This window comes from Bolinopsis microptera, chromosome 12 (assembly GCF_026151205.1).
Source record: "Bolinopsis microptera isolate Bmic1 chromosome 12, MBARI_Bmic_1.0, whole genome shotgun sequence".
NCBI classification, from domain to species: domain Eukaryota; kingdom Metazoa; phylum Ctenophora; class Tentaculata; order Lobata; family Bolinopsidae; genus Bolinopsis; species Bolinopsis microptera.
In genome coordinates this window covers 7,423,578-7,567,756 of record NC_087083.1, presented here as the reverse complement: position 1 = coordinate 7,567,756, position 144,179 = coordinate 7,423,578, and the positions used below count along the sequence as shown (strand labels likewise).

The window sequence follows — 144,179 nt, the reverse complement described above, 5'->3', positions numbered from 1 at the left end:
AATAGCGATAACAATAGCTGAAACTGCAAGAATGTACTCATGGCGAGGGAGCAGGATACCAGGACGGAGGGAGAGGCCACCTTTATCTATTGAAGTTTCGTCTTCGCTGGAGTTCATGTTGCAAATGCTGGGATTTATCAGTTTATGTAGACTGGTTTTAAGGGTTGTCGGTTCTTTTGCGATAGTGTAAACGCGATAGCTAGCGCCATCCAGCGCTAGTTATCGCTAACTAGCGCCATTTAACTATCGCAAAATAACCGGGTTGTCTACCATTCATTTACCATTGAAAATTAAATTTCATAAGTAGTAGTATAAATAGTTCGAATATATATTTCCACTTATGATTGTGATTATCTCAGTTTTCTACCTACCAATCATGTAATTGTAAAAAACAGTCCAACGTAAAAAAAGAAATAAAAATTATTAGAAAAGGGCACACGGTTTGCTGTTCCAAAGCAGGATTATAAAGTTTATACTTTTACGTTTATACTTTTATACAGCTTGCGAACGTGTGGCCGTAAAAAGCAACTTTATAGCTTTATAAGCAGGATGTCGTTGATTCCATACATGTATAAGAGTTCCGTGGTTGAGCTGTGTTAGCTAATGTTAATGAGTTGATGGACCCGCGAATTTTACTCAAGTAATAAAAAGTAAAAATCACACGAAAATCATAGAAACAAGACTGTCGGATTGTGTGAGACATAAATGATAAATTAATATGTCAATGTTCAATATTCGAATAGTTGCATGTTCCACTCTTGCAACCATACTAAATTACACTTTTTGCACTTCTTGACTTGTTCTTGCAATGTGAGCTGAATAGCGGCTCCTAGGATTGGTCGAATTTCCATAACTTCATGTCTCTGATTGGCTTGTAATTGATCATTACATACCTCATCATTATTACATACCTCATCGGTGAAAAAAGAAGCTTGAGAATCACGGGAATTGCACTACTAATCATTAGCGACCAATACTCGTCAACAATTTATGAGGTAACAAATGCCTTAAAATGTTATTAACGAACAATTTCAATCTGTTAGTCCTTTATCTTTGTACTTTAATAGCGAAAGTTAAAAGTTAACTGTCATAAAAATGACAGGTATCTCAATAAAACTTTTGTATCTACCTGTCGTAAGAGACCGAACATTCGAAAGGTATAGATCGCCTTACGTCTACGACAGCTTAATTTTGTGTAGGGCCAGAAAGAGGGATTTTAGAAGATATTTGAAGAGACACTTTTCTAATGTCTTCTTGGCCAAAATTTCACGGTTTTGACTGAAATATTTACCAGTGACCAATCAGTGAGGTCGGTGAGAGTGACAAAAGTTCTATTCCAAAAGAAAGCTTTGATAAACGGTAAATCATAAGAATAAAAGAGGTTTCGAAAGATTTTTAAAGAGAAGCTTTTCTGTAGTCCCCTTGACTGAGATTTTTACCAGTGACTAATCAGTGAGGTCGGTGAGAGTGACACAAGTCACCATAAAGGTACTGGAAGCAGTATATCCGGAGAAAACTTTGATGCAATGAACATTTTTAATAATAATACGTTCTACCGGTAGGACATTTTCGAATTTTAGCTTTCCGCGTCCCATATTTCACTGTTTTCATTAAATTTTTATTCAATGACCATTTTACAAGATCACTGAGGATGGCGCAAAACACGATTGTGGTATCCAAAGTTTTATTCCCAAAGAAAGCGTGATAAACGGAAAATGATCAAAATATAAAAAGAGATTTTGGAAGATTTTGGAAAAAAGGCTTTTCTGCCTCCAGAGAAAACTTTAATGCAACGAAAATTATGAAAATGTCCCAAAACGCCCAAAACTTAGATAAGAAATATCGGAGTTATTAACATAACCGTATTGATAATATATGTGGTAAGAGCTGTGATCAAGTCTTGTGCGGTATGATTTAAGGTATGATTACTCATACTATTATGGCTAAATTGTGGCCACTAAATGTTCCTTGATTGGTTCTGTTTGATCTACCAGTCAATATTGGTGGTGGCAATGAATACCATTATCTTTAAAAGCATATGAGCACGTGACGAAAGAGCTATTTTATCATTTTCATACAGGATTTATAAATCAAGTTTCTAAGTTGGTACTCGTCAATCAAGCTGGGCACTCTATTTCCGAAGAATCAAAGTTCTAATAATTGATATGTTTCTGGAGAACATGGTTTGGCTTAAAAATTATTTTAATCAAGGCATTTGTCAAGGCATTTGTCCAGGCATTTGTCCTGAAATGTATGAACTCTATCTGGTTATAAGTTGATATAGGTGAATCAATCAGGATCAATAATACCTAAAAACACAATTGTCTCGAATTTTTGAAACTAAAAAGCTGGCAAAGTTGAGTCCATCCTATGGTACAATGGACATCACTATTATATCATTTAAAACCAGTATACCATCCTTAAAAAGGCCACACTCTCCTTTTATTATAATATGATAATGGTCTAATAATGATATTAATTTATATGATAATGATATTGTGGTCCTTTTGCGATAGTTTAAAGCGTTGGATGGAGCCATCCAGCGCTATCCAGCGCTAATTAGTGCTGATGGCGCTTATACTTATAGATATCGCGTTTACACTATCGCAAAAGAACCGATATTGTTATAATACATCCCAAATATATATATCCTAACATATCCCTAATAACCCTATACCATATTCGCATATTCGCATATTCGCATATTCGCATATTCGCATATTCGCATATTCGCATATTCGCATATTCGCATATTCGCATATTCGCATATCTTAATATCCTTACACCCGAACAGTACAAATAACCTCATAAATTTCAATGTTTAGATGTTCAAACGAACTAATTAACTCATTAATAAGATTGTTCTAGAGCAGGTTAAGCAGGTGTTCTGACTTCGTTTGTAGCAAATTTCCGATTGTTTCTTAGCATCCAGAAACATTCACAAATTTGCTTCAAATAGTCACGAGGCTCAGTATGAATAACCTAGTACGCGCCAACACCGGCTCAAAATAAATCATAATCACGTTAATTATGCGTCAATTAAGTCATAATCATTAATCATGTTAATTATGTGTTAATTGTATGATTTGGATCATGAAAAAAACACTGACGAAAATAACAACATATTCGTCATCAAAACCTGCTATTCATGTTCCAACATACATAACCTCAATTATAGTACAGCAGACATGTAAAAGAAAAACAACATGTTCTCACAAACCATTGTTTTACTTTATTAGGAAAACTGAATAAACTAAAGCAAAATAATACAGTGAAGTAGTGTAGAATTGTAATTCTTTTGTGCAAAAGTGCAATGGTGCTTCCGGATAACAATAACAATAACAAGTGTTATATTATCTTCAAAAGATTGTATACTTTAAACGTTAAACTAGTTACAACTTACAACACAACAAATTCATTATTACATTTATTGAGGATGAGACAAAAAGAATTGATTTAATGAAGTCCGATCAGGAGTCCTAATCCTCCTCGCGTTCTAAGATGGCGTTTCTCTCATATATGAGATTCGAGGTTAATAGTTATGATTAATTTTAGAAGTACTAATTGATCTAATTATATAATTAATGGGAGTGGGAAATAATTATCTAATTTTACACATATTTGAAACGGCTGACTAGACGTCTCTTGGGAAATCCTATACTTAATGCAATAACGAGTGTTTAAATTACAGAGATGTGCAGTATAACCGTGTTACTTTAGGCGGCGGCGGTCTGGACGCCAAAATTGGTCGGCAGCGAGTAGCGACAGTCTGACACTGGTCTGACTAAATATATCCAAACCGCCGCAGTGTATTGTGTACATGATGGTAATTTCGTTGTGCAACTGATGTATTTGAATCGATTTCTTAATTATATCACTCTACGTTGAAGAAATAATTTATCGTTAACAGCTGTATTTGTTGAACTGACGGCCAATACCTCAAAAACCGCGGTCTGGGTCAAAATTTCGCGGCAGCAGTCGGGGTCAAAATTTCGCGGCGGAGGTGCACAGGAGGACTATAGTGCAAAGAAACTACTGCTAACTGCTGCTCACTGCATGCTGCTAACTGCTGCTCACTGCTGCTCACTGCTGCTAACTGCTGCTAACTGCTGCTAACTGCTGCTCACTGCTGCTAACTGCTGCTAACCATGCTGCTCACAGCAGTGAGCAGCAGTGAGCAGCAGTGAGCAGCAGTGAGCAGCAGTTAGCAGCAGTTTCTTTGCACTATAGTCCTCCTGTGGGTGGTGCACGTTTCTGTTAGTGTTAAATAATTTGACCGCTGTGGCTCACTCATCAAAATTGGTTATGCTCGAGAAATGCGTTTAGCTCGGGATGATGATTAATCACTCTACACTCTACTATCACGTACGTGACTTACTTTAGCACGTTCTCTAGATGGCCCTGATGGACAATTCAAAACTCTAACTCTAAATAAACTCTGACACTTAAATCCTAACCCTTAATAACCTGATCCCTTACTAAAGTGATTTAGCACGCTCGTATTTAGCGATATCATAATTTCCGTATTAAATGAAGTATTTATGTTAATTAAGTAATTATATAAATTAAGTTAAATATATGTCTGAATGTAAATTGTGAAGTACGTATTTTTACGTATATTAACTGAAAAGTACGACAACAAAATTTTCATCGGCTTGTGATAATATGTCGTTCAGCAGAGAACACAAAAAAGCTAATAATGCAATGAAAAAAGTCAGCAACTTATACTGTATATATGGAGTCCAATAACCGGTTCTTTTGCGATAGTCAAAACGCGACAACTAGCGCTGGATGGCGACAACTAGCGCTATCCAGCGCTAGTTGTCGCCATCCAGCGCTAGTTGTCGCTATCCAGCGCTGGATAACGCTGGCCAGCGCTAAATATATTTGTTCGATAATTGTCGCTATCCAGCGCTAGTTGTCGCCATCCAGCGCTGGTTGTCGCCATCCAGCGCTAGTTGTCGCTGGCTATGCGACACTGTCGCACGCGATAGTTTGCGATGGCCAGCGCAACTGGCCATCGCAGAAAACAGTTCGATAACTAGCGCGCTGGCCAGCGCTGGCTAGCGCTGGATAGCGACAACTAGCGCTGGATGGCGACAACTAGCGCTGGCCAGCGCTAGTTGTCGCTATCCAGCGCTAGCCAGCGCTGGCCAGCGCTATCCAGCGCTAACCAGCGCACAGATCAATTTTTGATAAATTTTCGATAAATTTTCGATAATTGTCGCGACAAATAGCGCTGGATAGCGACAACTAGCACTGGCCAGCGCTGGCCAGCGCTGGCCAGCACTAAGCGATAGCCAGCGCAAAATTTTTGCGATATTACTCGTCAGCTAGCGCTGGCCATACTCGTAAAATATTTGTTCCAACTCGGCGCGCGTCCTGGAAGGTTATAAACCTACAACACTATGGTTCTCCTGTGTCGTGCGCGGCGGGTAAGATCATACAACGCGTCGCGTATGACAACAATGTCCTTAATTCTCCTCCAGAAGAAAAAACGTTTCTATTTTTGTAACCAGATGGCAGCCATGCTACAAACCATCTTTTGGGTTTTCACGCGTGAATGAACAATCTGATGAGAACGATCTTACAATTTAATCCTGAACTACATAAAGAAGCGAATAAGATGGACTAGAGGGTGCACCATAAAAATAAACCTGCTCGGATTTTTAAAATTTTTGTACCATTGTTTTCTAGAGACTGTGAGAATTTTCACAATACCAAATTTGTTATACCTTTTTGGAAAGATCAGTGAGTTTCGCCTAGGTGCCATATTTAATGGTGCGCGGCTTTTGGAGCAAAATTAGCTGTAAAACTCGCGTAATTTGACCAAATTTGACCAAATTCGTTGATTTTTGTCGTATTATTTGGATATATCTTCAGTTCCTTGAATGAGATCATTCTGAAAATTGGCGACGACTTTCCAATAGGGCTTTCACAACTGTCCGAAAAATTTGGTGTATATCGGAGTTGATATAGTGATCAAAATGGGGCAAAATACGCTGCTTTTAGCTGTAACATAATGTCTGATGATTGGATATGCTTTAAACTTTTCGGACACTTTCCTTGTAAGTCTATGAGTAAGCTTACCAATTTTTGTTGCAATCGGAGGTCGGGAAGGATACTTAATATCTATTTGTTTGAAGAAAATTGCGCTGGCCGAAATTAACGCTAAAAAACCATCCAACAGTCGGCACGCGCGGCTCACTGTCGATGGCGCACTACCTAGAAGTAGATGGACACGACTAGCCTGAGATATTTATGAATTCCGTCACTATTATATAAAAACTATGAATTCCGTCACTATAATAACTCAAAAGATCAGAAATCGAACTACGCCAGACCCTACGTCGTCCACTCCTTAGCACAATTTTATGCTAACTGGTGAATTAACTGATCTAGAACAGCTGTCCTAATCTTATAATTATATTTATTGCTTTGATTTTTACTGAGATTAATTGACGTATTTGATCAAATTTTCAACTTGTGATTTGATTTTTAGAGCGGCATTCGGCAACAGAAATGGTACTTTATTTTCTTACTTGATCAAGGACACACTGTTTTATTTGTTACCATAAATAAAATTTATATGGAAGTTGTTGGAAAATGTAATGCTGTCAAATGTTATATACGCTGCTCAGTATTGTAACACGCGAATCAAATATTTCAAAACACTCAAAATGTCAAATACTAATAGGAGGGCATACGAATCGTTTTAAGTTTATATGTAAAAAACAATACCTTGACCGATCCAGGCTAAAATAATGCCGAGTGTTTATATTCATAAACATTGATGAAGAGTTTATTGAATAAAAATATTGCAGCGGAATGACATGAGCGCCGCCCAGTTTTATAAGTAAAAAAATTACTGCAGTAACCACTTTATATATTACTTACTTCCAGGTGAGGGCTTTTTCACGAATCACGCTTGAACTTGAAGTTGAAGTAGCTAGCGGCAGTGCCGATCGATGACGATCGATCGACACAGTGGTGCCATATAATAGTGCAAAGTTAGCAACAGTTTCTTTGCACTATCAACTATGGCACCCCTGTGTCGAGCTTGCGACCGTCGATTATCTTTTTGAAAATGAAACAAATGCAATAAGTGCGTCGCGTAATTACACGTAATAATAATACAAACCTGAAACAACAGTAAAAAACCAATGTGATATATAAAATTGGTTTGTAGCACTGATCACGTCATGACCCCTTTTGTCGTTTCACCTTAAGTGTTGTGGCGAAACCCACGATACAGCTGCGCAGGATATAATTATATATATAATTGCGCCAGTTAGCGTAAGGGGTCGTTCGTTCACTTCACACATTATTGTTAAGTAATATTTTTTGGAACGTTTTTACGGCCACTCCGTAATATCAAATTATATTACTACTAGGAAAATACTAGAAAACCCGTGGTCATAGGGAGGAAGCTAACAGTATTTTTTGTTAGTAAGTTTAAATCGCGTCAAAAAATATCCCGCAAATATCCGTCACAACCAAAGATACAGCCGATTAAAATGTTGCTCGCACTTAACACAACTTAAAATTGACAAAACCGATTAAAATTACAAACAATCATTGCACGTGCACGTTTAAAGGGTGGTACTCGTAAAATATTTGACATACGTTGCATGCCACGTTTCGCGCGCGAAGCGCGCGCCGCCGAATAAATAAAATATCTGTTCCAACTCGGCGCGCGTCCGGCCTGGTAGGTTGTTAACCTACAAGTGCACGTGCGTAAAACAACCCCAGTTACTACGGTTACAATGAAAATTCCTATTTCTCATCTAATTTGCACGTGGGCGGTCGTACATACATTTTACATTCTACATAAATAATTTTTTGAATTATAGTAGAGATTAGGGTCATCATTTGGAAACCCCCTCAGCTATCTGATTACGTAATATGTGAACGACCCTTTATACTAATTTTACTGGGCCATGCTCAGCCGGTCTGCTGTCATTTCGCCTAATCTCTATTCGGGATATGTTTATGATTAATATGAACATAATATTCTGAGGTCCCCAGGTAAGCTAATTTGTAATTGATCCTAGCTAGCGCTAACAATAACTGTGTTGCTCTAACCAGAGCCCTCTCGCTTGCAGTAACAAGCGCGTCACGCAGTACGCGTAGGCACATGGCTATGTGAAATAACTGTGAACTGCGCGCCGCGCCGACGAGTGATATCGCAAATATTTAAAACCGATACTTTGGGATGGGGATCGATCACATATTACGTAATCAGCTGAGGGGGAGGGAGTTTCTGGCCAGTGCTGGCTAGCGTTGGCTAGCGCTGGTTAGCGCTGGCTAGCGCTGGCCAGCGCTGGTTAGTGCTGGCCAGCGCTGGCTGACGAGTAATATCGCAAGTTTATGATTTGATACATTGCGCTGGCCAGCGATGGCCAGCGCTGGCTAGCGCTGGCTAGCGCTGGCTAGCGCTGGCTAGCGCTGGCTAGCGCTGGCTAGCGCTGGCTAGCGCTGGCTAGCGCTGGCCAGCGCTGGCTAGCGCTGGATAGCGCTGGTTAGCGCTGGTTAGCGCTGGTAAGCGCTGGCCAGCGCTGGCCAGCGCTGGCTGACGAGTAATATCGATCGCAAGTATATGATTTTGATACATTGCGCTGACCAGCGTTGACATACGTTGCATGCCACTTTTCGCGCGCGAAGCCGAAGGCCATATCTCTGATATTTGGATACGAAACATGTATCAAGACCAGCGCTGGCTAGCGCTGGCTGACGAGTAATATCGCAATTATAATTATAATTATATGATTTTGATACATTGCGCTGGCCAGCGATGGCCAGCGCTGGCTAGCGATGGCTAGCGCTGGCCAGCGCTGGCCAGCGCTAGCTGACGAGTAATATCGCAAAAATGTTGCGCTGGCTATCGATGGCCAGCGCTGGCTATCGCTTAGCGCTGGCCAGCGCTGGCCAGCGCTAGTTGTCGCTATCCAGCGCTATTTGTCGCGACAATTATCGAAAATTTATCGAAAATTTATCAAAAATTGATCTGTGCGCTGGTGAGCGCTGGATAGCGCTGGATAGCGACAACTAGCGCTGGCCAGCGCTAGTTGTCGCCATCCAGCGCTAGTTGTCGCTATCCAGCGCTAGCCAGCGCTGGCCAGCGCGCTAGTTATCGAACTGTTTTCTGCGATGGCCAGTTGCGCTGGCCATCGCAAACTATCGCGTGCGACAGTGTCGCATAGCCAGCGACAACTAGCGCTGGATAGCGACAACCAGCGCTGGATGGCGACAACTAGCGCTGGATGGCGACAACTAGCGCTGGATAGCGACAATTATCGAACAAATATATTTAGCGCTGGCCAGCGTTATCCAGCGCTGGATAGCGACAACTAGCGCTGGATGGCGACAACTAGCGCTGGATAGCGCTAGTTGTCGCCATCCAGCGCTAGTTGTCGCGTTTTGACTATCGCAAAAGAACCCAATAACCTGCATATTAATGCAAAAACAAGTTGCTTATATGACTTTATTTGAACAAACATTAATTGGACGCTTGATATGAGGCCCTAGTGTTTGTTTTAATTTCTGTTCAAATAAAGTCCGACAAAGTAGTTAAATTAAATACGTTAAATGAATTATGCCTTCGAGCGTTCGTTTCGAAGGCATAAAAAATTATGTCCGTTCACGCAATGTCCGGTCAAATAACGTCCAATAAGGTACAACCTGGTTTTTCAAGAGCAACAGACTTGTGCTTGAACACAGAAACCTGACAACCTAATAAATGGTAAAAAATAAAGTCCAATGTACAAAGTTTCCTGGGGTGATAACAGACGAACATCAAAGTTGGGAACTGCATCTTTGCCTCAAAGCTCAACTCTAGTATTGTATCGATTAAGAGAATTTTAAAATTCATTCTAAAAACTGAATATCCGAAATCATGTAATGCTCTGTTTTAACGTTTTAGCTTTTGTGCAAGTTGGTGGGTAGGATCCAAAACATAAGCTGAATGTTAACAGTACAAAAGTGATGTATGAGACTGCTATTTGGTAACAATTATGTAACATCCCCAATTTTGATCATATTAAAGAATATTACCAAACATATGTGCACGTTCTAGACGTTATAATGAACATATGGCTAGCGAGAAAGTATGGCCAGGGGGGTCTTCTACGAACAGTTACTTCGTAAGTACAAATATGTGAAACTGCCAAGAAGAATTCAGACAGAAGTAGAAATTGGCTTCTACAGTTGCAAATTTCTTCCTAAAGAATTTCATGTGGCTATTACAGGTCACGCGTCTATCATGCAGCCTTAGTATTTGTAAGGTCAGTGACCCTTTTCACAAATAACGACTATTAAACAAGTGGTACACGTACTCTAGTTCGACAAGAGAACTTTGACTGTACGCTTCCTAGAATCTAGTTCGACACGAAAAACTGAAATCTTATCAATCTTTGGTTTAAATGTGCAATTGATAGTGATACGTCGTACAATTTTTATGTATAATCATAATGATATTATGTAAAGATAAATACTAATAAGTTATTTGCTTTCTCAACTGACAAGTAGAAATATTTATATCGAACCAGCGAAACTTTCGAAACTACTACTACTATGGAACAGTGGAATAGTGGAAAATGTGAATAAAACCATGAATCAATACAAAGCATCGATGGTTGGTATTTTCATGGCATTGGCATCGATTATACCGGCTGATCGTTAGTATATTATAGCTTTTCATAACGAATTAAAACGAAGCCTTCATATTATGGAGCCAGGGTGTGGACAGGTAACACCTGGGTCCTGGCTCCATAAATTGCTGATGATTTGTTCATGAGTACGTGAGCCATCGGATCACCAGCAATAAAAATGTAGGGAAAATATTTGTCGAAGAAGAGTACGCTACCTGAACTAAATCATTATAAATGAAGTAGATAATTTTAAATCATGCCGATCAGATTAAACTTTTGAACTTTTGTATAAACTGTTCAATAGCTACTTCAGAACGTTGCTTTGTTACATGTTTTCGTTGCCATATTGTTGGACAACATTGTTAATGTTGCACTGCAACTCCGAACTTCCTAAAATGGATCCGTATTGCCCAATCAGCGAATCAAAGTATTTACATTTACAAATATGCCCTCCAGTCCACTTGCTAACGACCCAGGCTACCCAGGCCAAGGAAGACCGGATAATATTATCATGATGCGTTATAACTTATTTATCCAGTTGTTATGACAACTTGACTGGGGTAATAAGTAACCTTCAAATTAGAGCACGGGTGGTATAACGGACTTTGGCCTAGTACTGGCGGCAGTCTCTGAGCTGTTAAGCGGGGGTTGATTAATCACTCAACTAGATACGTATCCAGAAGGCTGTTCTCCAGATTCTATCAACTAGATACGTATCCAGTCAACTAGATACGTATCCAGAAGGCTGTTCTCCAGATTCTATCAACTAGATACGTATCCAGTCAACTAGATACGTATCCAGATTCCAGAGGGCTGTTCTCCAGATCGTATGTGGAAGAAAGTTAAATAGTTTCTCATTCTTTTTCCAAGTATTTGTATTTATATTGTGTAAATTTCTAATGTTTCTGAATAGATGGGGGTAATTTTGCTAAGACAATTCAGAAAAAAATCAAACATTTTCTTGAAAGAATCATTTAATAAGGTTAAAAAACAGCACAAAATTAATCAAATCACATACTATAGTTCCAATGGATTGAAAATAAACTTTAAGGCTGAGCGGTAGTTTGTAGAGTATAATCAAATGGAGAAATTATTATTGAAAATAGGAAAATCAAATAAAAATTCGACCATAGACCGACTATAAATAGATTCCTCTTGCTTCTGTAGAACTAGAGCTGTTCCATGATATTTGAAATTGAAACCATTCTCCTAAGCTCCTATTCCGTAGCAATTCTAGATTTAATAGTGGGCATGCCCCAAAATGTAATCTCAAGCTCAGCAATAACACACATAAGATACAATTCTGTAGGCAGGGCCAAAATGAATTTCTAACTTTCTAATGTTAGGGTGATAAATTTGGACACAAAAAACACCGCATTAAATATTAGTTAAGCTGAACAATTCACCAAATTTGCAGCGTTTTGGCACGTTCTCAGGTTAAGCTATCAAATGGCGTAGTATATTAATACAACGTTACCTTACATCTTTACACGATTGTTGTGTTATAACGATAATTAACTCACGTAATTTATTACGCTGAGTTTCCTGACAATACGAGATGTATAAACATAGAATTATCCTTATACTCTTATTGAAGGTTTTACAATTAGATGGACAGGATAATGGCTGGACTAGGCGAGCTATAAAATAAGATTCCAACACATTGTGTGTATAAGCGACTGACGTGACTAAAATTACTCAATTTCAATCTGTTGAGGGATTGTGATCCAGCTTGACAAGTTATTCATTTGCCGAAATTCACCCTCTTTTGTTTTTCATTAAATATCGATAGTATACAAAATAAAAGGCTACTGAATTAAAAACTTTTCTTAGAACATTAAATAATCAAACACAGATTCGCTATGATGGGGCTTACTAACCTCTTCCAGCCAGTTTCAAGCTTATTCAGTGCAGATAGAAGGTGTAATAAGTAAATAATTAGAAAATCGGTTTTGAAGGAACATGAAACTTACAACTATGAAAGCATATGTTATGTGGCGTATTGACTGATTGTGACATGACATTGTTAAGTTTAACATTGTTAACATTTACATAACACGTAAAGTTAAACTTGGCCTGTTTTTACGATTAATTGGAGTAGGTTATAGCTGCGGCAGTAGCAGAACTACTAGCAGTGCTACTGCTACCACTGAAAATTAAAATATAAATAAGACTTGATTTTGAGTACATATGATAAGGAACTGTGGAGAATATGACACAATACAAATTAAGTCTTGGTCACATACGACTTGATTGTATTGTCATATTCTCCAGCCACAGGTCCTTATCATTATCAATGGCTGAGTTTCACGAATCCTTGAGTTATTTAAGGACACTAAAGGTACCAAAAAATCAAAACGGTAACAAAAAATGTATGAATTAATGTTGTAAAACTGGGTTAGAACGTTCGTCCAACCCGTTCTGAATACCGCAAAAGTATACATCGCAAATAAAAGCGAAAACATATAAGCTTAATTGGTCCACAAAAACAAACTCCACATCAGTAGCAAAGTCTGTCCACAAAAAAAATCTCTACCGATTGCGGTTCAATAATCTAATTGACATAATAAGCTATCGTTAAAGAACATAGTGGGATACCTAATATATTAGGATAATATTGATATTAGATGACGTCAATACAGGAGACGGGTTCGCATGCATCCCCTCCGCATGCATCCCCTCCGCCGATCGGGCTACGCGGTGGCGAAAAGTACCTACGTACCGCCCCTGCTTAATTTTTTAAAAGGTCAGACTTTAGTTTTTGGGGTCCCTAAAGTTTCTTGTCGCCCCTTGGGAGCATATTTTACCCCTGAATATTTTTAGTTGTCAGACGTTGCCGGGCAGTTGCTCCGCTACCACTACCACATGTCACATACAAACTTAAAGCTATCATCGTAAGATTGTATTACTGATTATTGTATTAGTATTACAAACTTTATACGATTATAATTGGAGTAGGTTGTAGTTGCACTTTTTATCCCCGAATATTTTTAGTTGTCAGAAATCGTCTGAGTCAGCTACTCCGCTACCACTTCAACATACAATATTAATACAAACTAAAAGCTATCATTATAAGATCGTATTGCAAACTATAAAGAGGAACTGCGAACCCTGATGCGGACAGAGATAATATATGGAGAGCTCCGATCACTTAGTAATGCTACTACTAACCAAAGTAGATATAGAATCTAACGTTACATAACAAATACCCTCCTGGAAAACAATGCTCACTATAAACACATTATAAGCTCACTCTAAAGTCTTGTAACAAACCATCAGCTCTTTCTATGCATCATCTCTCGGTGCAGGTCCATTAAGACAATAGTATTGTCGTGAACAGTATTTAACAGGCATTATATACTCATGTCTGTTAAAGAAGAATAGTACTTAACACTTAAGTGTGCCTAGCTAGATTACCAAATTCCCAGAATGGTACTTAAAGAATGGTATTTAACTCTTAACAGGTTCTACTTGTCCACCATTGATTTCCTTGAGGGAGCTGATGTAATGGGCACTGCCAAGATTTGTTTGTGTAGCTATGTAAGGCAACAAATAGAATAACTAGGATAGAGAGCAATTATTAAAACTCTTTATATGTAGACTAGCCGTTTAATGGGAGCACCACTTGTTTAGCATACTAGACATTGCAAACGTGAAGTTAACGCTTCTTTCGGTAAAATAGCATAGCAAGGAATCGTTTACAATATTTAAATTATTTATTTACTGGTTAATTATTGGACGTCTGGGATAATTTTATAGACAATCAAACAGAGTTTAATCTTCAATCAGTGGCGTCTTGTCCAAGTCTTGTGTCCAACTGTTTGCTTTCTCAACGGGCTTCAAAAGAGATGATAAATCCAGTTTCTCCTTGAACTGATAAGATAAGGAAGAAGGGCCATGGATTGCCTCTAAGAACTTGATATCTGTATTCACTGGAGCCGGAGTGTTGCTGTCCAGATGTTGTCTGGAGACGCCCGTTATAAAATAAATTGTTTAAAAAATAAATGGTGCAATACCTCTCAAAACCAACGGTGCCCGACGGAATCGTTTAACTCGCATGGCGAGAGTCCTCATATGATTTAATTGTACGCGGAGGTCAGGATTTGAAATAAAATGAATGAAGTGAAGGGGTGTAATTTAGAAGAATGTTATCTAAAGCATGTAGGAAATGAAAGAAAGTGTACTGCAAATACGAACTAGTAGTATTATAAGAAAGAAACAACAACCCATAAGAAGTATAATGTACTAGTAAGCTTGGAGTGGACTGTGCCCCCATCGGCTACCATCAACTCAATTATTGCGAAACTTTATTGTTTAGGTGAACAGATAAATAGAAATTTAATTTGCTGAAGGCAACATGAACAACAGTCGAATAGTATTAATTTAGGAGCACGAACAATTATCGACCATCCTCATCCTGCTATAGTAATATTAACTTACGTATAATGGCCCTGAGACAAATGGAGAAGACATCTTATTATGGACGTAGTGCAGTCGCTTTATTATATTATATCCTTTTTATAATTATAATATGATACTTTTGAATCCATATAGCATATTTATCATGAAAAAAAATCGTTCCATTTATTTTTATCTTTTTTTTCTCATAATGGAAATACGCTCATTATCAAAACATATGCCGGCAAATATTTTCATTCATTCTTTGTCTGGTAATTTTCATTACGACTCATAAATAAAGCGTAAACTGTAACACTAACAGTAAAGTATATTTGGTGTAAGATGATCCATATCTTTGGAACCATTACCTTAAAAGATGAAATGGTACAGTAATCAGCCTGAAGCAAATAACTAAATATTAAATAAGCGTGGTGGCCATCCTTTTAAACAGTTCTCTTGTACATTCCTAGAGTATAAATTTGCAAATAAGCCTTCTTACTAGCCTTGGTTGCCAATGTTTTGGGATTTAAGCTGATTGGTCACCTAATTAAGCTGATTGGGTGCAGCTGTTAACTGCGTGGGAACTAGGTTCAATTGGTTTCAGTTGTCAGTCACCCATATTTCGGCATACCTCATCTGCCCTCATTTGAAATTGAATGGCCTTTATTTATATCGTTTCATCTTTAATGCTTATAATAAGGACCGTTCAAGGTTGATCACATCTTGATCCCCTCATTCCTCAAATTATAAAGCCGAAAAAGTACACCCGGCCGCGTAATTATACGAGACAAAAACACCACATACTCGATCATTAATTGCTTTAAAAATGATTTTGGACACGTTCCATTAAAACTAAGCAAGCTCTAGGCCACGGCAGTGAAATTTTGGGAGTAGTGGAAGATAAAAAACACTGTTGGTCTCCTATACCCTCTGGAGGATTATAAGTTAAGTTGAGGCTAACTTTCGAAGGCTCTGGAGAAATTGTTTACAAGATGAAACAGCTGATCAGAGAAAATTTGTGTTTTAAATTTTCTCAAATTGATTTGTCCGGTAAGCCAGGAACCCCGGTGATTGCAGGGGATTTTAATTTACATGTTGAAAGACCTAAAGATCTTTACCCCGCAAAGTTTCTTTCCCTTCTTGATCAGCTTGGTTTCATCCAATGTGTACCACTAGAAAGAACTCACAATCAAGGAGGAACTCTTGACCTCGTGATAACGACCAAAGTCTTTAAAGACTCTATAACTTCTATTAACATTGTGGAATCTGGGACTAGATCAGATCATTTTCTTGTTAAATTTGTAGTGTCTGTGAGCCTGAAGACCTCTTTGAATGATACTAGGGTGATGAACTACCGTGATTTTAAAAGTATTGTGGTTGAGGATTTCAAAGCAGATATTTTGGTTTCTGATCTCTGTAAAAGAGATGCTTGGTGCTCTGAGAGTCTTGATGAGTCAGTTAAGATGTACAATAGTATTCTATTGGAACTTATGTACAAGCACTGTCCTGTGATCAGTAAGGAGATGAAGAGTGAAGACAAAGGTAAACCTTGGATGGATCAGGATCTGAAAGCTTTACAGAGGCAGAGGAGAGCAGCTGAGAGAGCCTGGAGGAAAGGCAACGGACAGAAGGATATTTTTGTCAACCTTAGGAACAAATTTATTGTCATTGAGCGACAGAAGAGGATTACTTACAATAGAAAAGCCCTCTTAGCCTCTGCGGGAGATACGAAGGCTCTGTACAAGAAAGTTTATAGACTCACGGGTGAAACTACCCAAGAAAGGCCACATGGTAATGACACTAAAAAACTGGCAGAAAGTTTTAAAGTTTTCTTTGCGGATAAAGTGAATGATATCAGACTTGGGATAGAAGAAGAAGGAAGTCATATCGGAGGGAACTTGTCATCGTCAGAGAATCTTGAAAGCACCTATTCAGGGCCATCATTTGATAAATTTCACTCCATCACTAGGCAGCACCTGTTACACACCATTTCTAAGATGTCTAACAAGTTTTGTAGTCTTGACCCTATTCCGACTTTCATGTTGAAGAAATGCTCTCAGGAGTTGGCACCGATCCTCCTGCACATAATAAACGGTTCTATGTTACAAGGTGTGTTTCCAGCCGAGATGAAGACCGCACTGGTCAAGCCCACTATCAAGAAGAAGAATGCTGATCCAGATATTCTGAAGAATTACAGACCAGTCTCAAATCTTGCAGTTATGTCTAAACTGATTGAAAAGATTGTACTTGAGCAGTTAAACAATCACTTACATTTAAACAGTCTGCATTGCCCAGTTCAGTCTGGATACAGAGCGAACCACAGTTGTGAAACCCTGATGGTCAGGATGGCAGACGATATTCTTAAGGAAGTGCAGAAGAACAACATTGTGATTGTAGTCCTACTTGATCTCTCTGCTGCTTTCGACACGATTGATCATACAATCCTTCTTAAGAAGCTGGCAAAAGATTTTGGTATTAAGGACTCTGCATTGAAATGGTTTAGTTCATACCTCTCAGGCAGGTTTTTCAAGGTTAAGGTAGATGACTCATTATCTGACTTCCTGTGTCTGTTGTTTGGGGTACCCCAGGGCTCTCTATTGGGACCGATCCTGTTCATCTTATACATTAAGCTGCTCCAGGAAATAGCTAGAAAGTATGGTCTCGATATTCAGCTTTATGCAGATGACTCACAACTTTATATAGCTTTCCACCCGATGAGACCCATGGAGCTGCAGAATGTCACTAGTAGGATCAATGACTGTCTGTCTGAAATCAAAGTATGGATGGTTAATAATTTCATGAAACTGAATGAGAGCAAGACAGAATTGTTAGTCATCGGAAAGCCTTTGGTACTGAAGAAGTTTGACCTTGAAATAACAATAAAGTTTGGTGACACCATTATTACACCAACTGTATGTAAAAATGATACCTGGAAGAGTCTTGGAGTGTTACTAGATGAATCTCTCAACATGGAAAGACAGATTAACAACGTTAGGAAGAACTGTTCCTGGACAATGAACAATCTTAGAACTATCAGAAAGTATCTAGATGAGAGAGTTAAGCTCATGCTGGTCAAACAACTGATCATATCAAAGCTGGACTATTGTAATGCCCTTTACATGAATCTTTCAAAGACTAGAGTGAAGAAGCTGCAATCTGTTCTAAATGCAGGGATACGTTTCATTTACGACATATATGACAGAAATACTGACTTGTCTCCTTTCTACAAGAAAGCTCATATTCTCCCTGTTGAAAAGAGGATATTTTTCAAAGTGTGTCTCATCTGTTTCAAAGTGACCCATGGATTGGCACCAATGTACCTCCAAGAGTTGGTTCAAATGAACAGAGATGATAAGGCTGTCAAAGAAACCAGAACAAAAACAGCATGCAACCTTCTTATGAAGACACCTAAGTTCTCTAAATTGAAGGCAACTAGCAGGCGGTTCAGCAACTATGCACCTGAATCATGGAATTCTCTCCCTCTTAATGTCCGTAACATCGACAATATTGTCTCTTTTAAGGGTAAGTTAAAGAACTATTTGTATGATCAACTATAGCCTGGTTAAGCTATTTTTTGTGGCTTCTAGTCTTTTTTTGTGTTATTTTTTGTTTTCCGAGTATCCACTTCTTGTTTTTCTGGTTTTTATCGGTGTGTCAATAAAATCAATTATGTAATATGTATACTTTAACCATTTTTTGCGACAGTTAATCTGATATTATCTCTTTAACATTATTTAGTATTCTTTGATTTATGAGACCCGTGTTTTGTTTTTAACTTTCTGCTCCGAGGAGGAGAGAAAGTTATTTGAGGAGAGCCGCTCAGACATGGGCACCGTATTGTGTAAATTATTTAGTTAACTTTATACAATATCTTTGTCGCATAGTAGCGGGGTAGTAAATACAGTGTTTCGTTTCGTTTCGTTTCGTTTCGTCAAATATTGGGTTTCATTTATGTAAAATTAAAGGAGATGAAAAAATCCCCAAATACCATGATTTAATTTGGAGTACGAAATGTGGCGGTTTTCGGAAAAAATTTCCATATATTCATTCCCAAATCATTTAGATCACCGGAATTATGTCGAACATAAATATGTCTCGTAAGGTAGTACAGAATTGTGTTGCGAATAAAACTGCTGTTTTTCTATAAAATCGGATCATAAACTATGTACAAGTAATTTTATACACTATGTATATTGTATATAATTTGTATATCATTATTAAAGCAATTAACAGAAAATCCATCATGCAGTTTTGCCTGTACATTTGTACATACGTTTGTAACATGCTTCTAGCTTCTATAGTGTACAGCTATTCGTATAAACAATTTTATTCAAAATCATCGTTAATCGCACAATGATAACTGATTTTCATTCTGGTGAAACACAAGGAAATGTTTTAAAAACTTCACAACCTCAGAATGGAAAGCTTTATCTAAAGAGAGGATTTTAAAGATTTAAATCGGGGACACCCTTTGTTATGCAAATGCAATTTAAAACAATTTTGAGACTAGTTAAAAAACTTAATGACTCATAATTGACTCCATTTTAAATTCAATCTTGACACTACTTAAAAATCTATTGAATAATCAACTGCCACACAATTGAGAAGTATTTCCAATTTCTAGATTCATCCATTATTGCCTTTCTTAGACAACTAAATCATTGAAAAAGAGAACAAAATTCATGGTGCATTTAAAAATCGTCATGCTAGAACAATTAGGAGTGGAAAATATAATGGTACATGCATTGGGTTCTAATGGTACCCAAAAAGCAAATAGTATCTTGAACCAATAAATGATTACATCATGAATTACCATTTACCCATGGGCTCTTTCTCCAATATTCAATATTCATCCCTTAACGTATTTGGAACCGAAACAGAATCGATCAAACAATTCTTTCAAGTCATTAAACTTGATTACCTACCGTTAGTTACAAATATCCCAATGCAATGGTATAATGCATCGGAATATTGCAAGATCAGTCATGCACCATGTAAGACACATCAGAGGCACCAATAAAGAGGGCGGAGATTACTAAATTAAAAATTGAACGATCCCATGCTGACACCCTTGTTGTCTTTTAGAAATATTCAGCAAATATGGCACTATGAGTGCAACTGCTGCAGTTTAATGGTGCTTCCGATAACCATACCTACTCTCACAAAATGTTAGCATATTAAATAATCTGGTTCTTACCACATCTAAAATTCCATTGCATGCATGCACTATTGCATCTTTATAGAAACAGACTTACTGTTAAATATTTTAAATCACTATCGGAATCGATAGATCTTAAATCTTAGACTTAATGCGACAAATCTTGTAAATCTCAACTATCACTTTCAACCAACCTCCAGGACTTGACCTACCAGTTCAATCCTAATTGAAGTGCAGTAAAAAATATATAAACGTCACAACAGCTACTAAGTCAATTAAAGTACTGTGTTCCAGCATTCTAATTGATGCGCGGCTCAATCAAAGTAAGGCTTTCCAGCATTCTAATTGATGCGCGGCTCAATTGCGTAAACTCTAATTAAAATTCTCTGGAACTGGTGGAATGTCGATTGTGACCTAGGTGACAAGTTTGATGAAATCAATGTTTTCTTGACACGTGACCAATCTACATCATGTGTCACGTGATCGTCTGATGAGGTCAGAAGCTGCTACCTAAATCCAGGGAGTAGACTAGATGGGGGGAGCTAGTGTCTTCAAGTAGTGGAGGTTGGGATGAGGTTGGAGGGCTGTTTCGTTGGAATCGGTCTTCTTATCATGTTGTCTTCTTTCGTTGACTGTTGGAAGTTTAGTGTCAGTTTACCATGATGTGATGTATTAAAATGTTAATGGTTAAGTATTTTACTGGATCTAAATACAACGTTGTAAGATTCAGTTATTTTTTGTGATTGTGTCTAAATCTCGCACAGGGTGATCATACTGCCTACCATGGCGCACACCAGTATTATAAGTAGAGATCCTTTATAATTTAATCTATTAACCAATATTGCAAACACACCATCTCAATGAGTGTTATATGACGCACGGATTGATAATACTAATACTTTTCTTAGCTTACTTTACTCAACTTGGAACCACCTCAAAACTTCCAGTACACCAAATTCACTAATGTTTACTTATGATAACTCCAATTGCAGATAAAATAATGACTAAAAAACATTAAATCGCCTCTGAAAATATCAGAATCCAGGTAAATGTGGCTTTTACCGCGAATGTCAAATATTCCAAGAATTCCCCAAAGCTGGAATATCAGCTGTTACCGTGGCAACCGTTCTTCGCACTTATTAACAGTGTGTATTAATAGCTCTCTGTGACTCTGTAAGTTTGTTGATCACTGTATTTCACACCAGAGCACTGCTTGATTTAATCTTATTTGTAACTGTCACAAATACTTACTATGGGAATTTAAGGCTAAGTAGAAGCATAAGTAGATCCATATTGCTTACAATTTATTATAATCTGTCTTAACAAAGGTTTTAAAGTTCAGATCTATCCGATTTGTAGCCGGCCCAGGTGACGGGTAAATGTTGTATTTCTCACAATTAGATGAATACGCTTCTAGATTAGCCTAATCGAATAGAAGCTCGTTTCTACGGGCAACATGCACAAATGTTCTCTGTTATGTTGAGAGAACTAGGTCAGATTGGGAGTCATGAGTCGCGAATAATCCGATTTTTTATGTGGCAGAAATTGTTTTAATTGGTTTTATAGCCGTCATAAAATGGAGTTTCATAAAGTGTTCATTTCTGCAGAAATAAGGTGGAAGAAACACAAAAATACGCGGTGGATAGTTTAGTAGTTTAGTAGAAACGTGTGGACAGCAGACATGCTCGTATTAAAGTTAATGTAGATTCTTATAAATCAAAATAACGGAATAGCTAGCACATACTAAAGATGAATTTTTAATTCTGATAAACTATCATTTAAATTTTAGTGAGAACATACCCAGACACGATTTGAGGCACCAGCCTTTCTTACAACAGGTCTTCGTATCAGAACAGTCTGAAGAATACAAACATATTGAATGAAGTACAATAAAAGTTGAGATTATCATTTTCGGAATGAAAGGACATGTGAAAACATTTTTTTTAGTGTAGCATCATTGCAAAAAACGACTTATATAATGAATAATCCATGATTCGTAGAACTAAAACCCACGATAACCCTCTTTAGTATATACAAGTACCTGAGCCATTTTCTCCACATTGATGCTTGGTCTCCTCAGACTAGGCGGGGAGTCTGTGCAACACACTCTCTTGTTTGGCTGCATCACACTGATATCTATTGTCCGGTGATGTGAACCCGCTGCAAAGTTATTTAGATTAGAGCCTACTGCAAAGTTATTCAAATTATTCTGTTGATTTAACTGATTAATTAATTGAGTTGTTTCGGGTATTTTAATACTCTGCCATTATGAACCAAACATAAAACATTTTGGGTCCCACATCATTATTATTAATTAAATCAAAACTTTTCCTTGTGTTTCAAATCACACAAGACATGTAGTTATTACTCACACTGGGAAGTGTTGGTGGAGAGGATGAAAGCTTTAAAGTTTGAGCTGGAATTAGTAGCACAGAGACTCCTCACCTCCTCGTCTACTGGGACCACACTGTACTTTCTCTTTAAGTCGTTCTGAAGTAGTTAGTGTTAATCGAAAAATCTTTAGTATCAAACAAAATAGTTTAATCAAGGGATTGTTTATTTGGTTGCTGACAAGGACATTTGAAGTCGTGTCTTTTGTTTATTTTTGATACGTGACGTAGGAATGTTTAAAGTTGATTCCTACAAAAAGATCTAAGCCAGGAATGATTGGAGGACGCACTTGATACTGTTGTCCAGAAGCGATCCCTGCCGAACCTACCTAAAGTAACCTTAAGCAAGTAACCTATCCCAACTCACATTATACGCAGAATTAAGACGGTCCCGATGCCAGCCGTTTCTAGATGATCCCTGTTGTTCAGACTTGCTGCTGTTATCTACCATTTCTACATCTGTCCTGTCCCAAGAGTCTCTGATACTGATACTACTTCCGTGTGATATCCTTAAATTGGTTGGGTTTAGGAATATATGTTTAACTTAAACTATTAAACTATTTATCTAACTTGAAGCTACACTTCACACGAGAATAATTAAATAATTATTATAATTGATGGTATAAGCTGTCTGATTAACTTAACTTACCTTTCAATATTTAGTTTATTTGGTGGGGATCTAGAACATTCCCTGATTCGATTCAGTTTTGACTTTTCTGTCGAACTTTGTCCAAGCACCTCGTCTTCTTTATGTCCACGTTTCCTATCATCCGGAATGGGCACAAACTTCCGCGCTACGTTTTCAAGTAGAGTTGTAGGGAATTTCTGAGTCTCGTTGTCCGATTCGGCAGATGAGATCAGTTTCGTAAAACATTTGTACTCGAAGCGAGGCGAGGGTGTGTGTCTATCACGTGTGGATACATCACGTGATAAATCACGCGTGATGTCGCGTGACATATCGCGCGTGATGTTGTCGCGTGACATATCACGTGTGATGACGTCGCGTGAGGGCGGTGTAACGCGCGAGGGAGGCGACGGTGTGTGTCTCTCCCTTAACGGTGGTGACGGACTATGTCTATGAGTAGTCAGAGTACCTATTCTCAGAGGAGGCGTAGCCTGGTGATGATAATGAGAACCTCGTTCCAAGATGGACAAACTCGGTGTGGGAGATTTCTTCCCTGAGAATGAAACGTTTCTTCTGATAGACACTGAAGAAGGTTTATCCAGATTATCAGTAGATCGTGTTTCTGATATCTCCGAGTCTGAGTGGGATGTTTCCTGACCACATTTAGTTGTTACTTCTCGCGGGGGTGGAGCTGGTTTTGATATAACAATCTTCTCCGCTAATGGACTGAACTCTTTGGAGCTTCTCTTCTCCTTTAATTTCTCCGGCCTAGGATGTATTTTAGCTACTTCAATATGAGGTATCCTGATGAAAGCTGAGGGTCTAGTGGGCTCTCTCTGAGAATGAACCTCTTGAAAAGCTGGTCGTCTCAGGTGTGGGCTGTGTCTCTCCAGAGATTTCAGTAACTGGTTGTTTTGTCCACGGATGCATTTCCGGGGTTTAATAGTTACGGGATGCTTTCGTTCTATCTCAATATCGGGTAATCTCATCTCAAATTGCCGTAGGGGAGGGGTGATGTGCCGGAGGGCGGATTGTTTTAACCTCTGATCTGACGGAAACCTGGAACTGCTCGACTCTCCTTCCTGCAACAGTATTTAGGATAATGGGACTGTAATTCTCCCCCAAGAAAATGACGATATCCTATAAATAACTAAAAAATTAACGTTTTCCTGTTTTGTTGCTAACTTACCAAGCATTTAGGAGAGTGTTTCTGTACAGGATAACTTCTTCCTTCACACGCGTTACTCAGATTAATCGTCGATATTTCTGAAGCAAGCACTTTTGAGCAATTGAATAGTTGCTGGAGAGCTTCCAGCCAAGCTGGTCACGTTCCGCAGAATTATGTACACAAAGTTTTAACCATTTCCACAGATTTTCAGTGCGGAAATTAAACAATTTTGATTGACCGAGGAATTGTTTTTAATAATCTAACATAGTAACATGATCACACGTCACGATCAAGGTTAAATGCTTCCGTAATAACCTGATAATCTAAACCAAAATACTGACTCGATAAAACTTATATTTTGATGGATTTAAAAACTGATAGTGGCCTGACTCAATGATACACAATCTCTAGCCGCACCGTGATTGGTCTATCCACGTGGTCGTAAGCATGCATGGGCTTCTAGAATTATCTCTGACATTGGACGGTCTCCAGATAATAGGTGTAGCGAGCAGAGAGTTTAATTTGCTTTCTTTATAAGGGCAGTGCCCACGTGTCATGGATTCTCAAGCACAAACTAGGAGTGTGACGTTGAGATGGAGCTGGCAGAGTCTGATAAACGGGATAAAGTGGACTTAGGGTTGGAGTTTTGACTACTCAATCGGGCCGTTTTGGGTGATGGGCATTATATGTGAGCGGACTTATATTTCATATGTATAATGCAGCGGTAATTCTGGGTTATGTTGTACCTGATCACACAGAAACAAAGGTATTCTAGCCTCGAGTGACGTCACCAGTGTGGTGACGTCAAATTAAAAACATCTCAATCTCTAGGTAACCAGAGGTAGTGGAAATTTATTTTAGCACGTGACCCCTATTAACCAATCAGCGTAGAACAACAAAGGTTCACCGCCTCACATAAAGGCTACCCAGGGACTGACTTCAGTCGACAACTCAACCCCGACAATATATCCAGATTTAGATTGTCTATTTTTAGTTCCACTGCAGTTCTTTCGTCGAGATTTAAGGGCCGAGCCAATTGTAAAGGTACTTTGTGCTCTCGCAGAACAATTATAAGCGCCACATTCTCCTCTCGTCGTTACATGTCCCAAATGATACTTTAACACATATGACTTTCTAACCAATGAAAGTCTTATTTGCCAAATACAATTATCTAAACTAGAACTGTCTCCCTGGATACCACCATCACCTCCAAAGAGAAACGTCCGATAATATGCCGTCAAATCACTGATCAGAGACAGAATTAAAGTGATTCTCGGGAGTGGGGCAATTCCTGTTCCTACGAAGGAATAACATATGCTTGCTAAGATGATCGGGCCACAATCAAGATAATAATGAATTTGCAGATTATTGTAACTAAATAAGTACATATTATTTATTACTTTATACCGTGAAATAGTGTGGAAGTTATAGATATGTGTTACAAGATCTACATTCTACATTACTATTAGGAGGGGGGTGTAAATAACAAAGGCCACGTGGAGATAAGATTAAGAAATTAAAAATTCGAAATTTGAAATTTGAAAGATCATTATAAATTTACATGTGTCAGATCCAGATGAATTAAATGAAAATTATTCAGCCAAACAACATTCAAAAACAATGAGATGGTTTTAAAATGGTTTAAAAATTGGTTTTAAATTCATATCGGGTATTATTTTGTATTTTGTAACAATGCTCAAAGAAAATTTGTTGACTAAATGGCGTAGTTGCAAACATTGTAAACAACTTATAGTGTCATACCGGTAGGCCAATTAACAACAAATTTCGAGCGTACTAAATCACTCTACAGTCGATCTTCGAGATTGTTCTAAAAGGGCCCCCGACAGTTGAAACCAACTTCAATCGATGTATTTTCGGACGCTGATTCCGAATCACCCCCCATGACATAGGGTTAAAATGCTCCCAGTCCCCTGACGAGATATAGGCGAAAAACTGTCTCGATCACGTGATATGACCGTATAAGGAAGTTAGTCTAATTTCTCGTTAGGGTTAGAGTTTCAGCATATGCTTTTGTTAAGGATTGGGTTAGGGTTAGGGTTGGGGTCAGATAAGAGGGTTAGGGTTTCGAATAGTCGTTCAGGACCAGCTAGAGAACGGGGTGAAAAAGTCACGTGACAGTCGAGTGTAGAGTGATTAATTATCATCCAACAAATTTCCAGACTTATTAGTGTGTTGAATTGTACTTGTAGTGTTACTAAATAACTGATCGACCAGATAACTGAAAATCTTGATGATTATTGAATTTAAAATTCACAAATATTTTGCTGATGGAAAGGTAATTGAGTGCGTTCTTAAACGTATTAAACGTCCTTTTAATCAAAGAGTATTGACGTCCTATTTGCCGTTCTAAATCGCTCACCCAAATTTTCAAATGTTTTGGTCACGTGACAGGCTAGTAAAGCGCAAATTCAATTGTTTAGGGTTGTGGATAGGGTTATGGTTACTGGTTACCTTCGGGGCTATGGTTAGGGGTAAGGTTGGGGTTTATGTAAAACCACTATATTCGGCTTCAAATTGCGAAACCGTAAAAACCCAAGTCACGTGATAATGTTTGGTCGAGCTACATGATACGAGCTCCAATTTGCACATGTTTATGTTAAATAAAACCTCAAAACTCGGCTCCGGCTATAAAATTAAATTAATAACATTACTTTCTAGAAAACTCCTATTATATTATTTCAAATAACTTCCATTTTCTTTTAAATTCATAACCATATCGTTTTATAGAATTAGAACCAGATCTTTATACAGAATGTTTTATTTGTTCTTTAGAGCTCCACCTTAACGGAATTGATTATCACGAAAAAGTATAGAACTGCGTGCAGGTTCGTTCATTCTGGCTGTTTTTAACCACACACTGATAACATTATAGTGTAGCTTTAATTATGGGGCCGGGGGGGGGGGGGGGGGGGGGGGGGCACAATACAAAATCTGGCGAAATTGATTTTAGAGAGTTGTTTCTGATAGAGGGGAGTGATATATATTAGCTGCTTTTGGTCCTACGGAAAAATATTTTTCTTGAAATCGATTTAGAGAGAATTTTTACGAAGACCCCCCCGGCCCCCTTAATGTGTGTGTGGTGGGATGATTGTAGCTTCAAGCAATAAGCAAGAGTGTGATTCAGCTTGAATCAGCTTGATGATACACGGAGATTTAAACATGCAATCCATGTGTAGTCGTAAATGCCAATTATTTTCATTGTTGTATTTTAACGAAATGTAAAAAGAGGCCGTGATTATAATCGGTGAAAGTGTAGACAATGTTCAGGATGTTTAGGAGGTGCTTTTAGTAGGATCTTGGTAATTATTGTAAAATCTTAAAATGACAGATCTTTAATGAACTAATCACGTGTTAGAAACACGTGCTTTTAATTTTGATAACACACCCTGATTCAGAAACTCCAACACAAAATAATATACCACTGACACTACAAAACATTCCGCCTTAAAACATTCACAATACAAAATATTTCCTTGTGTTTCAAATAGAACTACGAATAACTAACCTTCATCTTCAGCCTCTCCCTCACTTAGACTCTCTAAACACGTCTTTTCACCATCTAGGCTCTTCTTATCTGCGTTATCAGTCCTGCAGTTGTGAAAATGAACATTTCCAGCGTTAAAATGAGCGAAATTTACAGCGGTTTAAGTATCAGTAAATGAATATTGTGATACATTGTCCATTCACCTTTCGTTCATATTATCATAATATATTACCCATAAATTAATTAAGGACTGAAACTTCGAATCATCGAAGTTGCCGAAAACTGCACTAGCTATAATTAGATTTTTCACTTTAACGTAATCAATTAATTACAGTAATTGGACTGTAATTGAACAGTAATTGAACAATAATTGGACTGTAATTGAACAGTGATTACCTCTCTTTAAAATCTTGGTCTTGATTAGGATTGTGGCCCTGAAATGGAAATCAGTGTGTCAGTTTATTATAAGTAACATTATAACATCTGATAAAAACAGTGTTTAATAATATGTGGTAATTACTTAATGTGAATGTGACGTTGTGTTATGTTACCTAACATTTTCTTCCTTTTATCATAACATCACGTCATCACTGAGTCGAGTTAGAAACTTTCGGAAATTTTATTGAAAGAATATTCAAATGAGATTTAATTACGGTATCATGAATAATGCATTAATTTATTGAATAATGCGTTATTTATTAGGTACTTTATTGAATAAACTATTATCGGTTATTAGATAATGCGATATATTCATTGCTTTATTGATTTATTACTTTATCAATACGTGCCAGATTGACATGTAAGCTTTGAAATTATCTAATTAAGCTGAAAAGCTTTTTTAATGCCTGAATACCGCTCCCGTAATAATTCAAATTATATCTTAAATTCTCATATTATATCAATAACATGTTTAGTTAATACATACACTGATTTATAAATGATATCTTAATCTATAGATCATTTTGAATTGGATAGCAGGATAGAATATGATAAAAGGTTAAAGCATATTACGGAAGTGGTTTTCAATCGTTATAAAATGTCCCTGTGGAGTGGAAGTTATTATCATTTAATCATTGCATAATTGCATAATTGCATAATTTCTGATTTCTAATTTCTATTCGCCCAGATTCAGGCCGACAGATTCCCGTTTAAAACGATGGGCCATTAGTTATGGCATTAGACTTTAGAGTATCTTATACGTTTCGTAACACTGTTATTGCTTTATTGGAGCTGGTAAGACATTTTTTTAACGATGGGAATGTATATTGTATAGGGTGCGTACATTGAAAATTTACAAATTTGTAACTTGATGCTATGAAGCTATGAGAGCCTGATCAGATGTAAGATTTTATATATTCCTTTATGCAATTGTAAGTGTTCGATCCACCAACAATATTATTAATAATGGCCCAATTGTTTGGAAATATTGAGCTGTAAGATATGTCCAGATTATTATTTTTTAGATTACATTACCAATACAACAAGATAAGGTTTTAAATGTGACGTCATCATTTCTTAACTGGATATTTTAAACTTTGTGAAAACTTTTACACTTGCATTTGTTACCTTATCAGTTTTACAAACTTAATTCTAAAGATTATCTAAATTTTAAATGCGTGACGAAATGTGAAATATTTGTTATTGCTTTTAAAATGATTTGCCGAATTTGTAACTATAAAATTACTACATTATTAAGTTAATACATTACTTAATCAGTTTAATTATCCAAACCAACTAGCGGTATATCAACAAAACCAAACAAACAGTAACAGAAACGTTTAACAACACTTTCCCGCAACCTGTAGTTTCACTTAACTTTCAAACATTTAAACCGCGTTTATAGTATAAAACAAAACGATTTTTACCTGTAAAGAAAAATGTTCAGCAGGTTTGACTTCAGTCAAGGAGTGACTTGAGAACTTTTTAGTGAGGAAGCGAATCATTTCGGGCATGGTCCGTCCCTAAAAGGCACATAATATTTACAAACAACACGACAACACTCATACACGATCTCCTACAAATGTTAACACCACTGCAGGATCATATTAGAAATCTATGCCCGTTGCCATGGCAACCTTCACAGTACGAGCCACAGCCTCTTCCACAGCAATTTAATTATGGTTGGTCAGCCTCTTCCACGGGGTACTCGTATAACCTAATCGACCCGGGCTGCTCCAGCTCTGTTAACAAATACAATGTATTTTAGAATTTAGAAGTGGCCTAAATCCCAAGCGGGGGTGCAGCTTTTGGACACCTGCCCGCAGCTAGGCAGTGGGGTGAAAATTGGATGCGATTAACGGATCTGGTACACTGGAAGTTGAAACACGAACAAATTAGCAAATTTCAAACGCTCTACTACCGAGCAAAGTGACGAATCTGCCATTAAAACGAAGCAAAAAAAAACTCTCAAATCGTACTCAATATCCACTCCTTCGACAACGAATCAAACCATACGTCAGCTCTGCGTGATACAGGCGGCATGATAGAGCAAATGACACTCGATGTTGGATTATTGCAATTCAGCAATCGCGCCTAGGTCACGTGCGTATAAAAAATTTCCTCCGCAGCATGTCACTAGAGTATGGAGCATGAGACAAGATAATAATTTTTGCTTGCGGAAATGTCACGTGATATGATTGTAAGCTTCTTCTCTAATTCTGGCTCAGGTTGGCAGCGGTTGCTTCTGTGATCAGTATTGTGTGTGTCACGTGTTCCAACAGAGCAGCTACAATTTAGCTCACAACTTCACGAGAGGTTGGATGAAATGTTTTCATTGGCCTGAACTCAAATTTGAAAACAAAACAAAACATCGCGATCATGGTGAACGTGTGAAGTACGTTTTTTAGTGTGAATTTATAAATGTTGGATAAGGGTATTAAAAGTGTTAACTGTAATTAAGGGGCTGATGAAAGTTATTAAATTTAACAAATCATGACAATCATAGGAGGTCTTCGCAGCAACTAGTTTATCACCTGAACATAAGATCAAACTTCCAGCACCTCAATTTGTGTTCAGAAAATTTCATATTTGAAAATGGGACAGAAATTGGAAAATATCAATTTTCGTTTTCTTAAGCTTTCTGCTGTGAGCTTCCTCCGACCGGAATCAAACTTCCAGCACCGCAATTGTATCATATGTCATTTCTAATTAACTGAATAATTGGTCGCTAGAGAGAAATTCAGTCAAAACTGTAAAATTTTGGTCCTGGAAATTTCATCTTTAAAAACTTAAAATGGTACAGAGAATGGGACAATATGATTTTTCACTTTTCTTCGGGATTTTGACTTCCAGTACCACAATTTGGTTTTTTACCATCATCAATTAACTGACTAATTGGTCTCTGGGCAAAAATTTCATCCAATCCGTCAAATGTGTGTTTAAAAAACAGAAATTGGAAAATATGAATTTTTGTTTTTTTAAGCTTTCTGCTCATCTGCTGGGAGCTTCCTCCGACCAAAATCAAACTTCCAGTACCCCAATTGTATCATATGTCATTTCTAATTAACTGAATAATTGTTCGCTAGAGAGAAATTCAGTCAAAACTGTAAAATTTTGGTCCTGGAAATTTCATCTTTAAAAACTTAAAATGGTACAGAGAATGGGACAATATGATTTTTTTCCCTTGTTTTTGTCTACTGTTTCTTACCATTAAAATATTCATATTATTCATCTCATCTTCAAAAAGGTGGTTTGGTTAAATGTTTGGACGATAATGATATTGACTAGAGTTAAAGAATTTTAAATTCCACATCAGCAACCAGCGAAGTCAACGAACAAGCCATTACAGAGTTGTTGATTGATAAGTAACTATAAAGTACTAATGGACGCTGGATTGAGCAAATTATTGATAATTAAGTATTTTTATTGCATTATTCTAATTTTCGTATATTTTTATGACCTAAATATACACAAATGGAGTGATTTTTTATTTTATCTCAGAAATTATAGCCATTTAAAACCCAAATATTATTTTCAATTCACCCTGTAGATGTCGATCATTTTTTACAAAGTTGAAATTAGTTTGTAAAGCTCAGTTTGGCCATTTTAAAACATACAACATTTCAATTCATTGTCAAAACAGGGTTTGAAAATGGTTACATTGTGATTTATCATGATACTCTGACCAGTCTAAAAGGAAAGAAGTTAAGTCAACTCAAATCCCAATGAAATATAAATTATGCGAATCAAATCATTAAAAAATATTTTATTTATAAACAATCAATTTGATTTATTAAAATCCCAATAAATTTGATCGATTAAAAACTTATACGGATTATATTAATTCTTTCATTTTCATTATCAACGTTTTGAGATATTTCAAAAAATGGCGAAGGTAATTTAACCATGAAGAGTAATGAATTGTCAACGTTTTCGCCATTCTCGGATCATCATCGTAAAAAAAACATGGCGATGATCCCTTCAATTCAACTTTTACCGAATGATAAAAGTCAATTTAATCAATATTTAGTTTAGTGTTTACAAAATTTAAAGGATTACAGTCATCTTTTCGCAAAATTCATTTATGAATATAGTAAAATACTTTCACCGTTAAACTTTACCACTTAGATAACAATTAATAAATTAATCGTTACATGTTTCAACACTTAACTCGAATAATCATAGCTGAGTTCAACACACTCGGGCATAAAGTCACTTGTGAACTACAAATTATGTGTCGGAGGTTAAACGAGTCCTTTAGTTTGAATTTAGTCAAATCAGCTCTCTTTCATATACTCGCTTCTTTTGCATCTCCTCCCGACTGCATACCAGAAAGTTTGTTGACCTTAACCAAACTCGGTTTAAATTCGGCTCGCCTTGATGCATCTTTAGATCTCCAGATGGCGATATCCTGATAAATGCACGCTATAAGAGACACTACACTAAATCCTGCCAATATCCAGCCTCCTTGACTATAGGTCATGATATCCATCACTATCAAGGCAACCAAGTGTCCTCCATATACGGACATCATCCAGGCAGAAAGCCATAGAGTTGTGGCAATTGACTTGTTTTTGCTTGTGTATGGTCTTCCACTTAATACTGTATGGGTCTCCTCGATTGCTGGAATGGTGGCTACCGCAATTAGTTGGTTTCCATACCCTTGGAGGAATATACCGAAATAGGCTACCTGTGGGACTCCTTCGTACAGAAACTTTATGCCCTGACCTGGGAAGACAAGCATCACACCAACAACGCAGATAAATGAACCTGCTGCCATGATTTTGCTAGCAGAAAACCATCCTAATTGCAAGATCGAGCCGGAACTAGCAGCCCCTATCATCAATCCAAGGAATTGTACAAACACATAGCTGCTTCCACGACTTATTGGTAAACCGTAGATATCGTTTAGGTAAGGAGTGGTTATGGCCGTCGAGAAACCTTCAAGCACTTATACCGTGAGACTCATTGCAGCAAGAGGGATGGCAACCAGCCAGGAGAGGCCAAGTAGTGAAGAAACCTCTTCTCCCTTTTCTAGAACCCTATCTTTGTTGTTAGTTTTAGTTAACACAATTTCATCGGACCAAGGAGCTTCAATGATGCCACCAGCATTTCTTACATTAACAAACACAGGTTCAGAAGTTCTTGGCATAAAAATCAAATTGTATACCCAGAATAGGAGAAAAGCTATGCCAGCGAGCAGGTAAGGCTCCTGGTAGCCAAAAGCTTCGTAAGCATGCCCTCCCATGAGAATTACAAGAGAACCTCCTAAGTAATATGCGCTACACTCCAGTCCAAAAACAAGATTGAAGTGGTCGGGAAACCAAGCTCTACAGCACTTAACTGTCACTTTGCCGCCTTGGAAACCCACGTAGCCGTGGATGACGCGCATCAATATCAACAGAGCAACCAAGAGTTTGTTGTAGTCTGGTGGGAGCATCTCAACGATCCCTATTACTGAAATCAGATAATATTAAATTTAATGATTGTTACTAATTTATGCCAATAAATAATATTCCTTAAAAATGTGACGATAGGTCTAACCTCATTTGAAGTTAAAATAGATAAATACTTACAAAGACAATTTACTGTGACTATTGCCATAATGACGCACTGGGTTACTCTCAAGGACGTTTTCTTGGTATTGAGAAAGTAACCGGTGACATCATAAAAGGTGTCGCAACTGTAGCCAATACTAGGCGCCATTCCGATGAGACCAACTTGGAAGTTCGGGATTCCTGAAATGGATATTTCAAGGTTACTAAATCACGATTTAAAAATATCAATTCCAATTTCATTTCCTGAAGTGTTAACCATAAATTCGGTAGAAATACAAACAAGTAAATGACCGAAAAACTGAAATTTGATTTAGAAAAAGCATCATATTCAAACCTCTTTTGACAAGATGAGTAACGTAGAAGGTTGATTGCACAACTGCGGCACCGTAAAATGTCACACTTTGTAAATAGATTGCTCCAAACACCAAAAAGGCTTTCCAGCTAAATCTTCTCCAAAAAGATGAAAACTCCATTTTGCGATTTCTTGATTCTTTTTAGCTGTTTTGAAGTTTTGCAATAATGCATTGGACAAAAATTTGTAGTTTATACTGATTAGAAATAACAAAAACAAGGCTAATTAACAAGAAATTTTAATTTAAAAAAAATTGATTCTCCACCCCAGTATTACTATTACATATTAACCACGTCTATCTATCATTTATGTAGACTAGCAGGAACCCGTATAATATAACCCTAAACGGTGTCAAGACTCAAGAGACTAAAATAATTATTACCTATTAAAGCATTTGACCCAGTCAAAAAAGTTTCAGTTGTATCTCTTTTACGGTTTTTGCAGAAAGTCGCATTAAAGTTGATGCCGTGGTGTCAGTAAAATGGCACAGATATATATCGTCTCGCTTTATATATAGTAAGATGATCCCTTACTATTTGTATTTAAAACTCTTATGTTTTTGAGTAGTAAAGAGTATATAGAGATGTAGAGAGCATATATACTCTTTTACCAATGAATAAAAGGATATTAGAGGGAGACAAAAGAGTAACGTCATCCCTGTTTCCTCCCCCTTCGATAAGGTACCGATGTAATATCAAATTTAACAGGGAAACTATTCATATTGCAGTAAATTATGAAATAAATTACATTTCTGAAAAACTGAAAATGTTCCGCAGTTGAAATCATCATCATACAAATATTAATATGTCCTTGCCATTCGCGTTTAGCCTTTTTATAAATCTGGTGCTGGAAATTTGCCGAAGAAATGAAGTTCGACTGCAGGATTGCTACACCGGATGAACCAGTAAAACCAGTATATCCAGTAAAACTTAGAGATAACGCTTTGAAAAAAATAATCAGAACCCTGATTTGTGATGCAATGATAAATGTATTATATTATGCTCATATTCCTCAAATTGGTGATATTTAAAAAAAAATATTATGATAAACGTAGGATAATTTAATAACATGTAATAAAATCATTTCATTGGCGACTGTTATCAGAATTTTAGAAGGAATCACAAAATCACGTTTGCACTTAACCGAGGGTGGACGGTACTTAAGTTAATTTGAAATGAATTTCATGAAAAGTTCATTGATCATGGAAGGCTCTTCTTAAAAATCGTTTATGAAAAGTTTATACAAGTATATACAAGTTTATACAAGTTTAAATTTAGTTCGAACTAGATCTTTACATCATGATTCTTGGAGATCGGTAAAATAATGTAGGTATACGGGTAGAAATCAAGGTATGGATGGTTAACAACTACCTTACTCGGGATTATTACGACGGGTTTATTAACGACCGGTTAAAATATGGTTCGGGAAAAATATGGCGAAATTGCTCAAAACCCACCACATTTTCCCGGTCGCCATTTTACCGGTGTCCAACCTTTCAATTTTAGATTCAAAAATTTTGTCTCAGATGTAAATTTCCTTATTAGAGATAAGCAAGTTTAGAAATTTTCGCATTGCTAAAACTTGTGAAACAAGTCGAATTATCAATAATTGTTGAAAGTAGACAGAAATAATGACTCGTGGTTAATCAAACTAGATGGAAAATAATTTTTAACATTTGAAGCGTAACAACCAGATCGATATTAAGATAAAGGGAGAGCTGTTTAGTCTTCCAATAAGTTGTAATCATCTTCGTTATCTTCATCTGGATCATCCCTTTCATCAGTTTTAATTAATTCAAGTTTTAATTTAACTGTTACTTTTACTTAGAGTCCTATTTCATTATGTAGAGATAGTCAATACCTAAGAAATTAAAAATTGGCCTATTTAAATCAAATTTGACAATAAGGATATATGACAAGAATTGGGCAAAAAGGTGAATTTTTTGCGATTTTAGCCAAATGAAGTCGAAAAACCTACAACAAGTGTCCCAATAGTCTTCTTTAGTGAATATAAGACAACGATTAAAATATGAGCACCCATACCCCTTGGGAACCCTAAAAGCTGAGTAGGCGGGTTTATTAACGACCGGTGAAAATGTGGTTCGGGAAAAATATGGCGAAATTACCCTAAACCCACCACTTTATCCCGGTCATAATAATCCCGAGTAAGGTATATAAAGCTGAATGAGTGCAAGACAGAACTGTTAGTCATTGGAAAGCCACTGGTACTGAAGAAGTTTGACCTTGAAGTAACAATAAAGTTTGGTGACACCATCTGCATTACACCGACAGAATGTAAAAATGATACTTGGAAGAGTCCACTACGTCATGACAATATAACATGCGTGACAATATACAGTGTATGTCGAGATACAGTGTGCAAACCCTGAAGGCGACTAGCAGGCGGTTCAGCAACTATGCACCTGAATCATGGAATTCTCTCTCCCTTGATGTCCGTAACATCGATAATATTGTGTCTTTTAAGAGTAAATTGAAGAACTATTTGTATTATCACTTAAATAGCCTGGTTAGTGGCTGTAGGTATTTTTAGTGCAATTTTGTCGAGTATCAATTTATTGTTTTTTTGGTTATTGACCAGTTGGTTTTTTTCGGTGTGTCAATAAAATAAATTATATTGTATGTATACTATTACCATTTTTTGCGACGGTTAATCTGATATTATTTCTTTAACGTTATTTAGTATTTTTTGATTTTATGAGACCCGTGTTTTGTTTTTACTTTCTGCTCCGATGAGGAGAGCAAGTTTTTGAAGAAAGCCGCTCAGACATGCAGGCACCGTATTACTATTGTGTAAATTATTTAGTTATGTATTATACAATATCTTTGTCGCATAACTAGTAGCGGGGTAGTAAATACTGTGTTTCGTTTTGTTTCGTTTCGTAAGGCGAGATGCCAAGATATATAACTATAAGTATTATATCTGTTGCCATTTTACTGACAACATGACAACGACTTAAAAACAACTTTCCGCGAAAACCGTGAGAAATATAGCCTTGAAACTTGTTTGTCTGGGTCAAATGCTTTAATTGCCTTGTGACCAGTAATAGTGTTAAAGAATAAACAAGAATTGCGCCCGTTTTTGTTGTTTCATGGCGGACGCTAGATATCCGTTCACAGCAAGCTCTGATCATAAATTAGTTCACTTCAAAATATTATGGTTTTAACTGTTAGGATACGGAAAACTCTTGTGATTCAATTTAATTGCCGTAAAGATTGCCGTAGAACTTAACTTTTATTTGTAATATAAGAGATTTGAAGCAAAAGTGATCTATACTCAATTCATATACTAATACACTATAAGTGTCACGGACAAATTGGGCTTATTAATATTATATCGCATTATATTAATTCATTCAAATACATACGCCGCGCCGCGCGTATTTCTCGTTGTCATGGTAACGGACGGACGGACTGACGACATATCTAAACCCACCTACCTCGTTCTCCAAAATCTCTCTTTTTTTGCAATAACGTCCATTCGTAACCTTTCATTTAAAATTTTTGAAAACAATGATGAACGGAAAAATTGTTCAAGGAAAAAGAACTTTAAGTTTAGGTCCCAAAATTTGGACCCCTATTTTTTCAAAATCGCGAAATGAATAAATATTTTAGTCTCTTGACACAATGTTAGAGTTATATGGGTTTTTGCTAGTTTAGTTGTAGTAAACTGTAAAGGTTCCGTCATTAAATCTTTCTGTTTAAACAAAAATATAGATTATGTGTGATTGAAGGCCTTCCCAATCCACTGCAATGTACCAAAGTAGGTTTAATAGGATGTTTTATGATAGGCAGAAGAATCTTTAATGTTCAATTGTATAATTGAGTCATCGGCAGTAGGTAAGAAGCCTGTTTGCTGGTATTACATTTTCCATTCTCCCTTCCTTTCAAATAATAGTCTACAGACAGATTAAAGAATTATTTAAGCTTATCAGCCAATCCAGTGTTGAATCGTGAGAAATGGGCCAATTTTCGAGAAAGGCCAATTTCCGTAAATTTTATGTGCCAATAGGATACAAGGATACAAGGATACAAGGATACAAAAGTGATAATTATTTTATTGAATTCACAATAGTTATAATTCTGAAATAATTTAAGGTTACACAATTCTAGTTATTTACAAATGTGTAGGGATAAAATAGAAATGTTTTATAATACTATTTTTGAGGTCCTATAGCATTATGCATTGGCCAGTATTTGAGTGGAAATCTGGGCTCTTATAGTAGGCAGTAAAATTTTCGTTCACAGAGACAATTGAATGGATTGCTCTTGCTGTGGCAGTAAATTTTGTAGGGTCTAGAGTTTTATCGGATAGCAAACCGGCTAGGTCAGTAATATTTTTGGGATGGAAGTTAAATTTTTCTCTAACTGAGGAGTAGAGTAAACAGTCAGTTAGAACATGAATTTCGTCCTCAATAGGCTTAAGCCCCTTGCTGAAAAAGCAAAAAGTGCACCATCGATGTTCTCTTGGTACTAGGGGGGTTTCGTAACGGCCCCTCTCAATGTAAAGATTGTGGCAGCTAATACGAAACCTTGTTAAGCTTTTCCGAGCATCGGGGATCTTAACCACTCCTAAGTATGTTTCTGGTTCAAAATCATGTTTAATTTGATTGTAGAATTCTAATTTAGGTGAGGATGCCTTGGCAGATTTCCAGGTATCCACAAATTCTTCCCTCATGTTGTGACTGATTTGGGTAGAGAGCTTGGATTTTGAAGAGGATGAGTGGGGGAAGTTATATTTGGTGAGAAGATTAGAGATGTTGGTGTACCAGGGAAGGCCCAGCATAATCTGCTCGTGAAATGCAGCGGAGAGAAGTTCATTTTCAGTGCTTTCAAGGCGACTATAGAAATCTATTGCAAGTTTGCAGGCTTCAAAGAAGAGGGGGTGGCGCCCACTTTCGCCCCAGCAGCCTATATTTGATGCTTTTGAATGGACAGACAAGGACCACTTGATAAACTTAAGGTGGAATCTTTCATAGTGATCTTGTGAGATGTACCTGAGAGTATGCTGGGGGTTGGCTTTGCTATCTGTTTTGGAGAGGTATCTCATGGTTTTTGAGTGAGGACATAAGATTTGGCAGCCATAGAGCAGTATCGGTTTTATTAGAGAGTCAAATAGAATGTTTAGGGAACGGTGAGAGAGGGCATCTTTGACGATATTGCCTTTGAGGCCATAGAGAGCACGGAGAGCCTTGGCCCTCAGTTCAGTATTTGCTGCTGTAAAAGATCCATTTCTGTGGAATATAATGCCAAGATAGCAGTATTTTTCGGTGTGTTGGATGGGCTGGCCTCCCAAAATGAATGTTTCATAGGATTGTTTTCTTTTAGGAGGGCAGAATATGAGAATCTTGGTTTTTTTAATGTTTACTTCAAGGCCCATAGAGTTACAGAAGTCGAATAGGATGTTTATATTGTCTTGCAAGGCCTTGGGACTTAGGGCAAGTAGGACAAGATCGTTAGCCCAGAGCAGATGTGATATTAGGACGTCAGCTAGAATAGGATAATCACCAACAGATTTCAGGAGAGATGACAAGTCGTTGATATAGATTTTAAAAAGGTCCGGTGATAGGGGGTGTCCCTGCTCTGTTCCTTTTCCAATGTCAATATTAGGGGACAAGAGTTTGGAGAATTTTATATGAGCTATTGAGTTTCTATACATATCACTTAGGCAATTGAAGAAGTTTCCAGTTATTCCAAGGCATGTGATTTTGTGCAGAAGGAGGTCCCTACATACAGTGTCAAAGGCCTTTCTTAGATCAACAAAGCATGCATAGAGGCGAGCTTTCTTAACCTTGGTATATTTGTCAATGACTGTCTTAAGGGTAAAAACGTGGTCATTTGTTTGAGCACCCTTCGAGAACCCTAGTTGTTCTTTTGGGTCAGGGCAGTAGAGCTTTTTGAAGTGCAGGAGACGCTCAAGTAAGATGCTAGAAAACAGTTTACCCATACAGCTACCAACAGCTATTGCTCTGTAGTTGTCCGGGCTGAAAGGGTTGCCAGACTTGTAAATAGGAGTAATGATGCTGGTGTGCCATGGATAGTAACCGGAGACCAGTGAGTGGTTGAAGTTTTTGAGGATGGCTTTGAGACAAAGCGGAGTTACGCTCTGAAGCATCTCGTTGGATATCAAGTCGTTTGAGCAACTTTTACCTTTTTTGAGATTTTTGATGGCAGAGGTCACTTCAGATTCTGACATGAGCTTATTTAGGATATCCAGATCTGGTGGTTCAGGGTAATGTTTGTGATTGTGGTGAGTGAGATCTGGCTCCTGGTCTGGTTTTTTATAAAGGGATGCAAAGAAGTCATGGAAGCTAGCTAAATCAAATTTGTCAAGTAAGGGGCTAGTGTCATGTTCTTGTTTAAGCCGTTTAAATTTTTTCCAGTCGAGTATGTGACCTTCTTCTATAGCTTCATTTAACTTCTTAAGGAAAGCTACTTTCTTACTGTTTACAAAATTGCTATGCTTGTTGCGTTGCTTAAAGTATTCTCGTCTGAGGATACTGTTACAGTGCTTACTACCAAGCCGGTTTGCTAGCCTATTAAGGTTCCGCCGCGAGGAGTTGACTTGTGGGTCGAACCATTTCTTACGGGCAGAATTTTTGGGAGGCTTTTTCACTTTTAAGGCTATATCAGCAGCACTGTGGAGACATTTTATGACTGCATCGTTCAGTTCGTGATTGCCCTCCAGAGTACTGCTAAATTCATTTGTCACAATGCTTTCCAGATTGTTGATAATTTCGGGCGAGGTAAGGGCTTTTTTAAATAGTGAATGGGAGGTGTTGCTGTCCCACTTATAGCCACAAGGAAAGTTAGAAAAGTCTGGGAGCTGGAAGTTTGCGACAAATGGTTCAAATGTAGTGAGTTTCAAGACTAATGGACAATGATCAGAGTATGATGTAAACTCTTTTACTTGGAGAGAGTTTACATGATCTCTTGCCCATGAGGTGATTACAAAATAGTCAACCACACTGCTTCCATTGTATTTGTGACAGGTCATTTTTCCAGTGGTGTCCCCAAGGGTACGACCATTAAGAATTTTAAGTTGGTTATTGATAACCATGTCAAGAAAGTGTTGGCAGTGGGGTTCAGATATTGTAAGGTCAGAATTGTTTCTTGGTTCTTCTATGTCGTGCTCGAGTCCAATGTCGTTATAGATGTCATGGATGGCAGGTGCATTACAGGAAAGGATATAGTCTGGGAGTTTTCCAGTTCTTGCATTTGCATCGCCACACATAATAACTTCTCCCTTTTGACGTAGTCTGATACAGATAGAGTCAAGAGCAGAGAAGGTATTAGCAGTATAATCTGGATTCTTCTTGACATAGGACGAGTATGCAGGGCTAATATAATAACATACCAAAAATAGGTCAAAATCAAGTTTAAAAAAGTTCTTGTCCAGTTTAACAACAATAATGTCATCAGATTCATTACAAAGCACACTAGAGACACCTTTTCTTAGGTCATTTTCAGCAAGAATGCAGACCCCTCCTGAGCGTGAATTTTTGCGGTTGCTATTAAAAGAGAGGTATCCTTCAATCTTAACTTGCTTCTTTGTTTCTTGGAGACAAAGAATGTTAGCTTGTTTGAGGATTGACAAAAATTCGCTATTTTCAAATTTGTTAGACCCGTCTCCTGTGCTGTCCTGGATGTTCCAGGACATCACAGCGACTTGATCTCGTGATACTTGTTTTTTCTTGAATTTTAGGGTTAATCTAACGCTCTGTAGGGGGCTGCTTTCTATGGGATCTCATACCAAAGGCACGGTATAGGCCAAGTTTAATATTCAAACAAAGTTTTTTCAAACCATACTCTGAGACATGAAGTTGGTCCTCCTTCAACGGGTTAGGAGAGTCTTGGGATGACTCAGCAGCAGAGATGGCACGGGAAAAGTTTCCAGTATTGTTTACTGTATATAGGCGGCGGTAAAAGTCACTTAACCCTCTTTTAGCTGAGACAAATTGGGTTATTTCTGAGACAAATTGGTTGGTAAGTTCACTGATTAATCCAGGGGTTGGGGTGGGTAGGGAGATGACAACCTTTGCACTGGAGCTCGAGAGGAGTTTATCGATGACTGATTTTGCATCCTCAATCGCTTTATTAACAGAGCAGGTTCTGTATCTGTAGTCGTTGACTCCAAGCTGGAGAATGTAACAGTCGACCTCTGGCTGTTTAATGACATCTCTCATACAGTGGTCTTTTATCATGTCAGTATAAGAGCCTACTTTCATTTTTTCCACCTTGAACCCAGAGGAAAATGACTCAGGTAGAAAGTTGTTCATCTGGGAGTCATGTAGGAGTAGAACCTTTTTTGGTTTTCGCGTTTGTCTACTAGGGCTGTGGGTTGGGTGGTTCTGGTTTTGAGGATGAGGCGATGGCTTTTTTCTGGATGGGGTGGTGCGGTCATTAAGCTGGAGAGACTGTAGGCAGGCCTTAGAGTCATCTACTTTGTTCTTAATTGCAGTGACATCTGCTTCGAAGGCTTTAAGGGAGGTGGCAGTTTCATGTTGTTTTTCGTTTATGCTGCTCATTATATCCTCTAACTTTTCAAGTCTCTTGTCCATAGTGTTGAGTTCATTAGACAGGTTAGGGGGGCTGGCACTACCTTTTTGATTGGAATTACTGTCAGAACATAAGACAAGTGTTTGGAGGGTGCTATGTTGTAGACTTATTTTGGATTGTAGATCAATAACAGAGTTTTCCAAAGTTTGGAGGGAATGGGTAACGCATTCGGGCTCAGCTGAGACTACTGGAGGCTCAACAAGAAGCGTGCTCAGGCGTTTGTGACATGCTTTTGCAACTTTCTTCAGTCTTTTCTACAATCCAGAGGGGTTCCAGAGTTTGTGCTGCCATGGCGAGAAAGTTCGCTTTTCACGGTTTTGTCTTTCATTAGATCAATGGCTTCAAGCATGGCTTCTATGCTGAGAGGTAATGTATCACTATCAGAGACTGATGTTTTGCTGCTGGTTATGGAAGGAGAACTACTGGCCACTGGAGACCCAACTGAGCTGGTGTCAACTTGTGAGAAGCTAGACAGAGACAAGGAGGATCTACGTCTGTTGTGCAGAGGTAGCGATGGTGAGCCTGAGACTCCAGGGGTCTTGGGGCAAGTATAGGAGTGATAGATATCTCTTTCAGGGGTGTAGATAGGGCACTTCGGTTTCTTAGGAAAGTGGAGCTGCAGGTCCTGTAGGTCACAGAGGTACGTGAATTAGTGATCACATTATCTTTGGGTATTTGATGCGTATACTTCTTTTGGAAATCAGTACCATGCATTACAAGAACTGAACCCTGGTCGAGTTTGACTGTGATGGCATTTCCAGGGTTCTTAGCCTCTCTGATGAGCATGCAGCGCTGTTGGCCAAGTGACAGAGTAACGACAGGTTTTGAGAGGTCGACCTCTGGCTCATTGTCACTGTGCTCACCACAGGAATCACGTCCAGTTCTATACTGGTTGATCAAAAAGCAGTCAGAGGAGCAATCAATGTTGTTGGGTGTGAAGAGGTTTTCGGCCATGTTCTGATATGCTGCAATAAGGCGAGGACATTGGGAGACAGAATTAGCTTTCATTACGATTCCTGAGAACGCATAGTCTACGGGTCCAAACCATGACGAGAGTCTTGGAAGTGGTGCCTGAGACTGCCTATGGATTGTGTTGTACTGTTTAAGGGTGCCAGTATTTTCGATTTCAGAGGAAAATTGGTCACACAGTTGGCTTGCAAACACGTCCTGAAAGAGACTGATTCTACAACCAGAGTCAGGATTGCTAAGCACATAGCATCCGGGTGTCGTGATGGTGATAGGTTTCGTAAAGTCAATAACATTTCCATCCAGGGGAGAGGAGTTGTTTCTCGATCTCGTTGATCGAGAATTATCTTCAGTAAGAGTTCTGTCTTGCATGAAGAATAGATGGTAGGGAGCACATGATGAGATGGGGGCCAGGGCACCATCAAACCAACCAACAGCCTGAAAATAAGATAATGAGAGTAACACAGTTTTGACAGGGGTGAGTGATATCAGGTAGAGAGGTAAAGTTAAACAAAATCATTTTCAAAATAAAATAAAAAAGGAACACAAGGTCTAATTACATGAAAGTTTATGATGTGATTTGGAGAGATGTTGGTGCTTGGCGGAATAGGGAAGGGAGGGGAAGGGAGCGGGGTGGACTGCTATGGCCCAATGTAGAGATATAGAGGTTATTTAGTAAGTCAATAGCAGGTTGGGTGTGGGATTTGAGTACAATTTATAGAGGAAGGGGAGGCGGGGGTAAGGAAAAGTTTGTATATATAAACGATACAGTATATATATAGATATAGAATATATTGATATATAGGATAGAATATATATACATGTACACAGTATAATACCACAACACTACTATATAAAATACCTCTATTCAAGGATGTCCATGCAGTCCAGAGTACCCGCAACAGGTAAAAGGAGGGAGGGGTAGGGCTAGGCTAGGGTAGGGTAGGGTAGTGAAGGAGAGAGTGTTTGTGTCATTGTGATGGAGATGCAGTGCAGATGTGACATGAATCTAAAGAACTCATCTTATTTTCAAGGCTGATAGCCAGTCTTCTGATGCCACTGGCCCCCAGAGCTCACATGCACCCCGTTACCAAGTCGTTTACAGCTGCATTTCTTGTTGCGGGTACTCTAGACTTCCATGGTACATCCTCTAATTATTTGTTATATAGTAGTGTTGAAAGTATTAAAATCACCAATACGTACTTTGAAAATTCCGTTTATTGAGTCAAACCCATAACAAGGAATAAGTCCCAGAAGTCGTATTCTAAAAATGTTCCCTTAAGTTAATTAATGAATTTTAATTACTTCATTGCTGTAATCTGTAAAATTTGAAAAGTTTTTAATTAAAAAACGACCATTAGGAAACATTGCCAACCACCATATGAATCAACTCATGAAAATTTTTAAATATACCCGACGGTTTATACTGATAACCTACCAGGCTATTACATATTGTTACATATTATGTTCATAAATAGAAGTTTGGCGGAATGTCAGGCCCAGTAACTGATAACCTAGTTACATCTCCAGTCATCTTGTGTTATATTAAAAATTTAAATAAACTCCACTTATAGATTAAATGTCCTATTATCGATCAAAAAAGCAAAAAATTCGACGGTTAAAGATATATTTTAGTGTACGTGATTGTTGCACAAATAATGTATGTAACATAAACATTAAACAATACCTACGTATTAATGAGATATCAAATGTTACGTATCTAAGGTTGGAAATCGTTCGAAGCAAGCTTATCAGTAACCACTGACCCCCTGTTCGCACATCAAAATAATACTGTAGAAATAAAAGTTTGACATTTATATTGTCTGATCAAATATTCAGACACTCTTAAGAATTCCACAAGCCAATGAGTCGCGCGTCGGACAGTTTTTTTTAGAAGTACTTATTTGAAGAACTTATTAAAGTGTATACTGTTTTGGGGTAGCGGAGATTAGTTTAAGAGTTTTTCTTTGTCATGAAAGCGGTTTTGAACTAAAAGTTTTTGTCAGTGTACACTGCTCCTGATTTTCTATTTTAATTTAGTTTGATTAGTCTAGATTTAAGAATCCATAACGGTTATAATTATATATGATCAATACGTTAGTTTTTACATTCACATTTTTATTCAATTGAGACTTGATTCACATGGTATTGTACAACAAAAAGAATCAAAAATAAGAGAATGCAGTTAAAAACTATTTCATGCTAATTATGTTTTCTTCTTTTCTGTCTCTGATCCTCTCAGTTGCATATAAACGGATGCACGAGAGAGGTCTTGGCGGTGTAAGCTATCCTGGTGATGGTGTGTCGAGGAGCCTGGGGCGAGCAGTCAATAGGAGGGAGGGCTACTTTTCCGACCAGCTCTCCCTCTACTGACACCACCAGAAATTTACCCTCCAGCTTCATCTCAAGGTCCAATCCAGTTGGTTTGAGGGTGAAAAGGAACTCTTTGCAGATCGCCCACATCGGATATTCACTCTCAGGGACATTAGTGACACAGTCATTAATAGTGTCATCCGCACATCCAGCAAAAGTATGTATCTCGTCCAATACTAAAGTAGCTTTATCATTAGAACCTTCTGGAAACTTAACAATCACGATCAATTCAATGATTGCCATGTGTGTGTTGTAAAGCCTGATCGTTCCAAGATCTCTCTCCAAGTTTTGAGTTCCGACTCTTAGTAGAGGGAAGCGAACTGATTTTTTTCTCCCACTATTTAGCTTGTATCCGTACATGCGATTTTAACGTTTAATTTGAAAACATTGTTTGTCTTGAGCTTGTAAGGCAGCGCAGAAAACAAGTATAACCGCCAAAGCCAGAAACTTGTTGAAGGTCATCGGGTGCTTTCTCAGGTGGTAAACAAAAGTAACGAATTAATAAAAATGAAACATTATCAGGCTACAGCATGATTCAGCCTCATGGAAATTAGTCTCCGAAAAATCCAGTCTGAAAATATAATATGAGACAACAAAATTGCCATCATAGGACGCGAAAAGGATTAAGACTCCTCGGACTAATTCAAATGAATTCCTTCTGTAACGTCCTTAAAGTTAATAAATGTGTTTAATTGTAGTCGTGCAAATATGTAGTCTAAAATTATTGAATTTAATTATTGTAATTACAAAATTTGATGCGTTTTTAGCACAGAGTACGGCTTTTACTAATTCGCTCGCCCAAAAACTATCACGTGACTTTGGTTTTTATGGTTTTGCAGCCGAGAAAAACGGTTTTACATAAACCCTTATCCCATTATCCCAACCCTAACCCTAACAGTAACCCTAACCCCATCCATAACCCTAACCACAACCCTAACCCTAACCCGAGCCCTAAACAATCAAATTCGTGTTTTACTAGCCTTTCACGTGAGCAAAACAGTTTTTTGTCCATAACTCTCCAGGGAGCATTTTTATCCTACGTTATGGGGGTGATTTGGAATCAGCGTCCAAAAATACACCGATTCCGGTTACTTATATACCCTCAGAGTCAGGGCCTTTTCACAAGAATGTTTTAAAAATTTGGGCGAGCGATTTAGTGGGAGCGGCCGAGTACTGCCTCCGGGTAGCGCTCCCAAAATAAGTCATACGTAATATAATATATCACACTATACCGCATACGTATTACGTATATATTTATATATATATATATATACAGGGTGGGCCAAAAGTCAGTACCCATACGTTGGCCTATTATAGCTCAGTCACTGAGTGCCCAATTTAAATACTTCTTTCTAGTATGACTTAGTACCACCACTGGTTCGAGGAATTTGTCAACTCGAAAAATATTCGCGTTCATTTTTTCAAATGGAGGTTCATTTTCACATTTATTTGATAGTTTGGATAGTCGGATCAAGCTAAATGTTGTTGAATTGTGTTTGGCCATTCGAATTACGTTTGTCCTGAAAGAATTAGAACTGTAGCTTCTCAGATGACCGAGATATGAAGCATAACGAGTTTATTCATTACGTGTGATCAGGTGCCCCCGTTAACTACCCCGTTAAACTGTTAAACATTATGGGAATTGTTAAGGGCGCCCAATTAAGGTGTCGTGTCACGGTGTCACATAATCACCCAGTCAATATTGTTAACGAGATACAGAAAATGCTTGATAACTTCGTCATTTCTAATCCGTTTTGCCTCTTGTTTTCAGATCATATGCAACATTTGATAATCTACCGTCTCTGAAAAAATTAGGCGTTCAGCATGCTCAGAGAAAAAAATACAGGTGTTTTAATATTGAATGGGCGTGGTCTAAAATATTCCAATTTTCCAATTTTGACGACGGAATCCTCGAACCAGTAAGTACAGTATGCCATCTGCATTCTGCAAAGCAACAGCTCTCAAATATAAAACACGGCGGAGCTATTAAGGCCAACGTATGGGTACTGACTTTTGGCCCACCCTGTATATATATATATACAACTGTGTTTTATATGTATATATATAATACGATAGCTAGTAAACATATCGTAGGTAATTAATTGAACTAATTAAATAGTATAAGTAATTGCAATTAACAATAACTCAATAACTACTATATAGTTATACCAAGGACAAGGACTATGATGAATGATGATGTGATCACAAATCATATCATCCGACACAGACTGTTTGGGACCATTCATTTCCAGTTTTTCGTCCTTTTAGGTTTCAAACTTGCTATTTAAATAGATTAATGATATATTTCCAGATTAAACAAGGAATTAATAACAATACACATGTGAAGTTTAGAAAAAGTTTTGAAAAGGTGTCTCTTGGAGCATCTCTTGTAGTTGTACCGGCGTAGCTTGAACAACATATGGCTTTATTCTGCAAATAACTAATCTGCTAGTCTAGACTCGACTATGAGGTAGAATGTTCCAGAACGTCTATGAGGTAGAATGTTCCAGAACACGTCTACACTCTACAACTCAGTCAGGGAAACGCCCATTCTCTCGTCTTTGACCGTTAAGTGGCTCTTGAGTGGCTGTTCTATGGCCGTTAAGTGGCTCTTGAGTGGCTGTTCTATGGCCGTTAAGTGGCGTTTTAAAACTTGATGATCACACATATCCAATAATTCCCCAGGCACTGTGCATTAGTACAATAAGACACTTATAGTCATCATGTTCGAAATGGCACTTCGCTGGTCCTTCTGGGCGGTGTGTTTATATTTCTAACCAAGTAGTAAAAGTGCTATATCGATTAATCTATGAGCAAATGCGAAGTGAAACATAGTTCAGTGTAAGCTTGCAAATCATTTCACTCCTAATTTCTATGAGGGTTCAAGACTTTACGTAACAGTGCACCAAGTTACACTGGGATCTAATGAAAACAAATATTAATCCGAACCAGGTTATTTTTACAAATCATGGTTAAAAATTGTATTACAATAAAGCAATGTATGATAACAGAATAAAATAATTGATGCAAATTTGCTTTCACTTCACAATAAATAAAGACTCAAATGTAATACAAATACTGTTAGTACAAAAATTATTCAAAAAAATGTAATTTAATAAAATTTATCCAGTTTCTCATTCCCAAAACTTTTAATTTTATGTACTACTTCACAATTCACATGTTCATTAATCGAATCGAAAAATTACAAATAATTGTGGTAAAAGCTGTCCATATTGTTTTCCAGAAAATGAGTGATATCAGGTGTGAGCAACATTCCACGCCTCCGTCTCCCAAATTTCACTATTTCACGGTTTTGCTTTTTTGCTACTGTAGTTGCAAACAACGACCGCCCCCCTACAATGCTGAATTCATAAGTTAACCCCTCTTGTAATTCATCACTCTGATGCCACGTTGAATGCTGAAGGTTGACAGTTCGAGTCTCTGTCTCACGAAAACAAACTGACTTATTATGCTGGTCCCCAAATAATTGACTCTCAGAGCTAAACTTCTTGTTTTAAAGTTTTATCTGCATGTATGTCACGTGACACCATTTCCCATAGAATCCTGGGCGGACAGTGTGGGCGTTACCGCTTCATATATACGATAGGTAGGTGTGACGGGGGTGACTAAATTACTGTTAGGAGGGTAGGTGGGTGTGACAACGTCCAGCTCGAGACATCTGGATTTCCTGATGTCTAGAGTCCCGAGTCCTATAGTGGTAGAGGTGGTGACTTGTCGTTCTAGACTTGCTTTTCCGTTACAGTTCCCTGAGACAACTACAGTCACTTTACTTACAGTTACAACTACAGTTATTTGGTTAGATCAAGTTACAGGTCTCTGAGATAACTACAGTCATTTTACTTACAGTTACAACTACAGTTATTTGGTTAGATCAAGTCACAGTTCCCTGAGATAACTACACTCATTTTACTTACAGTTACAACTACAGTTATTTGGTTAGATCAAGTTACAGGTCTCTGAGATAACTACAGTCATTTTACTTACAGTTACAACTACAGTTATTTGGTTAGATCAAGTTACAGGTCTCTGAGATAACTACAGTTATTTTACTTTCAAGTTTTTGTCGTAAAAATTTTCGTAATTTGAGCTTATTGTGTGTAAAATAATTCTGGAATTTGGAAAATGAGCTGACGTACACGTGGCTGAAATTCATTTTCTAATGAAGTTAATAGAAATAAAGCTCGTCTAGAAGTTGAAGACAACCAACCTGATTGGCAGTTGTTTATTCGCCCTCTTCTTAGAAAGACGAACACCAGGATGATGAAGATGAGACAGATAGTAAACATGGACCATCCCAAAATAGCTACAATCTTCAGTACATTATTATCACTTTGCTTTTCATTATGCTTTTCAGAGGCAATAGCTTCTGGGGCTTCTGTGATGAAATAAATGTTTTAGTACATACGTTGAATAAGGAAAATTGAATGAAATTAATAAACGTGAAATAAGACATATCGAATGTTTGTGATTTTTAATAATTTGAATATGAAATAGAATGAGAATTTAATTTTAATTTAAAATTTCATGATATAATTCTATGAATCGAGTAAAATAGAAATTGATAAAACTGACCAGTGCCAGCAGTAGGGCGGAAGGGCTGGTTTGCTACACACTGGGGTTTCGCCCCACTCCACTCTCTACCTGACAAACAGACCAATTCTAGTTGCCCTGATTGTAGAGTACTGCCTCCTTCACATCGCATAATGCTCCGCTCCCCGTACCTGGAGAATTGTTATTTAAGCTAAATGTTAGCCTTGTTGATCTCCTGGTCCAATCTCTAAAAAAGCTCGTCCTTTCAACACATTCCATTACTTTCATCATTTATTGGCATCGATCAATTAAATTCAATGTCCGTTTTTATTGTAACAACAACATATTCCTCAAACTTGAGTGACAAGAAATTGATACTCAAACTGGAACATACCTCTCTCTTCTCGTTTGAACGATCACTCTGTCCTCACTAGCGAACTGTAGAGGAGGGCAAGTTTCAGGGACACAGATAGGATCTGAGCCGCTCCACTTACCATCTGGCTGGCAGTACCTGAGGTGATCGTTAGTTTTCGGAGGTGTGGGGTGGGGAGGGAGGGGTTGTTAGTTTTAGGCGGTGTGGGGTGGGGAGGGAGGGGGTGGTTAGTTTTAGGAGGTGTGGGGTGGGGAGGGAGGGATGGTTAGTTTTAGGCGGTGTGGGGCGGGGAGGGAGGGGTGGTTAGTTTTAGGCGGTGTGGGGTGGGGAGGGAGGGGGTGGTTAGTTTTAGGAGGTGTGGGGTGGGGAGGGAGGGGTGGTTAGTTTTAGGAGGTGTGGGGTGGGGAGGGAGGGGTGGTTAGTTTTAGGCGGTGTGGGGTGGGGAGGGAGGGGTGGTTAGTTTTCGGAGGTGTGGGGTGGGGAGGGGTAGTTAATTTTAGGCGGTGTGGGGGTGGGGAGAGGGCTCAGAGGGGTGGTTAGTTTTAGGCAGTTGTTGGGAGGTTGTTCGGGAGTGAGTTAGTAGGGCTCACCATTCAGTTGTTGGCGTTATAAAAACAGTGAAATGTTGGCTTATTTTGGTCGCCCAATCTGTTTGAATGGTATTGCCTGGAATTAAACAATATTAAGCTACATCTATACTATTAAAGTTATGTCACTATAAATTCTATAGAAAACATAAGAAAATATCTTAAAACGTTTATGAAAATTATAAGTACCTGGCTGTACTACCGGAGTATAACGTAAAACCAGTTGAGCACTGGAATTCAGCTAGTCCGATGCAAGAGGTATTGAGACTCAGCATGTTCACTCCTGCAACATTATTTAAAGTTAAATTTACTTGTGGCAACTTGCATAATTTAAATTAGCCTTTAGGAATAGTAAAAAGAAGTTTATAGCTGTTTACGATAAAGGGTCTGCTTGGGTTAATAGCTTTAGAGATGGGACTGTGGCTTTTGATGAAGTTAAGTTGATTAAATGTGTTGAGTTTCTACTGGATAATTGTTACTTTAAAGTAGGAGAGATCTTATATCGGCAACATATCGGTGTACCTATTGGAATCAACCCTGGTCCATATATTGCTAACTTAACACTTTGGTATTTTGAGAACAGTTTCCTAGACAGTACGTATAAAAGTAGATACTATATTGTAAAGAAGTTAAATAATACATTTAGACTTATAGATGATATTACTACCCTTAACTCTGATGGTTACTTAGAGGAATATTTTAAGTTAATACTTTAATATATCCAGACTCTCTTACTCTTAATAAGGAAAATGAAGTAGATAGTGCCGCCAATGTATTAGATCTTGATATTTCGATAAATAGCGAGGGGAAGTTTTCTTGTAGAGTTTATGATAAAAGGGATAAGTTTGGTTTTAAAGTGGTCAAGTTTCAACCTTTGATGAGTAATCAAGCTAGTAGTGTATTATATGGCACGTACTGTTCACAGGTTGTGAGATATTCTAGGATCTGTAATAACGTTGTTGCTTTTTCTGATAAGGTTTTTAAGTTTACTGATGATTTAATTGAGTTGGGTTTTAGACGGGATCGTCTTAGTAAAATATACTTATCAGTGGTAAAGAGGCATGGGCTAAAGAATAAGTTTGGTATTGGGTGTGGAAATATATTAATGCCATAGCTTGACCTATGGCATCCTTTTCTATTGTTGCGAAATATTTGTCGCACGTGTTGAATTTAGTTTTATAATAACTTTGCAGCGGCGCAAATCGCAAATCGGAGTTTTAGAATTACGCGGGAAATTACGCGGGAGTAATTGTAGTTTGGGTCAGTTCGTTTTATGACGTGTCGACTACGTTTACTTAGTATACTTTATCCCTACCGTTTTATTTTATTACATTTTTTACTTTATCTACCTATCACTATACAGTATACATATTTAATCTTAAATTATCATTTTAGTGGAACTATGTAAAAGGGGATCGTTGCTAGCGTTAAAACTGTTTTAACCCTGCCATAGTCAGTTGAAAGTCTGATAGCATATGTTCCGTTTGATTTGATCAAACTAATGCCTTTCATTGCTTTATAAATAAGTAGACTGGTTAAAAGTTGAATATTGTAAATTTTAACTTTAAAGTTACTACGTAACGACGTTTTGAAATTTTCCAAAGAACAGTATAGTTAACCTGTTGAGGGAGAGAGGGGAGGACAGGTAACCCTCTCGCAGGAGGGTGGGTCTATGCTCCATCTACCGCTGCTCAGACACTGGGCACTAGCTGCTAAACTCATGCCTGGTATTCCTGTAAAACATAAGGTATTAGACCCTGGCATACCAGTGCAATATTACTTTTATGTTTACTTGTTGAATGTGGTTTTAATTCAATATAATAGTTGATGACAATATTATCACTCAATAAATTTATTTATATTTTATTATCACCCTTTTAGGATGGTATGTGACTGTAACGGGTCCGCATGACTGCTAAAGTCAGTACGTTTAACGCCTCGAGGAAGATCGCAGGATTCCTAGTCTACGCTACTCTTTTCATCATGGCTACGACACTCAATTTTGGGACATGGAATGTTTGCGGTCTATCGACCACATACAGGCAACACTTCGTTGCAGAGGACATTGACAGATATAACTTAGACATTTTAGGAGACCAAGACACGTGAATACTTGGAAACAACACTCCCTGGACATCATCGATTGTTTTTGTTTGATCAGAGACACGATAGACACGGTGGACTTGGGTTTATTGTTAACAAGCGTTTTTTGGAATGTATAGTATCTCATCATCAGATCAGTGACAGAGTTGTTTATATGGACTTTAAATTAAGTGCTAAAAGGGTGGATCAACCACCTTGTCATATCAGAATTTTTAATTGTTACAGCCCTACGAATCCCAAGTCAGTTCAGAATCCCCGATTAGCAACCCAATTTTACGATGAGCTACTCGAGGCTATCAGTGTTCCTGCTAGATTTGAAGTATGGATGTTAGGCGACTTTAATGCCAAACTTGGCAAAAGAAGCCCTGTTGATGTAGAAAATGGTTTACATGTGAATATTGGTAGACATGGTGTTGGGAGGAGGAATGAAAACGGTGAAAGGTTGCTACACTTTCTCACTGCTAATGGCCTGTTTGCTGCCAACACTTCATTCTCCCATAGCAGCAGACACATTACCACACGGACTGGTTGGATTCGGAATCGAGCAACCAGGAAAAGTAAACCTTATTTCCAACAGATTGACTTCATACTCTGCAAGTCCAGAAGCAAGGCACTGCTAACTGATGCCAGGTCATATGCAGGTACAAAGCACCGCAGTGACCACAAACTTGTTGTTGCCAAGGCAGATTTTTCGCAGCGCTTCAAGTTGTACAAGGAGATCAGAGCATTTCAAAAGACTTATAACACAACAACCTTGATTGGAAGCAAACAAGCTCAACAACAATATCAGCAAGAACTTCGTCAGAAACTTGAGCAAACTGTATCAGATACTGACTTTAACTCCCACAACACGGAACAGCAATTTAATATGCTTTTTGGTGAAGTTAAAGAAACTGCTGTTTCCACTGTGGGTTTTCGTGAGCCACAGCGAAAGAGGAATCATTCCTCTGACAGTCAAGTTGTTAGCATGTCTGAAGAAAGGAAACAACTTTTACAACAACTGAACAACAACAAATACAGAGACAGGACAGCTCTCAGAGCTAAAATCAACAGGCTCTCAAACGACATTACTAAACGGTTGAAAACATTGAGAGTTGAGTTAGCAAACAGCCTAGCTGACTCTATAGCCACCATAGACGAAGGACGGAGAATGTTTGAAGCTGCTCGTCAACTATCAGGCAAACAGAAAACGGGTGCAGGCTCTGTGTCTGTTTTCAACACTGACAACCAACTGGTAGATAATGAACGAGACAAGGCTGAAATCATTCGCCAGTACTTTGAAGAACACTACACTGGACCTGACAGCGAACCACCACTAGAACCGTTCACAGGTAACCCTAGGCCCCTTCAAAACCCCATTACAGCGTTTGAAGTTGAGCTTGCGGCCAAGAAACTCAAGAACAGTAAAGCTGTTGGACCAGATGGGATCCCAAACGAATTTCTCAAACACTCTCCTGAAATATTTTTTTCCACATTTGCACAACTTACTAATCGATCCTTTGAGCTCCATGAACATGTACCTTCTTTCACAGAGGGATACCTTACTCCTCTCCAAAAACCTGGAAAGCCACTAGGCCCCCCTAAGAGTTTGCACCCACTTTGCCTACTAAACGGTACTAGAAAGATATTGTCCATGATAGTCTTAAAGTGCATCCAAAGGCAAGTATCTCAGTACACTGGTCCTTGGCAGAATGCCTATAAACCTGGCCATAGTTGTGCAAATATCGTTTGGACCCAGCGAATACTAGTGTCAGTTGTTAAGGAAAAACGCTGGTCTCTTCATAAGATGGGCATTGACATGTCCTCTGCTTTTGATACCATAAAGAGGTCGGTATTACTTGACATTTTAGCTGATGCTGGTTGTAGTGAGGACGACATTCGACTGGTAAGGTATTTGCTCGCAAATACTAAACTGAAGATCAAAGTGAACTCAACAATATCAGGAGAGTTTATTGTCACGATTGGAGCTTTTCAAGGCGACAGTTTGTCTGGAAACTTGTTCACTCTATATCTGGCAGCAGCACTTTACCACCTGCGTGCTGTTATGTCCTATCTAAGACCTAACCCTCCCATAGCTGAGAATCTGCTACCCCTCGAGTGGGAGTACGCAGATGATGTTGATTTTACTGATGAGGATAAAAGAAATTTGGAGTCTTTGTTGCCAATATGGAAAGAGATATTGGAAGAGTGGAATCTTTTTGTCAATGAGTCAAAAACCGAGTTCACCCACTTCTATCTGGCCGGCAAGAACGAGGTTGATAACAAAGGAGAGACACTCAGAGGTAGAGTACCTTGGAGGTCATCTATCTCTTTAGGCTCTAAGTTGTGTAGCATCGAAGATGTCAAGAGACGATGTATACTTGCTAACATTGCTTTTCAGAACTACAAAAATGTCTGGGAACAAGGTAGACGTATACCCTTGAAGATTCGACTCAAGATATATGAAGCACAAGTTGTTTCAATACTGATGTATAATTGCAACAGTTGGGCAACATCTAAACAACTCCTTCAAAAACTTGATGTCTGCCACAGGAATCATCTCCGTACGATCATCGGCATGACCTACCCTAATGTCATACGAAATGTGACTCTATACAAACGCTGCGAAGTTGTTCCACTAAGTGAGCGTGTTGCTCGTGCACGGTGGAGAATGCTCGGTCACATCCTCCGCAGTGATAATAACTCACCGCCCAGCTTGCCTTACATTTTGCTGTAGAGAGTCAGAGTTTGATGAGAGGTAGAGTCGGACGACACCAGTCAAACTTGTTAAAAACTATTTTGAACGATTTAAGTGACAGAAACTTTAGACTTGTAAATACAGACGATTTATACCATTTAAGACTTTTTGCAACAGATAGAAAAGCATGGAGAGAGTTAAGCATGATTTAGTTTATTCAGTGTTATTTTTCTCTTGGTGACTTATCAGGTCATCAAGATGTTCTTTATGTTCTATTTTTGATTTGAATAAAGTTATATAATATATCACCCTTGTATGTTTATGCCGAGGAAACCTGCTTCACGTCAAAACATCAGTCGAGCAAAGCCTCAGGACTTAAAACAACTTTCTTAACTGAAAACGAATAACAATGAAAATCAGTACCTGAAACTCTATGACAAGCCTTGCAGGTAGCAGTAACCAAGGAGCCAACTCTTTTAGAGGTGGATGATAGGTAGCCATTCTTTGGGGAGGGGAATACTGGACACTCAGTCACTGAAATTAATTGTGGCTTTAATCAGAATATTCCTTACTATAATAAACATAAGGGCTAATTTCCCTTCCTCTTTATCAATTACAGCGTTTATCCGTCATAATAATACGAATATCCATGTTATGGCGTGTCTGCCAAACACTCACTATGATAAGATAGCACGCTGTATGTATTGTACAACTTCAATAAGTACTGACAGTGTACCTGGGAACCTCTACAAATGCACTGCACGAGGTTACGAGAACCTCTATAAATGCACTGGATATGCACTACAATAGTCTAGGTGGTAAGTGGCGGATACTCAATGCAATATGGAAGTATTACCGGTGCAGAGAGGAACTTGTCCGCTCCAGGACCTGTCTTTCCTACAGGTCCTGACCAGGTCTCCGTACACAAGATCTGTTCCTTTGACACACCTGAAAAGGGCAGGAGGGTTAAATAATAGATTGGAGTGAACGGTAAAATAACAATTCGTATTACCAGCTGTATAGATAAGAGATGTCCTGTCGCTTGTTATTCACTGAACATTGTTCAGCAACATTTGATAAAGAAGTTAATTGCCTCAAATTTAGAACGGGGTACATCTGAAAAAGCACAAATTTGAGCAAGTGCTATGAACTCACCTTGCAGCAAACTGTCCCCCACACTTGGGCTGTCTCTCATCAAAGAGCAGCACAGTGTTTTTAGGAAGAGGAAGCGGATAGCACGTGGCAGGACTGCAGGTTGGCAGAGTCCCGTTCCACTGTCCCGTCTCCAGGCAATGTAGAGGGGTCTGCGAGCTAGTCACATGACAAGGATCTGAGCAGGAAGTTTGGAGGATGGTTCCTACTGTTGTCTGGTCAGTTGTGATGTGCGAACCAGGGGAGGGGGTAAGGACGGGGCAGCGTCTTTCTAAAGAGGGGTAGATGTTGTTATTATGTGGACTAAAACTTGTAGTCTAACCAAATAGACTCGTAATGTGGTCTACGACAGAAACTGTAAACTTTCATTTGTTTTCTGCGGAAAATTACTGCTCAATATAATAATAATTAACATCATGCTGCAAAAATGTTTGCTCCGTTGAGTCAAGAATCCTGACCGAAGCTTCAATATATGAAACCAACCTGTACAAACAGGGGAAGATCCGGACCAGTTGCCAGTAGGTAAGCACTGTCTGACTGAGTCTCCAGAAGTCAGGTCAGAACCAGATCTACACCGAGTTGTGAGGTGCCCCAGACATGTGTTGTTCTGATTCACTAGCTCCACGTTCTTAGGGAGGGTGGGCAGAGGGCAGGATACAACTGGGGTGAAAAATATGAGAATTACATCCATTATTTAATATTTGGTCATGAACTTGTTCGTTAGGTGATTCCAAATCATATAGCACATGTTTAAAAATACTACGATAAAAGATCACATTATTTTAAAAAGACACTAAAGTTCACTCACTGCTGGTTGAAACGGTCGAATCAGTTGCAGTGTAGGTTGTAACCTCTGTCACACAACCTCCCATTAGGGACACTTTACCAATAACACCCCCGGGGTGGTCCTCCGCAAACGTCTTCTTTTCAGCAGATAAGGAACAGTTCCAGTGTTTCTCGGAGAAGGAGCAGGAGGGTCCTTGGTAGCACTCTGCTGGATCCTGAACGAGCAGGTTCGTTAGTAATTCAACTTTTTGAGTGATTTTCAGTCGAAGATATTTTCATGGGTTGCTATCAGATCGAAAATCAGTAAATTTTGAAACTTTTCTGCTATCGATTTTCCCGGCTGAACAAAGAACAAACCCGGAAGTGAGAGCAGAAGAACTTGGGAAGGGTAGCTATCTTGTGTCTGGAGAGCAGAGTCAGGTCTCCGGAGGAGGAGAGGAGGAGTCGGGCAGGTGACATGTTGGTTTGTACGGATTGTATCCTGCTCAGGGATGTGTCGTGTTTCTCTTTCAGGATATCCAACTCTCCGTCGTCTGGAGGGTAGCACGGGGTGTCAGACGGCAAAGTTAAATTACAAAGCAAATGGGATGTGTCGGATTTGTTAATCATTAGCCCTGTACAAACAGCTTTTAGCTCTTCAAATTTTTGTCGCATGTCTCTTCAATCTTCAACCATAAAAGAACCAACCGCCTAGCCGTCAAGTTTCATTGTAGGATTATAAAATTCAAAGCATATTGCGTCTCTACGCAATGTTAATTAACTGTTGCCTTGTACCAACATCTTTTATCTCCTCGAATACCTATCTTCAATCTATACACCGCAGCTACAAAAAAATCTCCACCCAACCGTCGAGCTACGTCTAACGAACCACTTACCAGTAGCAAGGTACCAGACGTTCTCTTTGGTCCTGAAACTGTTGTAGTTCTTTTGATGGGTGAGGAGGGTGTGCGATCCTTTTATCAGATCAAGTAACTGAGTGAGATAATTCATTTGGTTTATCGCGTTACAGTTCATTTTGCTTCCTGACGATCCACGCTCTTTCCCTAAAAAGTACAATTGAAGAAATTTATAGACACAGAGATGAATAAATGAGGTTATGAGGTACAATGAAGTAAAATAAAGTAAAATGAGACTTATTTGAGCTTATCAAATGGATCGTTTTTTAAAGCAGTATTTTGGATTGGGAACCAACCATTTCATCATAGTCGAGGAATTGTCCAGTATCCAGTTGACGGTCTATCTCCTGAATAGATATAGCACAGAGTACCCTGCCTGATAACTCTACTGGAGTTCTAGAGGTTAGAAGGAGGAGTTGTGATCTGGTAGGATCGTATTGGGCGTCCAGCAGGATGGTGTGGTCTATCTGGGAATAGTGAGAATTATAGTGAGAATAGTGAGAATAGTGAGAATAGTGAGAATAGTGAGAATGGTGAGAATGGTGAGAATGGTGAGAATAGTGAAAATGGTGAGAATAGTGAAAATAGTGAGAATAGTGAGAATAGTGAGAATAGTGAGAATAGTGAGAATAGTGAGAATAGTGAGAATAGTGAGAATAGTGAGAATAGTGAGAATAGTGAGAATAGTGAGAATAGTGAGAATAGTGAGAATAGTGAGAATAGTGAGAATAGTGAGAATAGTGAGAATAGTGAGAATAGTGAGAATAGTGAGAATAGTGAGAATAGTGAGAATAGTGAGAATAGTGAGAATAGTTAGAATAGTGAGAATAGTGAGAATAGTGAGAATAGTGAGAATAGTGAGAATATTGAGAATAGTGAGAATAGTGAGAATAGTGAGAATAGTGAGAATAGTGAGAATAGTGAGAATAGTGAGAATAGTGAGAATAGTGAGAATAGTGAGAATAGTGAGAATAGTGAGAATAGTGAGAATAGTGAGAATAGTGAGAATAGTGAGAATATTGAGAATAGTGAGAATATTGAGAATAGTGAGAATAGTGAGAATAGTGAGAATAGTGAGAATAGTGAAAATAGTGAGAATAGTGAGAATAGTGAGAATAGTGAGAATAGTGAGAATATTGAGAATAGTGAGAATAGTGAGAATAGCGAGAATAGTGAGAATAGTGAGAATAGTGAGAATAGTGAGAATAGTGAGAATAGTGAGAATAGTGAGAATAGTGAGAATGGTGAGAATGGTGAGAATAGTGAGAATAGTGAGAATGGTGAGAATAACTATTGTTAGTTTCTTGTTGTCCTGATCTTACCTCGAGCATGTTGCAGGACAGTTGACCGTATCTCTCGGTGGAGAAACTACCGTAATTCCCCTGGTCGTTCTCGCAAAATCTGGCTACTCTTGCTTCACCCGAAATACCCTGGGTTATGATGCGATATTACGATAGGATACTTAACACGAAACATATTGTATAGTAGAATATAGATCCTAACTGCCAGCTCATAGAAGCGCACAATTATTTCGTTGGAAATACCATGGATTCTCTCTTACATGATCAAATAATTCCGATATCGTAAACTTATGCAATATATGCATGATGTATTTATGATCTGCCCATGATCTTACCTGATACAATCTACGAAACTAAACTCTATGGATTCATCACTTTGTCATACACGGCTCACTATATGAAATTAATGTTAAGTTTACTAACCGTATAAATCATGTATACAAAATTCCCGTGTTTGAAAATAAGCTTGGTTGCGTCAGAGCTATCACTTGCTTCTAATCCAATGGTTTTTACAAAATTCCTCGTTAGGGGAAGATATTTGGAAATTTTAGTGGTTCCGTCCGAATAAGAGAAAGTATACAAGTTGTTTGAAATCCAGGCCGTTGTAAGTTCACCCCCAGTACTGCTGCATAGTGACCTAGTTTGGTAGAACTCTGAAAATTTATCAGGTTAAGAACAACAAACTGTTTTAAATAAATCGCATGAAACACCAAAAAGTATTATAATATTTCATGTACCATCTAAAGAAAGATAGTGAAAGTAACTGGTCTCCCGACACTTACCATTGTCCTGACTGACGAGAGAAATCTCCGAGAGAGAGGATCAGTCTGATATACCTCCCCCGCTCTGCACATCAGTATTATGTCAGTAGATATCTGTTTTATAAACTGAACTTCGTCCCCAACTGACTGAAATTATGCACTTGTTAATATGTGTAAGTAATGCGTGATGCTGTTCGACGCGACAATTTTGATGTCCCCTCTGGGGTTTGAACCCCCTAATTTAAAAATTTCAGAACAATAGAGTTTTTATCGTAAGACTTCTCGAAATTTCTAAAAATGTCCACAAATTGAATGACCCAATTGTTGTGGGAATTGCTGACCTGTTTGGCTGTTATCTGACAGTCGTTGAGTTTTGAAATGTGACCGTTGCTAAGCAACAAGCTTGTGTCTGCGTCATACCACGTGATGTTGTCATGCAGTTGGAGGAAGCAGCTTTCTGTCCTGCAAATATATTGTCGGTTATATTTATACCTTTTCAATTTTAACCATCCAAGCAGGGACAATTTTGGGCAATTTCACATTCATCATTTTCCTATCTTAGAACATTACATACTTGAATATTGAATATATAGGGAAAGCAGCTTACTCTGTTGGAAACAAACTAAGAAATACTTACTGAAAATGATTGTGATCGAGGAAAGAGAGCCGTGTTGCTAAGGTGAGGGTGAGTTGTAATGTTATAATGAGGAGATGTGTGTTCATAATCACATGATCCAGTTTATTACGTTACTGTTACCATGGTTACTGATATGTGTTCGTATCCGCGCGTAACTTCTCTCATATCTATAGAAAATTTGAACGTTGGGATTTTGCATTCGCATGATAGATGGAAGCATCAATATTCAATATTCAAGAAAAACAAATGGGGATACAAATTCTAATTACAGGTAACGACAACTTATAATTTACAACTATGCTATAACCATAAAAGGTTGAACGAGTATCAGGTACGAAGCTGTCAAACATGGCTCCAAGTTTTCTAAAGAAATTGTGTTGCGAAAGCCCGTTCAAATCTCCAAAAAACGGGGAGAATGACGGATGGGAAGCTGACACAGAAGAGCCTAAAAGTTTGTTCATAAGCCCTATATGTAAACCTATATCAGCCGTATGTGAACTGGTTCAATAGTGGGAGTTGCCTTCTGAGAGAAATCCGGTTTAAAGTTGCTTTAAACTAAAAGGGCGGGAACAACGGACACGAACGAGCTTTAAGGTTGTTTAAAAGCTCTTGCAAAGTATGAATCGGTTCAAAAGCTGAAGTTGTATTCCGAGATAAAGCCGGTTTAAAGTTGCTAAAACCGGGCTAGGAGTGACCAGAAATACAAATGAGGTGAGAAAAAAACGTCACCTTACAAGTGACATTTCTAGTTAGCTGTGATAGTATTGTGAAGGTTGTAGTGAACGACGGGCTTTTGAAGTCTGACAAGGATATAAAAAGTCTCAGAAAAAAAAGTCTCACAACTCTGCACTCTTCAGCCATTGTGTAACAGTGAGTGTAACAATGAGTGTAACAGTGAGCGTAACAGTAAGTGTAACAGTGAATGTAACATCGAGTGTAACAGTGAGCGTAACAGGGAGTGTAACAGTGAGTGTAACAGTAAGTGTAACAGTGAGTGTAACAGTGAATGTAACAGTGAGTGTAATAATGAGTGTAATAATGAGTGTAACAGTGAGTGTAACAATAAATGTAACAGTGAGTGTAACAGTAAGTGTAACAGTGAGTGTAACAGTGAGTGTTAGAGTGAGTGTACCAGTGAGTGTAACAGTGAGTGTAATAATGAGTGTAACAGTGAGTGTAATAGTGAGTGTAACAGTAAGTGTAACAGTGAGTGTAACAGTGAGTGTAACAGTGATTACAAACGAGAGCTTTAGTAGATGTTAAATTATGTATGGGGGACGTATGAGTAGTCTACATATAAAGTATAAGTTATCTACATAGACTGCAGTATACGTTATCTTAAAGCAGGAGTATGCAGGAATGCCTACATATCATTGGTCACCCTAGTAACAGTTTACAAGTACTGAATATCCTTATTTCAATAAATAATAATAATAGGTCTCTTATGGGAAAACGAATGATGCTCCGTAAATTAACTAATAAATAGAGATTAAAATTTCAAGGACTGATTAAATTGACAAAACCAGTCATTAGACGATGTTGAATGGGCCAGTAAATCAAATATAAGTCGCTGCCAGCTATCACCCCGGAAACTGGAGATGCAACAAGATGACTATGGTGAAGGCACTATCCGTCGTGGAGTAGAGTCCGCGGCGGAGCCGCTGGACTCCGAGCGGAGTCCGCCGAGCCCGGTGGACTCCGCCAAGCTCCGCCGGACTCCGCCGGATTCAAGTCCGGCGGAGAGGTCCGCCGGAGTCCGCCGACCACTCCGCTGGAGTCCGCGGCGGACCGGAGTCCGCCTAGTGGCTTAGTCCGCGGCGGACAGTCCGCCGACCCGCCGTGGAGCCGCTCGGAGTCCGCGGCGGACTTTAAATTCCGCTCGGAGTCCGCCAAAATGTATTCGAGTCCAAACGAAATACATTTTGGCGGAGCACCGCCGGAGTCCGCTCGGAGTCTGCTCGGAGTCCGGCGGCTCCGCCGCGGACTCTACTCCACGACGGATAGTGCCATGGTGAAACATGAAACTATAAAGATTTAAGTATGTAGATGTGATAAGTGCAGACTGCAGAGTAGTCTGTAGTTTAAGATCACTAACGAGGAGGAGCATTATTATAGTTTTCAGGGTTCACGTCAGTTTACCCCGATTATGGGGGATCTCATCTGAAAAATGCAAAATCCGGTAAATCTGTATCCCGGAAAGAAGAGGCGAGACTGAGTTAACTATACTTATAGTGAAGTGCTAAACTGGTAAGTGACAGTTGAGTAGTTGGTATTCGGTAGTTAAACGTCAATAACGTGGAGTCTTCCGGACTGTGAATAACGAGTAATCATTGGAGATATTATAAGATTATACGATATAAGGGGGATGAGTAGTAGATAATATCGTGTTTAACATATTATGCTGTGTTACCAGGGCAACTAGTGATTGTGATGGAATTATGCTTTGAGTAGGAAACAAATAAGCGATGTATACTGTATAAGGTATAATGTGTCATTTACATTGTACAGGGTATACTGTATGATGTACACAAATTGTACAATAAAGTACAATGTACATGAAAAAATACACTGTTTTTACACTGTGGAGAATCGTAATTCAGAGACCCCCAACAAATTGTCGGACTCTCAAAGCTGTCACAATCTAAAGACCACAAAAGATGTTTGGGTGAGTGCCCGTAATAACAAAACATGCTTACCAAGATTAGTGCCCCTCCTGGGTGGCCTGTCTCACACTGTGTGTAGTGAATAACAAAGGAACGAAACTAGGAGACTCTTGAGGACTCTCTGAAGAATACTGGACTCTAAAATGAACTTGAAAACTGAGCGTTAAGGCTGCTTGGTGTTACTCAAGATGTTGAGCCCCATGCTAACACAGTAGAAAGAGTCAACGTTTTGACTCATGACAATAAGCGTGTAATTACTGATAATCAATTACCTAACGTTTATTATGGACGATTCTTTACTGTATACAAAACATGACACCCTTATAAGAGTTGCAAGGAAAATTTGACGTGCGGAGGAGAGTCCTTGAGCAATAGTTCAGAGAATCGGGCACCCTACAAACTGCTGAGCACTGTTATTGAAATGAAGGAGCCGTGGAGGTAGCATATTAATTCGATCTTGTTGTGAACAATGAAATGAAATGCCAATAAGCCACACTCTGGATATACTGTTTGAAAACTAATTATAAATGAGATTAATGAGAACCGGTTCTCGTACAGGAGAAATGGAACCAGGAACCTTATCACGTGTTTTTAGCTCCTAACAGGCGATTAGGTTCCTGGAGTAATGAAATGAACCCTGCTGCTGTTGTAGAACATGGAGAGTGCCAAGTGCCGTGGTTTGGTGGCTTTAATCATCCTGTTTTGAGAGTAAAGATTGGAATAATCACTGGATTTAGAGGATCCTTGGCAGCGTCATGTCTCAACATTATTAAGATCCATTAATGGTACTCAAATAGCTTCGGAATTTGGTAGGTACATAATATCGCCTCGAGTTTACAAATTGAATACGTCAGATAACGATTAGATACTATTTGATGACAAATGTATTTAAAAAATGTCAGTATTCAAACGTCTCCTGTATGACTTATGACATAGCCGGATGGGTATGGAAAACACTTCCAGGGTGAACAACGGACAATTTGCATAATTAATGTTGCAAGTTACGTCACATGAAAACATCAGGAATCTACGAAATGAGCAGACAATAAAAGAAAATACCAATACAGATATACATACCTACATGATATATGATGCTCTCAAAATAAAATAATTACATACTTATGAGTTATGTTCATAAAGTCAATCTATTTTGGGAGCAGTAATCAGAATGTGTCTGTTTTCATGTTTCTTTAGGTATTTTAGATACAATCACCGTTCATTATGCTGAAATTCGACTCTTTAAATCTTTGAATCTGCTATGCGTGCAATAAGTTTATAAAGTATAATCAGAGTCGACGTTGAAGTTGGAAATAAGTGAAAATGAATGACATATCGCGTCAATGACAATAGAATTAAAATAATTAATATCCTGAATAACCCACAAAATTAATAAATACCATTGAAATACGTCAGGACTCTCAAAATGACTCGTGACAGCATATTACCACACCTCACAGCACACAGTCTTTAATTAACATGAGAAATCACATCTTCCACTGAGGTAGGACATGATCTGTAGACTTCACACAGATGATAACGAGAGTCTAGATCTATAGGGACTAAAACAGAGACTAAAAGACTGAGAAAGTGATTCAAGGAGCCAACCGAGACATTTTAATTTGTCCGCTAGACTGCTGACTGATATCAGAAAAGCTGCCAAATACAAACCCAGCACAAACTCTCAATTCACAGATACAGTGCAGGTAATTGGGAAAAGACGGCCGCCTGTTTCTCTGTCAATGTATGCCCGCCTTCTATACGTTATAGGTGCTAAAAATGTCCGTCTCTTATTAACCTTAATTGTGTTCTCATTAGACAGCAGGGCAAATTATTTGACTTTGTAATGGTAATTAACACCACGTCGCCGGAGAAATTGACCACCGGTATGGAAATTTTGAAATAATAATCTGCCATCTGTAGAGCCTATTGCCTACTCGGCCTAATTAACAGCCATACAATATAAATTGTGTGCGTGTGTCTGTGTCAGGAGTCTGTAATGTTGCCGGCACATTTGACAAGCACGTCATAACAAGAAAACTTTAAATTTAAACTCGCAAAATATCATAGATATTCAGTGAAGTTTGTGTGCAAACAATCACACATACTCGAGACCTAAAGCAGGCACGGTTACGGTTCGGGGAGGAAAAAATGAAAGTACTTTTACGGAAATGGAAAGCCGAAAACCCTGTAGAGCCCACTGCTTACTCGCCCTAATTAAACGCCTCGAAGTGTAAATTGTGTGCGTGTGTCTGTAAATCTAACACGAGGTATTGTTACAAGAAGTAAGAAAGCAGTAAAATTAAAAAGCTCGAAATTGCGGAGTAACGTGAATATGTACGGTAGAAGGTTTGTGAGAACAGTTATAATTCACAAATGCATGAAACCTAGATCTGGAGCGACAAAAAGGATGAAATTACCGATTTCGAAAAATTATTTAACAAAATAATACTGTTAACATTTCAAAAATATCACTAAGTTACCACTCCTTCATAAATCATTTCGCCCCATAAACTAAACCTAAGGGTCTAATAGCCGATTGGTTAAATTTGCAGAAAAAATTTAAAACGCAATCTTTCAATTCTGTACGTGAAATCATTGACTTAGAACAACAGGAAACGGAAATAATGTCTGTTGCAATATGTTAGTCAGGACTTGCAGAAGTAGGCATAATCGATTTTATAAATAGTACCAAATGTCACAAAGCAACGACTAAGGTTTCGATTCGATTGAATGATCTCATGATTTACAGTCCGAATTACAGTGTCCAACAGAAATACAGAAATCGAGAATTAGTTTAACGACGAACGAAAAGTAACTCAACCCTTGTAACCAAAACGCGTGAGTCAGAACAAACCAGTAACACTAAAGAGCATATCCAGTATCTGTAACTGTAAGTGACAGTAAGTCCAATATCGGAACTGTTCTAGGAATATTCGCATCAGATTTCTGGCATAGGAATTTAAAATTTTCCATTGTCATGGCTGGTCCTGACAGACGGTACTAACTGAAGTTAGGCTATTTAGCCTCCGTAAAAGCATTGTTTTAAAAGTTGTAAGTTTAATAAAGTTTAAGAAGGTTATATTTTAGTTCGCTATCGTGTTATCGTGTGAAAAACAGCGATTGGAGCAATATTTCACGCCCTATGCAGTCAGAAACTGCAATTTTTAAAACAAACACTCACTTCAATACCGAATACGAGGTGGCATTGGGTTCGGTGACAAGCTTACGAGTGTGCTGAAGTAATATCAGTGTCGAATGTGACGAAGTAGTATCATTATCAGTGAAATATAATTGGTTCACAGTCCACCCGCAGTTGATTGCAATAGCTCAAAGTCATATTGCATGAATTTATTCTCCCATGTGCAACGACGATTTTCTTTCTTTTTGCGGTTTTCGATAAGCTATAGTGGAGTGCGTCCCAAATACTCAAATAGTACAGGTAACGATCGAATCAACAAGATATAACAATAAAAAGCTTGGTGAAGGAGTATCAGTTAGCAATTAAACACGTGCCGATCAGCAAGGAGCTAGAAGCATTAAAGCATTGCATAAAGGAGCAAAGTTCGATATATTAAACTAGACAATTGTCATAGTTCGAGCCGCAGGTCTGTCAGGTCTGTCAATATACGTAATATTTGAGGGATGTTATACAAGAAGGGGAGTGAAGCAGTGCAAGTATACTTCAAGAGAGAGCATGAAACAGCAAGATTTAGGTTGAAGAAGTTCTAGAAGTTAGAGAAAATTTGGGGAAGGAGCTGTAGGTTTGATGAAGGAGCAATCAAGGGTAAATATTATATTAGTGCAAGATATGCTGGCCACACGTCAGCTAAGGTGATCATGACACAAGAAGTGAAGTAATAAACTGTAATGATAGGAGCAAACCACATTCGTTAACAAATTAGGGCATGTATTGACACAAGGTTTGGCTGATATAGCGGGAGTAAAGCGAGAAGAAGCATTCTAAGTTGCACCACGTCACAGAGTTCTGACTTTATTAACATTACAACACGCTATTAGCTGTCACCCCCTCCTGAGAGTGAGTGCTACAGCAGAATTCAGAAAATTAGGATAAAATCAGGGTTTTAAACCTTGGTGGAATCATGTAGTGCGGGCCTATTTCTGTTCTGAAGAGGAGGCAACATGGAGACTTGACTTGAGTTGAGACTGAGAGTTGAAAAGATAAACGTAGGTACTTATTACTGACAAGAGGCAGAGATGCTATATTCCAACATTACCCGTTCGGTCCACTGTCCCGTTTTATGCTTGAAATAAAATGAAAATGAAATGAAATGAAATGAAATGAAATGAAATGAAATGAAATGAAATGAAATGAAATGAAATGAGGTATTTATATCCCGCTCATATGATTAACCAACAACACAAGGAAGGTGGTTAACCATGTCAGAGCGGCTGACTGTGAGTGATGTTAGCAAAAGTGTAAAAGTGAACTAAAGTATAACTCAGCATAAGGCAATGACAAAATTAAAACATCTTTTATTGTAAACCACACTAAACTAAAAAGAAGCAGAAACCATACAGTACATGTAGGTATAATAAAGGTAAGTACAGTGACATAATCAATCAAGAAAGAATCAGATCCAAGTAAGTAAGAGATCAAGGCTAAAAGAATAAAATAAAGTACCCAAAATGTTACCACTGGACATTTTATTTCATGAAATTTTCCTAAGAAGTATGAGTCTAAAGCCTAGCTCCGTTCTGACTCTTGCAACACCCTGACTCAGCCAAACGCCTCACTTTAATATCTATCCAGGTCCCAGACCCGTGTCAGACATTGCCCGACCCATCATCCATGAGGCTGCATGCGAAGCTGTACAAACTAACCCAAACACTGTTAACACTCCATTTAAAACGTAGCATGAAGTCAATTAACATGTCAAGGGGTAGAAAGTCAGACCCTATTTTCGTAAGAATGCACGTTCCTCACTAAATGGCAAGCTATCTAATTCTAAAGAACTGCAACATTATCCAACAGAGAGAGGTTTGGTATTGACCCGGCAACATTCTCCATGGCTCAGAAAAATCACTTTTTCAGTGGCGGCTGCACATGTTGGAACTTATTGCTCCAGTATTTAACGGATTGTGGTTTCTGAAACCCTCCAATAGCAAATTAATTCGAACCTAATACGTAGGGATACCGGAAATTTAAATGTTACGAAATAAACTGAGCAATGTAAATTTCATTGACTCGGCTAATGACTCTGCGGAGTCAATGTAAAATCGACAAAAATCACGAGCGACGCTAAAATTAACTCTTCATCATAATTATCACGAGTAATAATAGCAATCCCAGGTATGTCCATAATTATTCTGTTGCTATCCACAAACATTGGATATAGATGGATATAATTCACTAATTCACGCTAATTATATGGTCGACGTAGCCGGCTTGATATGCTGTGGATGAGCAGTTTGAAGTTTGCTGAACAGATGGTAGTGGTAACATACAATACAAGTGGAAAGCAACAATTACCAAAAAACAGAGTTGAAAAATACGTGAGATAATTTTTTAAATACGCCGTATTTTGCGTATTTTTGCTTAGAAATAAAATACGTCAAAAATACGTTAAAATACGTTTTTCTTGAAATTTCATTCAAAGACTAAAGTTATGTCATTCGTTTGCATTTTTTTCAGACACATTTCTATTTAACTTCAACGCTTTAATGCTTTGGTATAGCACGTGCCCAGTACTTTGAAGTCATATGCGAGGTGAAAAACGACAGAGCTACGCGAGTTTTGATAAAATCGTAAATTTATATAAAGCAATAGTGCTTATTACTTTATTGGAGCTATCAATGGTACAATAACACTTATTACGTATTTTATTCAACGAAAATAAAATACGCCGTATTTAACGTATTTTTGATATTTTATAAAATTCGTAAAATACGTATTTTTCAACTCTGCCAAAAAACCAGCTCTACGAGAGTTGTTACCACAGCAGACAATACTTGTAATTTGTAATTTTTGTTGGCCAATAAATAAAACTGAATTAGAAGATTCGACCGATAGATTTACAAGAAAGGATCGCTGATCTGCGAGACAAAGACCATCCCGTCACAGTGACCAGCAGTGATAAGTGCAGTGAAAACAGTGACATGTGACAGTTGATACGTCAGAGAAGATCCAGAGGTATTTGATGATCAATACTCAATAGTTGCTAGCGGCCGACAGACGGCAGATCCTGAGAGATACCAATATTAAATCATGCAAGTATGTAGTACGTGTGCCGTGTGGCATTGCCCAAATCAAATAGATAAGTTACGTATCAGATCTAAAGCTCAATCAAAACTTTTTAAAGAGGTTTTTTTTTTCGAAGCATCGTAGTGTTTCAAAGCCACAAAGATCACAAACATTTTTAGTCTAACATTGTGACCAGACCTAAATGATATTTACAGTAATAGGCAGATAACGGGAGATGCTAATTTTAAATCATTAAAGATATGCAGGGCATTGCCCAGATTAATGAGATAAGTTACATTTTACTAGAAAACTTTAATCAAGAATCCATAAAGAGTTTTTTCATATGGCTCGTAGAGTTTCAAAGCCCCAAAGAGCTTTAAAAATTGTTTGTATACTGTATAGCGCTGTGCTATATATCATATAGGTAAGTTACTAATCAAAACTAAAGCTTGATCAAAAAAGAAATTGTTTCGGACCGTTCCAAAGCCCCAAAGAGATACAAAACATGTTTAGTATATTGCTGTACCCAGACGAAAATAAATATCGACATTAAATAACAAAAATATTTTAGGTTTTACCCATTAGTCGCATATTATAAGAGCAAACGCCAAACGGCTTCATAAAGTTCCAAAGCCTAAAGAGCTTGAAAAATTGTTTGTATAACGTTGTGCTTTAATAAAATAAATAAGTTACTACTCAAAGCTAAAGCTTGATCAAAAAAGGAATTTTTTCATTCGACATTTTATTGTTTCAAAGCCCCAAAGAGATAAAAAATTAGTTAGTATAACGTTGTGCCCAAATCAAATGGATAAGTTTCACATCAAAGCTAATCATGATCAAGACTCTGGCGAGAATTTTTCACGGCATTGTAATTTGTATTGTTTCAAAGCCCCAAAGAGCTAAATAACATACTTTGTATAACGTTGTGCACAGACCTTAACAATTTCTTCACTAATATCAGTATGACGATGAAACCCCCGAGATCTTAAAGAGATCTTACAAGGTATGACAATTGACTATCAGACTGTTATATTATGTTCTCAAGTGAGTCAGATGACTCCTACATGACATTTTGATTTAGAAGAAGCCATTGCGAGACTTGAAATGTGACAGTGTGCGCGGCGTGCGCACTACCAGTACCTACTTTTAATGTGCACCCTCTTCCTGTATAATGTATCATTATTACATTAAAATTATATTTACAAGCCACATGAAGACACATATTAGAGAACCACATGAGCTATTTATGCTTAGGACTGTGCCAATATTTACAGACAGCAGGATCATATTCAGGGGTGTAGGAAGAGGGGGACCCCTGATTATATTTCACAAATACTATTGTTAGAGCCAACATCTATAACGAGTATCGATGAATTTTATTGATTGTATGGTATTTGTGTAGTACCAGCTTTCTTTAAAGGAGTTGGGCCCAAGATAAAGACCTTCGGAGCTTCGTATGCCACTAGGTTACTATGGGGATAAGTTACTATAGGGATAAGTTACTATGGGAATAATGCTCTAGAAGTAGAAATGAAAACCGGGACGAAGGTCGTGAACAAAGGAAAACATTATTAATAAATGAATAAGGATTATTAGTTGGAACCAAGTGAGTAAGTCCGTGATAGTCAGTGATAGATAGGGGTCGGACTTGATGATGGGAAATTGGTGACTCCAGACTCCTCAACATGGTGTGCTGTGCTGTAGTGGCACAGTTAATAATTGCGGTGACGTGAATGTTATCGTAATTGATCGAGAGATAATGCTCCTCCGACATCCGAGCTGACAGTTGATGGCCTCACAACATGATTTCACAAAGATCATGCGGGCGCTTACATTCGAACGTTTGCGAAGTAAAACAACAAGCTTTATATAGCACCAGATAATAAACGTTCCACTCCGCAAACGTTCCACGGACACCTAGACGCCTCTGAGTTGACTGATTTTCCCAGTTATGAGTTAACAGCTTATAACCGCTGTATCTCGATAGTTTTTTGTCTTTAAATTCCAACCATTTCACTATAGAGTAGTACCAGTGATTGGGGATAAAGCTAAGAAAAGTGGTGCGTTTGTAAAAATTCAGCAGAACTATGACCCTTCTGTATAACACAACTGAATAACACTAACAGTCACTATAAACTATAAAGAGAAGGTCTCATACAATCACAAAACAAACGCATACTAACGTTCAACAATGATGTGTATAGGTAAGTAGATAAGTAAACTACAGCATTTATTGTACTACATTTACTGTACAGCTATTATTCAAAGTAAACTACAACTATTATTCAAAGTAAACTACAGCTATTATCAAAAGTAAACTACAGCAGTACAGCTATCATTGTTATTATACTACACACTATAATAATGCTCGTTAATTTTATGCGCATAAAGTAACACTGTTATATCCTTACAAACTGTCTCGTAACTTTAATGTTTATTTAACTTATGTAAACTGCAGCCTCTCCAAGTTTCCTCACCACATCATACATTTCACATGTCCAACGTCACATATATGCGCTGACATGTGACATGTGACATGTGACATGTGACATGTGACATGTGACATGTGACATGTGATATGTGACATGTGACATGTGACATGTGACATGTGACATGTGACATGTGACATGTGACATGTGACATGTGACATGTGACATGTGACATGTGACATGTGACATGTGACATGTGACATGTGACATGTGACATGTGACATGTGACATGTGACATGTGACATGTGACATGTGACATGTGACATGTGACATGTGACATGTGACATGTGACATGTGACATGTGACATGTGACATGTGACATGTGACATGTGACATGTGACATGTGACATGTGACATGTGACATGTGACATGTGACATGTGACATGTGACATGTGACATGTGACATGTGACATGTGACATGTGACATTTGTCTTGTGACATTTTACATGCGACATGTGATATGTGACATGTGATATGTGACATGTGACATGTGACATGTGACATGTGACATGTGACATTCCCCGGGTTGAGCCAAGTTTACTTTTATACTTCGACTCGGACATCATCGATACTGTCCTAAAATGGCCGAAATCTGGCTTACGTAATATAATAGCACTGAGCTGTACTCAAGTTTGATGTCAGAGCCGGGAATTGCTTCAATCTTGTTAAAACGAGCATGGTTATTCATAAACCGGAGTTGTTTCAATACTTTCAACACTACTATATAACAAATAATTTGAGAATATGAGAATGACGTAGAAATGTCGATACGTTATTCAGCTATTTATTTCCATTAGAATCTGTCTTCACTGAGTCTATTCAGAAACAATCAGAAATTTGAACGAAAGAACTATCGGAGTTGCTGAGATAAACGGTGCAGTTTAACGTAAGTAAAATTGCTTTTAGGAATACTTAAAATAAAGAAACAAAACTCACGATAGGCATAGGTAGTGATAAATTACTATAGAAGATCCCAAAGTAATAAGTTGACAACAAGAATAAATAAATTGTAATTGTATCTTGTCCACGGGACACGTAAATCCAAGTTAAAATTGCTGAAATATTCTGTGGCACTTTATCATTACGGCTATATATTTATCTGCTCTTGAGGAGACAAGAAATAACTTTCTGCATGATGGTAGGCGTCGTTTATTGTACACTATAAGCTTGCCATCTCAAAGTTGTTAGTACTTAAATTACTAAAACAATGAAGAGACCACTTTTATAAATTATACGGAATGTGAATTGTAAAATGCCAAAATATAACAATAACACAATTGCTTGAAATTAAAACCAAAACGTATATCAGAATCATAGAGTGTATATATATATACACAATATAAATGCTTCAACACAAAAGTAAATCGAGACCGATAAGATTTGTGTGACTGAAAAGAAAGAGACAACAGTGCAGCATTGACAGAAACAACAGTGCAGCATTTAAAGAAGCGACAGCATTTAGAATTTGACAAAAGAATGTGCCGTGGTTTTTGATCGCATACTCCACTCTAACCAAACTCTGAAGGGCGAAGGCTTCTTTAATGAGCTGTAACTAAAATTAGCTACAGTGACATTTCAAAAAGTTTGGATTTGCTGACAAGTTACAAGTAACAGATTCACGAGTTGCTGTCGAATCATGAGTTGTACAAATATGATAATTTAGAGATTTAGGATGCTGGTTTCGTCATAAATTCTCAAATAGTTTAATCTGATGGATTTATCAACTTCAGTCATACTGAAACATCAATTTTAATACAGTCACAATTAAGCATTTATAAAATTGCAGTTTCCATGAATTTTATTACAACTCGTGGGAAAAAAAGTTAGTTTACAGGTATGCCGAATCGGCAAGATCTGATTAAATGATTTTATAAACACATCTATGGAAAAAATAATATTTTTGAAAATTTAACTTAAATAAATAATAAACAACCATCTCATTAGTTCATCATATAATCATCAAACCAATTAACAATCTCAGGAAACCTCAGGCAAATGTTTCCTCCAATTAACAATCTCAAGAAACCTCAGAAAAGTGTTTCCTCCAATTAACAATCTCAGGAAACCTCAGACAAGTGTTTTCTCCAATTAACAATCTCAGGAAACCTCAGACAAGTGTTTTCTCCAATTAACAATCTCAGGAAACCTCAGACAAGTGTTTCCTCCAATTAACAATCTCAGGAAATCTCAGACAAGTGTTTCCTCCAATTAACAATCTCAGGAAACCTCAGACAAGTGTTTTCTCCAATTAACAATCTCAGGAAACCTCAGACAAGTGTCTCCTCCTAAGCTCCTCCTTCACTGCAGCTATCTCTTGAAGTAACTGCTCGCTTGGTAGTGTTGGGAGTGTCTTCCTGCCTTTTGGCTGAAATAAAGTCGTGTCCCCATTATCTAAACCAGGGTGTTCTCGATTAGGTTTGGTTAACCTCGCCACGTGACCGTTCGATTGAATCGTATCAGACGCTAAGAATTGCTGTTCATGCGCAGGAATTTGAAAAGAATTAATGTAGATATCCTCGTCAGAGTTCAAAGCAGCCTGGCAAAGGGGCACGTTTATTTTAACCGAGTCAAGCACAACTTTTTCTCGCTGCATCCTCCTCCTTTGTTTTGGTGCTTTCCCTTTCAGTTGGTTGTTGTCACGTGACAGTTCTTGTTTGCCATCCAAATCCTGAGAGAAAATTAATTAATTAATTAAATTAACGTAATTATGCAGAAATGTAGTGTTTTTTATTTGTCCCAGAAATTCTACCTATTTGAAAACAGGATATGATATTTTTGACTCACCCTGGAATTGAATTAGATATAATATTCAATAATATTATAATTAAATATCCTCCTCCTCCTCCTAGGTCGATCCAGATGAAATCTGGAACGAGTTTCGTGACAGCGCTTTTCTCCATTTATCTGAATCTCTATCACTCATGAGCCAACGTAACTTATCAGGATCCAATCCAGTATCTTCTTGTAGGACGTCCGGAAAGGTCTTATGTGGTCGTCCTCTATACCGATGGCCATAGGATGGTTTCCAGAAAAGGAGTTGCTGAGCAGGTTGGTCTTGCAGACGGTACACATGTCCTGCAAAACGAAGTCGTCGTGTCTTTATGGTATCTGTCACCGGTGGAATATTTCCGTATAGAACGGAGTTTGGTGTGTGAGATTTCCACGAGACACCAAAGACCCTTCGTAGCATTCTTGTATAGACCCTGTCTAGTGATCTAGTGTCAGCTTTCTTCAGAGTCCACGTTTCTGCGCCATACAGAAGAACAGGTTCCACTGCGGTTCTAAAAATCTTGGTCTTTATCTTCCTAGACATGTCAGATTTCCAAAAAGCATCTAGACTCTGCAGGGCTTTCCAAGCAAGTTCTTTCCTGACATTGATGTCTCTGCTAGTTGAAGCTATATAAGATCCTAAGTATTTGAAGTCATCTACTTCTTCTAGAGGAGTGCCGTTGACAAAGACCCTCTCATCTGAGTTTACAGGCCTCGGAATGTTGTAGGACATGTATTTGGTCTTGTCGATGTTAATAAGTAAACCATACCGAGCTGCAATGTCAGAGATGCTTTGGCATAGGCGACTGTTCTCAGTGAAGCTGTCAGTAACTGTAGCTAAGTCGTCAGCGAAGTCCAAATCAGCTATAAAGTCAGTGCCAACTTTGAAACCATCGCGTGGCCCTATTGCTAGTCTTAGGATGAAGTCCAGGACGATTATGAAAATTAATGGAGCAAGAACATCGCCCTGGAGAATTCCGAGGTTGGTCAGGAATTCAAGAGTTATTCCTTCAGGAGTCATGATTTTAGCTTTTGTATTGATGTAGAGCGACATATTGGCTTTGATGATTTTTTATAGGAAATATAGGAATATGAAAATGTCTTGCCTTGTTTTCGTGGTGTTTTCTACAAGAACAATTTGTTGCAGTTGGTCGAACCATGTTTTTCCTTTCTTTCTTTTCGAGTCTCGGGGCTCTAGGAGATTAAGAACATTAATACATCAAAAAAACATTTTATTTATATATTCTTAGTCTGAAACAAGACTTTTAACTGTTTGAATTAGGATCCAGCGATCTATAAATCAAAAAACCGTAATGCAATTTCAACACGTGAAATGTGAGTTAGGTTCCCTGTGACCACTGCAAGTGAGTGCAAGCCAACAACGTGATGATTTATATCACGTTTTCCTTAAAATTTCCCTGTTTCCATATTAAATCACGAAGAATCTCCATCACTGTTAATATAATGCAAATTTCACAATATCTCATATTTTCCTACTATCATCGTTACATGACCACTGGAGATTTCATCCATTATTCCAACAAAACAAACTAGCCGGGAGCAGGGAGGGGTGGCTGCAGTTTCCCGGGTGGGACCACAAAAATTATATACAAAAAAAAACAAAATGGGTCGTTTTTTGACCCGCCCGTTCCTAATGGTTGAATACATTAATACGCAGATATCACACTTCTCTCTCTCTGAGTCAAGCTCAACAAGTCCATTACGGCCTGATCTGTTATTTCCTATTATATGTTCTTTCGGATATTTAATTCTCAGCGTCACTGAGCTCAGTACGATGAATCAATATTTTAAAATTAAAATCAATTACTAACGTAAATGCCGTAATAATAAATCTAAAACTATTAATCACTTGGTAAGGGAGTCTAGGGAAATTTTATCACGAGTAAAGCTTGCGGAGGGGAGATCGAGGAATATGTATAAAAAAGTGATTTACGTAAATGCTATTACGTTGCTGGTAACCACTTTACAAATTATGTCGAAAGCGCTATAGATTATGGTGCAACAATTTTCACACTTTCCCTATTATTGAATTCTTACTTACTGAATAATCGTCATAAGGTTCAAAGTGACGTTGCTGTTAGATCTTTATCGTTCACACCAGATTCTAGAGGGTTTTCATATAAAAGGGCGGACCCGACTCTGCAGATTCATACACAGACATATTATAACGTTTGATTTGTTCAACAGTTCGACTTTAAATCCGTATCTTAAACGCCACTTCCAGACTAAAAGAAAAATCGTATCTTGTCATATTTGATAAAAGGTAAACGCCACTTTTGGATTGGAAAGTTCTCGAAGATTTTAGGATTTTAACATGTTGCAGTTTTTTATTTCTGTTTTGTGGGCGTATCTGGTTTCAACTGCAACTGGTCTACAACTGCCAAGCAACCCAGAGTGCAACTCTGGTTACTATCTAGACACCATGATAGGTAAACTATTTATTGGATAAATTGGATTAATTGGATTACTACAGTAAAACCTCGATTTACCGCGCCCTGATTTACTGCAAACCCCGATTTACCGCAGCCATTTCCTTTCCCCAATAGGGCAGGAAATGCATTATGTAAACAAACAAAGCCCTGATTTACTGCAGATCCCGATTAACCGCGGATGTTTCCCCAAACTCTGCGGTAAATAGGGGTTTTACTGTACTACTACTTCTTCTAGGTCGGAACTAAGTCCGATCTACGCCAGATAACCCCCTCCATACATCCCTGTCCCGCATAAGGGTTCGCAGTTCCTCTTTCGAGTTTGTCCCAACTTCCTTCAGTAACATAGACAAATAGCTTTGTGGCTCGGTCAGCTGTGCTCTACCATGCAAAGGTTCCCATAAGACTAAATCACTGGCCAGTAACCCTGGATGAACTAACTCAGTTCAGTCTGCTGGGTACATTAAAAATCTAAAGCGGCGTAAATTTTGCCGTCTAATTTTTTAACTGAAAATTTGTAAATAGCTTCTTCATATTCTGTAAAACACAACCTAACCTTCACTCCTCACTCAGATATCATTGCGAAAGAAGAAAACGCTCTAGAGGCCCTAACGACGATATTCAGCGCAGTCGGCAGCCCAAAAGAGCTCCTGATCCACGAGGGATCCCTAAACTACACAACAATAAGCCTCTCCTGGAAAGATAACTTTGGGGACTACAAGGCTGAATTTCTCACGGCAGTCCGCAATATTATCGACGTTACTCGAACAAATTACATGTTTGAGGTATTTTGTAAGACCAACAGTGTTCAGCGTGCCTGTAAAGACTTGACCAAGGCCTTTTCTAATATCTTTAAGTTAACGATTAGGTACACAAACTGTTGGGGAATTGGGCCCCAACGCAGAGGTTCTAAATATAGCGATGAGGATTTTCTGCAAGTTCTTTCTAATTCTTTTGGGAAAATGCTTTTTTCTCAAAGTTACCTAGTTTTTAGATTCGGTAATGATATTTAGGTGTTGAGTCTGAGAATAGGTTATCAGTTTTTAAGATTTTCATGACGTGGTGAATGGTAATTACATACATTTTTATGGTATGTATTGATCATAATTATCATAATGATACCAGAAATTTTGATACATTTTCTGTTTTATCACAATAATGGAATGCATGGTAGGAAAATTTCAATTTGTAGTCCGTGGTTTAAAAATGAACATTTTTTGTCAGATCATTAATTAAATTGTGTAACCTAGCTGAGTTATTTTATCTGATGTTACATTTACGTAACGCGAACGGAAGGTATTTAACCTTATTTTGTTTGACGCATTATTGTACAGTAGGTTTCAATTTTTCAGTTTATTTAGGTTTTTTTTCAGTTCTAGAAATTTCGTCGAGATTTTTAGTACGAACTTTTATGATTACGATGTTTATTGTATATACATTGTGATTGCTGTCTGTGATGTAAAACATTTCTTGAATGTTATTTCAAAAATACCCACTGTATTATTTCAAGTCTGTTTAGAAGGTACTAAATATTTGCTTAACAAATTTGTTTACCTGCGCGTAAAAGTGGGCGTGGCCGGTAGCGAGAGCAAACTCTTGGACAAAGCAGTTCTTATAGTTGCAGCGTTGGCTCTTTCAGCTTTGGAGAGGTGATTAAAGGGGTTACTTGTGGGCTGGTTAACACCTTTAGCAGTTTTAGAAGCACCAATAACACCGTTATAAGTGTTGCAGTTACCTCTAGAGGTGTTACTGTTACCGCTAGAGGTGTTACTGTTACCTCTAGAGGTGTTACTGTTACCGCTAGAGGTGTTACTGTTACCTCTAGAGGTGTTACTGTTATCGCTAGAGGTGTTACTGTTAGAATGTCCAGAGTTGCAGTCCCCATTGAGGGTAGTGTTACTATCAGTTTTACAAATGGGAGGTGCAGGGAGCCGGCGAGGGTAGAGCAGTTTGTGGGAGGTTTGCTGCAGATGTTCACCGTACAGCATGGTGAGGAGCTCAAACATTGTACACTCTCTCCATATCACCTACAATTGGGGAGAAATGCTGATTACATTTGAAGTAAAACTTCCATTAACCATCCTGATTTACCATACTATTTTTTCTCTCAAACCATACGGTAAATTGGGGTTTTACAGTTTACTGTATTAGGAATGGATAATGATATCAATCAATCATAATTCATAATTATTAAACTAATAAACTTGCTCACTGTTGACGAGGTATGTTATGCCATTATAAGGGCTAAAATGAAATGTTCGAAATAGCTTTATTTATGTACGAGTTACGATTCATATCATGAAGCAAAGTATTCTCTTGTACTGATACTCTATGGTGTATTTCAGTTTTTGTACTATCTATAAATCTATCAAACTTGAAACTTAAAGGCTTTATAATGGTCGATTATACAATTACAAATTGCACGAAGCAGGGATGAAATATGGTGATATGAGCACAAATGTAGATTCTGATTGAAGATGCAGTATTCTGTTTAATGGCCACCCCACCATCCTCCCTGGGCGCCTCCCCCCAGTCACGTCAAGGAAGGAGGCCACTAACACTCTTAGGTACTATTGTTAGAGATGCCGGCGTGCAGTTAGACAATCTCGGCCGTGCTGCCATGTGCGATCGAGAAGTTTGGAGGAAGATAGTGAACGGGATTTCAATCGAGGATTACCCGAAGTAAAGTAAGTATAATGGTCTGATAACTTCGCTATAAGCATGATGGTAACTTAATTTAGATTTCAGAACCACTACAGCAAATGAAGGAACAGGAACAATGATCAGCTATATTTTATGATTTATAAAATTGCAAGCCGTGATGGGAAATATTTAATAAGTACCGCCCATGAAAGAGCATCTAAAGCAATTTGTAGCATGTTCAAAACGATAACGTTTATGCACGACTTCCTGAAGAAACATATGTGTATATGAAGAAATAAAAACATAAAAACATAAGAAAACATAAAAAATGTAAAAAACATTTTAAAAATAAAAACATATTGTGCTCAGCTCTAAAAACCAGTAAAAAGCTTACTGACATTCCACGAGATATTATAGCTTTTATAATGGAAATAAGACTCACCTCCCCGTTATAATAACCCAGTCCGGTAGACTTAAGACTAAAACGTTTAAATGCCAATTAAATAGGTAGAAAAAGAATCTGTGCCTACTTATCTTTATTAAAGATAAGTAGGTAAAGTTAGACTAAGATTGCTTTGTTTCAGATAAACAATATAAAACCACCTGCTTTACAGCGTGGAACAGCTCTGCAAATACGTTTTACTAATACTATTATACCTATACTCTACTGTATACCCAAGTTGAGTTGTTTGACTGTAGTAGACCCTCTAGCTCTATTTCTTTAACTTCTTTACTTCGCGACGAAGTAATCATTAAAAGAGTTTTACAAGGTCGTACAACCGCCGAGATTCTTTCTAATTTGAATATTCAATATAGGTCTACTGCAAGCATGAGGTTCTTCCTGGGAACATTGTTTCCGTGGCGACATTCTTTCTCCTCAGATTGTGAAAAAATAGTTGCAGGATGGAACAGTTCCGTGAACTGTTTGTGTACGCTCGCCGAGATTCAAATTCAAGTTCAATTCTAAAGCAGATCAATCGACAAGGTCAGCCTAACTGCCGACTGGTAATGGTAATGGTATCCAGGCTTCACAAATCTGTCCTGACACTGAAATCCACGTGGCACTGGTTCGCGCCACCAACCACTTATTTCAATTTTAAGTGGCTCAAATAACTCATTATAGTGTGCTGGAGCCATTATTCCAGCCCTAAGCTCCTAAGTACTGCTTTTATTCCTTGGTAAGAAGTGTATTTGAACAGTAAATCTTTAATTGGTATCCGGGTTCGCTAGAGCTAGAGCACGAAATTTGTATTATTCTCGATTTAATAACCCTCATCTGGGCGTGGAAAGAACAAAATTTGTAAATTTGTAAATTTCCAGAAGAAATTTTCACTCTCTAGCTCTCAGATTATTATTTATTCGTGAAAGTCGTGGAGGATTGGTATCGTTAGTATTGTAACTGAAGTAATTTTAATCGCTACATGAAATGACATGACTATTGACTAACTTAAATGTTTTTACCATTGAAATATATTAAATTTAACAACTGATAATATCGGCAAAGTTTGACTACTTATAGCGGAGTTGTAGTCATGAACCACTATAATTTGATCACATGGCAATAAAACGATCCTAAGCAAAACTAAAACGGCAAGTTATAGATCAGTCCTATAGCAACCTATACTCTAGTGTCAAACTCAAATATATGAAAGCAGCAAGATGAAGTCCACTTTGCAGAGCATGCCAGTGCCACTATCAATATCATAGACCATAATAATATGATAATATAGCGCAAATGATATCGAGAATATTCGATATAAACACGTGACACGTGTCAAGTCATGTGACTCGTGTTAAGCACACTAGCAACCAATTTAATCAAGCTCACTTATCGGTATATATTTCAGGCTTTGTCATTCTCGCAAGCCGACAAACTTTGGGCTCTATGAGAGGAAGTATATCGACTACAGACTAATGTATAATGTACATTGTACTACAGACTATAGAATAAGGGTATCTGCAGAAATGTATTTGAAGTTCTATAATGGACTGTATAACAAAATTGTCAGGATAACAGAAGATAATGGCATCTGCAACTGATTATCAAAGCGAGCTTAACAAACAAGAAATTCAATTATAAATAAACATAGGAACATAGGTAGGTAAGTTTAAGTACATGACAACCACGTGCATTACTGGTCAGTACCTTATTTATACCCACTGTATACTTGGCACTATCAATAGTTATAAAATGCACATAATATAGTTTTACAATGCACATAATATCGACCATTTATACATCAGACCGAGTCCGTCAGTCCGTATTTACCACTATCTATGTTGAATACTTGAACATTGTGCGCCGTAACACGATAATTGCATTATTTAGCCGTATGTGCATAATATGTAGGATCGAAGTATGGAGGAATAAGAGTTAATGCTGGGTTGGTTCAATGGGATATTAAAGGCATAATTAAATAAGTTAAATACGTTAAATAAGTTAATATGAGGACCAATTAGGGGACGTAGTGTGCGGAAATGTGGAATATCTTAAGTAATTTATAATTTTTAATTAGACGTAAATTTAACCGTTTAAATAATTATATGTTCTGCTCAGAAGTAGCTCCACAAGTAATTAACTAGTTAAATAGCGGGGCATAAGATCATGAGTAGTATGAAACGCACAGAAATGAGTTTATTATTTAAACATTGAGGTTTTAGTTAGGTTTTACGTTCTTTTTAAAGGAAAGAAACAAAGAAACAAAATTAATGGTAAATGTTCGTCATGATGATCAAATAACATAGTGCACACTGCACATACTGAACTTAGTGCACATACGGAACATATTGAGAGATGTTTAGCTGGAATTGCATCTGCAATCTGTAAAAAATGTTTCCGAACTTAGGTTAAAGTCTATAGGACCCTTAACCCACAAAAGTTTGTTCCATCACAAATCAAAGGGCATAACTTTCTACTGTTGAAGTTGGCCATAATGAATCGTGATAATATGAGGTTTGGTGACATTTATCATCTTGGGCTCCTGATTAGAGTTCCGTGGTCACGAACCCCAGGCAAATAGGTGCCGAACGGTTGTTAGAGAGCTGTTACGCTAACACCAACAGCTCTCTGACAGCCCTCTAACAGCCCTCTAACAGTCCTCTAACAGTCCTCTAACAGCCCTCTAACAGCCCCTCTAACAGCCCTCTAACAGCCCTCTAACAGCCCTCTAACAGCCCTCTAACAGCCCTCTAACAGCCCTCTAGCAGCCTCTAACAGCCCTCTAACAGCCTCTACAGCCCTCTAACAGCCCTCTAACATCTCTGACAGCCCTCTAACAGCCCTCTAACAGTCCTCTAACAGTCCTCTAACAGCCCTCTAACAGCCCTCTAACAGCCCTCTAACAGCCCTCTAACAGCCCTCTAACAGCCCTCTAACAGCCCTCTAACAGCCCTCTAACAGCCCTCTAACAGCCCTCTAACAGCCTCTAACAGTCCTCTAACAGCCCACTAACAGCCCTCTAACAGCCCTCTAACAGTCCTCCTACAGCCCTCTAACAGCCCTCTAACAGTCCTCCTACAGCCCTCTAACAGCCCTCTAACAGTCCTCTAACAGCCCTCTAACAGCCCTCTAACAGCCCTCTAACAGCCCTCTAACAGTCCTCTAACAGCCCTCTAACAGCCCTTTAACAGTCCTCTAACAGCCCTCTAACAGCCTTCTAACAGCCCTCTAACAGTCCTCTAACAGCTCTCTAACAACTCTCTAACAGCCCTCTAACAGTCCTCTAACAGCCCTCTAACAGCCCTCTAACAGCCCTCTAACAGCCCTCTAACAGCCCTTTAACAGCCCTCTAACAGACTCTAACAGTCTTCTAACAGCCCTCTAACAGCCCTCTAACAGCCCCCTAGCCAGCTGCCAGCGCTTACTTGTGTTTTTTATGGCTATTAAGCAGCTGTTAGAGGGCTATTAGAGAGTTAGAGTGCTGTTAGAGGACTATTAGAGGGCTATTAGCGTAACAACAGCAGGTCGGTATTTTACCTATTTGCCAGAACCCAATTATTATTGAAATGACCGCGATCATCACATTAAGCCTAAGGCCAGGGGGCCGGGGGAAATTCAGTTAGAGAGATAGAGAACTACAGGCATATAATTTGGCAAAACGATCAGTCTCGATAATGCTATAATGGTAATGAGCAGCGCCGGGTAGATTGCTCAGATATAAAGTGTCTCACGCTAGTTTCATAAAGTCAACTTTCTACAAATCACGATCATTGTCAGTCGCGTCTCCTCATTCAAATTTTGTGCTCCATAAAGCGTAAAGGCAATAAGCGGCCAATTTCAAGCTTGCAGATTGTCTCAGCGCAATCAACACAAAAAATTGCAATAAATACCACCAATACAATACAGCGGCCAAGTTTAAGCTTCCAGATTTAGATTCCTTCACCGTAATTAACATTTTAAAAAGAAGTTTTAGCGATCTGCTGATAAGGAAAGCTGGCTTTTATTACCTTTTATTTACTTACTTTTATTTACTTACTTTTATTTACTTACTTTTATTCACTTACTTTTATTTACTTACTTTTATTTACTTACTTTTATTTACTTACTTTTATTTACTTACTTTTATTTGCTTACTTTTATTTACTTACTTTTATTTATTTACTTTTATTTACACAAATAAAGGTCGTGCCCAAATAAGGGTCGTGCCCAAATAAGGTTTGTGCCCAAATAAGGGTCGTCCACAAATAAGGGTCGTACCCAAATAAGGGTCGTACTCAAATAAGGTTTGTGCCCAAATAAGGGCCGTCCACAAATAAAGTCGTACCCAAATAAGGGTCGTACTCAAATAAGGTTCGTGCCCAAATAAAGGTCGGGCCCAAATAAGGGTCATCCACAGTAGAATAACTCAATTAAGTGATATTATACACCATTACCATTTTCCAATAACCCACTCACAATTCCATTAATCTGATTAAAATTGTTGGGGTGAACAAAATGAGACCTCGTGAGTTTATAATTTATATTCATATTACCAATAACCACAAAGGTATATCACAGAAGAAATTACAAATTAACATCAAAATTAACCTCAATTCTTCTACAACGAAGACAGATCTCCGTTAATGTGAAGTTACAAAAAGATATTTATAACCTACAAACTACCATATTTTAAAGTATCTCAGCTAGAAAATCGTCCTAACTCTAACATACATTAAATTCCGGCAATCTCGCGTTTCATTGAGCAAAAAACTCAGTAACTATGTTCGTGGTAATGATGATGATATTATTTTGCAGACATCATAGACTTCTTAATTTTTCTAAAGCGAACGTTAATATTCGGTTTTGATTTTCTTGGTACAAACTGTAAAGATTCCTCATTATAAACGTAATAAATAACGACCATTCGAAGGAGTCTGTACCAACATTGGTCATTAGTCTATAAAATAAGTTAACTAAAACGTGAAATAAGCTATTTTGGGAATGTTATATCATCTTATAAACATTTTTAAACATTAAACGATATTGCTTACATTGGGAATTAAATAATACTATACTAAGGTTAAAAAGCGTTTCATTTTTAGGACATATTTTTGTCTTAAAAACCTTTTAGTCTTAGAAAATATTTGTATCTTTAAAAAATTCTCATCTTAGGAAATATTCCATTTTGAAAATGTTTAACCTTTCTCTTTGGACATATTTCAGCTAACAATTTTTTCATTTTTCTACCGATCGATCAAATTCCCAGCATAGTTTTAGATTTATGGTAAAACCTTCACCTAAACCCAGTCATAAAGTGCATAATTATTCATTAGGATAATTTGCATAATTAGTCATTAGCTAAGGGTATAAGGCCGGGTACTGGAGAGATTTCTTTGGTAAGAGATGACGTCTGAATCATGTTGAATAATTAAAATGCTTAAAAATCTGGTCTCTTGCATCAAATAGCACACATTTTATTAATTGGCTATTACATAAACTCAAAGGAAATTTAAATTATATATAATACAGTGAAATAATAATTTCATTCAATTCATATTCGTATTTACATCCGATCAGCCGTGAGTTTCGCTGCTTCTCTGAGGAATTCCAGGAGTTAGGAGCTGGATTGCTTGCGGAGTATCTTTGCAGTGAAACTGTACTTCTTCGTGGTAATTTGTTGGAAGTGGGGTTAAAGTTCACTAGTTTGTGCGCAGTGTCTTCCTAATCGTAGTAACCATGACAACGTGTATTTAGTAGTCTTTTCATTCACATCCACATTGTTCCACCTGAAAATTATGAATGTCAGTCGAGTGGCTCTTTTATTTCTCCGACTTTGTGAGTCACTGCCTGATTTGTGGATTTTGTATTTTATAGGCTCTTCAGTAGATAGTTGCTAAAGGCTAGCCATAAATGGCAATGCCGCCAGAGCAATGTTGGACAGTATAGTATTCGTAAATTTTGGCTATGACTTTACTGTTTAGAAATTGCACTACCATAGATAAAAATAAATGTCTACGAAAAAAAGGGGAAGCAAATCCCGACGGCAGTAGCACATCCCCAGCCCTAGTACTCCAAATGATTAGAGTACTTCATAAAACGATAATCCTACACAAATTTGACATCGAGATACAGGACCCTCCCTCTTTATTGGGATTGGCTTGTAGGACCTTAAATAGGTATAACCTTGTATCTTTGTATGACCTTGTAGGATCTTGTAAGACCTTTTAGGACCTTGTATGACCTTTTAGGACCTTGTAAGATCTTGTAGGACCTTGTAGGATCTTGTAGGACCTTGTAGGACCTTGTAGGACCTTGTAGGACTAATTGTAGGACCAATTGTATGACCAATTGTAGGACCTTGTAGAACCTTGTAGGACCTTGTAGGACTTTTTAGGACCTTGTAGGACCTTGTAGACCATTGTAGAACCTTGTATGACCTTAATAAAAGCAAGACGGAACATACCCTCATTTCGTCGTACTCCTTCATCTTAATTCCGTTCTCAGTGTAGTATATCAGTGTCATGGGGCTCAGTTTCATGGGGGAACAGCACGGTTTGGGGATGTTTTTGTGCTTTGACTCCAGGAAAGCCTGTAAGAGTTTACAATTACAATTCAATCTTACTATATATAAAGCGAGACGATATGTATATATATTTGAACCATTTTACTGACATCACGGCATCAACTTTAACACGACTTTCCGCAAAAACTGTAAATGATACACAACTTAAACTTTTTTTGACTGGTTCAAATGCTTTAATGGCTTTCAAAACAGCATGAAAAAATAGAGAAATTGGCCAAAGAATAAAAATTTGAGTGCCCAAAATTTGGACCCCCAAGTGGTGTCAAAAACACGAATTAAATAGATAATAATTATTTTAGTCTCTTGAGTCTTAACACCACTATAGGGTTCGACGGGTTCCTGCTAGTTACATTAAATCACGGAGCGTTGCGATGATTAATTTATGATAAACATGACGTGTTAATGGCAGAGCGATTATTTTATCCAAGCAATATTTGGAGCCAAATCAAGCAATAATTTGATTTGGCCCCATTGGCATTTTAACAAACATATCATAGAAATGATATTGATTCTAGGAACCGACCTGAAGATACGCATGGTTGGTGATCTGCAGTCTGCTGTTAAACGTGAGGGTACACTCTCCAGAACACATGAACGCGTCGAAACCTGGTGGTCCTATAATCCAATTCCAGCCTAGACGACTGAAATACAAACACGTTAAGAATACAGTATATGTTGGTCTAGTGGTTAAATGGCTGTAACATCAGGTAGATAGCTGCGAGCTTGAGGTTCCTAAGGATTCACAACTAACTTTCTTAGAAGAGGTTTACTGTCAATAATGTTACCTGAAGTCGATGAAGAGCTCTTTTCTCTGACAATGCGACTGCGAGGGATCATAGTCAATACTGTCTATAGATGGACTAGAGTTCCTAGTGTCCCTGTCTTCCTCCACTACATTGCGCCCATCGTCAGTGAACACAACAAGAGAGGGCTGAAAACACAAAGATATCGTCAAATCACGTGGTCAAAATCGTCCACTCTACATTTCAATAACCAGACGTGTTGCACGTGTTTTGGTAATATGATTTCTGGAGACAGAAAGATTGTTTACAGGCTTGTTGTCTACATGTTGTCCGGGCAGTACGTAACTTCCGGACAACAAGGTGACATTTTAGCTCAGAAAACAGACAGTGTTTGATACACCTGCTTGTAAAATGGAAATGAGACCAATAAAAATCGCAAAAGGTTGTCAAAACAACGTACGTCACCCACGCCAATAGCATTCGAGTCTATTGAGCCGAGCCAAAATTCAAATTTCAATGTAATCCTCGTAAAATCTATCTTGTGACCTCGCGGAATTAGCCGTGACCTCATATGTACGCCTCTCCTAGTTCCCTTACAATTTGTTAAAAACTGCACGTCTTATGAATATTTGAAATTCCGATCTCATCTTTAATATTCCTGATTTCAGACTTCCAAATTCCAAGCACAATTGTAATATTCCTGATTTCAGACTTCCAAATTCCAAGCACAGTTGTAATATTCCAATATCTTTAAGCGATATTGAATTAACATACTCAACGTATGACAACATTTCCATTACGAGTCAGTACTAACCAGTTTTCCTCTAGATTTGGTGAATCTGATGCCCCGGGAGGACTGGGCCATGTCTATCGGGTTGATAGGAGTGCAGGCAATCTCGAACCTGGCGTTATGCACTCCCAGTTCTTGTAGGGCTTTAACCGCCTCTGCAACGTTGAATGACACCCAATGAGACTGCCGGGACTCTAATATCTGGGGGAGTTTCGTTATTAACTCACAGATAAAATCACTGATTAATTAGCTGTTAATTTAATGAGAACCACAGGATTCCTGTACTTTTCTAGACTGCACGACCCGGTACCAGTCTAATTTGCTAGGGTATAAAGAGTGCTCGATATTTTGATTGAATGGTTGTTGATGTCCTGTCAACCGGTGGGTCCCAGGAAACTTCTCCCTCGTACCACTATGCGCCTGTTACTGGTTACTTCTATTAATAGCACCTAGCCCGGAATAGTGTTTACCAGGGTGACTACAGGTTTAACAGTAACGGTAACGGTGAGTATGTTGCAGGATCTGCACCATTAATTGGGCACTTGGGGACTAATCACTTCTGAACTTTGCTTATTAAGGGTCTAAACAATCCACCTTTTTAGAACACAGAACATTATAGAAAACCGATCAGTGTTGGTCAAGGCCTAAATATCCCACAAAAATAAATATAGTTTTATGACAGGAACTAAATACCTGTTCTACAGAATTTTCTTCTAGAAAGAATGTCAATTTTTAATCTAAATGCACTGGTGCTCGTAACGATGAGGTGCTCTTAACGGGTATAGGACTCGTACCTGAGTGTCTAGTAATCTTAACGGGTATAGGACTCGTACCTGAATGTCTAGTAATCTTAACGGGTATAAGACTCGTACCTGAATGTCTAGTAATCTTAACGTGTATAGGACTCGTACCTGAGTGTCTAGTAATCTTAACAGGTATACTCAGTATAGGACTCGTACCTGAGTGTCTAGTAATCTTAACGGGTATAGGACTCGTACCTGAGTGTCTAGTAATCTTAACGGGTATAGGACTCGTACCTGAGTGTCTAGTAATCTTAACGGGTATAGGACTCGTACCTGAATGTCTAGTAATCTTAACGGGTATAAGACTCGTACCTGAATGTCTAGTAATCTTAACGTGTATAGGACTCGTACCTGAGTGTCTAGCAATCTTAACGGGTATAGGACTCGTACCTGAGTGTCTAGTAATCTTCACAGGTATACTCAGTATAGGACTCGTACCTGAGTGTCTAGTAATCTTAACGGGTATAGGACTCGTACCTGAATGTCTAGTAATCTTACCGGTTATAAGACTCGTACCTGAGTGTTTAGTAATCTTAACGGGTATAGGACTCGTACCTGAGTGTCTAGTAATCTTAACGGTTTTAGGACTCGTACCTGAATGTCTAGTAATCTTAACGGTTATAGGACTCGTACCTGAATGTCTAGTAATCTTAACGTGTATAGGACTCGTACCTGAGTGTCTAGTAATCTTAACGGGTATAGGACTCGTACCTGAGTGTCTAGTAATCTTAACAGGTATACTCAGTATAGGACTCGCACCTGAGTGTCTAGTAATCTTAACGGGTATAGGACTCGTACCTGAGTGTCTAGTAATCTTAACGGGTATAGGACTCGTACCTGAGTGTCTAGTAATCTTAACGGGTATAGGACTCGTACCTGAATGTCTAATAATCTTAACGGGTATAAGACTCGTACCTGAATGTCTAGTAATCTTAACGTGTATAGGACTCGTACCTGAGTGTCTAGTAATCTTAACGGGTATAGGACTCGTACCTGAGTGTCTAGTAATCTTAACAGGTATACTCAGTATAGGACTCGTACCTGAGTGTCTAGTAATCTTAACGGGTATAGGACTCGTACCTGAGTGTTTAGTAATCTTAACGGGTATAGGACTCGTACCTGAGTGTCTAGTAATCTTAACGGTTATAGGACTCGTACCTGAATGTCTAGTAATCTTAACGGTTATAGGACTCGTACCTGAATGTCTAGTAATCTTAACGGTTATAGGACTCGTACCTGAGTGTCTAATAATCTTAACGGTTATAGGACTCGTACCTGAGTGTTTAGTAATCTTAACGGGTATAGGACTCGTACCTGAGTGTCTAGTAATCTTAACGGGTATAGGACTCGTACCTGAGTGTCTAGTAATCTTAACGGGTATAGGACTCGTACCCGAGTGTCTAGTAATCTTAACGGTTATAGGACTCGTACCTGAATGTCTAGTAATCTTAACGGTTATAGGACTCGTACCTGAATGTCTAGTAATCTTAACGTGTATAGGACTCGTACCCGAGTGTCTAGTAATCTTAACGGGTATAGGACTCGTACCTGAGTGTCTAGTAATCTTAACGGATATAGGACTCGTACCTGAGTGTCTAGTAATCTTAACGGGTATAGGACTCGTACCTGAGTGTCTAGTAATCTGACGACGAGGGATGAGTTGAAAGGACTGATGAGATAATAGTCGTTGACTGAAGAGTCCAGCGCCCGCTCTCTGTCCAAAACATGGAACACGTTCACACGGTAAGGGGTCTGAAAGGTCGTTATGTTATTACCCATAACGTTATAAAGGCTAGTGTAAATGATAGCTTAGCTAAGTGTGATAATTTTATCCAAACCACAAAATACTGATGAGTAGATTTAACCTAAAGTTTATTTATAGTATAAATATACTTTAGGTTAAATCCGCTCATCAGTACAGTCAGACTAAACTGCCACCCCCTGGGCCCATGACAACTTCTTTCGTGATCAGATCCTTCCGGAAGAAAAATCCCCAACCTCTAAATAGCCGACAAAGGGTTAAACATTACCTCTTTTTGCTTGCTGCCCTTGGCTTTGTATACCCTTACGTGGGCCTCTGTCACTCGCTCCCGAGGGTCTAGATCAGCCACGGAGAACTCAAAACTCCACCTGTCTTTACTGACCTCGTGGCTCTGATCTGAGGTAATAAAGATTGTTAACTGTCCAGTTCTCTGACAAAGTGCCCACTGTTGAGTGATCTGATCTAACGAAGGGTTAGCCAGGACAAAGGGCTTGGGCTCAAACACTTAACATTTTTCTGATTTTGTGCGGCCTGGCGCGATGCCTATCAGCTGTTTCTGAGTTCCAGACACCCCTATTTAGTGCAGATCAGCTGTGTAGGGGTTTACCTGCCACAGTGGATGATACTCCGTGCCATCCTACAAGCATACTTAGAGAGATAAAGTGCTTCCCCGCCGGTGAAGAATAATCGGATTAGAACCGAACCCGCGTCTTGTGTAACCTAGTAACCGGCTGCATGTAATCTAGTAACCGGCTGCATGTAACCTAGTAACCGGCGGCATGTAACCTAGTAACCGGCTGCATGTAACCTGGTAACCGGCGGCATGTAACCTAGTAACCGGCGGCATGTAACCTAGTAACCAGCGGCATGTAATCTAGTAACCGGCTGCATGTAACCTAGTAACCGGCGGCATGTAACCTAGTAACCAGTAACCAAATATGAGAAGATAGCAAATGTGACAGATCTTGTACTTACTGGTATCTAAAGCATCAAAGCTGGAAATGCTGGTAGCCATACCGTGGCCTAAGACTCTGTTGTGCTGTCGGAACAGTTCCATCATGAAGGAGGGTGGGTCTCGTCGCTTTCCTTCTTCTCTTGGCGGTCCTGTAAGAAGTGAGTTTTAATACAGAATAAATATGTAGGACAAATTGTGACGTTTTCTTCCTTTACAATTTTAAAATTCTCTTTGAGCTTAGAAATCGAAGCCATAGAAGAAAGCGAAGGGCCACTAGGTTAAAAACAAAAACATTAGAGCACTGTCAGAGTAACAAAAAACAGATAACCCTAAATGTAAAATTGGTACTAATGCCTTACAAGATAAAAATATATGCAATATAATAATTCAAATCGCAAGTAAATTAATAAAAACACAGTTTAACCAAACCAAAATTTAATCAATTTAATTCAAATCACTACTAATTAAAAATTAATTAATTTAAAGACTTACTGACCAGGTATTCCAAGACGCTTGAACAGTTCTTGTTCCTCTGACGCCTCAGTACGTGACAAATAATGGAATAAAAGTACTGCTATAAAAACCATATTGCGTGCGTTTGTTTCACCTTACGTCCTCTGATGTCATCTTTACATTAATACATTGTAACCTGTTCTAATGAGGAAATAGTTAGATGATTATGACTTTACAAAATATTTCCTTGTGTTTAAAATGAGAAAAACGGATGGAAAATGATAATTTTTCCTGTAAGCAATGGAATGCGATAGGGCAAGTTCACGACAACAGTCTAATATCTTCCTACTTTGAGTACACGCCAGCGGCAGCCTCGGACGATATTTGGCGACTTGACCCCTGGTGCGTGTGTAATCCAAATATTATGTAAAACTATTTGTATTAGTAATATACCAGAAAGGAGCCGTGCCAACAAGGCAGAGAAATCACTTTAAAAGTGCACTAATGGTGGGGAGGCCAGTGCACTAGTGCACTAACGAGAGAGTTCCCGCTGTAACTGTGTAAGATGATTTGGATTAGTCCCCGACAGGTCCCCGAGAAACAATTCCAGCCCCCTTATCATAACATTTACCACAAACCTTAAACTTGAAGAGCGGAAATAAAAAAGAATTGTATCAGTATGATGTAAAAGCTTATCATGTGTAACTGGTTGAGGTTCTCGGAAAATTGATACGATGATAATTTTGTGCAGAAGTATTTCCTTAGCTTATCTAGCAAGCTAAGGTAGGTATAAGCTAGGTATAAGCAAGCTAAGTAGGGTAATAGTGTTAACTGATTTGCATTAGTCCAATCAGGTAGATGCAAAAGTCCCTTAAGATAACACCAACTCTACAATATACATTATACTTCTACAATATACATTATACTTCTACAATATACATTATACTTCTACAATATACATTATACTTCTACAATATACATTATACTTCTGCAATATACATTATACTTCTACAATATACATTATACTTCTACAATATACATTATACTTCTACAATATACATTATACTTCTGCAATATACATTATACTTCTGCAATATACATTATACTTCTGCAATATACATTATACTTCTACAATATACATTATACTTCTACAATATACATTATACTTCTACAATATACATTATACTTCTACAATATACATTATACTTCTAAAATATACATTATACTTCTACAATATACATTATACTTCTACAATATACATTATACTTCTACAATATACATTATACTTCTACAATATACATTATACTTCTACAATATACATTATACTTCTACAATATACATTATACTTCTACAATATTCATTATACTTCTACAATATACATTATACTTCTGCAATATACATTATACTTCTGCAATATACATTATACTTCTACAATATACATTATACTTCTACAATATACATTATACTTCTACAATATACATTATACTTCTACAATATACATTATACTTCTACAATATACATTATACTTCTACAATATACATTATACTTCTACAATATACATTATACTTCTACAATATACATTATACTTCTACAATATACATTATACTTCTACAATATACATTATACTTCTACAATATACATTATACTTCTACAATATACATTATACTTCTACAATATACATTATACTTCTACAATATACATTATACTTCTACAATATACATTATACTTCTACAATATACATTATACTTCACAATATACATTATACAACTAAACGAGGAATATAAAAGAAAGAAGAAATTGTACAATCTAAAAGGTTATCTGAGAATGAAACTTAAAAGCTTATCATACGAGAACGTATATTACACATTCCCACCGGAAAACCTAAATCTAATTAAACAAATGTGTTTCAATCTAATTGACTGCAATTTCACAATACCCCGAAACACCCTAAATACGGAAAATGTTGTTAAAATCGTATCCTTTAAATTGTGGGAACTTGGACAACAAAAAGGGGTTAAGTTTCTGGACACCAATCTGTAGATTGCTACAATAATGTCAGATCACAAGATATCAATTGACGGTAAATCATTAAATAATAAAGATATCTGGCATCTAAAGCAAAGCACTGTATAATAGGCAGGAGAAAGATATATATAGGCCTTGCAAACTAATCTTATCAGGAATCCAATGCTTGAGGTTGGTAAGTGAGCTGGATTGGCCTTCAAAGAACGATAATTTAGGTAGACATAAGGCTGCCTTGTTACCGACCCACTCACCAACTAGCCCCGTATATATACCTCTCCAAGTAGTGGCGGGTAACACGGTTACTATGGCGGGTAACGCGGTTACTATGGCGGGTAACGCGGTTACTATGGCGGGTAACGCAGTTACTATGGCGGGTAACGCAGTTACTATGGCGGGTAACGCGGGTAGCGCTCCGTTGGGCTATGGCCCGGTCGGATTGGTAAAATGAACGGAAAACAAGGCAAGGTACCAGTATCAGGGTTGAAACAAGGCAAGGTACCAGTATCAGGGTTGAAACAAGGCAAGGTACCAGTATCAGGGTTGAAACAAGGCAAGGAACCAATATCAGGGTTGAAACAAGGCAAGGTACCAGTATCAGGGTTGAAACAAGGCAAGGTACCAGTATCAAGGTTGAAACAAGGCAAGGTACCAATATCAGGGTTGAAACAAGGCAAGGTACCAGTATCAGGGTTGAAACAAGGCAAGGTACCAGTATCAGGGTTGAAACAAGGCAAGGTACCAGTATCAGGGTTGAAACAAGGCAAGGTACCAGTATCAGGGTTGAAACAAGACAATGTACTAATATCAGGGTTGAAACAAGGCAAGGGTAAGCCGCCGGCTCCAGGTTTATATTCATCAATGTCTGGCGAGAACAATGACAATTAGTTAGCGACGTTCAGGGATCAATTACAGAAACGAACCGACCAATTAGATCTCAGAATTTGCCCAAATGACCTTCCTCCACCAATGAAGACCCAGGAAGGACGGAGTTCCGACGGCCGGGTATAGATTACGGGTGTCCACTAATCAGTTTAAAGGAGGGTGATAAGCGCAGCTAGACGCTCCGGCGACCTAACTAAATCTTACACTAACTTATGTAAATAACGATTACACTGCAGAGTGAGATGCACAGTGGGTCCACACTCCTGTAGAGAGAGAGAGAGAGAGAGAGAGAGAGAGAGAGAGAGAGAGAGAGAGAGAGAGAGAGAGAGAGAGAGAGAGAGAGAGAGAGAGAGAGAGAGAGAGAGAGAGAGAGAGAGAGAGAGAGAGAGAGAGAGAGAGAGAGAGAGAGAGAGAGAGAGAGAGAGAGAGAGAGAGAGAGAGAGAGAGAGAGAGAGAGAGAGAGAGAGAGAGAGAGAGAGAGAGAGAGAGAGAGAGAGAGAGAGAGAGAGAGAGAGAGAGAGAGAGAGAGAGAGAGAGAGAGAGAGAGAGAGAGAGAGAGAGAGAGAGAGAGAGAGAGAGAGAGAGAGAGAGAGAGAGAGAGAGAGAGAGAGAGAGAGAGAGAGAGAGAGAGAGAGAGAGAGAGAGAGAGAGAGAGAGAGAGAGAGAGAGAGAGAGAGAGAGAGAGAGAGAGAGAGAGAGAGAGAGAGAGAGAGAGAGAGAGAGAGAGAGAGAGAGAGAGAGAGAGAGAGAGAGAGAGAGAGAGAGAGAGAGAGAGAGAGAGAGAGAGAGAGAGAGAGAGAGAGAGAGAGAGAGAGAGAGAGAGAGAGAGAGAGAGAGAGAGAGAGAGGAGAGAGAGAGAGAGAGAGAGAGAGAGAGAGAGAGAGAGAGAGAGAGAGAGAGAGAGAGAGAGAGAGAGAGAGAGAGAGAGAGAGAGAGAGAGAGAGAGAGAGAGAGAGAGAGAGAGAGAGAGAGAGAGAGAGAGAGAGAGAGAGAGAGAGAGAGAGAGAGAGAGGGTTGAGTCAGACAAAAGGGCTCGACCTGAGTGGAACATTCTAAAAAATCGCGAAATGTCGTGTTGGAAAAATATTAGGTCAGCGAATTCTTGACCGTTTCATTGGCTGGTCAAGGATGAAACACTTATAGTTGTACTAGTTACATATTGTGTAATCGCGGCAAAATATTAGCCGGTCCCAATCCAGTTTGTGGGGCTAAACAAACCTCTTGATCGGCAAAATTAGGGCAAGTAATTACACATGTAACAAAATAAACCGGTCAAATCTTCACTCGAAAGGCCTGAGACAAGCAGAAAGAGGTAGACTAAGATGACTAGCCAGGTAAAATAGACGTACTTTAGCAGCTGGGAGAGAAAGAGAGACAGGATCCAGAGGTAGGGGGCTGGACAAGATTTAGGTAAGTGTTTTTGGCTGCCCATCTCCCTTCAATCAGTGTTAATGAGGATTAAGTGCCCTCCGTGTAGATATCCAGCGCTGAATTGAGTGTGTTTTGGTGGGTAGCTCACGCGCCAACAAGCTACTGTAGTGTTAAAGGAAGTCCTCCAGCTAACCAAGTACTGGCTAGTCTGACACGGGGTTCTACCTAGTCTAGCTAGTCTAGCTAGACTATTAAACAGTCCTGTTTAGGGCATCAGGGTGTTTTATCTGCCTGTCTAGCTATGAGCCGGGCAAGGCGTGCTCTAACCCCGCCCACTCTGCAAAGTTAGAACATCTCAACAGACTGCAGACTCGAAATAGGGGTAAGAATCAGCACTTAAGGCTCCTCGCCTGTAAAGTAAAACTTCAGACTGCAAACTTGAAACTGATGCATTGTTGTAAAGCCACAACGGTCTTCTAAATAAATATCGTGAATACCAAAGCAGGAAGTTTGGGTTTATGGTACCTAAAATTGGCTACAAACACAATAAACTGTGACTGCCTGTGGGTTGGGCGATCTTTATTGGGTGTCCAGGTTTCAAGGAGGAAATCAGTCATTCTCATCCATGATACACCAGGTGGGGCAAACTCCGACAAGACGGCTAGTGTTTCGCCAATTAAACATTTACCCGGTGTCAGCGGTCAATGATTGACCGCTGACAAGTTTTAATTAGCTTCCCCTCCCCCCATGAGAGTGTTCGTAATGCTGCTGACTCAGGAGACTAACTTATTTACCAACTTTATTTCTCCGAATTCTAAATATCAGACATGACGACTGATTACTGGAACCATCTCCCCTATCATTGCATAGTCCCTGATCAATACCCTGCGATATGTAGATTGATAGAATTCCTGGAAGGGACATGTCAAGAACACACCATCCGCAACTATAATCATCGAATCGTTCAGACGAATGGTCACGACAACACGTGATGCCCATATAAGGAAATGTTAGGATTGGAGTATCAATAAAACAAATTCAATCAGAAATAAAGAATGCAAAAATGAACTGCAGCAGAGGTTTGAGTACGTGGAGAGAAAATTCCTTAAGAATACAAAAAAAGTGGTTGGGCATTAAGTTGAGTGAAAAAAACGGACTCCTAAGAAATGCACAATTTATATTTAAGGTGGTACAGCCCAGTATCAAGTACGTGTGCAAATCTCTAGACAGCTTCCAACTTCTCCGATCATATAAATTAATTAGTCCGACTCAAGAATTGAATCCAGTCAATTTTCCATGGTTCAATACTTATACAGCAAAAATTAGTTGATGATTTAATTTCTATTGCGTTGTTGTTGAGCATTTTTCCTCGAAAACTTCTGGTATAATTTTTGCCACCAAGTCATATTCACTGTGGGTAGGAGAATGATTTTATTAACCATAAGAATTTGATTTCACATTGATTTTTATCGCGAGCAGGGTACTGTCTTCCCCAGAAATAATTGAAATTAACCGTAAGAACAGTAGAAGTGCAGCAGTAACTCTTGTTGTGTGGGCGGTCGGGGGACACTGTATTTCCCGCCCCTAAACTTTAATCCAATTTTCCTGGATAAGTTTAATTTCTTCGACAAAAATATGCTCTGTCTGGTTGATGACGTTTATATCCCGGAGAGCTATAAAGTATTTATTTCGTATGATGCAATCACACGATCAGAAAATGCGAGGTATGTGAAATAGGCCAGGAGAACACTAGCCAACTGAAACGAGAAATGACAGACGACGTAGAAAGAGGATAAGAGAAATAAACTGAAAATCATTCAGCCAGAGGTAAGCGGGACGGGTCCTGGCCGGACGTTGAACATATACCCGCGTGTAGGTGTGATTACAGTATCTCGTCCTAAAAATAGCACCTCTGCAGTAGAAAGAGAGAGATGTGAGAAGCAATTGCGCAGTGAAATATCTGGGATACCGGACTTACATACCCCTCTCGATCATGTACACTCCTTCATTTCACAACTCGTCCTACTAGATGCAGACAATAATTGTAAAATTGCGTCAACGATTTTCACCAATAATAGCTCTATCGTGAATCAAGGTGACACGCCGGATCGCATAAATACGTAACCGTAACAAACTGTAGTGACACTGCACCCACGTGACACCACACACTGACAGGGCTGGATTTCAAGACTTATGATCTAGATTGTTGGTATAACGACCCTCAAAAGTATTGTCATCTAGATTTGACATCAAAAATATGTTTTTCCGACAGCCTGAACTATTATGATTTAAAATCCTACAACCGGAAAGACAAAATAACTAACTCCTCATATATCAGACTGTGAACGCAAAGCAATCGCTTTTAAAAAGTGATTTTTCATTTAGCTTAATGCACTGAGAAAGTTCCATACTCTACATTCCGAGCTTATCATCTGCTCACACATTCTGATAAAATCTCTTTGTACGACAGAGAGAGAGAGACATTTCTCCACCAAAATGAACTTATTTAGCGAAAATTCGCGTAAAAACGGACGGCTCTTTGACGTAGGTGACAGTGCGTTCGTTCCGGACTCTTAGCTTTATAATAAAGTGCGAAGGTACGCCCTGGTGTGACATTTATCGTGCTAGTATCGGCTTTGTAACGGTCACAGGTTTTGATTCAAACCTGCATGCGGTGGGAGTTGCTGGTACTGATTCTGTTTTGATTTCGTGTCCAGAAACCGAGTAAGGAGGTGCGGCTACTAATGAGAAGCCTCCTTAAAGTTTATTTGGGTTAGAAACGACATCTGGGTCTTTACCCTCGCACATGATTATTCTCAATTTTCTTGTTGTGTTCCACAACTAAGACTTCTAGATCTGTGTACATTGTACGTTAGTAAGTCAAAGTGAGCTCATTCTTAGGGCAAGTTTCAGATCATACAATAGAAGATACGAAGGGAGATAAAGTTTTGAATATAATTGGCCAGTTACAAATTTTGTATACAAACTAAGTAGATAAAATGTGTGGAAGCAAATCAGTCAGTTACGATAAATTTATTCAATTAAAAAGTTCAGGAACATAGCAACCTATAGTTATGAATTTTTAGAACAGTAATAAATTATTGAAACAAATCAGTCAGTTGTAAAATTTTGGAACAAATGAACAGTTACGAATTGTCACGAATTGAGACAACGGATCTAGAATCTCGTCTGCTAAAAGTTTAGTGTCTAGTAGGCTAGATTCTCACCTCGTAACAGAATCTGCTTCTAAATTAATTATATACAATAAAACTTTCTCTGCGGAAAAAGTATCACTAGGATTTGAAACAAAGCAATCAGCATGAATATATAGAACAAAGTAATAAGGAATAAAGTTGTGAAAAAAGTAATAAGGAATAAAGTTGTGAACAAAGTAATAAGGAATAAAGTTGTGAACAAAGATCCGGAAAAATCGATCAGAAGTAAAGTTAAGAAGTTCTGTATCGAATCAACCACTTTAGCAGTTTAGGGACAGAACAACTGTTTCTAATTATCTGTGATCACCAGCATAACTGACACGGGGACACGCACGAGTGGTGTAATAAACAATTAACATTGGTGGGCTTGTGAATCGTTCCATGATTATGATGAAACAATCCCATCACCGATGATGTCCATTGCCCACCAAACCAATTGTTTTAATCATTATCACAACAGCTGTTTGACGATTCAACCACTTCAAAAGATTTGGAAAAAACCAACTTGTCAAAATATTTAAAGCAAATCAACGAGTTATGAAGTTAGGAACAAATTAACAGTTAAAAATCTTCGACCAGTTAAAATATTTGGAACAAATCAACCACAGGCAACGTTTTGCAACAAAGTAACCACTTTGAAATAAATGTTCGGAACAAATCGATCAGTTATAAAGTTTTGGAAGAAATAAACCAGATCAATGGTTTTGCTAGCAAATCAGCCGGTGGTTAAGTCGGCACCAATAAGCAAACAAATCTAAAAGCGAATCAATCAGATCCTAAAAGTAAGCTCTACCAACTTTACAACCACAAAGCTATCAGCAAGAAAATTCCATAGCACCTCAATCATCAATCAGAACAGAATTAGGGAGCAAATCAAGGACTAAGAGCAAGTCTCTTTACCTGCAACCTAATGTGTCAAAATGATGACGTCATTCAGACCGACCCTACACCCCCCACACACACAAACACGCTTACAAGCTAAACACACACACTCTTTTTCTCGCTCTCTCTCTCTCTCTCTCCCTCTCTCTTTCTCTCTCTCTCCCTCCCTCTCGCACAGGCAACTAACATTCCAATAAGCATCAAGTCATGAAAGGCCACTGCGGAGTGATTTATTGACCTCTATCCGCTCTCACAGCTCTGAGCTAAATAAAATATCACAAATGAGACGGAAGGAATGTGCATTACCTAGAAAAGGCGGACAGAAGGTGACAGTTGCAGACTCGGGCGATGCAGACTCGGGGGGTGCAGACTCGGGGGAGCGGGGATCTCACCCAGACAGGTATCATTTCGTTGTAAACCGGGACGGTACCCGGGTGGTTATAATGAACAATTTTAATCTTAAATTTGAAAATATATAATAAGAATAGTTATAATCCTTCACAAGGGCACTGCAAAGATCAGCAATTTTCGACGGAATAAAACCTCATCTGACAAATCCAGACAGGATAAGATGTGGAGCAGACTGGCTAGGCTGGATTGTTACCCGAGACATGGGTAAAAGCTTGCAGATAGACTGGATTAATATAAAACAGTAAAACAACGAGCCTAGGATAATACAGGGGAGTTGCTGAGTTTCTTGAGAAAAGGAGACGTAGAGGTGAAGACGATGAGGAGGACACATCGTATAATAGCAGCTGAATACAAAACACACAGTTATTCTAATAGAAGAGGGGAAGGAGGACACAGCAACTGAATACAAAACACGCTGCGGGCTGAATACAAAACACGCTGGAGGAGCTGAATACAAAACACGGTGGAGGAGCTGAATACAAAACACGCTGTGGGCTGAATACAAAACACGCTGTGGGCTGAATACAAAACACGCTGGAGGAGCTGAATACAAAACACGCTGGGAGCTGAATACAAAACACGCTGGGAGCTGAATACAAAACACGCTGGAGGAGCTGAATACAAAACACGCTGGGAGCTGAATAAAAAACACGCTGGGAGCTGAATACAAAACACGCTGTGGGCTGAATACAAAACACGCTGGAGGAGCTGAATACAAAACACGCTGTGGGCTGAATACAAAACACGCTGTGGGCTGAATACAAAACACGCTGTGGGCTGAATACAAAACACGCTGTGGGCTGAATACAAAACACGCTGGAGGAGCTGAATACAAAACACGCTGTGGGCTGAATACAAAACACGCTGGGAGCTGAATACAAAACACGCTGTGGGCTGAATACAAAACACGCTGGAGGAGCTGAATACAAAACACGCTGGAGGAGCTGAATACAAAACACGCTGGAGGAGCTGAATGCAAGACACGCTGGAGGAGCTGAATACAAAACACGCTGGAGGAGCTGAATACAAAACACGCTGGGAGCTGAAGCCTGAATACAAACCACGCTGGGAGCGGAATAAAAAACACGCTGGAGGAGCTGAATACAAAACACGCTGGGAGCTACTACTACGAGTAAGTACAGGGGAGTACACATTCCCAAACTATAAGCTACAGCCGGATCTTATAGCTAGTAACCTGATTTCTGCCCTCCAAATCACATTAGTGCTCGTTCGTAATGTGCCCAAACTTTATCATTATAACAGTTACCATTTACGGGCCTGTCAGGAGGAGGAGGGGAGGGGGCTACACGCTGGGGGATGGAGGGGGGGGGGGGGCTACTTATACTACTATTCGGAGTATTATACAGGAGATTATACATTCCCTAACTAGGATGATAAGCTAGTTATCATTACAAACAGTTACCATTTACGGGCCTTTCAGAAAAACGGAGGGGAGGAGGGGAGGGGGTGGAGGCTACCAGTCCTGTACAATTGTACGGGGGTAGAGGCGACTAGTGAGCTGTAGAGTAGTGGTCAGTGACACATGATGCCCAAATATGGGGGTATGCCCTTATTTGGGCATCACGTGTCACTGACTTATTTGGTGGTGTTGTTGTGGTTATGGGACTGGTTAAGGGTGTTAGGGACTGGAAGTGAGGAGTGAGGGGTGAGTGGTCAGTTGTGATCTCCGGTAATGACGTTAAGATGTGCGGGGTTGCAGAAATAGATTAAAATATTTGTGTTACAATCCCAATTTGTAACTGCAAACCAAGGGGCTCGTTATTAGAGTTTTAAAAGTGGTCCAAATACATTTAGTTAAATTGAGAGTGTTTAAATATGAATCAAAGGATTTAGTATCAAATTTATCTACAACAAATCGAATGACAATTTATCACTGCTGCATAAAAGCATTAAGGGCACGATAAATCGATTTCCCGCCTTTTGATTTAGGATGATCCGAATATTGTTCTGAATTTGTTCTAATATGTTATATAGTAGAACGGATCAAGAACAATTTTTAGAAAAATTATAACGTTTTAACTTCTTCCTCCACATGTTTTGTGTTTTAAAACGACTATAATTTTAATAAGGAAAAATTATCCTAATTATGCTGAAGAAAAGTCACAAAAATGCGAGCACAAATTGGTCGTGAAAGCAAATTACAAAATCGTGAAGAAGATCATGACGGGACGTTTTCGAGGCATTGACGATTAATTTGGTAAAGAAACGTTCCTAATTTTGACAGGTGTCCACCATTCATTACTTATTTGTAATTAGCATTTTTCTAGTTAGGAGACTAGTTGCCGGAAATCTGCCGACCAGACAAAGAGAAAGTGAGGGTAAGAAGCCGTACAAGAACGGTGGGTTGGCTAGGTGACGGGTCTGGTTGCTATAGGTGATGGGTCTGGAGACTGGAGAGGATGGAATTGAAGAGATAGCTTTGACTGGGCTGCTTGCGGAGGCCGCCCTGAGTCATAGAGATAATGTATAGGCTGGCGGTCAAAACTTCCAACACGGTATTTGGTTAATATTGCTGGCTCCAGCTAATGTCACATATGAAATTCAAGGATACCCTCGGACCTAGGATAGCTTATTCGACCTGTGTATTCCAAACGATGTCTTTTCGGGAAAACAAGAACTGGACAATAAATTGATCAAAATTCTGTTGGGAATGCCACAAGGTTGCTTGCGGAGGTTTCCCTGATAACCACGTGACTCCTCACACTGTCACCTGTCAAGATTCGTACTTACAGCAGCTACATATTTCATACCATCGGCAGTTTCGGACAAAAACCAGAGCCGTAAAGTCTAGAGAAAACGATTCTAGATCTCCGACTCTGGCCGGAGACCCTAACGACATGTTAGTGGATATTGCATACCATTATACACCACACATGACTATCTCTGAGAAGCCTTGTTTCCAGCCTTGAAACAGTAGAAGCTCATAATGGCTAACGAACTGCATTAGAATTGACATAATTACACATAATTACTTAATTAATTGACATCATATTACAGTCCTGATGAGATCAGCAAGATATCTGATGAGATAACAATCCACGGCAATCACCTCTAATATCAAACTAAGAGTAACTACATGGCACTGACTGTATCCCATCCCTTCTTACCTCCTTGGTAGCTAGGTAAGCAGCCTCATATTGCAGATCTGATAAAAAGGTGTTGGCGCGAGATCTTTTGTTTCGACCCCCTTGACGGCTCTCACGATGTGTCCCAACATTTGGTTTGGTCGCGCTTTCTAGCTAGGTACGATAGTTTAAACAATTAGTATTATAGTGTATTCATTAAACGGAATATGTGTATGGGTTAAATAATCAATAATTTGAATTGCTTAATATACACTGGCCCAACGAACCAGCACTACATATTTTAACTAATCCTACTCAGCCCTAGCGTGAACCTTACCCAAAGTCATACACTGATCTCCAAGAATGAAATTTGTCAGAGAAAAATGTATCGAGAATTAAAAAGTCGGCATTTAAGCGGGGGACTTTGATATCTTTAGTTAAGCAGTATAAAGTTTCATTTTTAGCCTTTTTCAGTTGAACAGTCGGTGTTTTCAGACTTGGGGGATTTGTGTGGCGTTTGCAATTATATTTTATTCTCTATTTGATAAAATCTTGAAAATTCGCGACAAAAAGTTTTCAGGATGCCGTAATTACGAAACAAACATTAAAAAGAAACTGAAACCGAATATAGAATTTGGCGACCTGATAAAACAGCACTATCTCTTCATGACCTTATACTTATAGAGTTGTAAGACTATTGGGATTACTGAAGGAAAATGAATGAAAAGATATCATAGATTAGACATTCGTCTGCATGTCTGAAATATTGACAAACTAAAAGTTTCGCAATTTGTCAAAATTTCGTTATAATTGTTTGATTAATCTCTCTTTTATTATTTAGATCACTCTTCTGAACAGAATAAACCACATACGTCTAAATATTTGATTATTTTTCAATAAAATAAATACCCGTTTGAACTAAATTATCGAGAAAAAGATTCACTCATGAATTTCAAGAGAACGAATATTCGACCTAACGGACCAGGAATCAGGATGTGACGACTACTTGATAAATATCCTTTAAAACAATCTCCGTTTAAGTACTAAACTTTACCTTAGCACGAACACTAATCCAAACCCATATATTTCTGAGAAAAAAGCGGGACGGATAAAAATAATGAGTGCTGAAACGTTGGTCCAATGTCGCGATTGTAATCGCAGTTAAGCAGCTGGTGTTTTTCAGGTTCCGGGATGTTGTGGCACGTGTTTTTCAAGTTCCGGGTTATTGTGGCACGTGTGCGAACGTGTTTTTTCTACTTACCACCCACTCCATTTCCATATTAGGTCATATCTTCGATTTGTAAAAAGGTTTCAATAATATTGCGACTAACAGTTTTCCAGAAGTTGACGACGAAACGAACGCAATCTTCCTAATCAGTCAAAAAAGCAGTAAGGTTCAGTGTCAACTTTTCAGAGTTCAATATGTGGCGCTTGTGCGACCCTATATTCGGCAAAAACTTCAATTTCTAAAAAGGTTTCAAATAAAACTCCCGGCTAACAGTCTAGAAGCTAACAAAACTAACACAATCTTCTCATACAAGAAACTGAAACCGAACAACATTTTGGTAACCCTTTAAAAACACATTGTCGTCATTGCACTGATGGCTTTATATGACGAGCAAAAAGTAAGGTAATCAATAAACAAATCAATGACCAAACAGCAAGCTAATAATGAGAAACTAATGAACTGATCAGGGATACAAGTAGCAATAATGAGTGATACGATATGAGCACATCATTTGATCACGTGACAACAGCATGCACCCTGATACTGCCAGTAATTGGTTACCATGACACCATGACAGCATACTTACATGACGTGTAATACGCAAGATATTGTAATAGCAAGGAAAACTTATCTCCTCCTCGATTGAATTTTAAATGTTTCCGATTACGTCCATTATAGCTGATATTGAGAGCAGCTTGAGGGGGAAAGGAACTACGAAGCAAAGTGGGCCTGATACATTAAAATAGCTTTCCCGCCAAATTGGAAGAAATATGGGTGAACATATTTGCGATTAGGAGCTAATGACTGAAAAGAAGGGAAGTTGAAGATCCGGTTCCTTCTAAGAAGGATGACAGGTATAACCATGGTAACATATGAGTAGAGTGCTTTATAAAGGAGTACCGCAGTTTCAAGCAGTACAAAAACAGCTAAATACCACTCCAAATCTGGCATCACTAATTGATGATCTCAAGTGAAGCCGAGCAGTGAAGACAAAAACACAAAAAAAACGAGAGATGACTTCACGAGTTGTTGATGAGACGTAGAAGGATGAGGAGGAGGGAGAGGGAGAGGAGGAGATACAACCCTAAAAGTCGCACTAGTAGACAGCGGGACCAGCAAGTCACTAGCTCCTGTTAACTGCAGTCCCCCTACTAGTCTGAAGCTAACTAGCTACTACCCACACGTGCCTCCCAGCCCCTAGCAACAGCTGTCATGGCAACCGTCAGGTGACATGAGAGTCACGTGACACAACCCCTCACACAGGGTGTCGGGGCTGCAGGAGTAAAGGAGAGGAGGAGGAGGAGGAGGAGGCAGGGTAAGGCACGGTGCAGGATGACAGTTTAATTTGTCATAGTCAGAGCGAGGGGATTTTTCAGCGAGGAGGAGTTAATGGATTGGATATGAGGCTTGGGATCACGGATACAGTTCAATGTGTGTGTGGAGGGGGGACTTAGTGTGGTCAATTAGTGTATCTGAAAACATTTAGTGGGGAGTGATAAGTGGGGCTGTGAGTGGGCGGTGGTGTGGTTAGGTGGAGTTTCGTGAAAAAGTAAGGTCCGTGATCAATAAAAAGTTACGACAAATAAAAAGTTATGACAAATAAACAGTTATGACAAATAAACAGTTATGACAAATAAACAGTTATGACAAATAAACAGTTATGACAAATAAACAGTTATGACAAATAAAGGTGTCAGACTAATGTTAGTTACAGTTGGAACTAAGACTAATTAGTGCTATCCAAATAAAAGTAAACAGGTACGCGCAAGGCTGGAGGCTGGAGAACCTGGAGAGATAGAGATAGAACGGTGCGAGTGCCGGACCAGTACCTAGCACGGAAATATAGCCGGGTAACTCTAAATTAGACATACGTGGGGTAGGGAAACTCCGGAGGGGGGAAACGTTTTAGTGATAGAAGTCAGTTGCTGAAGTCTTGTTGTGATTTTGGGTCTGATATGGTTTAAGTTAAACTGCTGGCTAAACTGAGTTTTTAGTTATTTTTCACGTTATAAATATGATTTGTTGGACTCAAAGAGGACGTTAATGGTTAGTTAGTTTTTTGTCTATTTTGCAGGACAGAATAAAAGTATAAACCGGCTGATCGTGGGTATTTGTAATATTATAACTTAGCAACATGACGGCTCTAGTTTTATTAAAGGAAACTGAATAAAACAAAGCAAATAACTGCTAAGTGCTATTACAAAATGACACAATCGACATCTCGGCACTTCATGGCCCTTTTCTAAGATTAATTAAAAGGCCGATAATTGCCGAACAAAGATCGATATTTCCCGAAATGTCGGGTGTACTGTTTCATTTACTCGTTCATCGCAGTTATTTGCCTTCTTTATCTTGCCGCTCTAAAGCTCTAACAAGAGAGCCGTGATGCTCCCCATCAAAACTTACAGTACTTCAAAAGAAACTTTTGTTGAGTAACAGTAACAAATGTGCACTTTATTTGCGGAAGAGCAGTAACAAATGTGCACTTTATTTGCGGAGTAACAGTAACAAATGTGCACTTTATCTGCAGAGTAACAGTAACAAATATGCACTTTATTTGCGGACTAACAGTAACAAATGTGCACTTTACTTGCAGAGTAACAGTAACAAATGTGCACTTTATTTGCGGAAGAGCAGTAGCAAATGTGCACTTTATTTGCAGAGTAACAGTAACAAATGTGCACTTTATTTGCAGAGCAACAGTAACAAATGGGCACTTTATTTGCAGAGTAACAGTAACAAATGTGCACTTTATTTGCAGAGTAACAGTAACAAATGTGCACTTTATTTGCAGAGTAACAGTAATAAATGTGCACCATGGTTGCGGACTAACAGTAACAAATGTGCACTTTACTTGCAGAGTAACAGTAGCAAATGTGCACTTTATTTGCGGACTAACAGTAACAAATGTGCACTATGGTTGCGGAGTAACAGTAACAAATGTACACTATGGTTGCGGAGTAACAGTAACAAATGTGCACTTTATTTGCGGACTAACAGTAACAAATGTGCACTATGGTTGCGGATATATAGGGAGCAGGAGGATTGCAAGCTCCGGATCAGGGCGTGTCCCCTGCTAACATGTCAACTAATATAATGAATGCTTGTGTAAAAGTGACACGTGACTGTAAAGTCACGTGACCATTAGTTTTTCTCAGTGTGATGGGTTTCTGATTAGTGATTATCATGGGTATTAGTGATCAGTGCAGAGTGTGAGTGTTGCTAAGGGCGGTGGTTGCTGAGGGAGGTGTTTGTGTCGTGCATGTTTAGGAAACGTGACCGGGAGGACGGTATCTAGTTTAGTGGGTCAGCTGGTTGCTTGTCTTAGTCCGCGTGAATGTTACTGTGGTTGGGGAGGCTTGTGCCTTAGACTGCGACGTGATGTCTCATGTTTGCTTGGCTTGTACATTGTCTGTCTTCTGCGGTTTTTGTTTACAGTTTTGGTTGATGTAAAATGATAAACATATTTGGTGTCATCTGGTACCATAACGAATAGTCGCTATTATGGGTTTTAAAATCAGTTCAAGTATTTTTATGTCGAGACTCGAGTCGGATCAAAAGGTTTAGTTGTGGGATTGACGGCATAATTACATTTATCATTATATTTTAACTTTTGGGCGCTATTTTATTGAATGACATTTAATGAATAATCATATTTGATGAATAATCATTTTTCTGATAAAGTTTAGATTTTTCTCCGACTTTATGTAAAAAGGTCCAAATTCCAGGCAAGAAAAATAATAACCTTAATTTTTATAGGATGATTACATTTGTTGGAGTCCAGTGCGATATATTATGGTTCGGTGTAATCAGAAAATATTCGCTGCTTTTTTTGTTTCGTCTGTAAAGTTCAGTATGGCATATTTTAAATCGGTTATTTTACCCTTTATGATCCGTTATGACCAGTGTCCAGTATTTGGTATATGATCTGATTTTATTGTGCTCTCAGATATACAGTTGTGCATTAAGCACCACTAATGCTATGGTCCAGTATGTGCACGACTATAGTACAGTGGTTCGTGCATGTGGTTCGTGCATGACCCACTTTGATCAGCAATCATCCGGTAGGTATCAAGCTGTATGGTCAGAAAAGTGTATGTGTTAATCGGTGTGCATCTTGCAAATGCATCGGATTCTAAGATTAATTTTAAGTGGTTTTTAAAATAACAACCTTTATAAAATTAATTATCACGTACCACAAGTTGTAACAAGTTGTAACTTATTAATATTTCAGTGCTCAGAAACAGACCCTTGCAACTTCCACACAAGACGACCGAGTCCCTATAAGAGTGATCATTTCACAAGAAACCCTAACAAAATGTGACTTTCATTCTTCTTATTCCCTGCTGAGTGCTGTATGCTGATTATTGGAATTGGAACTGGTCTTTCGGGCGCCGTCAATCCCTATGTGGATTCTAAAACCGGCTCATTCGGCGCCGGATTACGCAGCTGAAATGCGTGCGGAGGCCATGTTCATTTTATTGTAAGGATTTACCAATTGAGTTCAAAGTAAAATTTTTCTTTCGGATCAACAATTTGTGATCATGATGCAATGTATATTTGTACAATTTAACTACAGTCTGAACCATTGGTCGCCCTCTTCAATACTAATACTCCTAATGTAAAACTGAAAGAGCTAACTAAGTCTAACTGCCTTTGAATGGATCACGGTTATTTCGTTTCGAATACGACAAACGAATGTTTTTATTTCTTTAAACAGTGATAAGTAAGCAGGCATTAAAAGTAATTAGAATCAAACAAATTGAACCGCAGTGATTTCACTAATGGTTTTTTAAGACAAGAAGAAAATACGGAAGCAACGAATAAAGACCCGATTTAAATCCACAAAAACGAGGTCCGGCAGAAAAAAGAAATCTAGGCAAGAAAAAACAAGCGGTATCTATAGTAACAGGGTAATACGTGTTGCCATGGTGATTACACGAGTAGTAGACAGTTCCTCCCACTAACGACGAGTGACAGGTCACCTGACTCTTGAAAAATATCACGTGATCACGTTGTCATGGTGACATATCCCGTCTCCTAGAGCAGAAAATAGCTCCCGGACATTCCAGGATCACCGCGCGACAAAGAGAGTTCTTGATAAAGGAGTAGGAGCTGAGCACTGTTAAAACAGTTGAGAAGTCACGTGACCACGTGATCAGCTCATTAGTTCTCTTTAGGGATCGTTAGTCGCGCTATTTTGAGAGTGTTAGTAACAGGCCAGCTGCTGACATGCTTGCGGGAGTGTTGACGAGAATTTCAGTGTTTTGGGGTTGGAGCTGTAGTGTCTCCAACTATTTAGGGGAGAAACAGGTTCTCCACTTCAAGTATAGTATTAGCTGTGGTATGGAGAGCTGTAGGTATATTGAGAGAGGTTGACGGCTTCTTTGATGACATGAGATGTGGGGTGTCACACCAGCCATTTATAAAAAGTCCAGCTATAAAACAAAACTTCTTGACCAGAAAAATGGTGGGAATGCAATTTAAAACTTTATAACAGGACAGAAAAACAAAAAAACTGACTGGCTCTCAGTTAACACAGTGGTAGGTTGGCAGTGTCAGTAGCACGACAGTGGGTTACCATGGTAACAGTCAACTGGTGGTCATAGTGGGTGTCTGCGACATGGGTCCGATTGAAAACATTTTTCAGCAAATCCGTGTAAAAATCATTTGTGTGTTAGTTGTTCTATAATGGAAGGAGACAACAGAAACTGTATTTTCAAAATGGGTCAATTGGTTCACATGGTTGTTAAATTTAAAACTACTCACAACTCAATTCTTAAGTGATGAGAAGCTTGAAGAAATTGTGGAATGTGTAAGCATGGTAATAGTGCAATTGCGGAATGTGTAAGTATTATGGTATTCGTGCAGCAACGTCAAATTGAAACTTTAAAAAGACATCGAAACAACCAGAAAATCCTCATTATAAGTTTAGTCTAATATGGCACTTTTTTAGGGGTTACATGATGGCTTATTAGTGTTGTAATGGCTGCATCGTTAAAATCCAATCATAAAGAACTAATTATCACAATCTTATTCTGACCCTTGACCCCTACTGGAGCTCACTCGGCAACGCCTCATATGGCTTACTCGTTTCCTGCAGCGACATACCCGGAAATGACTGTGTTCGCTCGTGTAACCATGGTAACAATGGCTAGTGGGTCCTGTTCATCCTGATTGTGAAACTGGATTCCGATTTAAGTATTGGCCATGAAATTATACCGCAATTAGAATAATCTAATTGAAAGGATGCAAATCTTTATACAACTTCTCCGTCCAACTTCTCCAGATGCACTATCTAAAGCAAACTGAAAAAATAAACGTGTTCGCGGAATTGTGGAAAGCAAAAATTAAAGAATTATAAAAGCTCTGAATACTGATGACGAGCTTTTTGATCATTACGGTAAGTATGTTTCTCTCTCTGTTAAAGGAATCACAAAAGGAACTGCTTAGATTGGAGCAAAAAGTACTTTGATGTGGGAATAATGGGATAAACATCTGAAAAGACAAAGAGTAAATATTCGCCTACTAATGTGGAGGCGTATGATCTTATTCACGTGAAAACGTCAGGAAGTCAATATTTGAAACAAGTAAAGGAAGATTTGTGGTTTGCCGCGAGGATTTAGCTTCTTTGAACATGAGTTTTGAGTTCACAAATCAAACAATTTCGGACGGCGTGCCATATTCTCTCCGTAAAAATTTTTAGGGAGACAGTTTCCAGCGACAGATAGGTCGACTGTTTTTACTATTACTGTGATAATATAACTGCTGCATCAATATTGCTGCTACTCGGTCATTTGTTGTAAGAAAACCTGTCTTGAGAAGAAGAAATATCAAAGACAGACGCTGCTGTAGAGCGAGAGACGGTTGTTAAGAGCAGCAAAAAGGACCAATAATCCCGGCCGATACCAAATCAGTCTGGCATTGTTAAACAGCACTTATCATCGATTAGATCTTCTATTGGGTAGGAATCAGCTGTAACTGTGATACATTATAACTTTATAAGAAGGTTTAGAATTAGTAGTCACTTGGCCTCGAGGGGTAAAAACATATCAGACGCAGCTGGAAACCAAGAAACGCTTGTTACTATGGTAACAGCGTGTGTTACAACAGAACAATGATCCCCCGGTGGCAGTCTGGTTATCCCTCGACTGTTAAACATAACACGATATAATCTCTAAAAGGTCGTAATAATAACGGAATTCAGCAGCAGGAGGGGGGTTACCTGGAGCTCTAAACGAACCCCCGCAAATATACAGACAAGCTGCTGAGAGAGAGAGAGGCCCTACAAGGACAGAACCAGCTCCGGAGACACCAGGTTGTAATTACAGGCAGAGAGAATTACAGGCAGGTTTTCAGGGACCCTCTCCTAAGACTCCACGTGTTTTAGAGGGTCCTCCGATGAGGGGCCGGTGGAATGTCGAGTATTCCCGGCACCGCCTTGCTAACGATACCTTATAATTCAGAAGGAATGACAGAACGGAGTGAATAATAATTTAAGGCTCTGCAAGGAGGGAGAGAAACGTACGCCGGAGTCTCAAAACAGTGCTGTATATAATGGGAGCTCACACTGCGTTTATCAGTAAACATATTGACTCGCGTCAACTGCAATCATCACACCTACTTAGCGGCGGTAACCATGGTAACAGTCAACTGGTGGTGACAGGTAATGTGTCCCCACCCTGTTTCCATGACAACACTGGATTACTCCTGATTTAGACGGGAGATTGGGCAGGCGTCTGACTGATATCTCAGATTCTCAGAGCAGGTACTCAGTTCTCAGGCCTGATAACCGGGGTGATCCTATCTTATCCCCCACACCTAGCATTAGGGCAATACTTCTGTCTCCCGGAACCCTGCAGTTGTGATCTCCCGTTACCCTGGTAATTGTGTGCAGGTTGCATGCACTTCATTTTCACCTCCGAGTGCGGTGTAAAATACCGGTTACCACGTGAGAAAAGAAAAGGGTGCAGCAAATATACCCTGTTTCCATGACAACACAAATATTGTGCTCATCTTCTTCTCAGATCTGATAATTTGTCCGATAATTCATTACTGATACGAATTAATGGCGAGTTGACGACGATTATCACATAAGACTATAATTTGCAAAGCTCCCGGTCTAATTGTTGTTGGAGCAATAGCAAGTTGTGTGGATGCATAAGGAGTTGATTCTGATCTTAGAAGAGCGTAATGGATATTCAATAAATTCGGATCGTCCCGACTCAGTATAATGATTCGGACTAATATAAAAACGGAGTAAAATGTAACGTTTAAAATATCAATGTTCCTCTGAAGAACATTTATTTGAAAAGATTCCACAACAAAAGATTCCACAATATGAATAGATGATGGAAAAAGTGGTCTCCCTTCTGTCGCCTTCAACCGCCGTTATATTCTGTGGAAATAACGTTTTAACCCAACTCTCCTCCAAGCTCTTTGAGATATATCAGGAAATCGGTATCCTCTCAGATAAATACGAGTAAGTCACGTATAGACATACTGATCAAGCAAACGAGATGTACTACCGTACACGACTAGAAGTAATATGTACTAGCGAAAAAAGAACGCGCCGTCATATTACACGCACGTGCTGCCCACGTGATCTTTTAAACTACTTAAACGTTTTAAATTTATGAAGGAGCAGTACTTAAACTGCTGGCAAGCTTAGCTTTAACAAGCAGGTAGTTGAAAACATACTTGAAAGCTCAAGTATGTCTGGTATTTAAAGTGTTTCTTCATATTTAATGGGACTGGCAGTGAGTTTAAGACGTACGTGTTCTAAAAAGGTCCTCCCACCAATTATAAATTTAACTGTTAAGCCAATAAACTATGTTAATTACTCTGATGGTGCTTCCAAAATTCGTCTACCCCAAACACGATAGGAAAGAATTATTCCAGCCTCAAGCTTTCGCAAATTTCAAAAATCTTTTACATATTTTAAAAACCTCCCACCTCGACCTCCCACCTCGACTGCTTCTCGCTGAGGTCTGACTGTTCCATGTTAAAACCACAATGAGCTGACTAATGGAAACGTAAGGGGCGGATGCCACCACATCACAGAGAATCGACCACGCAAAGAAACAAATACTGGGCTTCAGTTTTAAAACTGGCGAGTGGGCTGTCGTGAAATGAAGAGTGAATCTAGCACATAAAGAAATAAATACTGGACATGAGTTTTAAAACTGAGATTGTAGCTAAGTGGTATTACCGTTGTCGTGAAATGCAAAGTTTCAAGAATAGAGCAAACGGTGATGAAATGAGAAGTTTCAAAAATAGAGCAGACGGTGAAGTGAGAAGTTTTAGATATAGATCAGACGGTGAAATGAGAAGTTTCAAAAATAGAGCAGACGGTGAAATGATAAGTTTCAAAAATAGAGCAGACGGTGAAATGAGAAGTTTTAGAAGTTTAGATATAGAGCAGACGGTGAAATGAGAAGTTTTAGATATAGATCAGACGGTGAAATGAAAAGTTTTAGATATAGACTATAGAGCAGACGGCGAAATGAGAAGTTTCGAAAATAGAGCAGACGGTGAAATGAGAAGTTTTAGATATAGATCATCAGACTGCAGACGTTGTACTTCTCTTAAAACTTTAAAGAGCTCTTATGTGTTATGGCTTTATAGGTATTTTAATAGCCATTTTTCTGATCACCTTGGTCTAGAGCAAATTTTATTTTAAAATATGTCATTTTCTATTTTTTTTCCATTTTCAATAAAATATAGACTGACGGATTCTTTAATAACTTTATAAATAAAAACTTTTTCACAGCAATTTATAAAGCTTTTAATCTGTTTTGTTTCTGATTTTAGATCACAGAAAATAAGAAGTATTAATATCAAAATAAATTGGTCAGTCGATCTTGAAGAAAATATCTACATCTCAAGAAAAATACATTCTCCTTAAATATGTACATTTATTTAAAATTATTATAATCATATTACCCTCTCACTACTTTTCAACGCATAAGTTACCAATGCCACCCTAAGATAGTAAGATCAACTTGACCAAAAACTTCATTTTCATATTTAAGCTCTGTAAGTCTTAACTCTGAAAAGCGCTCTCGAGTATCACATAGTTTCTCTCAGCGTTACTCTTAACTCTGAAAAATGCTCTCGCAGTCATCACAGTATACTTCGAGAAAAAGGATCGTGTCTACTCAAGCCACTATCTCACTAGCGAGGCAGAACACAGGACCCCCTGCAACCGGGGAGACAGTGCACTCTACTGGTCCCTGCTCTCCTCCGCAAGAAGAGGACAAGTCTGACACACGTGCACAAACAAGTGCACAACCTCACTTCCGATACCCATGCTCAGTGCCAGCTCTTCCAGGTGCGCCGTCAGTGCGGTGCACAGCTCGCACGTGCAGTTGTCCGTGGTAACGCACGTCTCTTCTATCATGTCTGTTTGTGTGCCCATCTCGCGCATGTACCTGAAACGTGGATGTTGTGTTACTAGGGGTGGGGTCTGGCTTACACGCACGTTGTTGCCATAGTAATGCATATTGTCACCATGGTAACTGTTAGTGTTACCTTGGCAAGGTACGTCGACAATTGACATAGTAACACACGCGTAGGTTTCCATGGCTACGCAGGCTCACACGCTGTTACCATAGTAACACACGCTGTTACCATAGTAACACACGCTGTTACCATAGTAACACACGTTGTTACCATAGTAACACACGCTGTTACCATAGTAACACACGCTGTTACCATAGTAACACACGCTGTTACCATAGTAACACACGCTGTTACCATAGTAACACACGCTGTTACCAGCGTAACCAACATTAATTATTTTCCAGCTAACAAACATGGTTACCATGGTTACCATGGTAAACCACATTTGTGCCATTGTAAAAATAAGAATTTCAATCTTTTGTAAAACAGCTGCAGCTCGTTAACATTTGTATTATAAGATTCTGAGAGAGAATAGAAACGCAGCACAGTAACTCTGCAACAATTAGGAACCCGACAGCACATGACACATGACACTTATTTGGGTTTCAGATAGAAAGAATGAGTAGTTAATATAATGGCGAGGCTTATTATTGGCAGGTAGAAGCCGTAGAGGGGAGGGACATTTAAGAGTTAGCGAGCAGATTGCAGCACTATTAAAATGCAGGTGAGGCCGGCTTTCAACAACTACTTGAGTGTTGTATCGATTAAAGTAATGATTTAAGGAATTTTAGGTGGAATTTCAGGGGTACTCACTCCAGATCCACCAGGTTAGGAATGTACTGAAACTGTTCGTGCTGGATTACATCACACCCCGTGCCGATACCCACGGAGCTGCGAGTAGTTGCGGAGCTGCAGTGACAGGACGTGAAGACGTGGGACTGGTTCTCTTTAGCACCGGTGGTAGGTGGGGTGTCTTTAAACTGACGGATCTTATCCAGGATGTTGTCATGGTAACCGACTACTTCGGGTGCTGGGGTTGTCTCTTCTGAGTTGAAGGTTCCTACAATGTCTGCCACATACATTGGTGACAAGTAGGTAGGGGCGTCACCATAGTTACAGTCAATAGTCACCAAAGTGGGGCGTCTCTTCTTCGCTTGAGGAGGAGCACTTTGACCTCGCTTCTTACGGATCCTGTAGGTGACCACTATCAGGGACTCAGTGCTGGAGTAGAGGGATGTAGGGACGGAGGTTGATCTCTTCAGTTGGGGTGTGGTCCTCTCCTTCTTCCTGCCCCGGATCTTATTGAGCAGTCCCCCTAGTAGAGCAGGTTTACTGGTCGGCACAGTGGTGGTGTTACTGGAGGTGTTGCTGGAGGTGCGGGTCTCAGAGCAGACAGCAGAGGACACCACTCCAGCATCGTCTACCTGCGCTTCTGGTTCACCCCTTGTACACGGGTTCCAACCTAACAATGATCTACTCTTCTTTACTCGCGGAGGTGGGACAGGGGCGGAAGAGTGGCAGCAAGACTCCTCAGAACTCAGATCCACTGCTCGCTGCAGAGCTTGGCCAACCTCAGTTCCCAGTGGGAGTGCTTTCTGAGGGAGTATGGGTTTAAGCTTCTCCTCTGGGATATCGTACGTGATTATCGGTTTTCCGAAATCGTACACGGAACCATCAGGTCTCACGTGAGGACAGGAAAAGTTGTGTAAAATCGGTTTAACGGGTTTTTCGGATCCAGGAAGTGGAATTGGGTTTTCTTTTGTGTCGAGCAAGTCTCCGTCCTCGTTAACAGTGAGGGGTATGCCAGTGTCTGGGTGGTGTACTGTTCTGGGTTCTCCTTCGCTATCAAGCAATGGTTTCCCGTCCGGTCCGAGCACTAATCCATCAGGAGCTATGATAACGTCTCCCAAAGGTGTTTCACCTAGTTTCAATCCAGGAATCACATCTCCATTCTCATCTAGCATATTTTTATCATCGTTCACCGGGAGACTCCCATCAGGATTGAGTTTTATCTTGATGGGTTTCCCAGTCTCTGGATTAAGGAGTGGTAACTTATCAGGACCATGCATAGTTCCATCATCTGAGATGTATGGACAACCAATCCTAACTGAAGGACACTTTACAGGATTACCGTCTGGTCCCAATAAAAGGATCCCTTCATCATCCACCAACATACCCTCCTCATTTGGACCACTGGGGCACATATCTACTGGTACAAAGTTAGGATCTGGTCTGAGTCCCACAAGAACGGGGACCCCCTCCGGGGTGATAACTGGGAGACCCGACTCGGGGTCCAGCACACTCCCATCTGGTTCTATTTCTGGTAAAATATAGGTCACTAGAGGAGTAACAGGTATCTCCTCAACTGTTATAGGGAGTCCGTCCGCGTCCAGTAGCTCACCTATATCATTTACTTGGAGAGGTGTATCCCCACATGGACACAACGTCTTGACAGGTTCTCCTTCATTATTCCTTACAGGCTTCCCATCTGGTCCGATCACACCTCCATCAGGAGCTATAACCACAACACTTAATGGATCTTTCCCTGGTTTTATGGGGTTGGAGGGCCTCACAATTTTACCGTCCTCATCTAGAATATTCCCATTCTCGTCCAGGGGAATGCTTCCATCAGGGTTCAGTTTTATTCGGATGGGTTCCCCTTTTTCAGGGTCCCTTATGGGCTCTTTATCCGGCCCATGGAGAATACCAGCTGGGTCAATATAAGGTATGCACACATCCACCAGGCACTTGATGGGTTCACCGTCAGGTCCAATTAGCAGTTCCCCGTCAGGTCCTAGCAGATTCCCATTGTCATCTGGAGGGACTGGGACAAGTGGTGCCGGTTGTGAAGGCTTCAGACTCAGGATTATAGGCTTTCCATCAGGATTGAGCATAGGCTTGCCGTTTGGACTGTAAACCGCCCCATCCGGTCCAACAACTGGGCCTAAAGCGGGATGGAAGTTGGGTTTCTCGGAACCATCTGGACCGAGGTAAACTAGGGGATGGCCGTCAGGGTCAAGAAGACAGCCGCTATCATCTATCATTAAGGATCCGTCGGGGTTTAGTCCGACTTTAAGATGTCTTGGTTTTAGTGAAGGGTTTTTAATGGGTCTCACCAGTGAGGAGGATATTACAAATGACTCGATCGAGCTTATGGACTGACCATGTTTCAAAGTATCGTCCTTGTCATCAGAATCTGAGGAAGACATTTCAAGTGACGGTTGTCCTCCAAAGCATGATGTTGGTCGTCCACTTTTAGGTTTTGGTTCTTCTTCAGAGATATCCGGTTTCCCCAACCCGCAGAGACTGAAGGGTCGTTTCTTTTTATCACCGTGGACTCGGACTGCCTTGGGGTGTATTTCAAGTGGCGTTTTCAGAACATGAGATGTTTTCTTTTCTTTATCTTTTGAGGAGGATTTTCGAGGGCTTTTAAGGGATGAATCGGTGTCTATTAATGATGGTATTCTAATCGAAGTTTCGAGTTTCAATGATGATTTTGGTGACTCCTTGGATGTTGTTTTCTTTGAATGAGTTTCTGCTTCTCTGCCTGATTCGGACTTTTCTGTCAATGGTGAAGATAATTTGAGATCATGGTCAATTTCAATTTCAGGAGTTGCTTCCACTTGTTCCACTACATCATCAACAATTGACGGAATTTCTGCGTAAGTTGGCTCAACCTGACACACTGGAACGGAATCACTAACCGGAGCAGACTCTACATCAGCTACAGACTCCACATGTACAGTCTCCACAGGTACAGTCTCCAGAGGTACATCATATAATGGATCTTCTTTCTCACTTTCAGGATCTGTCAGAGGTATGTGAATAACTTGAGGTGATCTCGGTGGTTTCGAGGGGGGTGACAGTGAAGGTGCTCGATCTGAAACTGGTGAAGTTGGAGGATATTTCTTGCCAAATGGAGGACACATTGGCATCTTTGAGGGTTTGCTCTTCTTTTCCAAACTGGATTTGCTGCTCTTTTTTGAGGGGATAGTTATAGAGTCTTTGCTTACTCGAATACTTGGCTTTGAAGAGCTGTCGACTGTCACTCCTACACAGCTGGTATTATCAGTTGGCAGAGATTCTGGTTCGTCCTGCATATCAACACTCTTTGTATCAGGTCCTTTACAAATGTTATTGAAGATATTCGGGAAGAATGATCCTTTCTTTCCCACAATGGAACTCTTGTAACTACCATCAGATTTACCTTCTGATGTGTCATTAAAAGTAGCTGATTTAGCATCTGTAGAGGATGAAGAAGAGGATGAAGAAGAAGATGTGGAACTTTTGTCAGATTGCACTACTTCATCCTTAAGCGCCTGGTTATATGACAGTCGGTTTAACTTGCACGTCTCTGGACCTGGTGACTCTCTATCAGACTTGGTAAACTTAATGTTTTCTGAAGGTAGTTTATCTGAAACAGCTGGGTGGTTCAAACTTGTTTCCATTTCTATCTTCTCCGATTTCTCTGATTTGTCTCCCGAGGAGGTGATGTTGAAATCTTTTGAGGTAAAAGAGCTTGCATCGCTGCGTTTATCATCATCTAGATTGTAGATATGAGTGTGAGAATCCGTGTCCAGTCTCGACAGATCAAAGGGATCGTTGGAGTCGATCAGAGCCTCCAATTCATCGTTACCAATCGGAGTAAACTTCTTAGAAACCTTACTCTTTTCTTGGACGCAATTGCTTTTCAGTGAGATGTTATCCAGCTCTGGGGGTTTTGTTCCTTCCGGGTACACATACGTTGTTTTCTTGGTGTACTCCTTGACTTCGGTGGTGACACAGATTCCATTGTGTTTGGTTGTGTAGTACCTGGTTCTTTTCAGTGTAGTTACTGTGGGAGTGAGCTTGTTCCGCTCTGCCGCCCGGAAATCTCTCTCTGCATTTTCCGTTCTACACAAAATGGGAAGAGTTAAGATATTTCTGGATTAACCGGGTCAAATAATTGGCAGTAATCTTAATATGATCTTTATTATGAACCTATTTCTATAAACCTTTTAATTTTATCACGTTTGTGACATGATAATTGTAATATGATGGCTAACATAATATGATTGTGAATGACATTGAGGTGAAAGACAATAGCACATTATGAAAAGCGAAAACATTGACGATAAAGGCACAGCACAGATCTCCAAAGTACAGCAGCTCTGAAAATATAGCCATTTCCTGAAAAAATGCAGATAAGCTTGATTTCAGAGTAAAATCAGTATCAAAATTCGAGAATTATGTTCACATTAATCAGCGATACGTAGCAACACAATCAAAGCAAATTTAAAATACATTTTTATAAAATGATTCTTTATGCAGCAAATTAAACAAGCAAAATTTCAGCAAAAATGAAACTTACCAAGTTTCAGGCTCTTCTTCAGTAGCAACATTCTTCACACTCAAGTCACCGACCAAATGTCGAGGAACTTCTATAACAACACACTGCTCCACCTCCAGAACTTCTTGCTCCGTCAACATGGGAGCGCTAAAACTCTCACTGAAATCGGACACATCTGTACTTGCTTCCTCCGCGGTGGAGTTCTGTGCTCGATTTGGAATGACAGTCTCGTAAATCTCTAAAAATATGCACGGTTTATTTTCTAGTTCTGGTGGAATGTCCTCTTCTATCAATAAAGGACGCCACATCTTTCCATCCTTGTCTTCGGGATGATTTCCTTTAATTTCATTTACATCTGGAGTTCCGTTATTAAAACGGTTTGGAATTCTTTGGTCTAATAAGGGAGAACAAGTACTGCTCAAGTTGTCAGCTCCATCAGGATAAGGAGTGAACCTCAATAATGTCACCAGTACATCAAGGGGAACATCAACAACATGATCCATGAAACTGTCATCGATAAATTGTACAAAGAATGGAATCAGAACAGTGAGATCGTGGTCTGAAGTGAAGTCCTCAAAAGTCAATCCCAGACCTGATATTGGAAGGAATTTCTCAGAAGCTATTAGACTTGCTGATATTTTCTCTTCTGGAGGAAGATCAGAGACTGCGTTAAGAAACTGGGGTATGTGAATATTCACCAGGATTGAAAGGATCACACCATCATTAATGTCGGTGGTGAGGTTTGTCAGTATCGGACCGTAATCAGATATTAAAACGTTGATCTGAGCAATATTGATTTCGAGTTGATCTTCGGTATCATATTTGTCAAAATCTATTTTGACAAGGGATTGCGTAGACCGTGATCCAGCAATAAAAATGGAGCTGTCGCTTTCCAGTGATATGTCAATGAAGGAAGTATCCGGATCCAGATATTCCGAATCCGGCTTACCAGAAGAATGCTTGCTGCTTGGTTTGGATTTGGTTGATGCCGGCTTCTTGTCGTCAGCTGAACTTGGTGAGCTGCTAGAAGTACTGTCATCAGATGTCTTCGGCTGATCCTTGTAAGCAATGTCAGCAGGTTTAGAGGAGCTGGTATCATCACTAGAAGAATGCTTGCTGCTTGGTTTGGATTTGGTTGATGCCGGCTTCTTGTCGTCAGATGAACTTGGTGAGCTGCTAGAAGTACTGTCATCAGATGTCTTCGGCTGATCCTTGCGACCTATGTCAGCAGGTTTTGCGGAGCTGGTATCATCACTAGAATAATGCTTGCTGCTTGGTTTGGATTTGGTTGATGCCGGCTTCTTGTCGTCAGATGAACTTGGTGAGCTGCTACAAGTACTGTCATCAGATGTCTTCGGCTGATCCTTGCGACCAATGTCAGCAGGTTTTGCGGAGCTGGTATCATCACTAGAAGAATGCTTGCTGCTTGGTTTGGATTTGGTTGATGCCGGCTTCTTGTCGTCAGATGAACTTGGTGAGCTGCTACAAGTACTGTCATCAGATGTCTTCGGCTGATCCTTGTGACCAATGTCAGCAGGTTTTGCGGAGCTGGTATCATCACTAGAAGAATGCTTGCTGCTTGGTTTGGATTTGGTTGATGCCAGCTTCTTCTCGTCAGATGAACAGGGTGAACTGTTAGAAGTACTGTCGTTAGATGTCTTCGGCTGATCCTTGCGACCAATGTCAGCAGGTTTAAAGGAGCTGGTATCATCACCGGATGAATGCTTGCTGCTTGGTTTGGATTTGGTTGATGCTGGCTTCTTGTCGTCAGATGAACTTGGTGAGCTGCTAGAAGTACTGTCATCAGATGTCTTCGGCTGATCCTTGCGACCAATGTCAGCAGGTTTCGAGGAGCTGGTATCATCACTAGAAGAATGCTTGCTGCTGGGTTCAGGTTTGGTTAATGCAGGCTTCTTGTCGTCAGATGAACTTGGTGAGCTAATAGAATTACTGTTGTCAGATGTCTTCGGCTGATCATTCCGACCAATGTCAGCAGGTTTGAAGGAGCTGATATCATCTGACTTAGATCTGGACGGTGATCGACATCTGTCAACCTTCACTTCTGCTTCTTTTATATCTCGTTTTGAAGATGAATCATCTTCCTTGGAATCCGATTCAGGTTTCTTTGACAACGACAAATCAAAGGTGACTTCCTTATCAGATTCAGACTTTTTCGAGCTAGCTGGACTTCGGCTTACCGGTTTTGATCCTGGCTTTTGATCTTGGGCTGACGCACTTGAAGACGATGGGGAGCTGGAACTCTTATCTTCAAACGAATCCGGCTTACCACAAGAATGGTTGCTGCTTGGTTTGGATTTGGTTGGTGCAAGCTTCTTGTCGTCAGATGAAATGGATGAGCTGCTAGAAGTACTGTCGTCAGATGTCTTCAACTGATCCTTGCGACCAATGTCAGCAGGTTTGGAGGAGCTGTTATCATCTGACTTAGATCTGGAGGGTGATCGAGATCTGTCAACTTTCACTTCCTCTTCTTTTATATCTCGTTCTGAGGATGATTCATCTTCCTTGGAATCCGATTCAGGTTTCTTTGACAACGACAAATCAAGAGTGACTTCCTTATCGGATTCAGACTTTTTCGAGCTACCTGGACTTCGGCTTACCGGTTTTGATCCTGGCTTTTGATCTTGGGCTAACGCACTTGAACACGATGGGGAGCTGGAACTCTTATTTTCGACCGAATCCAGCTTACCAGAAGAATTCTTGCTGCTTGATTTGGATTTGGTTGAAGCGGGCTTCTTGTCGTCAGATGAACTGGGTGAGCTGCTAGAAGTACTGTCATCAGATGTCTTTGGCTGATCCTTGTGACCAATGTCAGCAGGTTTCGAGGAGCTGGTATCATCACTAGAAGAATGCTTGCTGCTTGGTTTGGATTTGGTTGATGCTGGCTTCTTTTCGTCAGATGAACTTGGTGAGCTGCTAGAAGTACTGTCATCAGATGTCTTCGGCTGATCCTTGCGACCAATGTCAGCAGGTTTCGAGGAGCTGGTATCATCACTAGAAGAATGCTTGCTGCTGGGTTCAGGTTTGGTTAATGCAGGCTTCTTGTCGTCAGATGAACTTGGTGAGCTAATAGAATTACTGTTGTCAGATGTCTTCGGCTGATCATTCCGACCAATGTCAGCAGGTTTGAAGGAGCTGATATCATCTGACTTAGATCTGGACGGTGATCGACATCTGTCAACCTTCACTTCTGCTTCTTTTATATCTCGTTTTGAAGATGAATCATCTTCCTTGGAATCCGATTCAGGTTTCTTTGACAACGACAAATCAAAGGTGACTTCCTTATCAGATTCAGACTTTTTCGAGCTAGCTGGACTTCGGCTTACCGGTTTTGATCCTGGCTTTTGATCTTGGGCTGACGCACTTGAAGACGATGGGGAGCTGGAACTCTTATCTTCAAACGAATCCGGCTTACCACAAGAATGGTTGCTGCTGGGTTTGGTTGAAGTGGGCTTCTTGTCGTCAGATAAACTGGATGAGCTAATAGAAGTACTGTTGTCAGATGTCTTCGGCTGATCCTTGCGACCAATGTCAGCAGGTTTAGAGGAGCTGGTATCATCACCGGATGAATGCTTGCTGCTTGGTTTGGATTTGGTTGAAGCGGGCTTCTTGTCGTCAGATGAAACGGGTGAGCTGCTAGAAGTACTGTCATCAGATGTCTTCGGTTGATCCTTGCGACCAATATCAGCAGGTTTGGAGGAGCTGATATCATTTGACTTAGATCTGGACGGTGATCGAGATCTGGCAACCTTCACTTCTGCTTCTTTTATGTCTCGTTCTGAAAATGAATCCTCTTCCTTGGAATCCGATTCAGGTTTCTTTGACAACGACAAATCAAAAGTGACTTCCTTATCGGATTCAGACTTTTTCGAGCTACCTGGACTTCGGCTTACCGGTTTTGATCCTGGCTTTTGATCTTGGGCTGACGCACTTGAAGACGATGAGGAGCTGGAACTCTTATCTTCAACCGAATCCGGCTTACCACAAGAATGGTTGCTGCTTGGTTTGGATTTGGTTGAAGTGGGCTTCTTGTCGTCAGATAAACTGGATGAGCTAATAGAAGTACTGTTGTCAGATGTCTTCGGCTGATCCTTGCGACCAATGTCAGCAGGTTTAGAGGAGCTGGTATCATCACCGGATGAATGCTTGCTGCTTGGTTTGGATTTGGTTGAAGCGGGCTTCTTGTCGTCAGATGAAACGGGTGAGCTGCTAGAAGTACTGTCATCAGATGTCTTCGGTTGATCCTTGCGACCAATATCAGCAGGTTTGGAGGAGCTGATATCATTTGACTTAGATCTGGACGGTGATCGAGATCTGGCAACCTTCACTTCTGCTTCTTTTATGTCTCGTTCTGAAAATGAATCCTCTTCCTTGGAATCCGATTCAGGTTTCTTTGACAACGACAAATCAAAAGTGACTTCCTTATCGGATTCAGACTTTTTCGAGCTACCTGGACTTCGGCTTACCGGTTTTGATCCTGGCTTTTGATCTTGGGCTAACGCACTTGAAGACGATGGGGAGCTGGAACTCTCATCTTCGACCGAATCCAGCTTACCAGATGAATTCTTGCTGCTTGATTTGGATTTGGTTGAAGCGGGCTTCTTGTTGTCAGATGAACTGGGTGAACTGTTAGAAGTACTGTCGTTAGATGTCTTCGGCTGATCCTTGCGACCAATGTCAGCAGGTTTAGAGGAGCTGGTATCATCACTAGAATAATGCTTGCTGCTTGGTTTAGATTTGGTTGTTACCGGCTTCTTGTCGTCAGATGAAATTGGTGAGCTGCTAGAAGTACTGTCATCAGATGTCTTTGGCTGATCCTTGTGACCAATGTCAGCAGGCTTCGAGGAGCTGGTATCATCACTAGAAGAATGCTTGCTGCTGGGTTTAGGTTTGGTTGATGCAGGCTTCTTGTCGTCAGATGAACTTGGTGAGCTGCTAGAAGTACTGTCGTCAGATGTCTTCGGCTGATCATTGCGACCAATGTCAGCAGGTTTGGAGGAGCTGATATCATCTGACTTAGATCTGGACGGTGATCGACATCTGTCAACCTTCACTTCTGCTTCTTTTATATCTCGTTCTGAAGATGAATCATCTTCCTTGGAATCCGATTCAGGTTTCTTTGACAACGACAAATCAAGGGTGACTTCCTTATCAGATTCAGACTTTTTCGAGCTACCTGGACTTCGGCTTACCGGTTTTGATCCTGGCTTTTGATCTTGGGCTGACGCACTTGAAGACGATGGGGAGCTGGAACTCTTATCTTCAACCGAATCCGGCTTACCACAAGAATGGTTGCTGCTTGGTTTTGATTTAATTGACGCGGGCTTCTTGTCGTCAGATGAACTGGGTGAACTGTTAGAAGTACTGTCGTTAGATGTCTTCGGCTGATCCTTGCGACCAATGTCAGCAGGTTTAGAGGAGCTGGTATCATCACTAAAAGAATGGTTGCTGCTTGGTTTAGATTTGGTTGTTGCAGGCTTCTTGTCGTCAGATGAACTTGGTGAGCTGCTAGAAGTACTGTCATCAGATGTCTTCGGCTGATCCTTGTGACCAATGTCAGCAGGCTTCGAGGAGCTGGTATCATCACTAAAAGAATGGTTGCTGCTTGGTTTAGATTTGGTTGTTGCCGGCTTCTTGTCGTCAGCTGAACTTGGTGAGCTGCTAGAAGTACTGTCATCAGATGTCTTTGGCTGATTCTTGTGACCAATGTCAGCAGGCTTCGAGGAGCTGGTATCATCACTAGAAGAATTCTTGCTGCTTGATTTGTATTTGGTTGAAGCGGGCTTCTTGTCGTCAGATGAACTTGGTGAGCTGCTAGAAGTACTGTCATCAGATGTCTTCGGCTGATCCTTGCGACAAATGTCAGCAGGTTTCGAGGAGCTGGTATCATCATTAGAAAAATGCTTGCTGCTGGGTTTAGGTTTGGTTGATGCAGGCTTCTTGTCGTCAGATGAACTTGTTGAGCTGCTAGAAATACTGTCATCAGATGTTTTCGGCTGATCCTTGCGACCAATGTCAGCAGGTTTAGAGGAGCTGGTATCATCACCGGATGAATGCTTGCTGCTTGGTTTGGATAAGGTTGAAGCGGGCTTCTTGTCGTCAGATGAAACGGGTGAGCTGCTAGAAGTACTGTCATCAGATGTCTTCGGCTGATCCTTGCAACCAATATCAGCAGGTTTGGAGGAACTGATATCATTTGACTTAGATCTGGACGGTGATCGACATCTGGCAACCTTCACTTCTGCTTCTTTTATATCTCGTTCTGAAAATGAATCCTCTTCCTTGGAATCCGATTCAGGTTTCTTTGACAACGACAAATCAAGAGTGACTTCCTTATCGGATTCAGACTTTTTCGAGCTACCTTGACTTTGGCTAACCGGTTTTGATCCTGGCTTTTGATATTGGGCTGACAAACTTGAAGACGATGGGGAGCTGGAACTCTCATCTTCGACCGAATCCAGCTTACCAGAAGAATTCTTGCTGCTTGATTTGGATTTTGTTGAAGCGGGCTTCTTGTCGTCAGATGAACAGGGTAAACTGTTAGAAGTACTGTCGTTAGATGTCTTCGTCTGATCCTTGCGACCAATGTCAGCAGGTTTAGAGTAGCTGGTATCATCACTAGAAGAATGCTTGCTGCTTGGTTTAGATTTGGTTTTTGCCGGCTTCTTGTTGTCAGATGAACTTAGTGAGCTGCTAGAAGTACTGTCATCAGATGTCTTCGGCTGATCCTTGTGACCAATGTCAGCAGGTTTAGAGGAGCTGGTATCATCACTAGAAGAATGCTTGCTGCTTGGTTTGGATTTGGTTGATGCCGGCTTCTTGTCGTCAGATGAACTTGGTGAGCTGCTAGAAGTACTGTCATCAGATGTCTTCGGCTGATCCTTGTAAGCAATGTCAGCAGGCTTCGAGGAGCTGGTATCATCACTAGAAGAATGCTTGCTGCTGGGTTTAGGTTTGGTTGATGCCGGCTTCTTGTCGTCAGATGAACTTGGTGAGCTGCTAGAAGTACTGTCATCAGATGTCTTTGGCTGATCCTTGTGACCAATGTCAGCTGGTTTCGAGGAGCTGGTATCATCACTAGAAGAATGCTTGCTGCTTGGTTTGGATTTGGTTGATGCAGGCTTCTTGTCGTCAGATGAACTTGGTGAGCTGCTAGAAGTACTGTCATCAGATGTCTTTGGCTGATCCTTGTGACCAATGTCAGCAGGTTTAGAGTAGCTGGTATCATCACTAGAAGAATGCTTGCTGCTTGGTTTGGATTTGGTTGATGCCGGCTTCTTGTCGTCAGATGAACTTGGTGAGCTGCTAGAAGTACTGTCATCAGATGTCTTCGGCTGATCCTTGCGACCAATGTCAGCAGGTTTGGAGGAGCTGATATCATCTGACTTAGATCTGGACGGTGATCGACATCTGTCAACCTTCACTTCTGCTTCTTTTATATCTCGTTCTGAAGATGAATCATCTTCCTTGGAATCCGATTCAGGTTTCTTTGACAACGACAAATCAAGGGTGACTTCCTTATCAGATTCAGACTTTTTCGAGCTACCTGGACTTCGGCTTACCGGTTTTGATTCTGGCTTTTGATCTTGGGCTGACGCACTTGAAGACGATGGGGACCTGGAACTCTTATCTTCAACCGAATCCGGCTTACCACAAGAATGGTTGCTGCTTGGTTTGGATTTGGTTGAAGTGGGCTTCTTGTTGTCAGATGAACTTGGTGAGCTGCTAGAAGTACTGTCATCAGATGTCTTTGGCTGATCCTTGTGACCAATGTCAGCAGGTTTCGAGGAGCTGGTATCATCACTAGAAGAATGCTTGCTGCTTGGTTTAGATTTGGTTGATGCCGGCTTCTTGTCATCAGATGAACTTGGTGAGCTGCTAGAAGTACTGTCATCAGATGTCTTTGGCTGATCCTTGTGACCAATGTCAGCAGGTTTCGAGGAGCTGGTATCATCATTAGAAGAATGCTTGCTGCTTGGTTTAGATTTGGTTGATGCCGGCTTCTTGTCGTCAGATGAACTTGGTGAGCTGCTAGAAGTACTGTCATCAGATGTCTTCGGCTGATCCTTGCGACCAATGTCAGCAGGTTTGGAGGAGCTGATATCATCTGACTTAGATCTGGACGGTGATCGACATCTGTCAACCTTCACTTCTGCTTCTTTTATATCTCGTTCTGAAGATGAATCATCTTCCTTGGAATCCGATTCAGGTTTCTTTGACAACGACAAATCAAGGGTGACTTCCTTATCAGATTCAGACTTTTTCGAGCTACCTGGACTTCGGCTTACCGGTTTTGATTCTGGCTTTTGATCTTGGGCTGACGCACTTGAAGACGATGGGGACCTGGAACTCTTATCTTCAACCGAATCCGGCTTACCACAAGAATGGTTGCTGCTTGGTTTGGATTTGGTTGAAGTGGGCTTCTTGTTGTCAGATGAACTTGGTGAGCTGCTAGAAGTACTGTCATCAGATGTCTTCGGCTGACCCTTGCGACCAATGTCAGCAGGTTTTGAGGAGCTGGTATCATCACTAGAAGAATGCTTGCTGCTGGGTTTAGGTTTGGTTGATGCAGGCTTCTTGTCGTCATATGAACTTGGTGAGCTGCTAGAAGTACTGTCATCAGATGTCTTCGGCTGATCATTGCGACCAATGCCAGCAGGTTTGGAGGAGCTGATATCATCTGACTTAGATCTGGACGGTGATCGACATCTGTCAACCTTCACTTCTGCTTCTTTTATATCTCGTTCTGAAGATGAATCATCTTCCTTGGAATCCGATTCAGGTTTCTTTGACAACGACAAATCAAGGGTGACTTCCTTATCAGATTCAGACTTTTTCGAGCTACCTGGACTTCGGCTTACCGGTTTTGATTCTGGCTTTTGATCTTGGGCTGACGCACTTGAAGACGATGGGGACCTGGAACTCTTATCTTCAACCGAATCCGGCTTACCACAAGAATGGTTGCTGCTTGGTTTGGATTTGGTTGAAGTGGGCTTCTTGTTGTCAGATGAACTTGGTGAGCTGCTAGAAGTACTGTCATCAGATGTCTTCGGCTGACCCTTGCGACCAATGTCAGCAGGTTTTGAGGAGCTGGTATCATCACTAGAAGAATGCTTGCTGCTGGGTTTAGGTTTGGTTGATGCAGGCTTCTTGTCGTCATATGAACTTGGTGAGCTGCTAGAAGTACTGTCATCAGATGTCTTCGGCTGATCATTGCGACCAATGTCAGCAGGTTTGGAGGAGCTGATATCATCTGACTTAGATCTGGAGGGTGATCGACATCTGTCAACCTTCACTTCTGCTTTTTTTATATCTCGTTCTGAAGATGAATCATCTTCCTTGGAATCCGATTCAGGTTTCTTTGACAACGACAAATCAAGGGTGACTTCCTTATCAGATTCAGACTTTTTCGAGCTACCTGGACTTTGGCTAACCGGTTTTGATCCTGGCTTTCGATATTGGGCTAACACACTTGAAGACGATGGGGAGCTGGAACTCTCATCTTCGACCGAATCCAGCTTACCAGAAGAATTCTTGCTGCTTGATTTGGATTTTGTTGAAGCGGGCTTCTTGTCGTCAGATGAACAGGGTGAACTGTTAAAAGTACTGTCGTTAGATGTCTTCGGCTGATCCTTGCGAGCAATGTCAGCAGGTTTAGAGTAGCTGGTATCATCACTAGAAGAATGCTTGCTTCTTGGTTTTGATTTGGTTGTTGCCGGCTTCTTGTCGTCAGATGAACTTGGTGAGCTGCTAGAAGTACTGTCATCAGATGTCTTCGGCAGATCCTTGCGAGCAATGTCAGCAGGTTTCGAGGAGCTGGTATCATCACTAGAAGAATGCTTGCTGCTTGGTTTTGATTTGGTTTTTGCCGGCTTCTTGTCGTCAGATGAACTTGGTGAGCTGCTAGAAGTACTGTCATCAGATGTCTTCGGCAGATCCTTGCGAGCAATGTCAGCAGGTTTCGAGGAGCTGGTATCATCACTAGAAGAATGCTTGCTGCTTGGTTTAGATTTGGTTGTTGCCGGCTTCTTGTCGTCAGATGAACTTGGTGAGCTGCTAGAAGTACTGTCATCAGATGTCTTCGGCTGATCCTTGTGACCAATGTCAGCAGGTTTCGAGGAGCTGGTATCATCACTAGAAGAATGCTTGCTGCTTGGTTTTGATTTGGTTGATGCAGGCTTCTTGTCGTCAGATGAACTTGGTGAGCTGCTAGAAGTACTGTCATCAGATGTCTTCGGCTGATCCTTGCGAGCAATGTCAGCAGGTTTAGAGGAGCTGGTATCATCACTAGAAGAATGCTTGCTGCTTGGTTTAGATTTGGTTGTTGTCGGCTTCTTGTCGTCAGATGAACTTGGTGAGCTGCTAGAAGTACTGCCATCAGATGTCTTTGGCTGATCCTTGTGACCAATGTCAGCAGGTTTAGAGGAGCTGGTATCATCACTAGAAGAATGCTTGCTGCTTGGTTTAGATTTGGTTGATGCCGGCTTCTTGTCGTCATATGAACTTGGTGAGCTGCTAGAAGTACTTTTATCAGATGTCTTCGGCTGATCCTTGCAAGCAATGTCAGCAGTTTTAGAAGAGCTGGTATCATCACTAGAAGAATGCTTGCTGCTTGGTTTGGATTTGGTTGATGCCGGCTTCTTGTCGTCATATGAACTTGGTGAGCTAATACAAGTACTGTCATCAGATGTCTTCGGCTGATCCTTGCGACCTATGTCAGCAGGTTTTGCGGAGCTGGTATCATCACTAGAAGAATGCTTGCTGGTTGGTTTGGATTTGGTTGATGCCGGCTTCTTGTCGTCATATGAACTTGGTGAGCTGCTAGAAGTACTTTTATCAGATGTCTTCGGCTGATCCTTGCAAGCAATGTCAGCAGTTTTAGAAGAGCTGGTATCATCACTAGAAGAATGCTTGCTGCTTGGTTTGGATTTGGTTGATGCCGGCTTCTTGTCGTCAGATGAACTTGGTGAGCTAATACAAGTACTGTCATCAGATGTCTTTGGCTGATCCTTGTGACCAATGTCAGCAGGTTTCGAGGAGCTGGTATCATCACTAGAAGAATGCTTGCTGCTTGGTTTGGATTTGGTTGATGCCAGCTTCTTCTCGTCAGATGAACAGGGTGAACTGTTAGAAGTACTGTCGTTAGATGTCTTCAGCTGATCCTTGTGCCCAATGTCAGCAGGTTTCGAGGAGCTGGTATCATCACAAAAAGAATGCTTGCTGCTTGGTTTGGATTTGGTTGATGCTGGCTTCTTGTCGTCAGATGAACTTAGTGAGTTGCTAGAAGTACTGTCATCAGATGTCTTTTGCTGATCCTTGCGACCAATGTCAGCAGGTTTCGAGGAGCTGGTATCATCACTAAAAGAATGCTTGCTGCTTGGTTTGGATTTGGTTGATGCTGGCTTCTTGTCGTCAGATGAACTTGGTGAGCTGCTAGAAGTACTGTCATCAGATGTCTTCGGCTGATCCTTGCGACCAATGTCAGCAGGTTTCGAGGAGCTGGTATCATCACTAGAAGAATGCTTGCTGCTGGGTTCAGGTTTGGTTAATGCAGGCTTCTTGTCGTCAGTTGAACTTGGTGAGCTAATAGAATTACTGTTGTCAGATGTCTTCGGCTGATCATTCCGACCAATGTCAGCAGGTTTGGAGGAGCTGATATCATCTGACTTAGATCTGGACGGTGATCGACATCTGTAAACCTTCACTTCTGCTTCTTTTATATCTCGTTCTGAAGATGAATCATCTTCCTTGGAATCCGATTCAGGTTTCTTTGACAACGACAAATCAAGGGTGACTTCCTTATCAGATTCAGACTTTTTCGAGCTACCTGGACTTCGGCTTACCGGTTTTGATCCTGGCTTTTGATCTTGGGCTGACGCACTTGAAGACGATGGGGAGCTGAAACTCTTATCTTCAACCGAATCCGGCTTACCACAAGAATGGTTGCTGCTTGGTTTGGATTTGGTTGGTGCAAGCTTCTTGTCGTCAGATGAAATGGATGAGCTGCTAGAAGTACTGTCGTCAGATGTCTTCAACTGATCCTTGCGACCAATGTCAGCAGGTTTGGAGGAGCTGTTATCATCTGACTTAGATCTGGAGTGTGATCGAGATCTGTCAACTTTCACTTCTTCTTCTTTTATATCTCGTTCTGAGGATGATTCATCTTCCTTGGAATCCGATTCAGGTTTCTTTGACAACGACAAATCAAGAGTGACTTCCTTATCAGATTCAGACTTTTTCGAGCTACCTGGACTTCGGCTTACCGGTTTTGATCCTGGCTTTTGATCTTGGGCTAACGCACTTGAAGACGATGGGGAGCTGGAACTCTCATTTTCGACCGAATCCAGCTTACCAGAAGAATTCTTGCTGCTTGATTTGGATTTGGTTGAAGCGGGCTTCTTGTCGTCAGATGAACTGGGTGAACTGTTAGAAGTACTGTCGTTAGATGTCTTCGGCTGATCCTTGCGACCAATGTCAGCAGGTTTATAGGAGCTGGTATCATCACCGGATGAATGCTTGCTGCTTGGTTTGGATTTGGTTGAAGCGGGCTTCATGTCGTCAGATGAAATGGGTGAGCTGCTAGAAGTACTGTCATCAGATGTCTTCGGCTGATCCTTGCGACCAATGTCAGCAGGTTTAGAGGAGCTGGTATCATCACCGGATGAATGCTTGCTGCTTGGTTTAGATTTGGTTGTTGCCAGCTTCTTGTCGTCAGATGAACTTGGTGAGCTGCTAGAAGTACTGTCAACAGATGTCTTTGGCTGATCCTTGTGACCAATGTCAGCAGGTTTCGAGGAGCTGGTATCATCACTAGAAGAATGCTTGCTGCTTGGTTTGGATTTGGTTGATGCCGGCTTCTTGTCGTCAGATGAACTTGGTGAGCTGCTAGAAGTACTGTCATCAGATGTCTTTGGCTGATCCTTGTGACCAATGTCAGCAGGTTTCGAGGAGCTGGTATCATCACTAGAAGAATGCTTGCTGCTTGGTTTGGATTTGGTTGATGCAGGCTTCTTCTCGTCAGATGAACAGGGTGAACTGTTAGAAGTACTGTCGTTAGATGTCTTCGGCTGATCCTTGTGCCCAATGTCAGCAGGTTTCGAGGAGCTGGTATCATCACTAAAAGAATGCTTGCTGCTTGGTTTGGATTTGGTTGATGCTGGCTTCTTGTCGTCAGATGAACTTGGTGAGCTGCTAGAAGTACTGTCATCAGATGTCTTCGGCTGATCCTTGCGACCAATGTCAGCAGGTTTCGAGGAGCTGGTATCATCACTAGAAGAATGCTTGCTGCTGGGTTCAGTTTTGGTTAATGCAGGCTTCTTGTCGTCAGTTGAACTTGGTGAGCTAATAGAATTACTGTTGTCAGATGTCTTCGGCTGATCATTCCGACCAATGTCAGCAGGTTTGGAGGAGCTGATATCATCTGACTTAGATCTGGACGGTGATCGACATCTGTAAACCTTCACTTCTGCTTCTTTTATATCTCGTTCTGAAGATGAATCATCTTCCTTGGAATCCGATTCAGGTTTCTTTGACAACGACAAATCAAGGGTGACTTCCTTATCAGATTCAAACTTTTTCGAGCTACCTGGACTTCGGCTTACCGGTTTTGATCCTGGCTTTTGATCTTGGGCTGACGCACTTGAAGACGATGGGGAGCTGGAACTCTTATCTTCAACCGAATCCGGCTTACCACAAGAATGGTTGCTGCTTGGTTTGGATTTGGTTGGTGCAAGCTTCTTGTCGTCAGATGAAATGGATGAGCTGCTAGAAGTACTGTCGTCAGATGTCTTCAACTGATCCTTGCGACCAATGTCAGCAGGTTTGGAGGAGCTGTTATCATCTGACTTAGATCTGGAGTGTGATCGAGATCTGTCAACTTTCACTTCTTCTTCTTTTATATCTCGTTCTGAGGATGATTCATCTTCCTTGGAATCCGATTCAGGTTTCTTTGACAACGACAAATCAAGAGTGACTTCCTTATCAGATTCAGACTTTTTCGAGCTACCTGGACTTCGGCTTACCGGTTTTGATCCTGGCTTTTGATCTTGGGCTAACGCACTTAAAGACGATGGGGAGCTGGAACTCTTATTTTCGACCGAATCCAGCTTACCAGAAGAATTCTTGCTGCTTGATTTGGATTTGGTTGAAGCGGGCTTCTTGTCGTCAGATGAACTGGGTGAACTGTTAGAAGTACTGTCGTTAGATGTCTTCGGCTGATCCTTGCGACCAATGTCAGCAGGTTTATAGGAGCTGGTATCATCACCGGATGAATGCTTGCTGCTTGGTTTGGATTTGGTTGAAGCGGGCTTCATGTCGTCAGATGAAATGGGTGAGCTGCTAGAAGTACTGTCATCAGATGTCTTCGGCTGATCCTTGCGACCAATGTCAGCAGGTTTAGAGGAGCTGGTATCATCACCGGATGAATGCTTGCTGCTTGGTTTAGATTTGGTTGTTGCCAGCTTCTTGTCGTCAGATGAACTTGGTGAGCTGCTAGAAGTACTGTCAACAGATGTCTTTGGCTGATCCTTGTGACCAATGTCAGCAGGTTTAGAGGAGCTGGTATCATCACCGGATGAATGCTTGCTGCTTGGTTTGGATTTGGTTGAAACGGGCTGCTTGTCGTCAGATGAACTTGGTGAGCTGCTAGAAGTACTGTCAATAGATGTCTTTGGCTGATCCTTGTGACCAATGTCAGCTGGTTTCGAGGAGCTGGTATCAATACTCGAAAAATGCTTGCTGCTTGGTTTGGATTTGGTTGATGCCGGTTTCTTGTCGTCAGATGAACTTGGTGAGCTGCTAGAAGTACTGTCATCAGATGTCTTCGGCTGATCCTTGCGACCAATGTCAGCAGGTTTCGAGAAGCTGGTATCATCACTAGAAGAATGCTTGCTGCTGGGTTTAGGTTTGGTTGATGCAGGCTTCTTGTCGTCAGATGAATTTGGTGAGCTGCTAGAAGTACTGTCGTCAGATGTCTTCGGCTGATCATTGCGATCAATGTCAGCAGGTTTGGAGGAGCTGATATCATCTGACTTAGATCTGGATGGTGATCGACATCTGTCAACCTTCACTTCTGCTTCTTTTATATCTCGTTCTGAAGATGAATCATCTTCCTTAGAATCCGATTCAGGTTTCTTTGACAACGACAAATCAAGGGTGACTTCTTTATCGGATTCAGACTTTTTCGAGCTACCTGGACTTCGGCTTACCGGTTTTGATCTGGTTTGTTTGGGTGAGCCTTGAGCGTGGGGGCTGGAATTCTTTCTTCACGATCGGTTACAAGAATGTTGTGTGGTTTGATTTGTTGAGCGGCTTCTTGTCGTCAGTGAACTGGTGAACTGTTAGAGTACTGTCTTAGATGTTTGGCTGATCTTGACAATTCAGCGTTGAGGAGCTGTATCATCTAAAATGTTGCTGCTTGGTTGATTGTGTGCGTTCTTGTCGCAGAACTGTGACTGTAAAGTATGTCATCAGAGTCTTGTGATCTGTGACAATGTCGCGGTAGAGTGATCTCAGAAATGTTGGGGTTTGTGGTTTGCGGCTTCTTGTGTCAGTGATGTGGCTCAGAGTATGTCCAGAGTCTTGGTGTCTTGGACATGTCAGCGTTGAGGATGTATCTACTGGAATGCTCTGTTTATTTTTCGTCTAGTGTCAGATGATTGGCGCAGTATTCATCGTTTGGCTGATCCTCATGTCGCGTTGAGAGTGTATCACTAGAGAAGTTGGCTGGTTGGATGGTGTGGTCTTGTCTAAACTGTGGTGAAGTATGTCAGTGTCTGGCTGTCTTGACCAATGTCAGAGTGGGGTGGTATATCAGGATGCTGTGCTGGTTTGGATTGGTTGAGCGCTTGTGTCATGAAGTGAGCGTAAGTCGTCATCAGATGTTGCTGATCCTTGCACCATTCAGCGGTTTGGGGACGATTGTTGCTGCTGTGAATGATCATCGTTCTTTTCTCAATAACTTCTGAATCCGTCAGTTCTTTGACAACGAATCAGGTGTTCTTATGAAGACTTTCAGCTTGTGAAGGTTGATCTGCTTGTATGGGTAATTGAAGCGATGGGCTGGATCATTCGACGACATTACCAAGATCTTGTGTGTTTGTTGTAGCGGCTCTTGTTCGAAGGTAGTAGATTCGTTGTGCTTGTGTCCTTGACAATTGCGGTTGAGAGCTGTTATCACTGGAGTGCTGCTTGTATTTCGCTCTTGTTAATGAACTGTGTCTGAAGTACGTCTCAGTGCTTTGTGTCCTGTGCATCAGAGTTTCGAGCTGGTCTCACTGAATCTTGCTGCTTGATTTGGTTGAGCGCTCTGTGTCAGGAATTGGTGATGTGATACTGTCAGTGTCTTCGCTGATCTGGACAATGTCAGCGGTTAAGGCTGGTATATCACAATGCTTGCTGTGGTTGGTTGGTTGATGCGCTCTTGGTCGTGACTGTGAGGCAAGATGACGATGTCTGCTGTCTGCATGTCGGTTTGAGAGCTGGTATCATCACTATCTTGTGTTGGTTATTTTCCGTCTTTTATAACTGGTCTGAAATGACTTTCGTCTGGACCATTCAGGTTTGCGGACTGGTTCTCCTAGATAGTTTTTGTTGGATTGGTTACGGTTTTGTCTCTACTTGTGGCCAAGCAGGTGGCTGTTTCATCGAGTGGTACACGAATGTTGCGTGTGTTTGTGATGGTTCTGTCGTCAGATAACGGGGATTGAATACGTTCGATTCTTGTGATCTTGCAAGTCGGTTTGAGAGTGGTTCTACTAGGAAGTGTGCTGGTTTAGTTGGTTTTGCTTCTGTGAGATGACTTCTAATCGTCTCTGCGACTTGGCTCAGAGGTTCAGACTTTTCGAGCTCCTGGTTTGGTTAACGGTTTTGTCCGCTTTGATCTGGTACCATAGAGTGGGACTGGACAATTCGCGATAGCTTACCAAAGAATCTTGCTGCTGATTTGGATTTGTTGAAGCGGGCTTCTTGTCGTCAGATGAACTGGGTGAACTGTTAGAAGTACTGTCGTTAGATGTCTTCGGCTGATCCTTGCGACCAATGTCAGCAGGTTTATAGGAGCTGGTATCATCACCGGATGAATGCTTGCTGCTTGGTTTGGATTTGGTTGAAGCGGGCTTCATGTCGTCAGATGAAATGGGTGAGCTGCTAGAAGTACTGTCATCAGATATCTTCGGCTGATCCTTGCGACCAATGTCAGCAGGTTTAGAGGAGCTGGTATCATCACCGGATGAATGCTTGCTGCTTGGTTTAGATTTGGTTGTTGCCAGCTTCTTGTCGTCAGATGAACTTGGTGAGCTGCTAGAAGTACTGTCAATAGATGTCTTTGGCTGATCCTTGTGACCAATGTCAGCTGGTTTCGAGGAGCTGGTATCAATACTCGAAAAATGCTTGCTGCTTGGTTTGGATTTGGTTGATGCCGGTTTCTTGTCGTCAGATGAACTTGGAGAGCTGCTAGAAGTACTGTCATCAGATGTCTTCGGCTGATCCTTGCGACCAATGTCAGCAGGTTTCGAGAAGCTGGTATCATCACTAGAAGAATGCTTGCTGCTTGGTTTAGATTTGGTTGATGCAGGCTTCTTGTCGTCAGATGAACTTGGTGAGCTGCTAGAAGTACTGTCGTCAGATGTCTTCGGCTGATCATTGCGATCAATGTCAGAAGGTTTGGAGGAGCTGATATCATCTGACTTAGATCTGGATGGTGATCGACATCTGTCAACCTTCACTTCTGCTTCTTTTATATCTCGTTCTGAAGATGAATCATCTTCCTTGGAATCCGATTCAGGTTTCTTTGACAACGACAAATCAAGGGTGACTTCCTTATCAGATTCAGATTTTTTCGAGCTACCTGGACTTCGGCTTACCGGTTTTGATCCTGGCTTTTGATCTTGGGCTGACGCACTTGAAGACGATGGGGAGCTGGAACTCTTATCTTCAACCGAATCCGGCTTACCACAAGAATGGTTGCTGCTTGGTTTTGATTTAGTTGACGCGGGCTTCTTGTCGTCAGATGAACTGGGTGAACTGTTAGAAGTACTGTCGTTAGATGTCTTCGGCTGATCCTTGCGACCAATGTCAGCAGGGTTAGAGGAGCTGGTATCATCACTAAAAGAATGGTTGCTGCTTGGTTTAGATTTGGTTGTTGCCGGCTTCTTGTCGTCAGATGAACTTGGTGAGCTGCTAGAAGTACTGTCATCAGATGTCTTTGGCTGATTCTTGTGACCAATGTCAGCAGGCTTCGAGGAGCTGGTATCATCACTAGAAGAATGCTTGCTGCTGGGTTTAGGTTTGGTTGATGCAGGCTTCTTGTCGTCAGCTGAACTTGGTGAGCTGCTAGAAGTACTGTCGTCAGATGTCTTCGGCTGATCATTGCGACCAATGTCAGCAGGTTTGGAGGAGCTGATATCATCTGACTTAGATCTTGAAGGTGGTCGAGATCTGTCAACTTTCACTTCTTCTTCTTTTATATCTCGTTCTGAAGATGAATCATCTTCCTTGGAATCCGATTCAGGTTTCTTTGACAACGACAAATCAAGAGTGACTTCCTTATCGGATTCAAACTTTTTCGAGCTACCTGGACTTCGGCTTACCGATTTTGATCCTGGCTTTTGATCTTGGGCTGACACACTTGAAGACGATGAGGAGCTGGAACTCTTATCTTCAACCGAATCCGGCTTACCACAAGAATGGTTGCTGCTTGGTTTGGATTTGGTTGAAGTGGGCTTCTTGTCGTCAGATAAACTGGATGAGCTAATAGAAGTACTGTTGTCAGATGTCTTCGGCTGATCCTTGCGACCAATGTCAGCAGGTTTAGAGGAGCTGGTATCATCACCGGATGAATGCTTGCTGCTTGGTTTGGATTTGGTTGAAGCGGGCTTCTTGTCGTCAGATGAAACGGGTGAGCTGCTAGAAGTACTGTCATCAGATGTCTTCGGCTGATCCTTGCGACCAATGTCAGCAGGTTTAGAGGAGCTGGTATCATCACCGGATGAATGCTTGCTGCTTGGTTTAGATTTGGTTGTTGCCAGCTTCTTGTCGTCAGATGAACTTGGTGAGCTGCTAGAAGTACTGTCAACAGATGTCTTTGGCTGATCTTTGTGACCAATGTCAGCAGGTTTCGAGGAGCTGGTATCATCACTAGAAGAATGGTTGCTGCTTGGTTTGGATTTGGTTGATGCCGGCTTCTTGTCGTCATATGAACTTGGTGAGCTGCTAGAAGTACTGTCAATAGATGTCTTTGGCTGATCCTTGTGACCAATGTCAGCTGGTTTCGAGGAGCTGGTATCAATACTCGAAAAATGCTTGCTGCTTGGTTTGGATTTGGTTGATGCCGGTTTCTTGTCGTCAGATGAACTTGGAGAGCTGCTAGAAGTACTGTCATCAGATGTCTTCGGCTGATCCTTGCGACCAATGTCAGCAGGTTTCGAGAAGCTGGTATCATCACTAGAAGAATGCTTGCTGCTGGGTTTAGGTTTGGTTGATGCAGGCTTCTTGTCGTCAGATGAACTTGGTGAGCTGCTAGAAGTACTGTCGTCAGATGTCTTCGGCTGATCATTGCGATCAATGTCAGAAGGTTTGGAGGAGCTGATATCATCTGACTTAGATCTGGATGGTGATCGACATCTGTCAACCTTCACTTCTGCTTCTTTTATATCTCGTTCTGAAGATGAATCATCTTCCTTGGAATCCGATTCAGGTTTCTTTGACAACGACAAATCAAGGGTGACTTCCTTATCAGATTCAGATTTTTTCGAGCTACCTGGACTTCGGCTTACCGGTTTTGATCCTGGCTTTTGATCTTGGGCTGACGCACTTGAAGACGATGGGGAGCTGGAACTCTTATCTTCAACCGAATCCGGCTTACCACAAGAATGGTTGCTGCTTGGTTTTGATTTAGTTGACGCGGGCTTCTTGTCGTCAGATGAACTGGGTGAACTGTTAGAAGTACTGTCGTTAGATGTCTTCGGCTGATCCTTGCGACCAATGTCAGCAGGGTTAGAGGAGCTGGTATCATCACTAAAAGAATGGTTGCTGCTTGGTTTAGATTTGGTTGTTGCCGGCTTCTTGTCGTCAGATGAACTTGGTGAGCTGCTAGAAGTACTGTCATCAGATGTCTTTGGCTGATTCTTGTGACCAATGTCAGCAGGCTTCGAGGAGCTGGTATCATCACTAGAAGAATGCTTGCTGCTGGGTTTAGGTTTGGTTGATGCAGGCTTCTTGTCGTCAGCTGAACTTGGTGAGCTGCTAGAAGTACTGTCGTCAGATGTCTTCGGCTGATCATTGCGACCAATGTCAGCAGGTTTGGAGGAGCTGATATCATCTGACTTAGATCTTGAAGGTGGTCGAGATCTGTCAACTTTCACTTCTTCTTCTTTTATATCTCGTTCTGAAGATGAATCATCTTCCTTGGAATCCGATTCAGGTTTCTTTGACAACGACAAATCAAGAGTGACTTCCTTATCGGATTCAAACTTTTTCGAGCTACCTGGACTTCGGCTTACCGATTTTGATCCTGGCTTTTGATCTTGGGCTGACACACTTGAAGACGATGAGGAGCTGGAACTCTTATCTTCAACCGAATCCGGCTTACCACAAGAATGGTTGCTGCTTGGTTTGGATTTGGTTGAAGTGGGCTTCTTGTCGTCAGATAAACTGGATGAGCTAATAGAAGTACTGTTGTCAGATGTCTTCGGCTGATCCTTGCGACCAATGTCAGCAGGTTTAGAGGAGCTGGTATCATCACCGGATGAATGCTTGCTGCTTGGTTTGGATTTGGTTGAAGCGGGCTTCTTGTCGTCAGATGAAACGGGTGAGCTGCTAGAAGTACTGTCATCAGATGTCTTCGGCTGATCCTTGCAACCAATATCAGCAGGTTTGGAGGAACTGATATCATTGACTTAGATCTGGACGGTGATCGACATCTGGCAACCTTCACTTCTGCTTCTTTTATGTCTCGTTCTGAAAATGAATCCTCTTCCTTGGAATCCGATTCAGGTTTCTTTGACAACGACAAATCAAGAGTGACTTCCTTATCGGATTCAGACTTTTTCGAGCTACCTTGACTTTGGCTAACCGGTTTTGATCCTGGCTTTTGATATTGGGCTGAAAAACTTGAAGACGATGGGGAGCTGGAACTCTCATCTTCGACCGAATCCAGCTTACCAGAAGAATTCTTGCTGCTTGATTTGGATTTTGTTGAAGCGGGCTTCTTGTCGTCAGATGAACAGGGTAGAGCTGCTAGAAGTACTGTCGTTAGATGTCTTCGGCTGATCCTTGCGACCAATGTCAGCAGGTTTAGAGGAGCTGGTATCATCACTAGAAGAATGCTTGCTGCTTGGTTTGGATTTGGTTGATGCCGGCTTCTTGTCGTCAGATGAACTTGGTGAGCTGCTAGAAGTACTGTCATCAGATGTCTTCGGCTGATCCTTGCGACCAATGTCAGCAGGTTTCGAGGAGCTGGTATCATCACTAGAAGAATGCTTGCTGCTTGGTTTGGATTTGGTTGATGCCGGCTTCTTGTCGTCAGATGAACTTGGTGAGCTGCTAGAAGTACTGTCATCAGATGTCTTCGGCTGATCCTTGCGAGCAATGTCAGCAGGTTTAGAGGAGCTGGTATCATCACTAGAAG

At 39.8% G+C, this 144,179-nt stretch overlaps 5 protein-coding genes across 5 annotated transcripts; all 5 read right to left on the bottom strand.

Annotated features, from left to right (window-relative positions):
- Positions 1 to 19,888: 19,888 nt before the first annotated feature.
- LOC134824328 (uncharacterized) lies at positions 19,889 to 29,911 on the bottom strand. The gene is made up of 10 exons (XM_063836206.1): positions 29,759 to 29,911; positions 28,290 to 28,327; positions 27,915 to 27,997; positions 24,410 to 24,486; positions 23,245 to 24,302; positions 22,963 to 23,104; positions 22,578 to 22,695; positions 22,247 to 22,365; positions 22,006 to 22,062; positions 19,889 to 20,837 (listed from the first exon to the last, which is right to left on the bottom strand). Exons 1-10 carry the CDS (start codon positions 29,843 to 29,845, stop codon positions 20,757 to 20,759), a joined length of 1,860 nt encoding a protein of 619 aa, XP_063692276.1. The 5' UTR covers positions 29,846 to 29,911; the 3' UTR covers positions 19,889 to 20,756.
- Positions 29,912 to 49,094: 19,183 nt separating this feature from the next.
- LOC134824125 (sushi, von Willebrand factor type A, EGF and pentraxin domain-containing protein 1-like) lies at positions 49,095 to 62,149 on the bottom strand. Its single transcript, XM_063835860.1, has 19 exons — positions 61,981 to 62,149; positions 61,685 to 61,805; positions 61,365 to 61,490; positions 61,006 to 61,235; positions 60,604 to 60,711; positions 59,578 to 59,748; positions 59,261 to 59,428; positions 58,743 to 58,918; positions 58,408 to 58,600; positions 58,083 to 58,259; positions 57,603 to 57,870; positions 57,304 to 57,395; positions 56,871 to 56,981; positions 53,287 to 53,400; positions 51,857 to 51,950; positions 51,102 to 51,218; positions 50,750 to 50,898; positions 50,385 to 50,552; positions 49,095 to 49,923 (listed from the first exon to the last, which is right to left on the bottom strand). The coding sequence occupies exons 7-19, from the start codon at positions 59,397 to 59,399 to the stop codon at positions 49,694 to 49,696; spliced, it is 2,028 nt and encodes a 675-aa protein (XP_063691930.1). The 5' UTR covers positions 59,400 to 59,428; positions 59,578 to 59,748; positions 60,604 to 60,711; positions 61,006 to 61,235; positions 61,365 to 61,490; positions 61,685 to 61,805; positions 61,981 to 62,149; the 3' UTR covers positions 49,095 to 49,693.
- A 24,001-nt stretch (positions 62,150 to 86,150) lies between these two features.
- On the bottom strand, positions 86,151 to 93,906 carry LOC134824286 (bone morphogenetic protein 2-like). Its single transcript, XM_063836095.1, has 9 exons — positions 93,747 to 93,906; positions 93,271 to 93,399; positions 92,564 to 92,691; positions 92,160 to 92,285; positions 89,755 to 89,931; positions 88,983 to 89,128; positions 88,721 to 88,838; positions 88,078 to 88,203; positions 86,151 to 87,400 (listed from the first exon to the last, which is right to left on the bottom strand). Exons 1-9 carry the CDS (start codon positions 93,835 to 93,837, stop codon positions 87,377 to 87,379), a joined length of 1,065 nt encoding a protein of 354 aa, XP_063692165.1. The 5' UTR covers positions 93,838 to 93,906; the 3' UTR covers positions 86,151 to 87,376.
- A 23,122-nt stretch (positions 93,907 to 117,028) lies between these two features.
- On the bottom strand, positions 117,029 to 138,495 carry LOC134823862 (mucin-12-like). The gene is made up of 6 exons (XM_063835459.1): positions 138,307 to 138,495; positions 122,558 to 137,685; positions 118,929 to 122,019; positions 118,755 to 118,831; positions 118,021 to 118,575; positions 117,029 to 117,236 (listed from the first exon to the last, which is right to left on the bottom strand). The coding sequence occupies exons 1-6, from the start codon at positions 138,493 to 138,495 to the stop codon at positions 117,029 to 117,031; spliced, it is 19,248 nt and encodes a 6,415-aa protein (XP_063691529.1).
- A 330-nt stretch (positions 138,496 to 138,825) lies between these two features.
- Positions 138,826 to 143,692, bottom strand: LOC134823861 (nucleolar protein dao-5-like). Its single transcript, XM_063835458.1, has 3 exons — positions 143,625 to 143,692; positions 139,477 to 143,434; positions 138,826 to 138,906 (listed from the first exon to the last, which is right to left on the bottom strand). The coding sequence occupies exons 1-3, from the start codon at positions 143,690 to 143,692 to the stop codon at positions 138,826 to 138,828; spliced, it is 4,107 nt and encodes a 1,368-aa protein (XP_063691528.1).
- Positions 143,693 to 144,179: the final 487 nt, after the last annotated feature.

Excerpts from the sequence above, each read along its gene's own strand:
- LOC134824328 (XM_063836206.1), bottom strand. The coding sequence starts at position 29,845 with ATGCCCGAAATGATTCGCTTCCTCACTAAAAAGTTCTCAAGTCACTCC. Across the intron at positions 23,105-23,244 it reads AATAAACTAAATATTGAAAG|GATATCACACGGAAGTAGTA; the intron begins GTAAGTTAAGTT and ends AACCAATTTAAG. Across the intron at positions 22,696-22,962 it reads GTCTTAATTCTGCGTATAAT|AACGACTTAAAGAGAAAGTA; the intron begins GTGAGTTGGGAT and ends TAACTACTTCAG.
- LOC134823861 (XM_063835458.1), bottom strand. The coding sequence starts at position 143,692 with ATGAGAGTTCCAGCTCCCCATCGTCTTCAAGTTTTTCAGCCCAATATC. Across the intron at positions 143,435-143,624 it reads AAAAGCCAGGATCAAAACCG|TTCCTCCAAACCTGCTGATA; the intron begins GTTAGCCAAAGT and ends CAATGATATCAG. Across the intron at positions 138,907-139,476 it reads ATCAGCAGCAAGATTCTTTG|ATCAGCGAAGACACTGACAG; the intron begins GTAAGCTATCGC and ends GACATTGTCCAG.
- LOC134823862 (XM_063835459.1), bottom strand. The coding sequence starts at position 138,495 with ATGATCATTCACAGCAGCAACAATCGTCCCCAAACCGCTGAATGGTGC. Across the intron at positions 137,686-138,306 it reads CACTGACATACTTCACCACA|AAACCTGAATCGGATTCTAA; the intron begins GTTTAGACAAGA and ends TCGTTGTCAAAG. Across the intron at positions 122,020-122,557 it reads GAAGAAGAGCCTGAAACTTG|GTACTACACAACCAAACACA; the intron begins GTAAGTTTCATT and ends GAAAAGAACCAG.
- LOC134824286 (XM_063836095.1), bottom strand. The coding sequence starts at position 93,837 with ATGGTTTTTATAGCAGTACTTTTATTCCATTATTTGTCACGTACTGAG. Across the intron at positions 89,129-89,754 it reads CCAAATCTAGAGGAAAACTG|CCCTCTCTTGTTGTGTTCAC; the intron begins GTTAGTACTGAC and ends TTGTGTTTTCAG. Across the intron at positions 88,204-88,720 it reads CCAACCATGCGTATCTTCAG|GCTTTCCTGGAGTCAAAGCA; the intron begins GTCGGTTCCTAG and ends AAACTCTTACAG.
- LOC134824125 (XM_063835860.1), bottom strand. The coding sequence starts at position 59,399 with ATGAACTGTAACGCGATAAACCAAATGAATTATCTCACTCAGTTACTT. Across the intron at positions 50,553-50,749 it reads CCGCCCTACTGCTGGCACTG|AAGCCCCAGAAGCTATTGCC; the intron begins GTCAGTTTTATC and ends ATTTCATCACAG. Across the intron at positions 49,924-50,384 it reads AATAAACAACTGCCAATCAG|GGAACTGTAACGGAAAAGCA; the intron begins GTTGGTTGTCTT and ends TAGTTGTCTCAG.